Below are 139,212 nucleotides of genomic sequence, written 5' to 3'. Positions count from 1 at the left end.
AGCGTTGGCACGTGTGTGCATGCACATACATGCTTGGAAGGGGAGAGGCAATCCCATAACCTAGCCTAATGTTTTACCAGGACTGGTCTTGAGAGTGACTGGACTTTGGAAGAGGCCATGGTGAGCATGGGCATGAGCCTCTGCATGGGCAGGAGCATCTGGGGTGCATAGGAGGGGTGAGCAGGAGGAGGGAGCTGATGGCAAGTGCTGCCCGTGCTTGCAGCTGGCTGGGGTGAAAGTCTGTGCTCCCACACGGGAGTTGTGCACCAGCAGTAGGATCCATCCCTGAGGACAATCAGGTCAGGGCCACCCACCTAGATTGCCCATAGCTCTCTCCATTTTCAGGAGTGACAGGGGCACCTGGAAAGAGAGCCCTGAGCCCCTCTGACACACCTAGGAGCCTGTGTCCCCCAAGGGATCAATCATGAAGGCACCCTTTTTAGCCCCCGCTTACTCCATCCCCACTGATGCAGATCAGCCCACGGCCCCAGGCTTCCTGTGCTCTGTAAGACCTAGGGAGGAGATCTGCAGAGAGGTACTGCAGCGGTTTTAGAAACACCTTGTGTTTCTGTACATGGGAGGTCAGGACAATCAATGCTGGATGCTCAGATGTCACGTCTGGCTTTCTACAAAGCTGGAGATTGAAGATTTTGAAAACACCACATGCTGAGATTTATTTGCTTCTTTCTGATTTTTCAAGCTACTTGGCATGCCATCGTACCGCTGCAATCAGAAGGCTAGAGCTTTGCTACTTAAAATACAGGAAAGCAAGCTGGGTTTTCACGTAAGCCCGTGGCTCCTGGAGCTGCAGCATGTGAAGCCCACACTGTGAGCTGAGGAGTTCACACAAGTTGGCCAGGTGCTCTGTGTGTTTGCGAATGAATAAATTGGCTGCTGGACTCTGAGCCGGTGAAAAGCTTTGGAATTTTCTTGCTGAAGTGCAAAGTGGCACCGCAGCAAGTGCAGCCTTGGCTGGCCAGGAGGCTCCCGGCCTCGGCCGGGGTGGGGGAGGCTGTGCAGCCCAAGGGGCTCCCGCAGGCCTGAGGGGAATTGCTGTGGGGCAAAATGCCTCCACATCTGCTTCACACCCTCCCAGGTGGGGTGGAGCCTGGCCAGGCTGGGGTGGCCTCCAGGCTCTACAGCTTCAGGGTCATGGGCCCCCGGCAGCAGCAACAGGCCTGGCTTTGCAGACCAGGCTTCGCAAGAAAGATATTTGGTACTGAGTTTTGTTTTTTGGGGTTTTTGTTTTGGTTTTGGTTTTTTTTCTGAAGGAAAGATGAAAGGTGCTTTAGCAACAGCAGTGGAAGGAAGACTTGAGGAGCTGCTTATGAGAGCAGATGTGCAGCAGTGTGAATTGTAGCTGTGAATCCTGGGTCTGCATGCGGTGTTCAGGGGGATTCGAGACACATCTACTATAAATTTAGGAAAAAGGGATTTGATGGTTTATAATCTCCTTCTGCAAGGAATTTGTGTCTCAGGTTTGTCTCAGCAACACTGTATTCTCCCTGCCCTGTTTGCAGGAATCCCGAGACTGTTTCCAATAATCCCTTCTTGTCTTGTTCTCCGAATTTATTTGGGACCAAGCATTTGTCCCTCTGGCTCTCAATATTACATGCTGTAGGGTTTTGAAGCTATTCCATGGTTTGGCTGAAGGCCTCACTTAGTAACTGGCTGATCTCCTGGCTCAGGGAGGTCACTGCCACGTTGCAGGCATGCAGCTCATGCTAGCGCCATGCTCAGGAGGGTCCTGTGTCCGAGCAATGGGATGTCAGAAGTGCTCTGCAGTGAGGTGAAGTCAGAGCCCCCAGACACCAGGAGCAATTTGCATGAGTGGAAGAGATGGCTCTGCAATGAGCTCAAGGCCTCGATGCTCTAGGAGCTGGGAATGGGTGCAGGGTGCTTAAAGCCAGACATGGCAAAGCACTGGGTAGCAGCACTTTTGCCCAGACCCCGAGAGGATGAGCCTGAGCTGCATTCACAAGAATCACTCTGCTGAGACTATGCCTAAGCACCCAAAGAGGGGTCTTCTCATGCCCAAAGAGGGATCATCTCATTGCATTCCTGAGGCAGGCTGGGTACGGAGGGTTCTGCACGTTCCCCGTGATTTACACAGCCACAGTCTCCTTGCTCTGGGCCGCAGTGGGGAGTTGCTCCCAGGGCTGCAGTCATCAGTGCTGCAGGGTTTGGAGAGAGGGACTGACCTGTAAGGAGCGGTGTGCGTGGGACAGCTGCAGCCCCCCTGCACCACACGGCCTGCCCTCTGAGCTTTGGCTCAGTCAGGTCTCCTTCTACAAATGGTGAAGGAAAGTCCCCGTGAACTGCTTTTAGGTTGCTGAGTCCCTGCCACAGCCCTGGGGTCAGCCTGGCCCTGGCTCCCACTGACTGGTCATTCTGGCCGGGCGTTAACCCCTGGGGAGCTGGTTTGGGGAGGTGTGATGTTCATGCAGAGAGGCAGCTGGTGGTAGCTGCACTGGCCCTATTCACAGATGTCTGCAGGGCACACAAGCCCAGCACAGCTGCTCATCTGTCCTGTCCAGTTTTATGTCTCAGAAACAAGGAAATAAATGACCCAGAATGAGATTTTTAAAGCTGAAGGGCGACTGTGTCAGATGTGGTCCTTTTCAAGACATTTGTGACATCTGCTTCCCAGAATGACAGCTTTCCCATGGGAGCTGCTCCAGCTGTACCTGGTGGGTGTCTGTACCCCAGTTTCCAAAGCAGAGCAGCACGCCGGGCTGACTGCCAGCAGGCTGCGACCACCCGGGCATCCCACAGCTGCACACCAGTGCTGGCGACCAGTGCTCATCCCAGGGTGTGGTGTTCCCAAAGCACAACGGGGTCCACGGTCTGCAGAGGTCTGCTGGTATCACCTCTCCAGGTCTCTCACCTATTAGAGAGCAGCGTAGGAGAAAGGGACCTTGGGGTCCTGGGGACAGCAGGGTGACCATGAGCCAGCACTGGGCCCTTGTGGCCAGGAAGCCAATGGTACCTGGGGTGGGTTAGAAGGGGGTGGTCAGTAGGTCAGAGAGGTTCTCCTGCCCCTCTGCTCTGCCCTGGGGAGACCACACCTGGAATATTGTGTCCAGTTGTGGCCCCTCAGTTCCAGCAGGACAGGGAACTGCTGGAGAGAGTCCAGCGCAGCCACCAAGATGCTGCAGGGAGTGGAGCATCTCCCGTGTGAGGAAAGGCTGAGGGAGCTGGGGCTCTGGAGCTGGACAAGAGGAGACTGAGGGGGGACTCATTCCTGGGGATCAAGATGGAAAGGGGGAGTGTCAGGAGGATGGAGCCAGGCTCTTCTGGTGACAACCAGTGACAGGACAAGGGGCAATGGGTGCAAACTGGAACACAGGAGGTTTCACTTGAATATGAGAAGCAACTTCTTCCCGGTGAGGGTGGCAGAGCCTGGCCCAGGCTGCCCAGGGGGGTTGTGGAGTCTCCTTCTGTGCAGACATTCCAACCCGCCTGGACACCTTCCTGTGTAACCTCATCTGGGTGTTCCTGCTCCATGGGGGGATTGCACTGGATGAGCTTTACAGGTCCCTTCAACCCCTGACATTCTGGGATTCTGGGATTCTGTGTAGGTACCACTCAGACCCTTTTCTGTTGCAGAGCCCTGGGCTTTCCTCAGCCTCCCAAATTTGCTGTCATCTCTGCTCCACCATGCAGACATGCACGGCTCTCCAGGGCCTGCTGGGGAGCCAACAAGGAGGCTCATAAACTCAGTGGTGGTGGATCCCACAACTGCATGTTAGGATCAGCATTCTGGTAGACTTGGTTTTTTCTGTTTCTTGCCATATAACAGACAGAAGCAGAGTTTTCCAGCTTCCTGGGGCAACAGTTGAATTACTCAACCAGACAGGGACAGGGAGAGAGCTAGAAAGCTGAACACCTAGTTGCAGCCCTGCAAAACTTGTCTGGGTGTGCTGCTAGGCCTTGGTTTCTGCCTCTGTGAAGAGGACATGGTTGTTCTTGGCTGTTTGCATGAGGCATTGCTGCCAGACGGGCACCCAGAGCAGCGTGCTGAGCTGAGCAGAGTAACCGGGGGACTTCAGCCAACCAAAGTCCTTGCTGGAGAACTTTAGTCAGCTGAAGTCCTCTGAACCACAGGCCACGCTGGGATAGGCTGTCATTCTCCTGTGTCCCCTTCCAGAGGGGACACAGCTGGTGTGAGAGCAGAGGGGAGCCCCAGCACTGCTCCTGCTGCAGAGCCCCCGTCCCAGGGCTGTGCCCTGCACCGGGGGGCGCAGGGAGTTGCAGCAGGCCTGCGGGTCTGGCTGGTGGCTGGGGACCGTGTCTGCAGCACACCCTGCTCACCTGTGAGGTGTGTGTGCTTCATGTTAGAAAACGGCAAGAATGGGGTCAAGCTGCTAAAAAGTGAGCCATGACAAAAAGGAAAGACCACAGCACCCCTGAAAGGGCCTTGGGTGCCTGGAGCCTGTTTGCTTGCAGTTAGTGTTAGATGTCCTTTCTGCTTGGATTTTTCTTAGGAACAGTCAGGATTTCAGGTTTCATCACCATCTGCTTTGATGAGGAACTTCCTGGGCTGCCAGATGATCAGGGCACAGCGTTTACCGCCTGACATCTCGCTGCCTCTGAAAGGGCTGTCCTGCCACCCCTGATCATGGTTTTCCTCCCCTTTCCTCTCTTAGTACCTGCTGGGGCACTCCTGTGCTGCACCAGACCAGAGGGTTAAGATTTAACCCCCTGGGGAAAAGAACAGCACTTTCTGGTAATCTGGATCCATAACCGGCTCCCCTGGGACATCAGGCAGGATCAGGTTTTCTTCTGTCTTCTTGAGCTTCTCCCATTAATTCTGTTGGGGTTTTTCCCAGGGCTGTCCAACAAGGACAAAGCAACAGGACAACCCATCTGCAGGTGAGCAGCAGTGCAACCCAGAAGTTGCAAGGAGTGTGCTTTCCTGGAGAGGGGCTGCATGGCAGCTCTGGCATCGCTGAGTTAAGACAGAGGTTTGGCAGGATGGTGGACATCTACACTTGCAAAACACAGCCTTGCAAGGCCGCCGTGAGAACCTGGTCTGGTTTTAGCAAGAAAGGTGTCATGCTGTTGGTCATAGTGTTTTTCTGACCTCCAGAGGATGATGCTACGGGGGGCGGTGAGCCCTGGGCATGGCGCCTGCCCTGCAGCAGGTCACTTCCATCTCCATCTCCCTCCAGGTGTTGCTGGTGTGTGTTTGCACACTCTGCCCAGGGTGGCACTCCCTGCCACCAGCTCCTGCCAGACCGGCCAGTGCTGCTGCACTCACCAGCTGCAGCGGGGCAGCCCAGGGTGGCTGCCAGCCCAGCCCCCGCTGACACCGGCTGGTGGGGCTGGTCGGGATACCCACCGCGGGGATCCAGCGGATCCAGTGCCTCATCTCCTGGCAACAGTCCTTCCGTAGCAACCGCCGAGCCGCCAAGGGGAGCAGGAGTGGGAGGGCTGCTGCTGAGCAGGAGGAAGAGCGGGAGGCCTTGGCGGATCCCCCAGGTACGTGTGGCTCTGGCTGGGTGGTGTCTGTTACCAGATGCTGGGCAGGTCCTGCCGGCATCCTCTGCCTGGCCCCAGGGTACCGAGGCGGCCTGGGGCTGAGTGCAGCCCCGGGCTGGGTGGCAGCTCGGCCTGTGGGCACGTGGGGTGGCCGGAAGTGGCGAGCAGCACGTGCAGGGGCTGCTGGCTCTCGGCCATCACTAAGGCAGCAGAGTGCAGGTGTTGGGGCCAGCAGGGGCTCGGGCTGGTGTCCCCCAGGCGTGCCCATGGCCTGCCAGCCTGCCCAGCAGAGCAGGCACTGGGCTGGTGCAGCTTCCTCCAAGGACATCCTTCCCTCATCCTTCCCTCAGCTTGGTCAAGGCCCAATTGCCTGCTGTGCTGACTGGTGGCATCAGCACCTGGCCCCACTGGGGTGTTCGCCGGCTGCCCCTCCCCAAGGAAAGCCCGTGCCCACAGACCAGCTCTCCCAGCAGCCAGTCGAGCCCAAGCCCCGGTGCATGGGAGCTCCCTGCCTGGTGCACCAAGGTGTATCCCTTTGGTGCTGGTCCTCCTTGGCCCTTGGCCCGTCTTGGTTTTTCAGTTGCATGTGAGTCACAGAGCGAACATCCCTGTGACTTGCCTCTACCCTTGTTATTCCTATTTTTTACTGCTGGCCTATTTTAAGCTGCTCTGCTTTGCATTCCTGGTCGCCTCCCCTTTGTCTAAGCAGCGCCTGCACCTGTTGAATGCAGACTGGTGCATTCCACTGCTGTAGTTTAAGCTCAGCCTTTTGCTGTTCCCCCCATCTCTCCAAAACCCTCCCCGTGCACATGCCTTCCCCACCATGCCCATGGGTGGGTACATCTCTAGGGCAGGGGGCTGGGCACCGTCCGGCTGAGGTTCAGGGCTGGGTTGTAGCATGGTGCTGGTGGGGACGTGGCCAGGTAAACCATGGGGAATTTTGTGACCCTCCGCAGAGCATAATACTCACACATGGGATGGAGACCCTTGCTGCTGCTTGCACTGAGACATTCACTATTACCCTATAGCATCCCCCCAGAGATTTGCTATAGCAGATGCCTCTTCATTGGGTCTGTGGTTCCCACCGTTCCTGCCACTGCTGCTCTTCTCCATCCCTGACAGCACTGCCATGCCTGCGGGGGGCAGGATGTTCCCCACAGGGCTGCAGGCTCAGGCTACCCCATCTCACCCCCCAGCCGGCTGAGTACGTACGGAGAGCTGGAGAGAGAGCTGCAGCTTGCACCACCACGGGCTGCCAATATGCCTCTGAGGCAGACAGCGCACAGGTCCCTGCAGTAGTCGTCATGGCCAGAAATGCTGCTTTTTTTTCTGTACCAACGAACGGCATTCAGATGACCACAGTGTGCAAATCAGGCACTTGGAGAATGACAGCCAGGGAGTGCAGGTGCCAGAGGACACAGGCAGAAAGCACAGCTGGTGCGATCCACCCGCGGGCCTGGGGGAAGGAGCTGAGATGCAGCCAGATCCCGCAGGCACGAGGCGGCTCTGGGCAGGGATCTGGCGGGAGAGCAGGGCTGAGGCAGCTCACCCCCTTCCTCCCGCCCCTGTGCCTTTACCTCCTTACAAGAAAAATTCCATGGAGCCAAGGTGGACTGATCAAGGGATGAGGGTGTAAGTAGGCGGTAAGCAATGTCTAGCCATCACTCAGTGCTGCTCTGGGGCTGTTGTATATCTAGCCAGCATTTCTACCAGGAGGGCCCCTGTGCTGGCTGTGAATGCTTTCTCCCACACTCCGGAGACAACAGGACTTGCCTTTCCCTGGGCCTTGCACATGCTCGTATGTGGGACATTTGTCAGACACAATAAGCCCCCAGAGACCCTGCAACCTGATCCCAGATACCTTGACCATGGAGACTTTCTTCTCGGGGGTGCTGGTGTCATTCCCAAGTGACATGTTTGGTCTAAGTCTCCAATCTGGAGATTCCCCATCTGGAGATTTCCAACCCCAAACGTGACTTCCAGGACCCCCTCACATTTCTTGAAGCTCCCTGCCCAGCGCAGGTGATCAGACTCCTTGGGACTCACTTGAGTTCTTGAACTTTGGGTCAGATCTGCCTGGAGCAGACAGATCAGTCAGCTCAGCTTGCAGAATGCAGTCTACCTCATAAATTCAGCAGCTTCTCTCCCTTTCTCATCCCCTGGCTCAGAAGAGGCAAAGGCAAGGTGGGACACTGAGGTCCCGTGCCCATGGGTCTCCTCTCCATAGCTGAATGTTTGCACAGTCCCCTGATGCGGCAGAGATCTCCAAGCTGGGAGAGCCGGAGGCAATCAGATCTGGGGCTGTTGTAGGAAAGACAGCAGAAGAAATAGGGAGGTATCTCTGGTGCAGTGGGAGCTGACCTGAAACTTTCAATTAGTGCTTGATTGGTGCTGGGCCTCCTTGGAGGAAGAGGAACTTCTTATACTGGAATCTGTCTCTGTATATAGAGAGACCAGAAGAAACTTGTTCTTCTACCAAGTGCATTTGTGTCTGTATGAGATGGGTCCAGATCTACCCCAAAAGCACAGCCTCCCCTGTGGCAGCTTTTCTCCAGCCTTACTGAATTGAGCCTCCCAGAACTTGATATAGCCATTTCCAGAAAAAGTTCTTGAAGAGACTGTAAGAGTCGACTAGCTTTTTGCAGCCCAGTCAAATCAATTACTACAGCCCACTTCAGAGGTCAGCTCATTGCCCTCACCATGATCCAGGTCTACACTGCAATGCTACACATGGGGGAACTGAGTGATCTGTGACCCGTGTGAATATTGCCTAAACAACCTTATGAACAAAGACATCAGTGTGGCACAAGGCAACACAACACCAGCACTGGAGAGAACAAAATTAACAGGGAGGCACTGGAATGAATAAGCAGAATGGTTCTTCATCTTCTCTAGATCCCACTTGGAATGTGTGCATGTTATAGTCATCAAACACAAATCTTAAATATTATTTTGTCCGCACAAACTAACAATTCAGCACTTCAACTTCATCATGTATTTTATCTGTTTTCTGCCATCCTGTATCCAAACCAGCGTGGTCAGCAGGACAAGGGCAGTGATCCTTCCCCTGTGCTCTGCACTGGGGAGGCCACACCTGGAGTGTTGTGTTCAGTTCTGGGCCCCTCAGCTCAGGAAAGAGATTGAAGTGCTGGAGCGGGTCCAGAGAAGAGCAACAAGACTGGGGAAGGGACTTGAACACAAGCCCTATGGGGAGAGGCTGAGGGAGCTGGGCTTGTTTAGTCTGGAGAAGAGGAGGCTTAGAGGTGAGCTCAGCACTCTCTAGAACTACCTGAAGGGCAGTTCTAGCCAGGTGGGGGTTGGTCTCTTCTCCCAGGCATCAGCAATAGGACAAGGGGGCATGGGCTTCAACTCTGCCAGGGGAAATTTAGGCTGGAGCTTAGAAAGCAATTCTGTGCAGAGAGAGTGGTCAGGATTGGAATGGCTGCCCAGGGAGGTGCTGGACTCACCGGCCCTGGAGGTTTTTAAACTGAGATTGGACATGGCACTTAGTGCCATGATCTAGTCAATGGACTGGAGTTGGACCAAGGGTTGGACTCGATGATCTCTGAGGTCTTTTCCAACCCAGTCGATTCTGTGATTCTGTGATCTTATGCAGATAGACTGTGTATTTCCAGACCTGTGGGCAGACAAGACAGTCTCTGGTTTTGGCCTTCATATGCTGCTATGTTTAAAAATTTAGCAGCTATAATTTCAGGCACAGCAGGCAGGTCTCTCCATGATGCAATTGGACTGGTCCAATTGAACTCAGGGCCTGAGAAAACAGCAGGACCTTGGTTTGACTTTGGAGATCCCAGATCTGGCTCCCCTGAAGCAGTTAGGTTGGAGAAGCCCAGGAGCTGAAACACAGAGAAGAGGGAGCAACACTGTCTGTCAGCAGGTGGTCCGGTCCCGCACCAGCCCCAGTGGCAAACATGGCGCAGTGCCACAGGTGGGTCTGCATTGCTTGGCATGGAGCTTTCATTGCAGCCGATGTCCCTCCTAACAGCCAGCTGCAAGGAGCACTGGATGCAGCGCACGCGGTGCAGGACCAGGGAGCGGCATCCTGGCATGCGGTGACACAGGAGGACTCCAGGAAGCACTGACTTAGCCTCCCGCTGTGCCTGGGAAGATCACGGCACATGGAGGACAGGGAGGTGAGCCGAGACAGCCAGCGCGGCTTCACCAAGGGTAAGTCCTGCCTGACCAACCTACCGGCCGCCTACGATGGAGTAACTATCTCAGCAAGGGCTATGGATGTCACATATCTGGACTTCTGTAAAGCCTTTGACACAGTCTCCCACAACATCCTGCTCTCTAAACTGGGGAGGTGTGGCTTTGATTGGTGGACTGTTCCATGGCTGAGGAACTGGCTGGATGGTCACATCAAGACACTAGTGGTCAACGGCTCGGTGTCCAGTTGGAGCTCAGTGATGAGTGGTGTCCCTCAGGGGTCCCTATTGGGACCAGTACTGTTTAATATCTTCAGCAATGACATTGACAGTGGGATTGAGTGTATCCTCATCAAGTTTGCAGATAAAACCCAGCTGAGTGGTGCAGTTGACACACCCGAGGGCTCGGATGCCATCCAGAGGGACCTGGACAAGCTTGAGAAGTGGGCCCCTGTGAACCTCATGAGGTTCAACGAGGCCAATGCAAGGTCCTGCACCAGGGTTGGGACAACCCCTGGTATAGGTCCAGGCTGGGGATGAAGAGCTGGAGAGCAGCCCTGAGGAGAAGAACTTGGGGGCACTGGTGGACAAAGGATTGGACATGAACTGGCAATGTGCATTTGCAGCCCAGAAGGTCAGTCATATCCTGGGCAGCATCCCCAGCCTTGTGGACAGCAGGTACAGGGGGATCCTGCCCCTCTGCCCCGCTCTGTGAGACCCCCCTGTGGTGCTGGTCCAGCTCTGGGTCCTCAGCACAGGACACACATGGACCTGCCGGAGAGGGGCCAGAGGAGCCACAGGAATGATCCGAGGCTGGAACAGCTCTGCTGGGGACAGGCTGGGAGAGCTGGGCTGTTCAGCTGGAGAAGAGAAGCTCCAGGGGACCTTAGTGCGGCCTTTCAGTGCTTAAAAGGATCCTATAGGAAAGATGGGGACAGACTTTTAAGCAGGGCCTGTTGCAGTAGGACAACGGGTAATGTCTTTAAACTAAAAGAGGGGAGATTCAGGCTAGACACAAGACATTTTTTACACTGAGGGTGATAAAATACTGGCCCAGGTTGGCCAGGGAGATGGTGGCTGAACCATCCCTGGAGACACCCCAGGCCAGGCTGGACGGGGCTCTGAGCACCCTGAGCTGGTGAAGATGTCCCTGCTCATGGCAGGGGGACTGGGGGAGCTGGGAAGGTCCCTTCAACCCAAACTATTCTGTGATTCTGTAATCTCAAAAATGATTTAGGGATGAAGGTAGGGGAACATTAACTGCAAGATTCCAGTGAGGACAATCCTAAGGGAGTAGAGTCAACCTGCAAATACAGAGTATGCAAGGCTTGTCTGGATTGTTGAAAGAAAGGGGGTGCAACAGCTATCTGTTGATGCATTACTGGGTGAACACTAGAGTAGAGAAGAAGGGCAGAGTTCAGCTAAAGAACACAAGAAACGGTGCAATGTTTGGAGATGTTTGAGCTGGAAATTCAGGCAAAAGCACAAATCAGCACTGCGGGAAGGTGCTGCAGGGAGAGCAGAGCTGTTATGCCCAGGGGCTCCTTATGTGTCTCCTGTGCAATGTGCAACAGGAATGGAGAGATGGCTCCCTGCCCATACTAGTCCTCTCATAATCACTGCTAAAGTAGCTGCATTTCTTTCTGGGCTCCGTGTTTCAGAGGGGACACTAAGAAATTGCAGATAAAGTTGCCTTCCAGTGCAAGAATTAAGATACTTGATCTATTTGTCATGTTCCAGGCAGGATTAAGGATGTCATGTCAGAAATTACAAGAACCAGCACACAGACAAGATATTTTGTTCCTATGGCTCAGGAGCATCGCAGAAGACTGCCAGAGGATGGGGGTTAGGAGGTGAGGCTAAACATGGCCACAGCTAGGGGTATGATGACTCCTTCATATAACAACCTGGTGCAACCCAGGCTGTGGGCTAATTGCAGGTGCAGATGGGTGACATATTCCGGCCCAGGTCCCACAGGACCAGGTGTGGGAGCAGAAATGGTCCCTCTGCTCCCTCTAGATCTGCAGACCTTGGACATGGAGGCCATGTTGTGTTATTGCTTCATGAATTCCTAGTCTCTGGATGATCATGCCACAGCAATAAGGAGAGATAAATGCAATTAGAACTACTGTACAATTAGGATGCTTGATACAAACTGGCAGAAGAGGCAATGCTGATGGCATGGGATGGTTCACTCTTGAAGCCACGCATGACAGAAGGGACTAGGTGGAGCAGGAGATTCCCCTCAGCATTCATCAGCCATGGAGAAGGCTTGGACACTTGGCAGGTTCTCCAAGATGTGTGAAACACCAATCTGCCATGGATGTTGGAGAGGTCCGGCCCATGTTTCCCTGCCCTGTCACCCACTGGTGACTGTCTCCTCTCCCAAGCCTTGCTGCTGGCCTCAGGGAGCAAGGCTGCATCTCTTCACCTGAGCCCAAAGACCTAACACCAGCCTGTCACCCACGAGGGCTGCAGAGCAGGTGACCCGAGGTTTGCCAGCCAGCTGTGCCCCGGCAGCGGCACGTGGGAAAGGGCTCCCGGCCCCGCTGGGACACTGCTGGGTGCCAGCCCGGGCAGGGCGCAGGGCCCTCCAGCCCTGTCACCGTCCCTGTCGCCTCATCGGCACCGGCGGCCCCGGGCTGTCCCCTGCCCTGCAGGCACTGCCAGCCCAAGGCTCTCACCGGGGTTGCCGGGGCTCAAGGCAGCCCTTGCTGCCGCTGTTCGGTTCAGGCAGGACTGCAGGCTCCCCCTGTGTTGCACCAGGCAGAAGAGCTGTGACAAGTGGAATTTTTCAGCCAAAATATTTTTTTAAGTTGGAAAAAACCAGCTTTTTGATTTTTTTTAAATCTGGGGAACTCACCTGTCAAACTGTGCAGGGCAAAATCCTTTTTTTTTTTTTTTTTTTAAAGTCAAAATACTTAACCGCAATACTTTCCTCCAGCAGCAGTGTCAGTTTCTTTGCATTTTAGTCTAATTTTATGATACTGATAAAATTTTGCCAAAGCTGGAACTGAAAGATCTTGCCTGGGTCCAAATAAAATAATTTAGACTTTAAATGTTGCTTCAAAAAAGGTTAATTTTAGTATTACTTAGCTCAGAATTTCTTTTTGCCATTTTCTGGCTGTGCACCCGCTCCCTTGACTGTCCCCGTGCAGGAAGATCACTGGGGTGTCAGTGGTTCCTGGGTCCTCCCAGCGAGCAGCCGCAGAGCTCCGGCAAACCACCTCCCGTTGCTTTGGCCGTGTGCCTTTCCAGGGGAGGAGGGAGGTCACTCGAGGGATAACTCTGAAGGTCAGGCAGTACAGACTGAGGAGGGATGGTCTCTTGGCAACAAAGCACCAACCTTGGCTTCCACCTCACTCCTGGCCAGCCCAGCTCTCGGGATGTCCCTCTTATGTGCTCCTGCAGGTCCCTTTCTCGCTGGTCTCTCCCCTTGTGTCCAGGGGAGCTGCTGAGCTCCCCATCCTCCAGCATTTGCCTTTACGACAGTCTGTCTGTTTGTGCAGACAACAGGGCTCATCTTCTTCCTTTCCGCTCTAGTTTTACTCCCTCTCATGTATTTCTGCAACACTCTCTGTTCTGCGCTCCGCTCCAGCTCCTCCAGCCCTGCCCACCCTGCAGCTCCTGGGTGCTCTGGCCGGCTGCCTGGACACATCACTGACTCACGGACCCTCACGTTCAACAGGAAGAACAGAGTAACTGGCAAGACCTGCCCATTTTGCCTGTCTGGTATCTGCTGCCCCATCTATCCTTTGTGTTTGTCAGGCGCCTAAAATAAGACTCATGTTAATATGTCTCTTCCTCCCAGGAGTGTTGGGAGGATTAATTAGTTAATGTTTGTAAAGTGCTTTGAAGATAAGTGCCAAGGGGGATGATGCTAGGAGTAGAAATGGATTCTTTCATTGTGTCTCCTTCCTTTTTCACTTGGGCTAATGCTAACAGCCAATATGCTCTTCCTTTGCTAGATCCCTCATGGGAATAGTGTCACCTCTGGTGGCAAACCAGGGTGAGGAGAGAACATGTGAGCAGAAGTCACCAGTAGGGAGTAAATAAGAGAGCGGAGAGAAGGTGGCCAGCTGAAGGGTCTGCTCTGCTGGGGTCTGGGTGTGCAGCTGTGCGCCATAGCCCAGGAGGGTTGCACCAGCTTGGGCTGACTCAGTGGGTATGAACCGTGCCTGGGATGGCTCTGGCTTGTGTGGGAAGGGGGACTGCAGCTCTGGCACTGGTGTGCAGCCTGAGTGCCAGCAGCCAGCTCAGGGGACACTTCCACCCTTTAGCGACAGGAGAGGCAAGCTCCCCATGGATGGCTCTGCCCAGAAGGGCGTTTGGTATTTCTCAGGCAGGCAAGGGGTTGGTATCTTACTGTTGATAGGCTGGTGCAAGACCTCGCATGGCTCTAGTTTCCACATTCCAGTCTCCCCACTCTACTGGTCATTCTGATCTCCTGACTACTTTCCTTGGCTCTTCAGCTCAAGAGGTTTGGTTTTGCTTTAAGCTGACCTTTCTCATAAAACACATGTAGCAGAGACAAGAACAAGAAGTTGAGTGGGTGACATCACCCCACACTTACTGACTGGCACATCAGGAGATCTGCTCCAAGGTATTTCTGCCAAGTGTGCTCGTTCTCAGAAGCTAGAGATAAAATGCCCAAATGTAGGATAATGGTGTTCTCTGGGCTGGTGCTCCTTAGAGGGTGGTTTGGGTCTGATACAGTGGCAAGGAGGGCTGGAATAAGTGGAGGACACTGCTGGGACAGACATTGCCGGGGCATGGCAGGACAGCTCAGTGCTCATACTCTTCATGGTATGACCTACTCCAGAGACTTCATGGCAGCACCGCAGCTGAGCTCCACTGCACCTGGGTCACTGGGACACGCTCCCACCATCACCCACCTTGGCTGCACCCAGACCCTAAACCACCTGTCCTGAGGACAGGACCCATGCCAGAACAGCACCTGGTTTTCTGCACACGATGTAGATGCAGGTGCTGAGGAGAGGGAGTCTCCGGAGTCTGTGCTCAGAGCAGCCGGGCTGCCCGCGCGGCTGCCCCTGCGAGCCCGGACTGTGCTGGGCTTTGGTGCTGGATGTGGTGGCATTTTCCATGACAGCTCCAGGATGCTTATTGCCATTTTTACCAAACTCTCTTTCTGAAATGGCCAACATTCTTCTCTTATCAAACTCACACTTTCCTACTGAAAACTGAGCATCATTTCCTCATAGAAAGAATGAGATTTTCTTGTGCAGAGTGATAGCACAAGAAAGTGTTCCACTCACAGGGCCCTCTTTTCTTCTTTATTCCAAACTATGCAGAAAAGAAACAAACTCCGGTTGTTTCACCCATTTTCTTTTAGTCATTCATGCCAACTGCCCCCAAGGCAGCCAGCTCTGGGGAAGATCACAGCAGCTATCCCAGACCTGGAGCCATACACGGGAAGCTGAGGCAGCGCTTCCCTGCCTGAGCAGGACAACTCCAGCATGTTGGGCAGCAGGACTGATATTTCAGGCTAGAGAATTACCACCAGCCATGCCCCAGCCCTGGCTCCGTCTCATTGTACATCAATAGTGGATGAGCTCTGGCTTTGTCTGGGCTGGGGAATACATGATGTAGCTAGTTATGTTAATTAAGCGCTAACTAGGCTGATGGAGATTTATTTTCAGACTGCCTGCTAGAAACTGGTTAAACACATCTGGGAAATTGAAAATTGACCTCCTGCTTGTTTCCTGTCTTCTCCAAAGCAGCAGTTAATTATCGTGGTAGCCTGCAGAAGCTATGGGGCAGGCTCCACACAGCACTCTCCCGGGGCTGCCTGGACAGGCCAAGCAGGAAGCTTCTCTTCAGCCTGGCTCCGGAGCCTGGTCCTCATCTCCCTCCCAGATCCTCCTCCAGGCGATCGGCCCTGAAGCTGGCAGGGGTGGGCTGGGGTGGCCTCCCAGTGCCTCTTCCTCGCCTTCCTCCCACTCGCAGCCAGCACAGCCCCAGGGAGAGGGAGGCTGCTCATGGCTATGGAGATCTTTAAGCCTGGAAAAGGAGGAATGTGGTGAGCATGGAGGGCAGATAGAGCAGCTCTGGGCTCAGCTCAGCACTTAGGGCATGTGACGCTTCATCCCTGGGAGCTCTTTCCACAGTGGGGACAACAGGAGGTGGCACTTGGCAGAGTTCAAATGACTGAAGGTCTCTCCCCGTCTCCATGACTGCCCTTCCCTATCCTACGCCTCAGCTTCCCCTGAGTGACAGTGATGGTTTGAGTGAGGGTGATGGCTTTTGCACTTGACAAGGTTCACTGCTTTACTGCAGAAGAGGCCAGCAGTACTCACTCTAGAACCAGTGCGTCCAGCTGGTACAGGATGCTCTGTTTATCCAGACCTGTGCAACACAAACTACTCCTTCACATGTGTTCCTCCATCTGGCTTTGCACACAATCTTAGTCTCCATCAGCGCATTGCTCAGCAGCTGAAACGTGGAGTCACCGGACTCGGGAGATCCGCTGGCCTGCGTGGGGCGAACTGCGCTCTGCTGGGCCACCCTGGGGAGCTCGCGTCTCCGGGGCAGGATGGGTGCTGAGCCCCTGCGGTGGGACCAGCCCTGTGCCCCACACGGCTCCCTGTTTGCAAGAAGACAGATTATGCCAAAGGGATCCAGGCATGGGCAGAAGCAGCAGCTGCCTGGAAAAGCACCAAAGGGCTGTACAGCCCGTCTGGCTCAGTGCTGGGGCACAGACTCCGTCTGCTCCCCAACTCCACCAGCAACCTGGGCCAGCAGAAGAGGGGAGGCCTGGACTGGGAGTGGGGAGAACAATCAGCACTTTGCTTTTAGGTGCTCTTAACCCTTGAGTTTCAGGTCACCTGCAAACAAAACCCACAGCCCCCACACAATCTCCTGGTTAGTGCCAAAAACCAGCACAGCAGTCGCCCATAATGCTTTTATAATCTGCTTTCTTTAAGATGACTGTTCCCACAAGAAAGGGAGGAGGAGGCATGATTAATTTTCATTAGCCTTGTAAATAATAAGCTTGTTTCCGCTAGTCTTGCCCTGTAATTAGGGCTCTGCTTGCAGGGCCCTGCAGAAGGAAGCTGAGATTTGCCGGTGACTCACGGGAAGCGGGGCCAGCCTGGACATCCCACCCTGGGCCAGGAAAAGGGAAGCAGCTGCAGCCCCCTCAGCTTCGCCGCCCGGAGCGGGGTGAGGGACGGCAGCGCTGCCCGGGCAGCGGCAGAGCACCGCAGGACCTGCAGGCTGAGCCTTGCGCATCTTCCCTATTCAAATAACAATGAAAGCAAAACTTCAGGGTCAGAGTTGGCAGTGCCTGCCCCAGTAGGTGGGTGTTGAATATGGATGTAGGATGATCTCAGGAGTTCAGTGACATGGAGATGAGGTGGGGAAGGAGCGCCTGGGTATTTGCATTGAATCTGGGGCTCAGTGACCTAGAATCACCAGCCCCCAAGTGCACAGTCCAAGGCACCGTCGAAATACCTGCTTGTGGGCCGTGGAGGGAGCGAGCCTCTGCAGCTGAGGACACCACTATGTCTGCATGAGAGGGACCATGCAATGGTGATGTGTGATCCTTTGGGTAGATATGGCGTTGGGGTGGGCTCAAAGCCTCACATGAACAAGAAGAAAATTTTTGGAACATCTTGTAGCAAAAGGGGGGTGGTCAGTAGGTCAGAGAGGTTCTCCTGCCCCTCTACTCTGCCCTGGGGAGGCCACACCTGGAATATTGTGTCCAGTTGTGGCCCCTCAGTTCCAGCAGGACAGGGAACTGCTGGAGAGAGTCCAGCGCAGCCACCAAGATGCTGCAGGGAGTGGAGCATCTCCCGTGTGAGGAAAGGCTGAGGGAGCTGGGGCTCTGGAGCTGGACAAGAGGAGACTGAGGGGGGACTCATTCCTGGGGATCAATATGGAAAGGGGGAGTGTCAGGAGGATGGAGCCAGGCTCTTCTGGTGACAACCAGGGGCAGGACAAGGGGCAATGGGTGCAAACTGGAACACAGGAGGTTCCACTTAAATTTGAGAAGAAACTTGTTCCCGGTGAGGGTGGCAGAGCCTGGCCCAGGCTGCCCAGGGGGGTTGTGGAGTCTCCTTCTGTGCAGACATTCCAACCCGCCTGGACACCTTCCTGTGTAACCTCATCTGGGTGTTCCTGCTCCATGGGGGGATTGCACTGGATGAGCTTTCCAGGGCCCTTCAACCCCTGACATTCTGGGATTCTGTGTGATTCTGTGATCTATTTCTATTTTGGTGCCTGCTAAGCAAAAACATCTTGGTTTTCAATCTGGAAGTGCTGATTTGGTATATTTTAAAGAAAGAGCAATATTTTAAAACAAAAAGATTGAATGGTTTAAAGAACCCCAACCAAACTAAAGTATTTTATTATAGACCCCCAAAAATGGTCATTCTTATCCCAAAAGAATTTCTTATACCAATTCCTTGAGAAAACCAAACAAAAATTTAATTGCAGTAAAGCCTGAAAGAAGCAATTCTTTCCCAAGTTTATCCAGAAACTGAAAAATGTCTGTGTATACATCTCCCCACTCTGGTCTTTGGGAGCTGTAGCACCTGCAGTGTCACCTTCCCTTCTCAAAGCTGCTGTGGACAAGGTGGCACTCACCAGGGAAAGGAAGAACCTGTCTCATCTGCTCCTCCAGAGCGGCTCTATGCGAGGTGGAGCTTGAACCCAGCTCAGCTGTGCCCACACTATAAAGAAAAGTGCTGGAGCCTCATCCCAGTCCTGGCACGGGTATGGGGAGGTCATGGCACAGAGGTTTGCGTGGAGAAGAGCCTGGTTGTGCAGGACCACAGCAGAGCTGTGGGGAAACAGCCTCATCCAGAGCAACCTGCTCTTCTTCTGGCTGCTGCCCTGTCCCTAAGCTGCCTGATTGCTGTCCCTGCCCCAGGCACCCGCGGCACAGCAAAGGAGTATGGCCTGGGACACAGTGTCCTTCATCACCTTGTCCCCAGCTCAACACCATCTTTCTGACAGGATGAAACTTGAGCCTACTCTACCACTCACCACAAACTCTTTTGTCCTCCCCGTCATGAAATACATATTTCACTGCCACTCTTATTTTATTTTTCATAGTTCTATCTAGGTTGCATTACACTCTCCCTTCCTGTAGGCTGGATCCTACACTTCTGTGTGCCCCAAAATGTCTACCAGCCAGGATGTGTTTGGACAGAGGGCTTTGGCTTCACCTGAAATGCAGGTGGCAAGTAAATGACTCTCACAGTATTTGGTAGGATTCATTCCCTTCACCCAATGTATTGATATTGCTTGGAACCAGACCTTGTATCTGGGCTTCGTGTTTCCCAGTTCCGCCGCTGCCCCAGAATGTTGCAGGATATTAGGCCAGAGCAGAGGTGACAAAACCACCTTCATAGACATGTCAAAGGAACTGTAGTTGGAGAATTTAGTGACTTCTAGGAGAGCAGCACTGGTTTTATTGCAAGGGGCAACAACATTCAGGGAGCGTGTAGGCGGCAGGTCGGTGCTGGAGGCAGGAACGCCTTCACTCGGTTGTGCCCGTGCTGTGTGATGGGGCTCAGCCCGTCTCACCCACGGCAGCTGCACGGTGGCAGGAGGCTCATGGCTGAGCAGCAGCACTATGTCCTGGCCCAAAAACTTTGCATGGGAAGAAATAAAAAGGGCCTCATGGGGCTGAGATCTGGGAAACAGAGCACACCCCAAAGCAGGCAACTGCTGCTTTGGTTACTCTTCTCCCTAACACAAGGACAAAGCATCACAGGAAGCGATCGAGGTGGAATCCTTTCTCCTCTGGAAAATGCAATGTCCAGGATACCACAAGCATGGGGCATCTCCAGGAATGCCTCCATCCTGGCAGCAAGCACATAATCCTTCCTGGGGCTTATGGGGTTCTCCGTTACCTCTGCATGCTGCTCAGAGCAGTCTGAAAGCTCAGGCAGCCTGGGAGGTGAACTGCAAGGCCAGGCAGGAGCCACCAGTGAGGGCACAGCTGCTTCTCCCGTGCCAATGTGCAAGAAGATGCACAGCTTCAGCAAGGCAACAGCCAGTTGTGGCTAAAGACTTCTAGAGTCAGGAAAACAGTCGCCCTGGGTTGGGGTTACCACCTATTTCACAGCCACCCAGAAGTCTGAGAGCAGCAAGTGGCTTCTCTGTTGGGTGCTCATCCCCAGGGTGGGCCAGGGACGAGCGGGACCTACACCATGCACAGTCCTACAGCCTCCATGGTAGGAACCTCTTGCCAAAGAACTAAGACATGGCCCCTTCTGGGAAGAGTGTTTTCCCAACCTAGCAGATGCAGCAAAAAACATTATTGAAAGAGCTGTTTGCTAAGGAAAAAAGCAATTGGCATACTGATTAAAAGTGACTGACTAAAGGACTGAAAGGGAATTACCTATCTCGTTAAAGGCAGGCACCTGCAGAGCTCCTCTTGCTATCAGAGCAACAGCATCCTCCATACCACAGAGAGGACAGGGCTGCTCAGCAGCGGCCAGCGCGCGGGGCAGCCCCGATCAGCGCAGCACACGCCCTCCCCAGCACCAACCCGCAGACCCAGCCCGGTGCGTCCCGGGGAGCCGCAGCACAGCCGTGCCCGGGGGCAGTGCCAGTCGGGGGCTGTCGGTGGCAGCGGGCAGCGCAGCGCAGCCAGTGCCAACGCAGCACGACCCTGTCCAGCCACGCGGCCCCAGCAGCACCCCGCGCAGAGGGTGTGTGCACGCACACTTGTCCCCCTCTTTCTGGGCTGGCTGTTCTCTTCTAGCACCAGTATAGGCTGCCCTTACTTGTGTTTGCCACAGATGGCTTCTCAATGTACTTCATCTTTTCCATCCCTTGCAAAGATGCGGCTAGTGGCCAAGTTGGAGCGGGGCTCAGGTGAGAAGCACAGAACAGACCTGCCTCGGGAAGGGCCAAGTGTCTCTGCCTCAGTGGCACTCAGTTACCCGGAGCAGATTATCCCAGATGTCGTGGCAGGAGCTCTGCCAGAGTACTCAATGGCACAGTGGGTAGCCAGAGCCAGTGAGAGGACAAGGGTAAGGGCTTCTGACCAGGAGCTACACAAGTGTGGGCCTTTCTGACATGAGTGGTTGTGTGGCAGACCTGGTTTAGGGACTTTTTGCTAAGATTCTGAGTGCCATATCAGGTTGTGTCCAGTCTCAGAGAGAGATGCTGCTCTTTATCTCATTAGCTTGAGCAGACAAGCAGTGTCAGGGCGGGAGAGCAAGGAGCAGTGGCAAGGACCAATTGTTCAGGTCTTGTCTGCCACAGAAGAGTAGATATTCCTCACATGGGGCTTCATGAGTGTGGTCAAGACACGGACACTTTGCAACAGCAAATGCCTTCAAGCCCCATCCAGGAACAGGCTCCTCGGTTCCCTGGGTGAGAAGTGCAGCAAGAACAGACACTGCAGAGCCACAGGCTGGGAACAGGCTGGGCAGCAGAGGAGGTGGCTACAAGCCAGCTCCTCTGTCCTTATCTTTACTGTATAGCCACATTTCAGCTCTGGCTGGCTATCCCACCCGTGTGATCAAACCTGTGTCCTCTGGCTTTGCGTGATCGGCCGAAGCTTAAAATAAGAGCCAGAAGAGACAGTGAGCATGTGCCAAGTCATGGCTGAATGTAATTGCAGCTGTAGGTACAGGGGAATCTGCTCCTCTTTGGCTTTTACCAAAGTACCTCTGTCTTTTTCCACAGTCATGCATAACCTTCTTGGAAAACCCCTTCCAGCTGCACCGCCATCACTGCAGCCTGTGTCCTGCCTGGGCCTGGGCTGCAGCCAGCAAGTCTGCGCTGCCCCACGCCCGCCCTGCAGCCCCCAGCGAGGTTTCACCTCGTCCTCCCTCCCCTGGCTCCAGCCTGGTCCTGCTGCACTGGTAAGCACCTCACGCAGATCCCTTTCTCAGCCTGGTCCATCAGCAAGAGGCTGGAAGCAGCTGCTTGTTTCCCTTGCTGGCAGCGTTCACACCTTTCTCCTGGGTCAGCTGGGGGTAGCTAGGAAGGAATGTAGAGTTTCTTGGAAGAGGTGATGTCTGGGTGCCAGACACCAGCAATGTTCTCCCTTAGGGTCAGACAGTCTCCTGGCATCAGCTCAGGCTATAGGGGAGGAAAAAACTACAGGAAGGGTGGAAACTGTCATGGGAAAGCATTCACCACATGAGAAAGGCAGGGAACCTCCTACCAGCATTGAGGCGCTGCCTGCAGGATGGACAGGCCAGCAACGGTCACCCGGAGCGGTGGCCGGTCTGTGTTCCACGCCGGGTTCCCAGGAGGGAGCCCACAGGCCGGGCAGGCGCGGCTCCCGAGCCGAGCTGACCCGCACCCACGCGGTTCCCAGCCGACACAGGCTTTCTCCCACGCTGCTGTCTGCTGCTCAAAGCAGGGAGCCACCCTAGGACCACCGAGCAGGGGACCGCAGACCTGTCCACAGCACCCCGCTGGAGCCAGGGAGCTTCCCACTGCCTCACCTGGCCCAGCAGAGGGTCTGGCATTTGCCCCCTCCTGTCTGTGGAGCTGAGTGGTACCAGCATGACTTGGCCGTCTGATGCTGTTCTGTGTTGTGGTACTCGCAGTGCTATTTTTAAGAAAAAAAAAATGCAATCAAGCTGGTCTGTCTCCTGGAAGATATAAGCATGAAACCAGAGGCCCTGAACTTGTGTAAGTGACCCATTTATTGCAGTGTCCCAAAACAGGAATACAGTCACTTTTGGAAAGGTAATAGCAACTGAGGAAGAAATCTCTGAATTTGTATATCCTTCAGGTCTCAGAACTGCATTTGAACTAAACATCTTGGGAAAAATGTCTCAGGTGACTTGAACTTTTGTCCATGATGGAGAATGCACTGCTACGCTCAGCAGAGCATGGTCCTTTTAATGGCCAAAAGCTCTTGTTTGTTAAAAATAAAACCTCCCTTTGCTTGTGGTCTATGCTGAACCATCTTCAGCTGCCTGCCTCTGGGTGCACTTGGGGCCTTGGGTGCAGTGCTGAAGAGCCCTCTCGTGTCAGCCTTTTAGGGACTGGTGGTCTGCAGTTAAATTGCTTGTGTTCTTGGTGTTCCCCAGTGAGAGCCGCACCGTGCAGTCCTTGTGGCTCTTCTCTAAACCATCTCCAGTTTAACAACGCCCTCCCAGATATCAAGCTGCCAGAAAAGGGCCCTCTTTTCTAGTAAGATACTGACTGTGCCAAACACAGGCCCTGCTTCTCTTGTAATGTCTTTCACTGATGGTGGCAGAGTCTTATTTTAGCCATCATTTTTTTACAGATGTCCAGCTGTTTAGCCACCATGTCCCTCAAGTCCACCTTGGGGTCATACTAGGATACAGTTCTCAGCACAAGTCTCTCCAGTTAAGTCCCTTGTAACAAGACAAGCTCTTTTCCATGCACATCACAAAGACGTTTGCAGAGCAGGCTGCCGGGCTCACCGGGATGATCTGGTGGGTTGTGGAAGGTCCCATACATTTTCCATCTTCTGCTTCCTCTGCTAGGACACAGATCTGTAAGCTTTACAGTTAGATATGACTCAAAAAGTTGACCTTGCCTGCCATGACATCCAATGTCCCTCTTTGCTCCCTCATTCCTCCCTAAAGGTGTTGATTTTAACATTTGCTGATTTTAACACTCCAATTATGTGATGCTCCTAGCCAGATTTTGGGAGCACAACTAGGTCGAAATTCATGTCCATACGTGAGCAGAGTGTATTATCCAGGCTCCCTACCAATGGTGTGAAGGCAATTAAAGAATTTCTCTTCAAGTCCCTTGCTGTCCAGACCAATTTTATTCTCAACATCATGATGTCACACACTAATGAGAGCTCTTCAGTCCCTCCTACTTGCCCTTCCTCTTCATTGTTTCATATCCTACTGGGTCTGTCCTGCACCCTCCTTGCTCCTCATGCCCTCGGAAGTTGTCCAGCATCCCCTGGACCACTGCACGGCACGGGACCCGGCCAGCTCACACCCCACACTGCCAGCTGGGCGCCGCGCAGGGTTCTTCTCCTCTCAGCGTCCGGCAGGCGCCCCAGCAGAGCCTCCGGCACCCCTGACCCACCACTGCCCTCCCCATGCCCAGGAGCTCTTTGCCGGTGGGGTGCGTCGTTAGCGCAGATTAGTGAATCCCTTCGCAGCAATTATAGACAACCCAGCCTCGTGGACACCCAGCACATCTGGGCCTGGGGGAGGGACAGGTGGATCCCTTAGGAAGAACATCTTCCCTGCTGGGTGTCACTGTGGCCGTGATTATCTCACTGCACAGGCCAGAGAGGCTCAGTTCTGCTCCACCGAGCTCCATCTCCCTTTCATCCACCAGAAACCTGAGAGATGTTTTCTGCTGTTCCCGTGCTAAGAATTGGTAACCTCCACCCACAGGGAATTATGTCCCCTCCTCTCTCTCCGGTGCTGCTGGCCTGCCCAAGCTTCAATCTCAAGATGGGCAGAGTAGATCCTATTTGTCTGTGTCTTTATTTAGTAAATTAAATAAGCAAATATAGGATCTTACAAGAAGTGACGGTGGTATTTCTTTCAAATGAAACAGATTTCAGTGACTCAAACTCATTCCCTCTGAAGAGTTTCTCCTTCATGTACTTGCAAGCTCCAAGGTTTATGTCCAAGAGGTCTTGCCAGGTTCACTTGTTTACAATATTAGAAGAGCACTACTGTCAGGTCCTCACCGTGTCTCTGAGGTTCCTCTTGATTGACAATGATGTGGGTTTTGGTTCAGTCTTTTACACCCTTTAAGAGTCAGTGGTCATGATGGGTGCCTCAGCCTCAACTTCCATAAATCTTAGGCAAGATCAGTGTGCGCTGTCCTTCTGTTCAGGGAGAGCAGGAGAGGAACAGCGTGTGGAATGTGCTGTAACCTTGCTTCCCTCCTCCCATGACTCAAACACAACTCTTCTACTGACAAGTCACCTGTGTGGGGACTTCTGCAGAGCACCAGGTTTCTGGGCTCTGAGAGGAGAACATGTTCCTCGTGGTTCAGCAGGATCTTGCCATTCTTCCCACCTTTGCTCGATTGTTTCCTCTGGTGGTTTCACAGACATATTTTTCCATTCATACCTCCTTCAGAAGAATCTTGATACTGGCTACAAATCTGTTCACTTATGAACAACCTGTGCTCTTCACTTTCTTCAGAGTGTCCTTTTTTTCTTTCTTGAATGTGAGGCAGTGATAACACTTAAATCAGGCCCCAAGCATCCTTCATACAAAATGTAATTCTTTCTGGGAAATCCAAAGGAGCTCAATGTATTTGTTTTATCCAGAGAAATGGTTATGGGATTAGAGGTACATGAACACACATGTATTTATTTTCAATATTGCTGCTGTTGGATTTGCAAAGAATGATGCTACGGCCAATTTCATAAAGAAGAGCAGGCCAGAGGTTTGTAATAACTATGCTGAACTTACTGTCTCTAAGTCTAAGTATTAGAAGGAACTGAAGTTAGGGATGATAGCAAGAGGAGGGGAACGTTGCATTTTCAATAGCCCATCTGCATGCCTGGCTGTGCCCTTCACCCATTTCTTACTGCCCCTGTGCAGGACCTGCTCGTCCCCTCCGTCCCCACGAGTGTCTCTGCTGTGTTCACAGCATCTTCACTTGGCCTCACGTGTCCCGTATCAGATTTTTGGATCCCACATGGGGCCGGCTGCAAAACAGAGAAGCACAGGCAGGTCACTTTGGTGACACAAGGACTCCGTTTCTTCTCAGGTTTAACAAGAAGCACACATGGGCAACTTGCTGAGGCTCTTTCAAGTTTGGAAGAGAACCAAAGTCCCTGCAACAGGAGGTGAGGGACCAGCCAGGGAAGGACCTCTCTTTCTCACACAGACCCAGCCCAAAACGCTGCTTTTTGAGCCTGTGACATTTCATGGTATTTTCTCAAGAATTAAATCCAGTACCATCAGAATGTTCCCAGGAACGCCTACAATGACTGCTCCGCTTGCCTTGCTCTGCTCGGGTTGTGGCCACGCCAGCATGGCCGCAGGAGTCTCTGGCTGGAATGGAAAGACCATCCTGCCCTTCGTGTCGTACTGCCATGCGAGCAGGCTGTGCTTTCAACAGCTCGGTCGTGACTGAAACCCTCATCAGCTCCGTCTGGAGACCCCAGCAGGCAATAGGATCCTTTATTCAGTTGTACCTTTCTGTAACTTCTGTACAGTCATCTCTGAGGTGGCAATGCCAGGGATCATTAATGTTAGATTAGGCTCTTCAAGGTCCTCTTCAGCCACACATCAAGGCCAACAGAACTACATGAGCTACAGAAGGGCAGGTTGTGGCCCTGCTCTGCTAGACCAAGACTCAGGAACAGTAATCCTGAGCTGATTCTCCAGCGAGGTTTGGCTGCAGAGCGTCCGAGGCCCTGGGTAACCCCAAGTGTCTCGAATCATGCAGGGAGGGGGGATCAGCTGATCAGCAGGACAGGCCCGAGCAGACAGCAACACGGGGGCATGCACACTGCCTTGGAAGGACCCTCGGCAGCTTCCTCCAGCATCCTGGGCTTTCACTGCCTGGAAGCTCAGGGACCCCAACTTGCCTCCTGCTCCCCACCATTCCCCTCAGTCTGCAAACCACTTGCCTGAGGCTACAGCACCTCTGGCAGCAGTGTGTGTCCTTCCACACGTCATCTTCAATCCCAGCCCCTCCACGCAGCAGCCATGACGCGAGCGAGCTGCTCCTGAGAATAGGAAAAAGAGGGGGATGATGGATGTGGATTGCTGGTAGTTAACGTAATGTAATTGTGCTGGTGGCGCAATTGTTCATTTGCATTTCCTTGGGGCGTTGCTGCTGATATTAATTAAAGGTAATTATAGCCCTGCTTTCTCAGTGCAACAGCAGCATGCAAAGACAAAAGCAGTATTACAGACAAAAATATTTCATCCTCCAGAGCTTCAATGCCATCTTTTATTTTGAGAACTCTGCTGGGTGAGTGAAGGCCTGGAGCCCAGGCGCTGCTCCTCCCACCCACCAGAGTCACGCTGTGCCCGGGGGGCCAGGGTGGGCACCATTCCGAGGTGTACTCTGGGATTGCATGAGAGTGCTGGTGACAGACACAAGCATCATGGGCGGTGGTAGTACACTTGCAGCACAAGTAGCTGCTGGTGGTGACACAGGACGCTGTGCACTGCGGTGAATACTTGTGCAGCCAGGAGAGGTGCTGAGAGCATTGCTAGCAGATGCTGGTTGCTTCTGTGTTGAACATTAATGAGGTACTGTCACCTTTCATAACAGTACTGGTGACATTAGAGCAGGAGAGCAATAACTTTGCTGGTGGACACAGGGTAGTTGGATACTGTTGCTATGGATGGCTATAGGTAGCACTAGCTGGATATTGGCTGTTGCAGGCTCTACATGTCTGGATTTTTGGCTGAAACCTAATTCAACTCAGTAGTAGCTGGAATTCACTTTTCATGTGGAGGGAGCCATGAAAGGGTTGGATTGTGTCAACACAATTACTGCTGCATGGCCATTTGCAGCACCCAGACTCATCATACGCAGTCTTATCACATTCACGCAGTGCTATGTTTAGTGCTGGGAGCACTGGCCAATCAGTAGCAACATGCAACCTCATTGACATCTCTGAGCTCAGAAATGTCTGAGTTTGGGATGTGGAATTGTCCCTTGTCTTCAAGAGCTGATTCCTCCAAAGCAGAGGCCTCCTTGGTGAGGTAGAAGCATGTTTGCTGTAGCTCCCGGGTGGAGTGTCTGTCTCTGGTTTTCACAGCTGAGTACCCATCAGCAGCAAGAAACTCAAAAAACAAGAGCATTGGTGTAGAGGACAGGTGAGCTCTGGGGACATATGTGACTGCCCTGTCTAAAAACCCGCTGTCTCCTGCTTGGCTTTCCCAGGGCGTGTGCCTTTCCTTCAACCATTTCCTCTACATTATTGAATTTCAAGTGGTACAGAGCTAGTGGGAAAGTGAAGAGAGTTTGTACTGGACTTAGGAGGACTATTTTCTGATATTTCCAGGTGTTCTATTCCTCTGTCTGTTGGGATATCCACCATGAGAGTCTCTGAATGCCTCTTGAACACCAAGTCCTCTTGTTCTCTACGTGCACTGTTTCTGTCCATCTATCTAGTCTTTGCTTCCTTGGGACAGATTATAAGAAGGGCTGTTGAGCATGTTTGTGAGTCTCTGCAGAGGGACGTGAACCGGCTGGATCAATGGGCTGGGGCCGACTGTATGAAGTTCAACAAGGCCAAGTGCCGGGTCCTGCACTTGGGTCACAACAACCCCATGAACGCTGCAGGCTGGGGAGGAGCAGCTGGAAAAGGACCTGGGGGTGTTGGTGACAGCGGCTGAACATGAGCCAGTTTGTGCCCAGGTGGCCAAAAAGGCCACCAGCACCATGTGCATCAAGAACAGTGTGGCCAGCAGGTCCAGGGCAGTGACCGTCCCTGTCCTGGGCACTGGGGAGGCCAAACCTCGAATCCTGGGATCAGTTTTGGGCCCATCACCACAAGAAGGACATTAAGGGACTAGAGAGAGCACAGAGAAGGGAAGGGCGCTGGTGAGGGGCTGGAGCACAAGTGTGATGGAGCGGCTGAGGGACCTGGGGGTTCAGCTGGAGAACAGGAGCTGAGGGGAGACCTTCTGATCTCTGAACTGCCTGAAAGGAGCTTGGAGCCAGGGGGGTCGGGCTCTGCTCCCCAGGAACAAGCGCCAGGAGCAGAGGAAACGGCCTCAAGTTGCGCCAGGGGAGGTTGAGGTTTGATCTGGGAACAATTTCTTCCCCAAAGGGCTGTGGGGCATTGGAACAGGCTGCCCAGGGCAGTGCTGGAGTCACCATCCCTGGAGGGGTTTAAAAGATGCATAGATTAGGTTCTTAGGGACAGGGTTTAGTGGTAGAGTTAGGTTATGGTTGGACTTGATCTTAAGGGTCTCTTACAACCAAAATTATTCTATGATTCTGTGAAACATGGTGCCTCTGGCACAACCCAGGCGTGCATTGCACTGGGCATGTCTGTACGGATCCCCTCCAACAGGAGTTAAATGGGGAGAAACCCCTTCTGCTGGGTGAGAGAGCGGGGTCTCGTGGAACCGCAGGGCCCACCTCTCTGCGGACAGAGTTGCTGTCTGATCGCTGGCACCAGGGCACTGTTTGGTCTTCCTCTGCTTCACAAGAGAGGGGGGGAGTCAAACCCACCACTCAGTCCAGCTTTTCTTGAAAAACTGGCGAGATTTCTATCCTTGTCACAGTCTTCCATACATCCTCCCAGTCAAGAACCCAGGGTTTGTTTATTTTAAAGGCCCCTAGGCAGGCCTTCTCAAGACCCTCATGGCCTCCTTTGTTCAATTAGGAATGAAAAAAATACCATCATAGGAAGGGCAACTCCTCACGTCGAGTTACCATGCCATTACCGTCCCTTGCTTCTGAGCACTGAAAGGCTGAGCTCCCCGGATTGCCCCAGACCGTGCCTGCACCTTCTCAGTGCAGAAGGGAAAGCATGGACACATACACACAGCCTGCCTTGGAAATCGATTGATGTAAACCCCAAATAACACGTAATCTCACTGATTAAATTATTCAGACTGTGTTCTCTGTTGTGATGTGCAGGATTTTGCGGACATTAAGAAACATGAGTTTTTCCCCATATTTATTTATGTTACTTCTCATACAGGGAGCATTTTCTTCAGTTGTTTGCAGTGTAGTTGATGGTGAATGATAATGAAGAAAGAAGCACAACATTTTAGCTGCAATACAGTAGCACCTATTGACCAAATGGAAGAGATTTACACTTTGCTCAAGCAAAAGTTTTATGAGCAGCATAGGTAGGTGACAGACATAGATTCTGGCAGGTGTATAGCTAGGACACACCAAAGGTAATTGGCTGCCATCTGCCACCCTGATCAGGGGTTGTACAGCGTGAATTGTCCTTCCTGCCTTACCAGACTCTGTTCTCCCAGGGCTCAGAGCAAAGTGAACAGAAAATGAGGCACAGAGGGTTACAGAACCATCCTACTCAGGACAATAAGCCCCTGGCATTGCCAAGGGATGAAGACACAACCATGGGCAGCAAGGGGATTCCTTGAGGGATTTTTTCCTGACAAAGAAGCAAGGGAAGGAAAGTCAAGGAGTGCATTCCCACAAAGGGGCTTGCCCAGCCCTGTGCCCCTGAGCAAGGAGCCCAGGCGTTTTGCACGTTCCCTCCCCACCTAGCTGATTTCCATTCCATCCTTTCAGTCCACAGGCAACACAGAGGAACATGGGACCCACTTCCACACCTTTGCCCCCTCCCATGGGTATTGCCTCTGCCTCTTTACATAGGATGCTTTCTCATGTTTGCCTTGTGCCTTTGACAGGACTTAACGAAGACAGCCCTGGTGTCAGAGCTGTTGTGTCTTTACAGCATCAGGGTTATGGGCCGGGACGTTTGGAAGGAAGGCACCACTCTGCTCCTTGTTACCTGAGGACATTTTCCCTTTTCTCTCTGCCTGGCAGGTCTTCATGAGGGACAGCTCTGGAGCCCAGAGGGCCGCGAGGTGCACGGGATGCTGAATCTGGCCTAGTCCCCAAGCCCATCAAGCTGTGAAAGGTACAGTATGGCCCAGGGCTGACTTTGGGGCTGTTCGGAGACAGCCCAAGAGCGGGACGGGAGGGACAGACACTGCTGTGTGCTTGTGGTGCGAGGGCCAGCAGAGAAGGAGGGAGAGGGAGGCTGGGGAAGGGGAGCTGGAGAGGGTGTTTCAATGACAACACTCCCTCCATCTAGTAGTGAATCCTGCAACACGCCCATCACTAAAATAAAGTTATGAAATCTAATACCGATTGCTATAGTAACGTCATGCCTCCGCGCTGACCTAGTTTGAGACAAAGGAAGTGTTCCTGCAGCTTTGAGCACACAGGAGGCTGCAGACGAGTTTCAGGCTGTTCTCTGGAAAAAATGGCAGAGGGAGCTGCTGGTTTTTCCCCACCTGATTCCCCTTGCCCTCAGGCAACATGAGCTGCTTTGTCTCAGGCACTGAACAAATCTACTGCTGGAGAGCATCTCCATCCTGCATCCCAAACGCATGCAGGGCCCCACCTCGCTTCATCTGGACATTTAGGCAACAGAAACTTCAGCCCTGGGGCAAAGCAACGTACTTGCAAAGCTTCAGATACCTGCCGGCACAGCAGCAACAGCCATCACCATTCGGAGCACCCTGTTACTACTGTGCCAGGGCAAGAAGCCTGTCCCCACCCTGCGGCTGTCCTCACCTTCTCCTCATCTCCTTGACCCTCGGTACCCAGCTCTGGGGCTGCTGCTCTCTCTGGCAGCACAGTGAGACAGGAGGGTCTGGCTGGCGGTTTGGGCAGGGTGGTAGCCGGTAAGGCCGAGCAGAGTGGCCTGTCTTCTTCTGAGTCACAAGTTTTCAGTGCAAGTGTGGACAACATCCTTGGGAGTCACGGCGTAAGTGAGGTCAAGAGCAGCTGTGTTAAGTGCTTTTCATCCTCTCCTTGCTCCACAGAGAGCTTTGCAAATACACAACCCTCCAGGCTTCTTGGGCAGCACTGACCAGAACAAATCAGTTTTGGTCCCAAAAGGTCTCATTAGCTGCTCTTTCAGACAAGCTGAAACATGCACCATGTTGTCACCAGCATGTGCCCTGTAGGAGGGTGGAGACTGCAGGTGGGTTTCTAAAGACAGTGACCCTTGCTCACTGCCCTGGCTCTTCCATTCCATCTCATCAGCTCTCCTGTTTTCTTCCTGAAAACTCTCTCTTGCTTGTGTTGCCTTCATTTGTCTCATTTGACCTACTTAATGCTTTGCATTTCCTTCTTCAGAGCAGATTCCATCTTCTGGAGAACTTTGAGAAACTTCTATTTAGGGACAGACAAATAGGTTGCAAAGTTTCTGAGGTTTTGTTCCCTTGACAGTTGATTATATTACCAGTGACATTTGCATGAAAATAAGTTCTCTGTCTCTCAAAGGTTCATCTGCTCCTCCCGCTTAGTCAATGTCTAAAGTAAATCTTTGGTTTTGTTTTGGTAGCAGCACAACCAAATGCTGTGAAAATCAGTGTCTGTGATATGAAAAACAAACAAACAATACCTAGAGTAAGAAAAATCATTCTTGGTCTGTTTTGGGATGGCTCCAGTCAGATCCTGTCCCTCCCCATCACCTCAGCGGGTGTCAGCCGGCAGTCCCAGCAGAGATATCCCTTTGCCTGAAGAACAAGCGGGAGAGCACGGGGTCTTCTGGCTCCAGGGCTGCAGGGAAACATTGAACTCCCATGGGGCCTCAGGAGCTGTGTGCAGATTCCTCATAAAAAAGGCACAAACCACATTCAGATGTGCAATGAGATGTGAGAAGATCGTTCCACCAGAAGCATAGGAGTCAGTAATATTGAGAAATCAGTGCTGCACATTTTCTTGAGCTCATACACCCACGTGGCCTACACTGGGATTTGCTTCATCTAGAGTTAGCTGCATGGAAGCTGGGTTTGTAGGTGGGCTGGGAGAGCCTATGGGGTCACCTTCAGGCAGAGTGGCCCTTGTAAAGCAATTCACCCATCTCCTAAGGACATATCTCACTTGGACGAGACACAAGACTCTCTGGAAGCCCCTGTCTCCCCTCCCTTGCTGGACAGTGAGTGAGAGGCAAAGGGCGGTGTGCCTCGGTTCTCCCGGTGATGCTATCACACTTCTCAGTGATATTAACCCTGGATTAAGCTCCCTCAGCAGCCCCGGATGGGCAGCATTGGCTGCTCAGACCTCAGTACCCACAATGTCCCTGGGATGAAGCTGCCCAGCAGCACTGGGAAACTTCCCAGAGAGAAGCGAGAGGCAGAAGGAGGCTGGAGGAAGGTCTGTTGTATAATGAATTGTTCTAAGTAGAAGCTGGCTATTTTTATCCCCTGTGATTAGATGCTGAACTCTTTGAATCATCATTAATGCAACGCCCTGGAAGCCAGCGGCCCCCCTCGCTGAATGCCACATGAAGTGTTCCTGCTAATTCAGGGAACATTTGAATTCATGCGTGTAGGCAGATCGACGTCACCTACACCACAGTATACAATTTTTTAAGCTTCTTGTGGAAGGGTGAGGGGAGTCATTTTTTCTTCTGCAAGTTGCGAATAATTTCTTCCTTATCTAGCTAGTTATTAGCACGCTGCTAGGTTTCTATATATAAAAGCCACCCATGTGTTTGCAGCCAGCTTGGATGGCTGGGCTGAGCTTTACGTGGGAGATTATGGTACGCGGAGCCCTGGAAGAGCTGATCAGCAGAGGGCAGGACTAGCTGACTCCAAAGGGTGCCTGCAGCCCCACCACAACAGGCATTTTTTTCCTCCTGGGGGATCTGTGTCCTGAGCAGTCCCATTTTACAGGCTGCTTCTCCTGCTGCTTCTCCCTTCTTCTCCTGAGCTGCATCTGAATGACCCTTCACGGCCAGCCCTGCCTCAGTAGTACGTGTCCCTCCCCAACCAGTTCTGTTCAGGTGAACCCTCCTTCGAAGGTTGTGATCTCAAGAGATGCATTCCAACCTAAACAAGTCTGTGATTGTTATACAAATGCCAGCCAAGAAGCCTGGTGAGAAGGTCTCTGGCTTCTTGCTGGCACCACATGGACCGAGGTCTGGCTGTTGGTGCCCGATGTTTTGCACAGGTGCAGTGATTTTGTGGTGCATTATGTGTGTTAGATGGGATGTGACAGAGGTTGAGAGACCCAGGCTCTCCCAGGAGGTGGCAGGTTCTTCCATTTAGCAAGGATGAAGGCCCCCAGGCTGGCATGCAGCATGGGGGCAACAGCTTTGGTGTTTCCACAGGGAACAAACTGAGAAGCTGTTGGAAATCTCTGCTGGTGGGAACAGCAGGAAATCTATGGCTAAGCTGTGAGGGGGAGGCAGAGAGGAGAGGGAAGCAAGGGAAGGGAGGAATGATACTTTTGGCTTTGATTTGGGGAAGAAATAAGAGTTCTTCAAGTGCCCATTTCTGGATGAAGGTGCCACTCAGTCAGGGCAGCCACAGCTGTGTTTGCAGAGGAGGGCAGCCAGGGAGGGGACATGGACTTCTCGCATGGAAGACGTGTGCCAATGGCAAAAAAGAGGGAGGCAGCACAGAGCCCGCACCCATGGCTGGCCGTGGGAGGTGAAAACAGCCCCGGTTTCTCCAGGAGCCCCCGCAGGCAGACTGTGGCCCCTCAGGCCATGAGAGCTGCAGAGGTTGGTCTGACCTTCCTCTTGACCACCTCCAGTGCCTGGCATGGCAGCGTGATCCCCCACACCTGGGTCTCCACCTTGCACACCACTGGTGATAGCACACAAACACACATGCACAACCCACAGGAGAGGTGATAGGAGAAAAGGAGAGACAGACTTGCAAGTTGGAAAAAAAGTTTAAAAAGTTTTACTAATGCTACTAATAAAATAGAGAAAATAACACAAAATATACAAACCCAATCCTGAATTTCCTGGCAGCTGGGTGCCGCTGCTCCAGCAGCTGCAGGGCAGGCACCCGGAAGTCCTGGGCTGGACTCTGCAGTAAACCAGAACTGGATTCAGGGATGCAGGGTCTGTCACTGGCCTCAGCTTGCAGGGACGACTCACACGGTCCTCCCCAGATGCCAGCCATAGTCGAAGAGGAACGAGACCCTCGTGATTGCCCACTTTTATACAAAGTATCATGTGGATGGGATGGAATACTAAGTTGGTCAGCTTTAGTCACCTGTTCAGTTCGCTCCTCCTTGTCCCTCTCACTTGCGGGACGTGCATCCTTATCAGCGACCTTGCATTCCATTGCTGTGTCTACCAAAACATGTATCTAACTTCATAAAAGTGCAGTTACTTAGAAGAACTTAGCTGAAAGAAAAATTCACTAAAAGAGAAACTCGTCTTGTATTTAACAAGACCAGGACAACTGGTCAGGCACGGGAGAGCAAGAACAGCACAGACAGACAGGAAATCATTGCTTTGCTAGCATATACACTGCATTGCAGCTGTCTCCTCCATCCAGTTCCCTTCAGTTATCTCCTGCTCTGCCCAGAGTCCAGGCCAGCCTCATCGCTTTGCTGTTATGAAGAGACAGAAAAGCAAATATTTGCAGTCATTGAAGCATCTCTTATAAAAACCAAGGGTTTTCAGCTCACAATGAAGATGTGATTCAGTTATTGTTAAGTGGAGTGAACCACCTCCCACCAGCTTCATCAGTCCCTGGACCAGCCCCATCTCCCACTCACAGCAAACGAGCACAGCAGCTGTGGGTCCTACAGCAGGGAAATATTGGCAGCGCCCAGCCAGGGAAGGAGAGGACTCCCTGCTGAGCAGGAAACTTCTCCAGGCAAAGCTATCATCTCCTGCATGATTTGAGATTTCATACACTGCTTGGTGTCTGGAGCTGCAGATGTGTTTTGCAGGAGGTGCTGCTGTGCGTGAATTCAGCGCAGCCAGTCTGAGCCTGCGAAGAGGCAGCTCCAGTGCTGCTGTTGCTGACTGTGCCCCAGAGGAAGCTGGCACCCGCTGGGGTTCAGGGTGGTTTGGGACACACAAAACTGCCACAAATCAGGTCAGGTTATCCGCTGCACCTCAGAGACCTCCAAGTGTCAGCAAAGCCACTGGGAAGAGGAAGGGCAATGCTGAAAAAGCACAAGCTGAGGGGAAGGAAGGTGATGGGGCCATGCAACAAAACCAGCCCCTTTCCCTGGACGCATCCTCTCAATGCCCTGGCAGCCCCTGCTGTGACCATCTGCTAACCAGGGTCTTCTCCTGCCAACCACTCTGGGTGCCCTCTCTGTGGTCGGGGACTGTCCCCCTCCTTGCTGTGGTGCTTGACCTGGGGTGGGGGGACACAGCAGAGGCACCAGGCAGCAGTCCTGGGAGACAGCCCTTGTCCAGTTTGAGAGCCGCAGGGTCACAGAGTTGGGAGATTTAATTTCAAGCTTTTTCATCCTTCCAAATTAAAAAGATGGTCGGGAAGAGGCTTGCTTGGCTTTTCCTTTCCTAACCCCACTTCTCAAGGAAGTGCCAAGGATTGCAGAGGGTAATTGAAATGTAATGAAAACAGTTTAATCTGTCTTAAAGAGAAAGCAGCTCACAGAGGGTGCAGCAGACAGAGCAGGGTGGGCACCAGGGGCTGGGGAGTCCTGGCTGTCCCACCAGCCCTGACCAGCCACATGCCCAGCAGCAAGGGTGGTGCCCCACACTGCGGCTGGCCACGAGTGACGTGACACCCGGGACAGACAGGAGGATCGGGACCTGTTGGCAGCCCTGCAACAGCCCACAGGAGGAAAAGGGGAGCAATAGAAGATCTGCCATATAGAAACAAGTGTCCACCCTTGGGAAGAGCACACCAGCCTGGTTGAGAGGGAGCTCCCTGCCTTCCCATCCCTCCTGCTCCCACCTCTCTGCCCCCCCCCAAAAATCTTCACTTTTCCTCCCTTCTCACTCATTCCCACAGCCCCTCAGTCACTCCTGCCTGCCCCTCTGCTTCTTGAGCCATCCTGAGCCAGCCTGGCCCCCGGCCCCACTCCTCCCTTACAAGCCAGGCTTTCATTGCATTTCATTTATTTTCATTCATTCATGTTCATTTCATTTTCCTATTTATTCTGAGTCCTAAGGCAGTTTTACTTTATTCTGGAGCCCAGTGGACACAAAAGCAGTGATGCTGATGTGCTTTATGGCAAAATAGTAATGCGGCTGAAGTCTCTCTCAGGAATGCCTGGAAGATTTCTGCTTCAAATATTGACTGCCCTTTGTAGGAAAAGATGTATTTACTATCAATATCCAGAGACCTCTCGTTACAATCAAATCAGCACTGTGCTGTCTCCATAGGGACTGTCTGACTCCCGTAGCATGGTGTGGTGGGAGAAGCACAGCGTCCATCACAGCTGGGCTGGCCTCGGGCAGCTGAGCCCAGGAGAAGGACCTTGTGGGAGTCCAGAGCTGGGACATGGAAGGAAGGGAGAAAGAGGCCATGGTGGGCTGAGCTGAGCCTGGACAGATCCGGGTCGTATTCAGGGAGGATTTGAGCTCCCTGCTACCTGCAGAACTTTCCCTCCAAGTTGGGCGGGGGTTGAGCTTGCCCATTCATGGCCATCTGGAATTTAAAGGACCAGATGGAAAGCTCAGTCTGGAGCCTGTCCTTCTACACCCTGTCCTTCTCTTCTGTCAAGAGGAGGAAACCCCTTTGAGAAAATTTCCTGGGGCTTTTTGTCACTGCTTTTCTACCACTTCACTGATGGCAGCGTGCACAAAGCGGGAACAGGGCTGCCTGGCCCGTCCGCGGGTCTCTCTTCTGCGGCACTGCTCCAGCCAGCACCCACTGCTGCCCTGCCAGCTCCCTGTCCCACGGGCAAGGGTCTCCGAGAGGCTGATGCACTGAGGTGCTGAAGGGCACAACAGGAAAAGGGTGGCACCCGCAGGGACCGTGAGCAGCTGGGCACCAGTCAAGGCTAATATTGCATTGGGTGTTTTGGCAGGAAGAGTAGGTTTGGTATCAAAGTTCCGTCAGCCCAGCCCGGGATAACAGCCAAGTCCTCATCTCCAAAATGCCTGGGCACTGTCCATGTGGTGAAGAGGTGTGAGGGCCACATTGCCTCTCCCACACCACCAAAGCCCAGGCCACATGGCTGGGTTTGGGCTGTAGGTGAAGGCAGCCGGACCAGCTGCAGGGCCCAGGTCAGCAGCAGCTCGAGAGAACCCACCGCATGGGGTGGCACATCTTCTCCAGGTGGGTTTCAGGAGAAGTGGGATGAGACAGAGCAATCGTTGTGTGGGGCCACAGGATCCCCCGGGGACAAGAGCCACGCAGGCTCACGTGGGCGCTGGGGCAGCCGGCTGCGTCCACACGTGCTCTCGGCTGAGGTCACCGCGGGCTGGCAGGGCCCCGGGAGCAGGATTTGCAGAGGAGCAGGAGCGTCCATGTCGGAGCAGGAAGGGGATCCCAGGCTGTGCTCACCTGCTGCCTGCAAACCACTGATGTAAAAAGACAGGCTTTGCTTTGCCAGCCCGCTGGGAGCAACCGTTAGATGGAGACTTTTTAAAACCCATCAAGCCATGGAATACAGTGCACTTCTTTTTTTGTGCTCCCAGACATCATGAGCTGTTTTTCATGATTAATAACTTCTTCCCTCCGTGGGGATGGAAAATGAGTCTGTGAATCTCTTTTTTCTGCCAGTGATTGCTGACCCTGCTCCCCACACCAGCTCAGTCCCAGCTGCTTTTGCTGGCCAGACTGTTTGTGAGGGGACAGGATCCTCGGGAAGACCAGTTTGTGACTGAACAGGGAGAACCCCGGAGCCCAGACTACCAGCTCTGCTTCTCACAGGGACACACTGTTATCCAACTTGTTCTCTAAGAATAACCAGATGATGGGTTTCTTTCTAACAAACCCACCGGAGGCCCTGAGGGTCCAGGCACTATTTCTCCTGCCAGATCCATGTTGGGCAACGTTGGATTGGCCTAGTGTTGGAAAATGGCTCTTCTGCACAGAGCCCTGTCATCCGAGCTCCAAGATCAGCCCCTTTGTCTCACCAAGGAGCAAACATTCAGCTGTGTGTACGTATTTTGGGGCCCTGGATTTTGCAGAAGTAGCCTGGGATGCCAGTTCTCCAGATTTTTACACCCATAGGAAGCTTTAGTGTTTGTGGCTGCCTTCAAGCTGCACTCAAACTAAAATGAAAATAAAATAGGGCAGTAAACTAAAACGTAAAATGAAATAAGAGTTACTTTATACACTACATGATTTCAAATAGGTCTTAAGCATGGAAAATCAACACATTGATTGATCAACATAAGTAATCTATATGATCATTGAAAATTAAAAAAAGTTAGTCTTTTTTCCCTGTATAACCCGATGCAGATGAGGATCCCTCCAAGCCAAGCAGGATAGGGATGAGTGCACTGGAGAAACCTTTGGTGAGGTGCTCCCCTGCTGGACGGGGACCCCCCGTGTCCGGCTGCCCCCCACCGCCCCGCAGGGAGCCCGTACCCGCGGAGCAGCCGCAGCCCCTCGCTGTGCCACGGGGGACCATAGCGAGGGACACGGCCAGGCTCGGGGTGACACCGCTGCCCCAGAAGCAACGCAGCAAAGCAGGACAGCGCAGCAAACAGCTTCTCAGGTTAGGCTCTGAGAGTTCAGAAACACCTGTGATCTCATCGTAGCTACTGAAACGATTTCCTCTGGGGTAAAACATGCCATAAACCAGGGTGCTTATTGGAGAGGAGACATTTGACATCATATCACATTAGCACAACTGCACACAACACATGGAGCAGGGCTGCCAGCCCCCTTCCAAGATACAGTAACCAGAAACACAAAGCATCATGTAGGAGACGGGACGCTCGGCTCCAGATTTCCCTTGGCTCAGGCAGGGCCTGAGTACAGTGTTTGACAGCAGGTTTTTCTCCAGCCCCCTGAACAAATTGGACAGAAGCAGTGATTTGTTGGAAGCGTCCCTGCTGGCCTTTGTTACACTGTCTGTGGAAGAGACTCTATTAAATAAACATGTGCAGAGACCAGACAAATAGCAGCAGCATTATTTAAGCATCCTGTGGTTGAGCACTGAGACACAGAAGCACTTAAACTGCAGCTAGAAAGAATGAATCCCTTCCCCTCCTGTACCCCCTGGTCTCACGTCCCTGCCTCTCTCCTCCTGCCATGCCATCTCCTTCCCATCCTGCTTCTGTCCTTTGTCCCTTAACCTTGGTGGCATTTGCTCTTAGAGCTGTGACAGTCCTCGCAGGACGCCCCGGTGAGGCGTGGGCTGCCAAGGAGGCTCTCGGCAGGGTCTGAGCATCTCTCCTCTTCCTGCAGGTGCTGGGAAGTCTGCAGGGAAGCAGGGTCGGGGCTTCTGCAAGGGCTCTGCTGCACCATCCCTGAGCAATGCTCTAGGAAACACTGGGACCATGAAGGGCTTAGGAGATAACAGAAGCCGCCACCTCTCCGATAACTTGGACTCCCCCCAAGACTCTCTTTATGCCCCCCAGGACAGGAACCCTTATCTCCTCAGCCCCACCGACTCCTTCACCATGGACCCCCGATTCCCGGCGCAGAATACCCTCCATGGCGACTGCCTCCTTCCACTCAACAACCAGATCTCCAATAGCAGCACGTTCCCCCGCATCCATTACAACTCTCACTTCGAGGTCCCAGATGACAACCCTTTTCCAAGCCATGCCCAAGCCACTAAAATCAACCGCCTGCCTGCAAACCTCCTTGACCAGTTTGAGAAGCAGCTGCCCATCCACAGAGATGGCTTCAGCACCCTTCAGTTTCAGAGGAGCGATGCGAAGCACCGGAGCGAGAGCCCTGGGCGCATCCGGCACCTCGTCCACTCTGTCCAGAAGCTGTTTGCCAAGTCCCAGTCTCTGGAGGGCCCCACCAAAGGCAACGTGAACAGCAAGAAGGGGGCGGATGACCCCAAGCAAAACCGGAGGAGCAAGAGCAAAGACCGAGCAAAGACCTCCGAGCCCAAGCGCAGGACCAGATCCAACATATCAGGCTGGTGGAGCTCAGATGACAACTTAGACAGCGATACCTGCAGCTACCGTAATCCCATGGGCCTCATGACACTGGGCCGGCAGCCGGACCACAGCCAGCCGAAATATTTCATGCATGCTTACAACACCATCAGCGAGCACATGCTGAAATCCTCCAAGAGCAATAATGACCTCAAGGTCACCCCTTGCACCAATATCCCCATCAACAATGACTCCAACTACATTAAAAGGGGCTCCTGGTCAACACTGACACTCAGCCATGCCCGGGAAGTGTGCCAGAAGGCCTCTGCCACGATCGACAAAGCCTTGCTTAAATCCAAGTCCTGCCACCAAGACTTGGCTTACCAGTACCTGCAGGTGGGTGCAGCAGGGGGGGGTTTATTGCTTGCTTCATGCAGGGACAGTGCAGGACAGGTGACACCCTCTCAGTAGGCGCCCTGTTGCCCAGTAGACTTTCTCAAACAGCTCCAGATGGTTCAGCTGCCACCTCAAGTCCCATTTCCAGGAGAGGGCTGGGGGAGTTGAATTCACCAAGGCCCTGGGGACAGACTACCACACCTGTGGGGACACCGATGCTGATGGGGTCCAGCTCCCCAGCTGCAGCGCTGCTCCAGGACCTCCCAGCCTATGTGCTGGACCACAGCAGCGTGGAGAGGAGGTGATATGCCCCCCGCAGTCTCGGCAGCCTCTGCTGGGATCCCCGTTTGCTGCGGGACCCCAGCACAAACCCACTGCCCACCCAGACCCTGCAGATGCTGTGGTGGGTGGGCCCTTGGGCAGCCAGGCACAAAGCTGCCCACATGTAGCTGTTTCCACTGGGTGCCCAAGCAGATGGGTATGCCGAGGGGCCATGGCTCGTATCGCCACTGGCCAAGCACCGCTGCCATCCCACAGGCTGAAGGTCACCAGTAATAACTGATGCTTAACCCCTTATATCCACGCATCACAAGGATGTGCCGGCGTGCCCAGTAAGCCCAGCTCTGCAGAGCTTCCCCGGAGCACTGGTAGGACCCGCAGCCCTGCGGGGCATGGCTGCCTTTGCTGCTCACCTGCCCGTGGGGCAGGGCTGTGGGGCCGGGGGGGCAGCGCCAGCCACCCCACTTGCATGCCAGAAGCCTGCATGGCTAGTGCTGGTTTGAACCCCTCCGTCACTGGTCACTGTGGCGGTTTCGAAAAGTGGTGCTTGAGGAACATAAAACTGGTTGTGCCCTAGAGAGAGGAATGAAGATAAATAAGCCAGGCCTGGATGGGGGGAGAAGGGAACTGGCCTGTGTATGTAAATCTCCAGCATTCTTTTTAATGTAAAGGTGTCATGGGTTCCCCAGGCTGTGGCCAGCAGACTTAGAGGCTTTAAAGAGCAATTAATTATTGAAGCACACTCTGCTTCTAATACCTGGCTGGCCACAGCTGCAAATCAAATTTCAGAGGGACTTATTGCATCAGGAACATCATCAGAAAAAAATGTTCTTGGCCTGGTTTCTTTTTCTTTGCCCCCCTCCTTTTACTGAAGTGTTAGGGCTGCAATACAAATATCCACCCCCGTTCCCGCTCTGGGTGCAGCAGCAGAGCCCAGCAGAGGCAGCCCAGGTGCTGAATGCAGCACCCCAGCCGCTCACCACCCGGGTTTGGCCATGGCCGGGGGTACGAGTCTGCCCGGCTCGCCATTCCCCACCCATGTAATGAGCCTCCGTTTCTCGACAGCCTGACGGAGGGCTGTGGGCACAGCTGGGTGGCGTGAGCCCGGCCAGCAGCTGGGCAGCCCCACCGCTCGGCTGGGAGGACACGGGTGCCGCCCTGCTGCAGCCGAGCGAGCCCCCGCGGCGGCGGGACCAGCCCCTCAGCCCTGTGCCGACCGACGCAGGCAGCGGCCAGGTAGGGATCTTGTTTTGAGGGGAAGCTTTTGCTCAGCTCCTTCCCTGCCCTGACCCTCCTGGGACCACCAGACAGGGTCAGCAGCCAGCGCCTCCAGACCTGGAGCAGGAGCAGCCTGGGTAGGGAGCAGCTGGCAGCCGCTGTCTGCATGGCTGGAGGGGCCCTGGGGACACCAGAGTGTGACAGGCATTCCGAGAGCCAGGGCATCCCCTGCAGCCGGCAGCATCTCACCGGCAAAGCCAAGACCCCAAGCGCCCAGTCCAGAAAACATGATGTTTGGAGTCCTCACAAGATGATGGGCCAGAGATGCTCAGTCTGACCTTGCCCCAGGTGTGAGCCCCAGAGAGCAGGGCACAGGGCTCAGGGCCCTCAGGGTAGGATGGGGCAATTGTATCCAGACACCTCCTTGGCACAGGAAGGGGACTATGCTGGCAATGGAGAAGTTACCTCTGGAGCCCGCTGCATGGAAACCATCCTTCCGCAAGGCCACATGTTCCCTGCCACCCACTCCTCCTGCTTGTGCCATGGTGAGGGACCATGTGCCTCTGCCTGGGGGAGCACATGGGCCCTGCCCCACAGTGGATGGGGCTGCTGCAGGGCAGAAGTGCCCTGTGGGTCCCAGAGGTGGTGAAGTGCCCCCTGACGTGAGGAAAAGTAGGAGTGGGACGGGGACAAACGGGAGCCCCAGCCTTCCAGGATGGAGGAAGCCCCTAAGGCTGCTCAAGTCCCCTAACCCATTTGCAGGCTCTGGGTAGTCCTGAGATTCATTAGGGACTATTGAGGGGCCATATGATAGTTCCAAGCCCACCCACAGACCCAGACATTGGAGCAGAGAGCGGGCAATCACCCAGCTCCAGGTTCAGCCCTGTCCTGTCAGGGTAGAGCGTTTCTCAGGAGCAGTCCCCAAGGCCCTGTCCTTAAGGCCCCGTCCCCAGGGAGGGAGGCTGTGCTCCCTGTCCCCCGTTCTCCCTTCCTCATGGGCCCCATGTATAGCTGCTGGTACAAGGGAAGAGGCTGAGGCGTCAGGACCCCGATGGCCAAGAAGCCCCTTGGAGTGAGAGATGCCCCAGACAGGGGCGGAACAGGAGGCAAAGCTGAGCAGCATTTCTGCCCCAGACACAGACTCAGACCCATGTCCATGGATACCGAGACCACACTGAAAAGATGGGCAGTGTCAGGGCTCTTAGGGGATAGTGTCATATCACAAGCACCATTAGTCTGGTGCGTCATCCAGTTTAGCCTCCCCAACCCCATCACAGTCAGATCACACTGAACTTTCCTTAAGCCCAGTAGCCCCCCAAATAAATTAATAATCCAGAGTGGGTGGCCCATTCAGTGACAACCACTCTGCAGATGCTTGCTGCCCTCACACCAGCCCTACAGAGCTCCCATGGGGCAGGAAACCCAGCCCAGGTCCTTCCCAAAGGGTGCCCTGCCAAAAGGACGGGTAGGGCCCGTAGGCAGCCTGGGCTCCAGCGTTCTTTCTTGAGGACGTGCCTGAGACCACGCACAGCCCTCAGGACACCACGAGGGATGCGGCGCTGGAGGGAGCGGCGGTGAACGCGCATCGGGCTCAGTGTGTGCGTTGGAGCCTGGCTGCATGGCGCGTGCATCCCTGCGCACCGCGGTGCCTTCGTGTGTGTGCATGTCTGCGTGTGCCGGGGCTGGGCTGCATGTCAGAGCTGGCACTGGTGCGAGTGCAAATCCTGTTTGCTCTGCAAGCCTGTCTTCCTCCAGACCTCACCGAAGCAATGGGAGCGGTGCAGTTCTTTCACCCCTGCCCAGCATCCAGGATTGGAGTTTCCTCCTTCCGCCCCCTGTTCCCTCTGTTAATGCTCCAGGTGACTGGGGAATGCCCCAGATAGAATTAAGGTAGGAGGAAACCTCTGTGTGGCCCTTCTTTCCTTTTCCCTCCACGCTCAGCTCATGACACAGAGCAGAAGAGACAGAAGGCACTGCTCCTTTGCAACGTGCAGTATTGTGGCAGGTTGGTGCCAGTGGAGCCCAGCTCCCAGGGACAGGCCTGTGCCTGGATCCCACGTGTCTGCACCACAGAGCACCACACGAACCGAGCCCGGGCAAAGAGGAGGATCCGCATCCTGAAGCCTGGCAGAGCATCTCTGCCATCCACTCCTCCCCTCCTGTGCAGCCACTGGGCAGGGTGGGTCCCCAAGTTCTCTGTGCCAGCAGCCACCCACAAGGGCTCTCAACCTGGGCATCCTCTTGCTCCCACCTCTTTCACACCAATCAAACCACCATGGGCAGAACCAAGCCTATATCTGGGAGAGCAGCACAAAGAGCAGCAAAGCTCACACAGCCTTTGAGGAGCCTCCTGAGCTTCCCTGTGCCAGCCCAGGTGCGACACAAGGCAGCCCTCATTTCCACTTTCTGTAATACAAAGGGTCTCTCAGCTGCCAGGGTCTCAGCTGCCAGGAAAGTTACTGCCATCGAGATGCTGCACTGGCCACTGTTGAGGACTGTCCCCTGATAACAGGAGGTGCTCCGGGCTCTTCAGCCTCATCACAGAGCTTCAGAGACTGTGGGACAGGTTCCTCGCATCCTCAGGTGCCTAAAGGTGCAGAGAAGCATCCTGGAGGATCCTGAACAGTGCCTCAAGTACCTGCATTGCTTTCGAAGACCCCAAGGGCACTGACTTGTCTTTTCAGGTGTGGCACTTTTGACACACTTGTCCTGCCTTCTGTCCCACAGGATCAAGAGCCATGGGAGTCCCTGTGGATTTTGTGTGCAGCCAGAGGCAGGACACGCTTCCGGCTGGGGCACCAGATTTGAAGGGTGTCCTGCTAAGCATCTTCCTTCCCTTGATCCTGCTAAACTGGAATGTGGAGCACCTTGTGAGCACCTTTGTTTCTTGCTGCCTTGCCAAGGCACAAAGTAGAGGAAGGGAAAGGAGAAATAAGGCATCTCAGTTAAGACCAGTGGGCTGCTGCAATGTGACAGAAAACTGGTGGAGGCTGTCCCTAGGAAAGGGACAGGGTCTATACAGGGCAGGCAGTGCTGAGGGATGCTTGGCTCACGCTCCCAAGACAAGCTGCCCCAGCAGAGACATACTGAAAACACTGTATTTGTGATGCTTTGCCTGTAGCTGGGAGTGTCCAAGGCCAGGAGACAGATGCACAAGCCCAAGCAGAGCTAAGCAGCCTGCACCTCTGCCCTCCAGCAGAGCAGAGCAGCCGCAAGAGCCGGGGCTCCGAGTGCTCCCTCTGCCCTTGGGCTTGCTGGGCTGAGCCCAGCACCTCTCACTGCCCCACAAAATGCAGCACTTGCCTCTGCATAGGGGATGTCTGTGCAGTCCCCTGGCCCCTGTGTGGTCTGCCTGGCTGCTGGCAAGCTCTCGCCTCCTTCTCCAAGGGCTGCAGACACCAGCTCTGTCTGCCCCTCGCCCCAGCCCCACGCTGGCACAGGACCCTTTCAGGCAGGCAGCCGTGACGCTTCCTGAGGAGAAGGCAGGCAGCAAAATGCAGTCTCAAGTCAGACCTGATGCCAAGGCAATGGGTATAAAAGTGCTTTTCAGGGCTTATGTCTCCTTTAGGAAAGGTCAGAGGCAGCCACCTCAGTGACCTGTGGGATGACAGGACTCAGCTGGAGCCAGCGAGGTCCCTCCTGGCTGGCCTCAGGGCCACCCAGTGCAGGCAGATGGGCTGGGGCAGAGGGGGCACTCACGTCCTGCAAAGGGCTCTCTGCTCTTCCTTGTGCAGGAACCTGCCAGAAAACAGCCAGTAGCTCCTGAGCCAGGCAGCCTTGCAAGCAGCCAGCCCAAAAGCCATTGCCAAGCACAAAGCTTGCAGGAGGCAGAGTGGAAAGACCTGGGAAAACCTGCAGCAGCAGTGGGGCCAGGGAGGCCTGGCCAGGTTTATGTCTCACGTGTGAGACCCGCTCCACATCACTCACCCACCTGGATCTCACAACAGGCAACACCTGTCTCTGACTTTCTGTTCTGTGACCCCCAGCAATACGGGTCCTGGCTTACAGGCACACGTCATGACAGGAGCCCCATCACCAGAGCGGTCCCACAGGATGTCTGGGTTCTGCTCCACATAGCACTGGGGTCACCCCTTGCCTTCTGAACACACACAGCGAACAGCAGGCTGGCAGGACATGGGCTGCACCCTGGCTCCTGTGGGAGAATAAAGCCCTGGGAGTAAGCTAAGCTGATGCCTGTGGATTGAGTCTGCATCTGGCACAGCCCGGTCCCTCTCAGGAGAACAAGAAGTCACCAGCTGCAGATTTGAAGCTCGTCTGAAGGTGTTGCACCCCAGCAGCAGCAGATACCACCCTCAAGCTGGCTCTGGCTCCCACAGAACACGCCTGCTGTGAACAAGGAGGGGAACCAGAACCATGCAGCACTTAATGGTTCTGGCTCATCGCAGGTAGCTGCAACACAGCTCTGTGTGTCCCCGAAGCACTGGTTAGTCCCACCGTGTCCTGGGCAGCTGGGCAAATCCAACAGCTCCATCCAGAGGAGTCACCATGGATGCTCTTGGCAGCACAAGCTGCACTCAGCACAAGACCCTTTGCTGCTCCCCAGCCAGCCTGATTCCCACAGCAGACTGGGAGCCTCAGGCTGTCCCAGTGCCTACATGGTTTGCACATTGCTGCGTTCCTCACGTCTACCCCTGCTTCTCCTTGACCACTTCTCCTCAGATCAAGGGTGGGTCACAGGCCAGCTGCAAACCAAGCCAGCCACCAAACCAAGGCTTTCCTGGCAACCCATGTTGCCCCACCTTTCACCTGGCCTGTCCCACACCATGTGTGGCTGTTGTCCTGATCAGTCCTGGGCTGATGTCTGGCTCTGCTGCTGGCCGAGCACGTTGGCTCTGCCTCCGATCACCTACACAAACCCTTCACAGGCTGGGCAGGCTGTGGTGTTGGTTACTTCAGTTGCTCAGTGCTTCGGTGGAAACATCAGCTTGTCTATCTCTAATGAGGGAATGAGACACCATGTGTGCTTTAAATTAATCACAGAGTTGTTATCTCAGTGAAGTCAGAAGTGTTTTTCTTGCACAAGATGCTACGCATCTCTGTGCAGAGAGGCCAGCACAAGGTCTGTGTGCCCAAGCTGCTCTAGAGGGACTTGTGAGGGTCTGGCTTGGCTTCAGAAATTAATTTCAGCCACTTAGAGTGACATTTAACTCAGAAACCTTAAAGGGTATTGGACCTAGTGACGGTCTGGGCTCAGATCCATAGGTCTGGTCTACAACAGCTCTTAATTGCCTTGACCTGAAAAGCATATGCACTTTACGTTAAATGAGTGTGGGCTCTGTGTGGAACAAGTGTGTGCCACGCCTGTCCCAACGCCCAGTGCAAATCCGGTGAGACTCTTCCCTCCCCGTTATGTCTGGCATTGTGCAGCTTGTATCGACTGTGTAAGCATGGTCCGGTGTGAAGGTGGTCTGCAGTGGTGCTGGCGCAAATGGCTGCGGGTAGATGTGCTCAAACAGGCAATCACACGCAAGGCTGCCTGGCATGAACTGGTAAGGGAGGGTCAGAAAGGAATTGCATTGCCCATTCCATCCACACTCCAGCTGAGGGTTCAACAGTTGTCCTTGCCACCAGTCCCCCAAGTCCTCATGATCCCTGACATCTGCTCATGCTCCCCTTACTCTTGCAGGTGCCTCAGGGGGAGTGGAACAACACGCTGTCTCGGGACAAAGACAGTGAGATCCCGTGCCGGCGCATGCGGAGCGGGAGTTACATCAAAGCCATGGGGGATGATGATAGCGAAGACTCAGAAACCAGCCCCAAACCATCCCCGAAAACCGCAGCTCGGAGGCAGAGTTACCTCAAGGCCACCCAACAGTCCCTGAGTGAGCAGAGCACCACCCAAAGGTAATGCTGGAGCTCCTCCAGGAGTTCTCCACAGGTTCCCAGGGGCCACCACAGGACAGTCCTTGGGCTCCAGCCAGCAGCACCCACATGAAAACCCCACCTGGGGAACAGAGCCCAGCAGGGTTCTTGCAGACCAGCTCTGCCTGCCCATGGAGCAGGCAGATGAGGAGACAAGCAGGACAGAAGAAGATATGGCAGAGGAATGGAGAGAGCTTTCCATCCTGGAGGCTCCAAATAGCCCTGGTGTTAGTAGGGTGCCCCAGGTCCCTGTCCTCCCAGTGCTGGCGAGGGCACCTCTTTGATGGAGCTGTGTGGATTTCCTCTCTAAGCATCCACTCCTCTGAGGGAGTGCAGAGATCCCAGCCCCATGATGCTCTTTAGATGTGGGAGATGCTCAGCCAGCATGGCTGAGGACACTTGGCATGCAGCCCACAGGCTGCTGGGACTGTGCCATCTGCTTTGTTCACAGGTGTCCCAGGGACTCTGGGACCAGCCAGAAAGTGTTGGCACACTAGGCTGGATGATACCCTGAGGCTAGGAGAGTTAAAAGGTCTGGGATCAGGTATTGAGGGAAGAAGGCCCACCGTAGCTCCAGCCAAATAGATGGCAGAGCAAGGCAAACACAGCAAAAGCTTTCTGGGCAAGAGGCTGGTCCTGGAAGGACAGGGTCTGTGTGGACCACCTTACAGGAGATGACGCTGTGCAGTGTCCTCAGCAGCTGCTCTGCTTTCCGGGACAAGGCACCCAGGGGCTGTAGGCGGCTGTCAGTGTTTTGGACACTGTGGCTCAGGAGCAGCACAAAGGGGCAGGAGGAGGCAGGAGCCACTGCAGATGAACTGCTGATGTTCAGCAGAGCCAGAAGGAAGTGAGGGTGCAGCAGACAGTGTGGAGACCCCTCTTGGTGGCTTCAGACCGAAGACCAGATGCTGCTTTCTACTGAGGGACAGTGACAAAATTAACTGTGGGGAGCCCTGGAAATGCTGGCTCTGAATCCATCCTTCTTCCCTGCCTTCGCATCCACTTCAGGGGGAGTAAAGTTGGGTCCCCGCATCTCTGATGCAAAATACCCAAGTTGAGAGACTGATGTTGGTCTGGTCTTGGGCTCATTGTCCATCCAGGTCACCTCCATCAGGCTATGACCTCACCTGGGCTGCCGGGGTCCGTGGGAGCCCATGGACGGGCAGCTCTGAGGGCGGGAGGGTGTTGGAGCGGGGGGCAGAGCCGGCCGAGCTGCGGGTGCAGGGGGCTCCGGGCAGCGCGGGGCTGGACGCGGCCGTGGCGGCGAGAGCTCGGTCCCCAGCGGGGGTCGCTGGCGGGAAGGGGCTCGCAGCGCCAGCGGGGACGCGGGGCGGCCGCAGCCTGAGCACGGCCGCCACCTGCCGACCGGCCCTGCGCTGCGCCCCCGCACCAGGCAGCTTAGGCTCAGGACTCAGCTTAGGCTCAGCTTAGGCAGCTTAGGCTCAGGGTCTCAGGACACGTTTGGGTGCCGCGGGGCCTCCCTGGGGACAGCAGCGGGGCACCGTGCCCTGGCACAGCCCTGTGCCACCCCTCGCCAAGGTCCTCGGTCTGCTTGGCCGGCCCCGTGGTGTGGGACAGGAGGGACAGGAGGGACTGCGGGGAGAACTGCAGCCTGAGCCAGAAGGAGGCACAGAGGAGTGAGACAGGATCTGTCCCTGTGAAAGGGTCCCTGCCCTTCCAAAGGCTGTTGCCTGCCCTGTGACTCTGTTTCCCCACAGGCAGGTGTGAGGGTAGATCAGGGTGAAGCCCGGTGGGGTGGGCAGGGCCACGGCCTGCCCCAGGACACAACAACTCACACCATGGTGCACGGTGAGCTCACATAGCAAACCCACTCAGGCCGAGGGAGCCAAGGCAATCAACACAGCCCAGGACTTGGGGTGCAACGTTGTACTTGGCTGCTCAGCTGTCCTCATCACATCCTGGGATGGAGACTCAGGAGGTGCCACAATCCTTCCTGGAGGTCAACACTCTGCACAGGGTTCCTGCCCAGCTGGGATGCTCCCTGCCCTCAGCTTCACTGTCCCCTGGGCTGGTGAAGGACAGACCTCTGCACCCGTGGCCCAGCTGGATGCGTGGGAAGCGGCACCTCAAGGGTCCTCTGCAGGGATTGTGTGCGATTCAAGAGGGAGAGTCCCCACAGCTCGCCTGGGCTGATGTGACTAATCATGTCCTCAACCATGCCCCACCTCATCTGTGACAAGGACTCCTTCACACAGGGTCTCATGGTGGAATGGAAGAATGGGGCCACCCCATCTTTCCTACATCCCTCCTCTTCCTCCCACATCCTTCCCATCGTTCCCACATCTTTCCCAGCCCCTGTGCACCTGGGTGTCAGCAGAGACCGTAGCTCTGGTCTTGGCTGGGTCAGGCTCAGTGACAGCCCTGCTCCCCTCCTGCTGCGGAGGCTGCTGCTGCAAATACCAGCCGCCTCCCACTCCTGCAGCACTGTCATTCAGGTTTGGGTCTGCCTTAACTTCTTCCAGATAAACTCTTGGGTTCTTCTACACAAATAATAATAATTAAAAAATCCTGCAGATGTTGCCAGTTGCCAAGTCCACAAAATACCATTTAAAAGTCATTTTTCACCCCACACCTCACCCCTTTCCCACCAGTGAATAGAGTGTTTCCCTGATCCCAGCCCACAGCATCAGCCTGTGCAAGATCTGGTCTGTCACCAAGGCTGTGCCTCTGACAGCTGGCATGGATCCCTTGTCCTCACTGGGGTTCAGCTGGACTAACCTGGAAACTGCACTGTGTTCCTGGGGGCAGCAGGACCCGAGATCTTGTCCCCTCACCTTCCCCTGCACCCCGCAAACCTTCACCCATGTGCCAGACTTGGTAGCCAGACTTGGCCAGGGGCCAGCAAGGTGAGAAAAAGCAGCAACAGGGGCCAAGTGGCGGACTTGGTGCCCAGCACCGTCTCCATGTTGTCACATGTGCCGGTGCCTGGCAGGGGTGCCGCAGGCAGGGGTGGTCTGGCAGGGCAGCAGCTCCAGCACAGCCCCCCGTGCCGTGGGGACACCCCTCACACCCTCTCTCTCTGCTGGCAGGAGCCTGGACCGCCTGGACTCTGTCGAGATCCTCCTACCTCCAAAGTTCCCAACCTGGGAGGAAGAATACAATCAGATCTCCGAGAGCGTCAACGAGTCGAGTTGCATCAACCAGGTGAGCTGGGGGAGTGCTGAGCCCCACAGCACCGGCATGGCCCAGGGAGAAAGGAGGCCTGCTGAGGGGAGGGAGGAACATCTTTTTCCCACTTCAAAATAAGACTCTGACTGTGCTCCAGGAATTGCACATGCTATTCTCTGGCAGCTTTACCAAAGTATCAAGACCAGCTCCTTAATTCTGATTCATGTGAGACCCCCGTTCCTCTGGCTTTGCCTTCTCTCCGCGCTGCTGGTGCGGCTGGAGTCTCTCTGCCAGGGCAGGGGTATGGTGGCCCAGAGCGATGCGTCACAGTGATGGGTGAAACTCAGGGTTGCTCTGAGAACAAGACCCCACTGTGTCACCACCCAGAAGCCACCCGCAAGGCTGCTCGCTCCTGTTGCAAGCTCCTCACACCCACCGGGTGGGTACAGAGCCTGGGCAAACCTCACCTGTGGGGATGGTGGCTTCCAGCCTGGGACCCTGCAGCAGGTCACCCGGGACCCTGCCTAGCTCTGAGGACTTTGTCCCTCATGCAGCAGACTGGACCCAAGAACAAGGTGACTGGAATTCAGGAGACTGTCCTGACATCTAGCTGGGGATGTCTCCCTTGGATCATCCTCATCCCCAAGGGAAGGGCAAAGCCAAGGATGCCAGTGAGGTGCTGATGGTGGGTGCAAACCCCCTACCACAGCGTGGGCTCATGCCCCGACCCAGACCTCTGGGGTGCCGTTAGTGCAAGCTGCGTTTAACACCTTGTCCCACACTCTGGCTCCCCTTGGGATTACTCTGGAGTGGCTCGGGACATGGGTGGCTATAAGCAGCTGCCTCACAGGCCAGCAAATATCCCATGCCAGGATGAGGCCTTTGCAGAGGTCCTGTGTGCTTATCTCACCTCGGGGGGCCTGTCCTTTTGGTACCCAGGTGAAGGTCCCCATCAGCAATGGCTCCACAAGCTTCACCCAGCCTTTTCGCTGTTGCCATGGGCCTCTGTCTTGTCCCCTCTCTGTTCACACGTGTCTGCATGGGAACACATGCACACACGTGCCCCTTCTGAGCTGCTCCGCTCTGACTGTGCGATGACCCAGGGCGGCAGCGCGAGGCAGGGGCAAAAGCAGCAAGATGGGCAACGCAAACCAGAGCATGGAGGAGGGTGAGCGGCATTGCAGCTGTTCCTCTGCAGGTGTGTGGGGCTCTGAGCCCTCCTCTGTCCCAGCCCAGCCTCTCCAGCCCCATCCTGCTGCCACAGAGTGTTGGAGCCCTTGATGGAGAGCTCTGGGGAAGGGCACAGGGCATTGCTCACAGGTGTACATGTTCCTTGTGGTCAGTCTCGTTCCTTGTATATCGGCAGCAATGTGCTGGGTGTCTCATTGCACAGAGAAGGGGTCAGGACCGTCACTGTCCTGTCCTTTGCGTGTAAATCCATGTCTGAAGCCAGGTCTCTGCATGAAGACAATTGGTGGGCTGAGCCTGTGGTCTCTCCTTGTCTAAACTGCCATTTAACGGCTGAGTGCAGCACCTCCATGAAGACATCAGAAGCTGGAGCTGGAGGGTCTGAGCAGCCCACGATGTGCCAGGCAAATACCAAGACTCGGACCAGTAGCACTGTGATGCTGGGGACATGTCAACTGCCACAGCATCCGCTCATGCGTGGGGCTGCCATCATCGTGTGCATTCTACCTGCTTTCCTCCAGACGACAGTTCAGTTGCAGCCGGGTTGGGATTTAGAGGCCTCCCACGAACTGCATATCTGTTGATCCAGGATGGGGCTGGTACAGCCACCAGTGTGTGCTGGTCTGATCCTCTGGCAGGTCTGACCTGGCCTTTCATCCAGTGCCAGAGGCCGTTCCTCCCTGCCCTCACTTTTGTGTGCCCTCCAACACCTTCTTTGTGTGTACAACAAGACCGTAGTGTCCTCCCACACAGAAACACCCCCAGCTCTGAAAGACAAGTCCACTGCACTTAGTTTTGTCCCAGCTGACATCCACCTTGCAAACCTCTGGAAGTTCACCAGGTGTACATGTCAGTGTCCACCTGTCACACCAAGGGGACCAGTGGCCAGAGAGAGCCAGCCGGTGATCCCCACCACCGCTTAGCCACACGGTGAGCTGTGCCCTGTGTAGAAGGCCTGGACCCAGCCCCAGGGCCAAGCCTCTTCCCCCGGGGACATGTTAAACCTGGATTCTTCCTAAGATGTGTCATCTTGGGCAGCTCCACAGGGCAGAGCTCAGCGGGTGGGTGTGCTGTGCAGAGCAGGGATGCAGAGGAGGAGGTGGCGCTCCCCCCACAGGCTGGGCAGTGTCTGTTGGGCCTCTGCCCTATGCTGAGTGTGTGCTGTGCTTTGCTATGGAGAGAAGGCTTCTTCCTGTTGCAGGGACAAAGGATATGACAGTGAGGTGGGCAGCCCAACACCCCAGGGTGAGGGGCAGTTCCCGGGATGTGGAGCATTCAGGCTGCCCGTCCTGCCCGGCTCTGCGGGCTGTGGGCCCGTCGCCGCTCCTGGCCACGCCGCGAGGCGCTGGCCAATGCTGGGGGCTTCGCAGAGCCGCCACCTGGGAGCCACGCCAGCCCTTGTCCAGCAGCCACAGGCAACTCACGTGTGCCGAGGGGTGTCCCAACACTGTGTGTTCCAAGTGTGCCCTGTGTATATATATTGATATATGGTGCATACAACAGGCTGAACGCATCAGCAGCTTCTCTTCGTCTGGGAGGTGTCCCGTGGAGCTTTGCCGTTCTGTGTTTGTGCCGCTGTCTGAGGGCCTGTGCGGCATCTTGCTTGGCATCTTACGACCTCTCAAGTTTGTACTGAAGTGTCAGCAGCGGTGGCCCTGGGGGATGGGCCGTCCCCTCCCCTTGTCCTTGGTCCCTGTGCAATGGCTGTCTGTGTGAGGGGCTCCCCTGTTCTTGGCCTTTAACCTTATCCAACTCTTTCTTCCAGATCTTTGGACCCCCCTCACTTATCCCTCAGATATTTACTCATGGAGAGCAGGTACCGTCCCACTGGCGTTTCCCTCTTCCTCACAGAGCTTTCTCGGGCCAGCCTGGACTCCCATGGCAGGGTGCGAGGCAAGGCCGCGGGTCAGCCCGCGCACCGCGCCGGTGCGGGAGGAGGAGGAGGAGGAGGAGGAGGAGGAGGAGGCAGCACTCCCGACCAGGGCGCTGCACCGCAGCTGGAGAGCTTGGCTCCCCTGGCCCTGGCAGGGCGTTAGGGACCATCAGTTTTAGGCAGAAAATAGAATAACTTTTTGAGCCAAACCTTGTGGATCTCAGATGCCAATTCTGGACAGAAACACTGTCCTTGAGCCCAAAGAAAGGGCCACAAGAGATGGAAGTGGGCAACAGGACTAATCTTGGCATCTCTCATCTGTATTTCAAAATGTTCTGTTTTAGGCTGCCTCTGGTTTAACCTGTATGAGCCTTTCCTGAGCCCAAGTTAGAGCAGCTGCTGCTGCAGGGGTGGGAGGGAGGTGGCGGCAGCAGGAGAAGCGGGAGCGAAGCTCAGCTCACAGCTCACAGCTCACCCCTCACCATGCCTGCTGCCGGGCCCGCTCCTGGCCCCCACCGCGGACGGACTGGCTCCTGAGGGTGCCACCCAGAGCCAGTGCAGGCAGCCTGGCCCCAGCCCAGCGCAGAGGTGTCCCCTCACCCACACTGTCCCGCTTCTCTCTCCACGCTGCACCCACTGTAGGGCCAGGCCATGTCGCCACACTGAGGAGCACACCCGTGCTGGCAGGGTCTCACGGCTGAGGCTGGTGGGCAAGGGGACCTGTCAGAGCCTGGACGGGGATTTTAGCCTCATGCACTCTCGGCCTCTCCATCAGAGACTGGGGCATGTGTCACAGGCACTGTGGTGGTAAGTCTGTCCTGCTCCACAGCAGGGACCCTCTGGCCTCCAAGGAGGGTCCCCACTTCCCTCTCTCTCAGCGCAGACCACTGCACCTCCGGGTCTCGTCTGCCATAAGCAGGACCAGGCTGGAGCGGCAGCAGGGCGGCTGCGGGAAAGGAGCAGGAGGGAAGAGAAGGGGCTGTGGCGGGCAGGGGGTGACTGTTCTGCTCCTTTTCCACACAGGCCCCTGAGCCGGAGCTGGGCGAGCAGTACGAGGCCGTCTGCGACTCTACCTACAGCGAGGCTGAGTCGGCTGCCGCAGAGGTGCTGGACCTGCCTCTGCCCAGCTACTTTCGCTCCCGGAGCCACAGCTACCTCCGAGCCATCCAGGCGGGCTGCTCCCAGGAGGAGGACACGGGCTCCGTCCGCTCCATCTCCCCGCCACCCGCCGGCAGCCTCAGCGGCAGCAGGACCCTGCCCACCAACAGCAGTGAGTGCAGCGGCGCGAGGGGAAGGGGCACGAGGCCCGTGGGGATGGGGGATGCTCCTGCCAACCGCCTGGCAGGTGTCAAGGACGTGAGGCCCTGGGCTTAGATACTTGTACCTCCAGCCACGGTTGTCCAAGACTTTTGTGGGCTCACGGGTGTTTGCTCTATGCTGGAGAGGGAGGCCAGCCGCCGGGTGTGCCGCGAGGGCGGCTGGGGCTGGATCTCCAGATATGGGTGCAGAAATGGCAGACAGGCTCTGGTTGCTGGGGTCTGGCTGGACTGATGCAGCCTGCAAAGGTCCGGGAGAACTCAAGGTCTTTGCTCGGTCAAGCAAACGCAAGCCTGAGCAAGGAGTACCCCGCGGGGCGCCCAGGAGCACTGGCTGCCCTCTCTGCCTGAAGTCCTGCCGGGGCTGTGGGCGCAGCAGGAACCTGCAGCACAGGCAAGCAGCCCTGCTGCCCTACACTATCAACAGCTTCCATCTTCCTCCTCTCCACTATGCATCTCTTCTTACCTCAGTCCAGGCTACCGCTGACAGGTTTGACCTCTCTCAGGAACACATCTGTCAGGGACTCTGCACCAGTTTTTCCAGGGCATATCCTGATCTCTGTAGCCCCTTCAGCCAGAGGCAGAAATAGGGGCTGACAGGAGCGGGGAGGACAAAAGGCATCTGCCTCCATCCCTCTGTGATGGAGATGAGACAAGGCTTTGGAGTTCACCGTGGACTTCTTTGCATGTTTGTGCACAGGGCAGGACTCCTGGAAACAGGTCTGGGAGATCGGATCTGGGAGAAAAGGCGAATGATGTGAATTTGCCCCCTCCAAATCCACAGGGTTTGTGACTTTGCCCAGCAGTCACAGGCAGGTGTGACACTGCCCAGCCAGGGCCCTGAGCAGCAGCCAGCGAGGGCAGGACCTGGCCAGCCTGGAGCTGGGCAGCAGCCCAGGCAGCGCTGAGCCGAACGCGGGGCTCACCAGCAGCTCCTGCGCCATCCAGGCCACAGCCCAGCTCCCCACAGAGGCAGAGCGGTGATAAGTGTTGGGCTCACAGCACTCGCATCCCAGTTCCTTCCCCTGCAGACAGGGCAGAAGAGGTAACAGGCGGACAGCATCACCCCGGTACACCCAGCCCTCGGGCTGCTGCTTACAGACAAATCTTTCAAAACCTTCTGACAGTGAGATGATGGGAGTTCATCCCTTGGCTGGCCTGGCTCCAACTGCTTTCTTCCCAGAGGCAGAATTGCAGCAGCCACATGGGTGTCTAATGCATCAAGTTCTATTTGCCCCCCTCCATCAGATGTACATAGACTAGAGATCCCAGCATCCCTGCTGTGGGGAAAAAACAGGTCTTGCTCCAAGTTTCAAGGCACTAATGGGCCTTCCCAAGCCCCAGAGCCCAGCACCCTGCAGCCTCGAGGCACTGAGTGATCAGCAGCATTATATGCAGCTCCAGATGCCCTGCTGGGTGCTGGATGCAGGCATTACTAATTTCAGGCCTTTCTCTTTTGATTAGTAATTACTGTACTGGACAACAGCCTGGCCTCTCCCTGTGACGTGAGTCAGGACTGGCGCCATTCCCCGCGTAGGGTGGGGCAGCACTGTTCAGCTGGTGTTCCGCACCAGCCAGGCCGTCGCTCCCAGGAGGCAGCTCCCAGCATCGCGGCAGAGCCGGTCTCTTCACCCAACGCCTGGCCGGAGCTGGCTCTCCTGCATGCCGAGCCCTCCCTGCCCCAGCAGCTGGAGCACCCAGCAGCGCTGGGATGGGCCGGGGCTGCATGTGCTGCCCGGCAGGACCACCATGCCCACCTGCAGCGCTGCTGGAGAAAGCTCCACTGAACGCCACATGCATTCAGCACCCGGCTGGGAGGCAAAGAAGGTGATTGCTATGCCCCAGGATGTAATTTTACCAGGATTCTGGGGTCACTGGCTCAAGACAGCAAGGGCTGCCCAGACCTCACAGCGCTGGGAAAGCCCAGGAGGAAAGAGAGCTGGTTTTCTGTCTCATTCAAAAATGAGCCGGTGCTGGCTCCGCGCTGGAGAGAACAGCACCGCCCGGCCTGGGCACAGGTTTGGTACAGCCAGGCTCCACCTGTGGCTGCCTCTACCGAAGCACAATCTGCAGCAGGGGCTCCACTCCCCAGCGATCTGAGCCTGTGCTGGAAAACAGGTGCAAGGGCTGCAGGTGGCAGGGAGGAGCATTGCTCTGGAGGTGCTGCTTCTGCAAACGGCTCCTGAAGGCCTGAGCAGAGCCAGCAGATTCAGCTGTGTGGGGAGCAGCTCTGCTCTCACTGCAGCATTTTGGCTGGTGCGAGGCCCTCCCAGGGTGCTGGGGGGTTGGCAGGCTCTTGCCAGAAGAGAAACCTGTTACCTTTCTATAATGCTCCAAGTCACTTGATCTGCATCAGTTTTGCATCATCTTCTTCAAGGCAGCCTGTGTCCCTCTCAGCTCCGCAACAGCCCTGACGCTCTGGGTGAGGCTCAGCTGTGACACAGGGTGGAAGGGACTGAGGGGTCCCAGCCCGGAATGGTTTTGGGACCTGGTTAGAAAAGGTGATGCCTTGGTGCTCCTGGACATGGCGGTGCCTGGACGTCATGCCAGGCAGACACCAGAGTGGACAGGAGGAGCTGAGGATCTCACCAGCGCTGTACAGTGCTGCCGGCCATGTGGAGGCAGACAGCAAGCCCTGTCACCCACAGGGACACCGCGGTCAGGTCCAGCAGGGCCGGCTGCTCCAGGCATGAGCACAGAACCACAGAGCTCTGGGGGGTTTCAGAGCAGCCTCGGTGTATGTGCCCTGGGAGAAGCTGCGGGGGTGCAGGAATGGGCTGCTGGGGGGAGTCAGGGCAGAGCCCCATCCCAGCAGTGCGCAGAGGGGGATGCGGGAAGGGGAACACCAGCAGCCTTCACAGCCAGCTCCAGGCCTTCCCACCCACGAACATGCCCATGCCCTGTGTCTCCCTGCAGCAGTCTACGCTCCAGGGCCATCACAGTCAGAATTCACAGGACGAGGCAGGGCCTGGAAGAGATTCACTGGGAGGGACAGGCTCCTCGCTGAGCCCCATCCTGCCACCCTCCCTGCTCTGCTTCTGTCCCACACCCTCCCCACCGCAGCTTGCCCCATTCTCCACCTGCCCATCCTGCTCCTTGGTGGCAGTATGGCCGATGCTGAGCTCAGTGCTGCTGCAAATCCAGGCTGACACCAGGAAGCAACAGCAGGCATAGCACAGAAGGGGGTTTCAAAATGACTGGTTGACAGCTCTCTCTGACATGACCCAGCAGAGACCTGCTGATTTCCAGAACATTCTCCAGCCCTTTGCATTGGCTGCTGGGGCTTGGGGAGGGAAACCTTTTTGATGGAGGGGGTGGGGAGCAGAGAGGAGCATCTGTGTTTGTGTGTGTGCACGATGCGGAAGGCAGGAGGCATATCTGGGTGGCAGTCACACCTTTAATCAGCCACCTGAGCTCAGTTCAACCTGCGAATGTGCAGCACTGAGGCTTTAATTGGTTGGTGTTGTATGAGAGGGGCCTACCGAGTAGCAGATTGGTACCTCTCAGCTTCCCGGCATCAGTCTGGACCAAGAGAGAGAAGTGGGTGCACCCTTGTCTGCAGGCTTAATGTTCGCTCATGGCCTCTGCTCCACACAGGGCTCTGGGTGAAATTGAGACCCCTCACCTGCTCCTCTCCCACGAACATGCCCCTGCACCAGCAGGGTTCCATGCACCAGCCCAGAGGAACTGTCCCCATCACATGCTGGGTCCCTCAGACAGGGATTGTGTTTCTTCTCTGTAGGGATACATTCTGAAGAGGCACCAGCAGCAGCAATGCTGTGGCTGACACAGGGTTCCCGTTCTTTGAGAACAGCATGGGAGTTGAAAGCAGAGGGATTCAGCCACCAGCTGACGGCATGAGGAGGTGCAGTGAGCTGGGTTTCACCAGGACCGCCAGGCTCGGGGTCTGTGAGGAGCAGGGCCCGCTGGGAGGGTCTTGGCAGCTGTCACACCTCGGACAAGCCCTGCCACTGGCGCATTACAAGGCAATTAGCTCCCATTTGACAGGCAGCAAAACAGATGATGAGCTGCCCTTGATCAGCCTTAAACAAAGCTTTGTGCCCTGTGAAGCTGGAGACTCAAAAGCCCCAGTGAAACCTATTCATCTAATTGCCAAGCATTTAGCCGACAGCCAGGCCGGCTCCTGAGCATTACAAAGGGCTCCCCAGCCTCAGCTCCTTCTTATTAGAGGCAGCACTGGGAATTGCTTGCTTAACAGGCTGCTTAAAATACAGAGCTGAATATTTGATGTCCAGGGGAAACAGGAAAGCAGAGGTGGGAAAAGCACAGCACAAGGAGGTGAGAATCTCCAGTGCAAAACCCCAGCCCAGCCTCCGCCCAGCAACCAGTGACAGCAGGGAAAGCTCACACCAAGCCAGGTCCTACTCAAGCTCTTCCCAGTCCTCCCTGCACCGTCTGGCAACATCACCCTTGCTCAAGCATCCTGCCCTGGGATCCAGCAGCCTGTTCCCAGAAAAAACAGGTGCCCAGCTCATCCTGTGCTCAAATCTCTTCCAGGGAGGCCAGGGAACCCAGCTTTGCCTCCTCCTCCAGGACTGGGCTGTCTCTGTTGACCTGTCTTACCAGCAGTTAAGATGTCCCTGCGACGGTGAGCTCCGGAGGGCAGTGACGCTCCAGCTCTGTGCCCCTGTGATGGCAGCTCTGGCTGCAGGCCCAGCCCGGCCCAGCATGGGAACCACAGCACCTGAGGCAGAAGGAGCTTGAGCAAGTCCAGCCCTTCAGGCCAGCCCAGCCGTGATCCCAACCAGAGCCAAGCATGAGGCTCATCCTTGAGTGCCACCAGCCCTCCCATAAACAACTGCCAGGGCTGCACATACCTCACGCCCATCCATATACCAGAGGTCTGCCAAGCCCAGGCTGGGCACAAGAGCACTACCTGGGAGAGATACTCCCCGACATCATGACAGTACAGCCACTCTTCTGCCTCTAACCTGCTTTCTGCCTTTGGATTGTCTTTTTTTTTTTTTCTTTTCATCACTAAATTAGAGAGATGGCTCTCAGGCCCATTGCTGTGCTGGGAACCCTGTCCAGCCCCAGCAGAAGGCAGATCCCAGCCCAGTCCCCTGACACTGATGCTTTTGCAGGGGGACCGTAGTTGGGCTCAGCGGAGGAGAGACAAAGTGCCTGCACACCTCCATGCAGTGTCACAGCACAAAGCAGCGGCGTGCTGACCAAATCCCCAAGGGCAGGTTCACGTGGGACAAGTTTTCACAGCTTCTGGAAAAGTCACGTAGTTCTGGCTTGTGAGGGATGAGTCCAGACACCCTTCCTCCTCCTCCTCCTCCTTCTCTGCACAGTGACTACCTAGTCTCTGGGTAGGAAGCCAAATTCTGCTCTTTTCCTCCCTCAGCTGTCATGGCCTTCTCTTCTTTGTGGGGAAAACATAGTGGTGTGAAGGGAAAGGAAAATCCCAACCAGGCCAGGACATATTGTTCAGCCTGTGCATGAGTGGCCACAGCTGAGGAGTAAAGCACCACTGCGGCCCCTTTGCTAATCGTATCAGCCAGAGCTGACCCCACGCAGCCTTTGAGGAGAGAGACTGTTATCATTCCCTTCAGATTTTCTCTTTCTTTTGACCTAGATTTCATGTTCCAGAAATAGCTTTCTCTGACATACCAGCAGGAAAGGGATTAGAGAGAGAGAGTGTGTGTGCGCGCCAGGGAAAGATTTCTGTTGCATGCTCCATCAGTGTTTGTAAGGGAAAAAAAGGTAGATATAGATGTTCCATGATCTATTCATATGACCGTAGGACAGAAAGAAATTTATGACAACTGTTGCTTTCCACATTCACCTGTTCGTTTTCCACCTCTAATCTTTTCCTTGTTATTATGGAAACTCCACTACCAAGCCCTGTGCCCGGACAGTACTGCCTTTTCCCCAGGAAGCCAGTGCTGGGGGTACAGTGCCGCTCTCCAGCTCCACTGCCAAACCCAAAACCTCTCTGTCCTTCTGCCTCAGCAAAGCTGCACTTGATGCTCTTTGCTGCCAGGTTTCAGGTCTACTACAGGCAGCATCCAGCACAGCAAACTCTCTTTCTGCTGTCTGCTGTGTGCATGTGTTCGTCTGGCACCCAGGAACAGCTGCAATGGGTTTGAGTCGCGTGGAGATATCCTTGCGCAGACCCCAGGAAGGGGGGAGCTGCAGCCCACGTGTGATGCTGTGCTGACACAAGCAGGGGAGGTGAAAGCGGCTGCTCATAGACCTAATACTAGGAAGCGAGCATGGCTCCGAGGTCCTGGCCGAGCCTGCCTTCTCCCAAGAAAGGGCAGCTGCCAGCATTTTCCTTTGGTAATATGGTCAGAAAGCAAACTCCTTCTTCCTTGCTTTCATCAGATTTGATGGCAGGAAAGGGAGTCAGCAGAGCTGTCTTAATGGCAGAGAAGGAGACGGAAGCACCGAGGGTGTCTTAGCTTGCTCAGAGCCTGTGTGAGGGCAGCAGCAGGGAGCCCATGCACAGTGGAGTGCTCTGACCATGAGGCCGCATTCGTTGGAGGGCAATGTGCCAGGTACACCAGACACCTCGGATCTCCTCTTAGGCTGAGGGGGCTGGTAGCATCCCAGCACGCTGGCCCTGCTGCCATCCATGTGAACTGGGTGGGCGCAGAGCTGCCCTGGTGCCAGGCAATCACAGCTCCTGCTGTTGTCCCTGCTGCTGGCGATGCTCAGCACCTCTCTGCATCTCCCTCTGTGGCCACGGGGCTTGTGCTGTCACTGGAGCAGCCCAGCAGTGACCAACAACAGTCTTAGCTAAGACACACACGTGTCCCAGGACAGCGGGACCAGGTGAGGTTTAGAAAGCCCATGCAGTCAGGCCTGGGCATTCGCAGGTTTTCAGACAGCACAGGGAAATGAGGATTTCTTTGTGCGTGTTTCTCTTGTTCTGGGGTTGCTTTTCTTCTCCTTCCTGTTTTTTCCATTAGTTTTTCCTTCTGTGGAGCCATGACGTGGGTATTTCTGAGGATTCGGGAAGAGATCGGCTCAGAGCTTTGCAGAGCCACTCACAGCCCATGCGGATGAGGGTCTCGGGGTCTGAAGCTGTGCATCACTCCCAAGCCTGGAAGCAGTTAAACTGAAAACCATTTTCTTGTTTTCCTTGGTAGGCAGCAGAGGGCAGGGGCCCTGAGCTGCAGGTCCCAAGCCTCAGGGCTGACTCTGTTGAGATCCTCCTTCAGCCCCACTTTCCTGCTCTGTTTCCAAGAGCAGAAGCCGTAAATCCACAGCGATTCCATCGCTGAACACCGAGGGTGATGGTGTCTCAGCCCTGCCTGCCGGAACCAGCAGTGTGTGAGCTCAGTGCAGTGATTCCCCAAGGCGCTTTGATCTCCCCTTGCTGGAGACCAGCCCTTCTCCTGGATGCCATGAACCCAGCGAGTCAACAATAAATAAGAGCATCCAAGGCATGATGGTAACAACAAGTGGTTGGGGTGGCACACGCGTTCCTGGCAGGAGCCACGCGGCAACACCACTACCTTCAAAGTCACAAGCCCTGCCCCAGGCCAAGCACTCTGCCGGCAGCACCAGCAGCAGTGCCAGCACCACACTGGGTCTGCGGGCACCCACTGCTCGTCTCACATCAGAACACAGCACAGCGCGGCCCTGGCCTCACAGAGTCTGGGTGATCCTCACGTTCAGCTCCGGGTGTCTCGGGGAGGCTCAGAGGGATGGAGCCAGACGCTGCTCCAGCCCGTCTGTGCCCGGGCTGCCAGACCTGGCACGGCTCTGCCCAGGCAGGCCCTCCCTGCAGCCCGCAGGCTGTACCAGCCTTGCTCCCCTCCCCACATCCATCCTGCTCAGGCAGCTTAACAGGGAGGCAGAAGACACTGGCACCAAGCACTGCAACAGCACCCGCTGAAGTGAGGCTTAGCTCCATCTCCCTGTGCCCATCAGGATGGAGCTCAGCTGGCAAACCTGTGACAAGCAGGAAACTCCCACCCGGGGAAACATCCACTTCCCCTCTTTTCCATCTCCCCCGCTAGCACCGTGCTCCGGCCGCAGTGACCCGGCAGCGCTCCCCGGCAGCGCTCGCTCCCACCGCCCGGCCTGGGGTCCCACCGGCGCGCGGTGCCGGGGCAGGAGCGGCGGCGGGGGCGGGAATTCTTTCAACCAACCCCACTTGGTGCGTGGGCGCCAGGCGGGGCCGTGCTGGAGAAAGTGTCACTGTGGCTCCCGCGGCCATGACAAGGAGACAAAGCTCCCGCCGGGGGCTGGGAGAGGCGCCCGCTTTGTTCAGCAGTGTGCGGCTCCCCCGCTGCCGCCGCGCACGGGGCTGCCCCCGCAGCAGTTCCGGTGCGGGAACAGCTGCGGCCGTCCCCGTCCCCGTGCCCGCTTCACGTCCGCGGCGGGCGGGACGCGGGGTCACGGCTAACGCTCGGGACGCTGCCGGCCGCCTTGTTCCCGGCACCCGACCGGGGCTGCGGGCGGGGCGCGCGGGGCCGCGCCTGCGCGGGGCGGGGCGGTGACGCGCGGGGCGGGCGCGGGTTTAAGGCGCGGCCCCGCCCGCAGCGCGCAGCCGGAGCGGCGGGCGGGCGCGGTGAGTGCGGTGGCGGCCTCTGCGCGTCTCCTCCCTCCTCGCGGCCGCAGGAGCAGCCGGCGCGGCCCCAGCCCGCGGCCCGTCCTCCTCCTTCTCCCGCCGGGCACGGCCCGTCCTCCCCTCCGCGGGGCCCAGGCCGAGCGCCCCCGCCCCGCGCCCCCCCGTCTCTCCGGTCCCCTCCGCCCCTCCTTTGTGTCTCCCATGGCTTTGTGTCTGGAGCTCCTCAAGCAATGTGAGTGACTGCCCGGGGCGCGGCGGGCGGGCGGGGGGCCGGGCCGGGCCCTGCATGGCTCCGTGGCGGGGGTGCCGCGCCCTGCCTGCTGCCGCCGCCGCTTGCCGGGCCCGCCGCCCCGCCGGGATCGCAGGTGGCGCTTCCGCTTCCCACGCGCGGCTGACCCTCCGTGGGGGAGCTGCGTGGGGCGGCCTCCTGCTGCCTCCGCGCTCGTCCCGGGCTGGGGGCTGCCCCATCGCGCCACGCATGCCGCCTTCGCTGCGTGGGGCTCCGCGGCCGCTGCGCTGGGGCGGGCGGAGGGAGCTGTGCCGGAGCCGCGGGTCCCGCTGCCGGCCCGGGGGCTGCCCGCGGCGGGGGGGCCCCGTCCCTCCGCAGTGAAGCGGGGTCGTGGCGGGTCAGGCTGGGTGCCCAGGCCGCTGCTTAAGGCCTTTAATGAGTCCCTGTGTGCTGGAGCAAATGAGATGGTGCCGCACTAGATGTGTTCTCCCCCAGGAAACACTGACTCTTCTTTGAAGGTGGTGTTTGGATTCTTCTTCCCTTGGAGGAGAAAAGGGTATTGTCTGGGTGAGGCACAAAGCTCCAGCACCCGTCGCTGCTGAGGGCTGACATTTAGCAGCGCAGCAAGCTGGCACCTCCTGGCCAGCACAGGCTTTGAAAAGCCTCTTTTTGTTAGCCTGGGAGAACAGGTCCTGGCCGAAGCTGCCTGGTGTTGCAGCCCAGCACTGAGCCGCCCTGCCCTGTCTCAGGGCCCAGACTGAATGCGTTTGACTGCAGGTGTAGCTCAGGTGTCCGTGTGCTGGAGAGCGGGGGTGTTACAGTTGGTTTTGAGCAGTAAGTAAATGTAGTTCTCAATTTCCACCCCAGTCTTTAAGGGGCTCGAAAAAGAGGCTTATTTTTAGGATGCTGTTGACAGGACTAATATTACTTATTCTGCAAAAGTACAGACCTTGACCCCAGGTTGTGCAGGAAATGTGTGTTTGAGACGGGAATGGAATTACGATCTCTGAATCGTGGGCTGTGACTTGTTACTGGGGGGTGGGCAAGAAAGAAGAAAAAAAATCCCACAGCATGTGGCATTGGATCCTAAAATAAATCCCAATCATGTGGGATGATAACAAGCCAGATTGCCAACTCATGTAAGTTGGCAGACTTCGCTCCAGAGGGTCCAAATCACTTAGCTGGTAACTACTTTTCCAACAGGAGTTTACACATCCTTGAATGAGTGGAGAAAAGTAAACCGAACTAGTGATCGAACCTGGCCTGCTTGTCTCTAAGATAACGTAGTGTGTGTGCTCTGCAGTGTTATACACAGATATTCAGAGGAAGGTTATCGCAGAATGTTGCAGTAATGGAAAACCTAAAAGCTCATGTTTGGTTTTGTGTCTATATCTTGCTATTTCTATTCCTCTTCTGCAGTGGCAGTGTAAGAGTTTTGGGTGTAGCTGAGGGCCCCGGGATCTGTAACTTGGCTCTTGGGTGTAACTATTATGCAGTGTGCCAGTTTTGAAAGGACAAGAAGACCCTGCGCAGCCCCTGCCTGATCCTTGTCAGCAAAGGTGATAATGGAAGAACTTGATTTCCGTTATATGTGGATTGACTCTTTGGAGAATACTGAGGATCTGGTGGGATTTGGTAAACCAGGGAGCACTGCGAGGCCAACAGGTACCTTTATGGAACTTGATCGGGTGTAGCTGGTGTCCCAGTAGCTGACAGGGCGAATATTGTCAGCTGTGGGGAGAGCTTATGTTTTGCTTTGCAGCTGTGTCTGAGTCAGTTGGATACTGGGTTGCTTAATCTGTGCATGCAGTTTAGATTTGTAGACACTACTGACTACTTAGCTCAAGGTTATTCAGCTGCTGCTCCAGCCTAATGTGTAATGCATGGGAGACCTGCTGTTCCGTGAGCTCATTCTTAGCTGTGCATGCTGCCAGAGCAATATAATTTTAAGAGCTTTTAATGGATAACTAATAACTGCCAGGCGCTTACAAATAACTGTATGACAGTTCTTGTCACCTGTATTGATTTTCCTGTTGTTTGAGTCCAGACTCAAGTAGTTTGGAGTGAACTATTTGCTAGACCCTGTAAAAGGCACTCTGTGACACTTAATTTTCCTAATAATACACTACGTGCCTGCCTGCAGAAGTAAAGCTGCAAAGCCATGCTGCAGCAGGGCTTGTTTTTGTCTCCTCAGCTGATACTTTTGCTCTGTGCAACCTGCGCAACAGCCTCAAATATTTTTTTAATGGATTGAAGATGCATAATTGGATTCAGTGCAGTGCAAGTTACAGTAACATATGTGAGCTGGAAGGATTAAGGCTGTACAGGCGGGTGGCTTTGTTCAAGAAAAATCCACTTTAATTTCTGCAGTGAAAAGTAGTCAGTGTGTTTCCTATCAGAGCGGACTGAAAGGGAGGGGAGCAATACTAAGTATGATTGCCGTTCGCTTTGAAAGGCGATTAGGATTCACGCTGTTGGCTAAAGTCCTGTGAAGGATGTAGTCAGGCCTGGGGATGAGAGCAGTGAAGGCGCGTCCCTCCGGAACAGCTCACAAAAGAATAAGTTTATCCTTCCCTTCTCTCCCGGTCTCTAAGCCAGCCTGTCACCTGGAGAGAGGGAGGAGTGGGGGACAGGATGACACCAGGGTGTTTGACATAAGCTACCTTTAAACAAGGGGAAGTTAAACTATTTGCAGATGGGCTAGTTAATGATGAGTGGAAATTCTGTCCGCTTCAATTTGTCTTGCAAAATTAATGAATTGCTGGCGTTGTGGTGCAGATGGGTACACTAAGCCTTCTGTCCCCTGGAGAAGCGGTGGGCAAGAGGAACAACAGCCTCTCAGCTTGGTCTCGCACTGTGAGATTGCGGTAGAGGCACGGAGAGGCGCACACACGTACTGGGGTGCGAGAAACTTGTACTCATGGATCAGAGTACTCAGATAAGTTTCTGACAGCACACGCAGGAGTGTGGTTATTTATCCTCGCTGCTGTACAGGGTCTCTGGGGGTTGTTTGTCAGCTCCTCTGGCAACACCAAGAAAATGAAAACAGTTTCTTAAAAAGGGACCCGCCTGAGACAGGCTGTGGCTTGCTGCGTCAGCCAGCAGCGCTCGGAAGTGGGACGGTGTAAGGATGCATAAATTTTAAACATTAGCGCTAGTACTTACATCAAGGACATGTTGACTGTCAGTTTTGTGTATCTTATTTGGGACTCTGCATTAAGACATCCAGGTTTCACTGTAACGCTCTTTTCTTCTGAACCCAGTTCTAAGAGATCAAAGCTGAAACAACTGTGTTGTCTCTCCAGTTTGAAGCTGGCAAAGAAACTTGAGTGGTGAACATTTCAAAGGTAAATTCTTACTTGTGGTGCAGGTCTGTCAGAGCTGGAATTAAAGTAAAGATTAGGAGTTTCGTATGCCTTTCTACTGATGCGCTGTCATAGTGCATGGTGATACTTGATGAAAGCTGAAAAGTTACTTAAGAGTTGATAAAAAGGAATTTTTATTGCAAGTTGTTGTCATAAAAGCATTCAAGCTTCTAAAAATTGTCTCGTTTCTATTCTGGGGGTGGTTGAGGATCTAACAGACCAGAGTGCCAGCAGGGCATTCGCTGTATTCAAGAGGGATCTCCAAGCCCAGAACTTCCTACCCAGGGTGGGTGTATCTACAGCTGCATTAAATTGAAAGTTAAAATTGGAAAGTTAAAACATGGATGTTACACCCCTCATAGGCCGTAGGTATAAGACACCTGTGTTTGAAGCTGAAGAAGGTGTCCCAAAGGCTGCGGTAGGCTTGTCCCCAAGGGCTTCCCAGCCCCTCTTCCGAAGGCCCTTGTTGGGAGCCCTTGTTGCCAGCGCCCACGCGGCTGCCAGCGCGGTCAGCGCTGCTCTGGTGGAGAGCAGCGTGTTGAGGCAGTTCATGAGCCAGCAGGCTATTGCAGAGCTGCTCTCCCTTGTCTCTTGTAAGCCCACTTGAGTAACTGTTTTGTTGGGAAGTCTTCTTTTCCTTGTTTGAGTCCTGAGGCTTTTCTCAGTCCCTCAGCTTGGCCCAAACATGGGGTCCTGAGTCATGACATTTCTGTCCAGGAACTCTTCCAGGTTTTGGTGCGCTCTATTGAACAGCTACCAGGGCTTTCTTGTCTGACCTGCCACTCCGGCAGCAGTCCTGGGCTGGGAATTTTGGCTGCTTAGTGCTGCTACTGAGAGCAAAGCAAGATACTTGGCACTGTGGAGCTAGTGTAATGCTCAGCCTTGTATAGCATGGACTGGGATTTTCCAGGAGGGAAGGTGGATTTGGGGTGATAGGTGCTAGTAGAACAGAGCTGGATAACTTTCTCAGTGCTCAAACAGATGCTTATTCTCTTCCCTTGGAAATAAAAGGGTGTTGGACAGTGCTTGCACCTCCTGAGCTCTGGTCTTGGACAAAATAGCTGCTTTGATTTGAAAGGGTTGAGTTTCAGCGACCCTCAGGTTTGCAGTCTGCCACAAGCAGTGCCTTGAGCAGGGAGATCCTGGGTGCTGGGAGCAGAGATCTGCTCACCAGCAGCACGTTGCCTGGGCCGTGGCACCGCTGCCGTTGGCCTTTGCTCTTCACACCACACTCGCATGTCTGCATCTCACTGTCACCCTGCAATCTTCTAGGGCATTCTGGAGGCTGCCGCTGCTAATAGCGGTATTATGCTGCACATTAGCTTTTATCGCTGCTCTGTTAACGTGCTTATGGGAGATGAGTGCTGCAAAATGCTCTGGGTTGCTAAGCAGAGGCTGCCAAAGCCGGCTCGTACAGCCCTGCTCTCCCAGGAGCCGTTCTTGCTCGAACCAAATACTGACTCAGGCTGATGGGTGGAAGCGGGTCTCTGGGGAAAAGGGAACAAGAAGCTCGTATGGGTGTCTGTCTTCAGTTGTCTTGCTCGTTGACCGCTGACACCAAGGCTGTTCTCTGTCAGCGTGCGAGCTGTGCGCACGGCTGTGCTTGTGATGTGTGTGTGTGCCGTGACCCCGGTCGCTGCGTGCCCGTGGGCTGGGAGGCATCCCGGATTTCTGGCTGTCCAGCGGTGTGATGCTTCAGGGACAATGTGGATGTGGCACCGGGACTGAGGCAATCTGCAGGCTGGGAGCGGGGAGGGAGGCGGCGCCGCTCGAGTGCGATGGCCGGGCCGCGAACAGCAGCCGCCCATGGCCCGGGGATGCCCGGAGCCTGCGAAGCGCCTCGCAGGGGGTTTCTCCCGGCTGCGTCAATCAGAGGCGGCCGGTGCCGCGCCTGCGGGAGCCCTTGGGGTGACTCGGTGCTGCGGCTCCGGCACCGCTGGCTCTGCCCTGGCCCGGGCAGCGCGGGGCGGTGGGGTCCCGGCTCGGCCGGGGGCCGCCCCCGGAGCGCCGGAGCGGGGCGGATGGAGGCCCCGGCCCGCGCCGCCCGCGCTTTGCGGCCGCCGCTCTTCGCAGCAGCCGCAGGGCGGGCGAGCGGCCGGGCCGGGCCGTGCGGGGCCGCCTGCCCGGGAGCGCTGAGCCGCGGGCAGCCCGGCCTCCGCCGTTTCTTCCGTTAGCGAGACGAGCTCTGAGCGCTTGCGCCGGCCCCGCAGCGCCTCCGGGCCGGTGTGAGCGGGGCCGCGGCAGCGCCCGGAGCCCCCGCCGCGCCCGCAGCCCTGCCGGTGCTCCCGTGAGTTCCCCCGCGCCCGCGCTGGTGGGAGGTGCCCGAGCCGCGGGGCGCTGGGGAAGCTCCTCCTAACCTGTCATCTGGGGTGTTGAACAATGACAGGGTTTAAAAGCACGGCTGGAAGTGCCCGTGTGTCTGTTCTCTTTAAAGCGCTGTGCCTGCCCTGCCCGAGCAGCCCGGCCCTGCCCGCGCTCGTGGGGCGCCGCTCCGAGCCCGCTGTGCTGGAGCAGAGCAAAGACTAATGAGGCCGCTTCAAATCGAAGGACAGAACTGGGCCAGCCGTTCAGGCTGCTGGTGCTGTGACAGCACTGGGCTTTGAAGCACTGACTGCTTTCTTCTGGCACTGCTACTTGTGTCTGTACCTTTGATTATTTTCTTTCAAGGGCTCTGAATATGTCGGGTGCTGGCGAAAATAGCTCTAAAAATAACTTTAGAGGCTGGTTATTTCCAAAGTCATAATTTCTGCATCTCTCAGGTTTCTTTCCCTTCTGTAGCTAGTGTGTTTTTCCAGTGCAGCAAGGCCTGGTTTGTACTTTATCGCACTTTGTGCTCCCTCCTGGCTCTCGCGCTGTTAGCCAGCGTGCTTTGGCTGCGGTGATGGTGTGTGTTCAGACAGCAGGTGGATGGGATTGCAGTTCTAGGTGAACAAGTTCACATACCAGGAATGCTGAGGCCGGAATGAACTAAAGAAGAATGAACTAGAGCCTTTTTGAAGGGCTTGTGAGAACTGGAGCTGATCCAGTGCTCTCCTGTGTGCATCTGCTGTGTAAATCAACTGTCTTCATGGGTGACAACGGCTCAAGAAGTCCCGTTGTCCCATTTCTCTGAAGTGTGCCACAGGATGCCTTGTTTTTAATGGATGAGTCAATCCTAGCAGGAACTCTGGTCACTGTTAAGGCATTAACTCAAGTCCTGTGAAATAACTCTACCAGAATGAGGTAGGAGCTGGTAAAAGTGTTGTGCACAAAGCCTCTCACTTGGCTGGATTATGACTGAGAACTGTGTTGCAGTTGTTGAGGGTACCTGTTAAATATATTTTATGCTCATTCTTATGGTGTGATACTTTTCAGCATCAGTTTTAAGCTGGCTCACTTAGAGTTTTAGTCACAAAACAGCAGATAACCTGATTACTGCCCAGCCTCCACAAGGCGGTACTAGGGACCCGTGTGCTCCGCTTCCCCTGCCGAGAGCGCTGTGCCTCCCGTTGCATTGCCGGCGGGTGCAGAACAGGTCCGCTCGCTGCAGCTCTGGCCGGCAGCCGTGGGCACGTTCATAACTGCGCTCGAGCTGCTATGCTGGGTGCAGCTCTCCACGCGCCAGCTAGCCGCAGTTTCTGCTGTGCTGTATGTCCACCTCCAAGCTTGCTTTCTTGAAAAGCGTACCCTAAGCTTATGCGTGGACTGCTGCAGCAGTTAGGCTTGCTTGAGAAAAATGCTGTAAATGTACTCCTGAACGTAGCTAGTATTTAATGAGCTGGATCTATAGACAAAGTGGAGGTGCCTAAGGCTTAAAGCCTGATTGTGGTACAGTCTGAACAGCTGCTCCTCCTGGGGGCTTCCTGCGGGCTTTGTGTTGCTCCTGGCCCCATGAGCAGTTGCCTCGTCTGTGGGACTGCAGCAAGTGCTTCCTGGTGAACATGCACTGTAGGGTGGGGATCAGTCAGAGTCAGATTTAGCTTGACATGCCACCAACAGCACTGGAACAATTTAACTTAGGCTAGCGGAGTGTGCTCCTTCGTGTCTCATTGGTTTGGAGGTTGAAAACAACACGATGTCGATACTGAGAGGCTCCAGGTCTTGTTCACATCTCTTTCAAATCCTGAGTGTGCTTCATCCTTGAAGGCGGAATCTTGGCTGGCATGAGTCACTATGGATGGGAGGCCTCGGGTTGGTTTCTTTGTGTGTTCCCCCCACACGCGTGTGCATGCGAATTGTGGCAAGTTGAAAGGCGCTTGGGAGGGTTTGCTTGAGCGTGACGGGCTGAGGAGCCTTCTGAGCATGTGGGCAGGGAGGGAAGGGAGAACTTGACATGAGGGGAGAGGAAAAACGTGCTCTCTGATGCAAGCTGTGCTCCGTGTTCTTCAGAGCTGGGGGGGAAGCTAATGATATCACGGGTTTTCCAGTCTGGAAGGGCTTTTTTATACTTAGCTGTGATTTGGGGGTTTTATGTTCACCTGGCAAACTAAAAGCAAGGTTTTTAGTGTTGGAATGATGTACTTTCTACAACAACTTCTTTTCTTTCTGTCCATTACTATGGTTCCAACCACAAAAGAGCTTTCTTGTTCTAATTGGCCTCCTCCTGTTCGGATTCAGTTGTGTTGCTGTGTCACCATGGAGACAATCATGATGTTGCAAGCTATGGCATCACTGAAAGTGGCTGGGAGGCAGTCGGTAATATTCCCCCTCATCCCTTCCACCCCAGTAATCAACAGCTGGGAGGAGAAAACAGAACAGCCCAGTAGGTTTCAGGTAAGATTCAGAGCTTCCACATGAGCCTGAATTACAGCTGCGATTTTAAGGCTGTTGCTTCAGTAGTGATGGCAAGAGGTGTAATATAACCACTTTCTTGAAACTGCCTTTATTGCCATGTCTGTTGTTGAGCTCACTTACTTAAAATAAATGGATGGCAGGATGCCCAAAGTCTCCCAGTATTGCTGCGCTGCTTCACTTGAGCCATGTTAACAAACATTTCTGATACTAAAAACTCAAGTACCCACTAGGCTGCATTCCAGTCCCAGCGTGCTGGGCTTGGCGTTGCTTGTGGCTGGGCGGCAGCTATGCTGAGCTTGTCTCGCCAGCCCTGACATCAGTCAAAAAAGCTGTTGTACCACTAGGGAGGCAGTTTGAGGAACTTTTTGGGGTCTCTTGCCTTTCTGAGATGCCCGTTTGCACTGTGGGAATACTTAGGCACATAATGGGGTAGCTGTGGCTGCTGAGAGTGTGTGATGAGATCATGGAAGCCAACAGGATTTGACTTGTATGCCCTCATGTGTGAGCTCAGTGGAGATGGTAATGTAGCAGAGAACGGGGCTTCCTTCATGGCTTAATTTTGCTCTTTGCCAAAATGCTGGGAACTTTCTTCTTATTTCCTGAATTGCTGTGATTTGTCGCTGCAGAGACTGTTGTGTGAGTGTGTTCTGCTCTCTGTGATCTTTTCCGTGCATTCTCAGCTTTATGCCTTTTCTGGTAAGGGGTCTGGCTGAGAGTGTGGCACGGTGTACTTGGTACTGTGTCTTGAGCTGTGACAGCCTACTCAATTATTAACTAATCTCCCCTTGATTAACGGCAGGCAGGATGGTCTTCACTGCCTGACCTGGCAAACAGGTACCTAACGCTTCCCAGTCATTTGTCCTTTTTGCTAAGGGGGCTTTGTCATAGCTATCACAAGTGTGTTATCTGTAACTGTCTGTTTGCGTTACTCTGGTGTCAGGGAGGGGACGTGCCGGTTTTCCCTGTGTGTGGTGTGTCCAGAGCCCTGGGCTGAGACCGGGGGGCTCTCCTGCCACACCTGCTCAGTTTGGCTTGGGCTGCTCTGGGCTGTCATCTGTCAGGGCTTGGCAAGCACAATAGTACATCTTCTCCCTTGTGCTTTGCTTCTTTTAAGCAGCCTTGTATTCAGACAAAAGGGATAAAATTTCATGTAATGTGAAAGCTGAAACAAGTTGGCTTTTTCAGCGTGAGAGAAATTTCTGGCCGTTTTCCTGAAAGGATTAAAACTTTAGCAGTTCTGCTGACAGACTCCTCTTCTTTCTCTAATTTATTTTCTGAATTGCTGGGTGTTTGAGAGGAAAGGCTGGAGCAGCTCGTAACGTGAAGATTGCTTTTCACCTTGTCTGTTCCCTTGGAACCCTCGGTAAGTGTCCTGTTTAGGAGCAAAATGTGGCTGGAAGGCCAGTTGCATTTGAATCAAGCTAATTTGCAGTGCTGTTGATCTTCAGGTAACTAGCTGTCTGGCCAAAGATGCCTAAACCTGCGTTTTAACCAACATCGGTTAAAAGCCGTAGAGGGTAGGAAATGCTTTGGTTCTCTTCTGCTGTTGGTCACATCTGTCCTGGTTGCTACAAGGGCTGTGGAGCAACCCACACCAAGGCTACTTGACTCTGACTTCTAGCACTCTAGTTACTAGAGAGGAGAAAATGGATGCATAAAGGTTTAAGATTGAAAATGTTCAGTACTACAGTTTGCAGACATATGTCATTCTGTTAAAAAAGTTAAAAGCTCATCTACAAATTATGTGTGGCTTTTAAGTTTAGCTGTATTTTTAGCATGCTTTTAATTTTCAGTGTGTAGAAAACTACCTCATCTATGGGAAGGGTAAGATGAAGTTTCCCTTAAGACAGCAAAACAGCTAATTCCAAAGTATTTGGAGATTTCCATTAAAGGCCATGAGTGGATTGCTTCCTAGAAGGAAACTGGTCCTGTCCTTACTCATGGGCTTGTCTAAACACAGTTAACCCCAAAAAGTTGCTGTGAAATGGCTTATTCTTTCAGAGTAAGACTCTGCATGGGGTTCCCTGTCCCCCAGACTTGTTTGTGCCCCAGGGTGTTAACAGGGGATAGTTCTGTGGATGAGTCCATGATCTGCTATTCTCGGTTGCTCTGTTCTTATGCCAGTGGTGGCTGTGGGAGCCTGGGTGCTCCTCTCCTTGCCTTGTTCTTCTAGCAGGTAACTCTTGCTGGTGAGGAACGGGGTCACCCAGCTCTGACCAGCAGCAGCTGTCGTGAGTGACACGTCTCTGTGCATCTCCTGCTTTCTGCTCTGTTCTCCCGTGGCCGCTGTTGGAAAGCGGCAGGACAGGCGGCTCCGCGCTGTGCTGCTCTGGGAGCAGAGACCCCTCCTGCCGCAGCCCTGCGGGTGCCCGAGCGCCAGCCTGCCCTGCCGCTCTGCGCCGCTTCGCCTGCACGGCCGCACCTTGGGCTCCAGCGCGGGTGCTTCAGCCTTGTGGTTGCATTGGATGGCGTCCCCTGCCCCCGCCAAACCCCTTCTGCAGTACTTGCAGGTCTCCTGAACTCAGGTTGCCGCGGTGGCATCTATAACTGATGCACTTGCGGAAGGAAAAGCTGAGGTGCTAGCCCAAGGTAGGCTGAGTACCTGAGGGTGGGAACAGAACCATAAAACCTAATTTCCTGCAGATTAATGAGGTATTGTACTGAGTGCTCTGAAATTCTGGCATAAGGGCGCATACCTGTCATTCAAACAAGTTTTAAAAGATGTCTGTGTGGAACACTGTCACTGACAGGATTGTAAGCAGTGTCCAAACTTAAAAGGCAAGAGTGAGCGGGAACTCAAAAAATTTGCCGAATAACTCTGTGAAACTTCTCTGAGATGTTAAGGGAAGTGACATTCCTGCCTGGACGGTAAGGTGGTGAGAACTGGTGCAGGTTTGTCAGGGCATCTCTCCAGCGCTGAAGTTTCAGGCATTCTTTCAGCAGCAGTTTAAGGGTTGTGACATCAAGTGCTTGTTCAGATTGTAAGTCAACAGATTGCATGCGGCAAGCCAGGACCTGGAGATGAAAATCGAGTTGTCTTGTGTGATCTCTGATAAGGACTTTGAAACTAGAGCCGCCTGATCCTGTAGCAACAATGGCCGTGTATCCTTGTTCAGAGGTAAACAGAGCTCCTGCACACATCACCCAGCAATGGAGGTCAGTAAAATACGGATTTGTGCTCAAAGCAAGCTGTTCTAGCCAAAAGCAGGTAACGCAGAGCTGGCAGGTGACACAACTAAAAGTGAAGTTACTTAATGTCTGGAAGCCTCATGTTCAGCATGATAGAGTGGGACTTTTTTATTGGTGTCTCTTTACATCTTAGTGACTGCTGGTCAGTGAGTGGTGAAAGATAAGGCTTTCCCTTTGCTTTAAAGAAAAATGTATTTGCTTTTTAAGTCTTGTGTATTCTTTTCTAAGCCCTCAGCAGAGGAAAAGTACCTCAGTGACGGTAATTGCGTGGGCTCCCTCCGCTCGGGCTGAGCACTGCGGGCAAGCACAACACTGGACAAGGGTGGCCCTTGGCTGCTTCGAGGATTAAAGGTCTCCTTGTCTAGCCAGTAGTGACACATTTCAAGGATGTGAATCACTTCTGTGTCAGGGATATTTGCATATTTTGGGCAGACTTGCTGCACTGTGGTTTGTGCAACACTGAGCAACTTGAAAGATAGAAGGGAATAATAGTGTCAGATGCATTTCTTGATCTGAACTCCTGGTGCTGAAAGTCGAACTGTCAGTTTAATGTGAAAGGTGTTAACTGGCTGGTGCTTTATCCTGTTTGCAGGATTGCAAGAAGTTTGCAAATGGCTTGTGAAAAACCTGCATAGCTGGCCGCAGCGGGAGCGTAACCTCCTGCAGTAAGTGTCCCCAGAAGCCACAACCTGTGCTTAAGCCCTTGCCCAGGTTTTCCAAGTCCTTTGAGGTTTTAAGGGAGGGTGAATGGCTGCAGGAGGAAGCTGGTCTGCGCCGGTGTAGGAAATGCCTGTGCGCGCTGTGCTGTGACATGGGCAGACCCGTGGTCGTATGTTCTGTCTGCTCCATCCACGCTCTTGGCTTCAAGTTACTAACAACCGTTCTTATTTGAAGGGGCAGTGGATGCTGTTCACCTGGCCTCTTGTGCCGAGGTTCCCCGAGCCTGTTCAGCCCAGTTCAGCCCTGCTCTGGAATGAGTGCAGCTGCCCATGGCTGCACTGGCTGGGAGTTCGTCTGGTGTGGCGCCTCAGGGCCCAGTGAGCAGGGCGGCTGGGCTGTCCGTGGAGTCTCTTGCTGGGAAGCACCGCCTGCTGTTCTCAGCTCTGTGGAGTGGTCCTTTGGTTGCTGTTTTCCTGCATCTCTAAGTGTTGAAGGTCAGAGGTAGGGTTTTCACATAGCTACCGTCACAAATGTAGGAAGGAAATAGTCCAGCAGCATCTGCTGAAGGGGGATCTTGCATGTTCTGCAGTGGAACTTGTGCATATGGGAACTCTGGTCTCTCTGCACAGTTTCTGCATGTGCAAATGTCTAAAAAATAGTTCCTTTTTCCTCTTATGGGTAAGATTTATGGATAACTTTCTTAGTTGACTTTATGGTGAAGTCTTACTGAGAAAACACGCAAGTTGGGTTTCCTTAGTAAGGAGTCTCTGAATAGGAGGTCTAATTTTTGAAGTAATGGTAAATACATCTAGGAAACAGGATGCTTAATAACCCATCTGAATTGGTACTTGGTAGCCTGACAGGTACCAAGGCATGAAAAGCTGGGCCACTGTTCTCAAAGGTGCTGGACATGACCGAGTGCAAGTGCTGTGGTTGCAGCTCTGCGTGTGCTCCTTGGAGCGCAGTTGCTGAACGGTTTGTGGGTTGTGGTTGTATTTCTTGCCTTGGGAGGCAGCAAGTGCCTGTTGCTCACCTCATCAGGCTGCTCCATGTCTGCAGCATTCGGAGCGGTGCGTGCACGGGGATGGCAAGGAGGGCAGCTGGCTCATCTTCATGTAGCGGAACTTATGCTTAGTTGTGGTTTTGGATTTTTTTGGAAGCATCTTCTCCCTCCAGAGTTTGGGTTTTGCCTGTTTTGCTCTTGGATTCAGTTTTTGTTCGCTGGAGCCGACAGGTCAACGTGGCTCTGTCAAGGGGCTGAACGCTCAGAAGGACAGCGGCACGTGCAGGTGGAGTCTGGCTCACCGCGCTCCGCAGCCGCGCTGGCAGCTTCAGAACTTCAGAAGCAATACTTAACACCATTGCTGTTCGCAGTGCATTGCTCTCGCACGTGCATACCCGACAGAAACTAATACGTACAATGTATGTGTGAAACCTAAAGGAAGTGTCAACTTTGGTGTTTTGAAGCACCAAAGCCTAAGGTAAATGCATTTGCTCTGGCAGGGGACACTGAATAAGGCAGTGCTCTTGTTAGTCAGATTCCCGAGAGCGTTCTCTGGTAACCGCAGGGTGGTTTGCTCACTGGAACCCGTCTATAGCTTCAAATGCTGTTGTGCTCTCCTCTGTGTGCAGCGCTGTGTGTGGTGGGGAGCAGGGCTGCTCCAGAGCTCTGCCGGCCAGCACAGGCCAGAACATCCTGCAATGCAACTCTCTGATGAAAACAGTAGCAATCTGGCACCGCCAGGCTTCCAGTGATTGTGTGAATCCTGCTGTGTTAAAATTTCCCTGCTTGTACGTCCAAATCACTGCAGAGGAAAGCAAGGAGAAAGATCAGGCTGGAGTCCTTAAGACAATAAACTGGAGGGTTGTTTTAGATCTGATGGTGGTACTCAACTCCCCAACGCGTTCTTGCCTGTTTGCTGAAATTGCGTGTGCACCGGAGTGTCTGCAGAGCTTGGGTGTAGTGGTGCTGTTGTGCAAAGCGTACCAGCTCATTCAAAACACCTGCAAGGGCTGGATCCAGGCATTTCCTTCTGTCTTGCCATAGCATTTGAACCATCTGCCTTAATTTTGAACAGGGAGCACTTCTAGAGCTGTCACTCAAGACTGTGCCGTTGAGACCTGTCCTGTGGGACAGGGGCTTTGGAGTGTGTGCTGTGTTTTAGTGAGATGTGATCCTGGCTCTTGGGAAAGGTGGTGCTTAGTTTAACAGAGTACTAATATTTGTACTGCAAATTGCCACATGCTGGGTTTCCAGACTTAGAGAAACCACAAACTATGCGGGTCTCCCGTCCTCCGCTCGGTTAGGTGGGTGTTAATGAACCCCCGATCCTGTGCCGCTGTGAGCACCCGAGCGCAGCAGCCGGCGCGGGGGGAGCCGTGAAGCCCTGCAGGTGAGGGGGGAGAAGGGCTCTGTGTCCGGCTCCTTCCGTCCCCGGCTCTGAGCTCCCCAGCCGTCCCTCGGCTCTGGTGCTGTGGCACTCGTGTCACAGTGGGGAGCGGTGAGCACAGTTTGACTGAGTTAATATTCTCTCTGCTGCCCATCTCGTACTGTGCTTCTATGTCCAGTGTTTCCTTTGATCTCAGGTGTTGATCATGGTCTTCTGTTCGTGGATCTCGTACACATGAATGCTTATGTTAATTTGTGCAGAAGACCCCACCGTTAATGTTGCTCAAAGTGCTTGTTTTCATGTCTTGCTTCTTGGTTCTGGAGAGAGCTGTATGCAGCTTTTTAAAGCACTCAAAGCGCAGACTCCCCGGTGTGAGGCCTGCCAGGGCAGACAGACCATACCGACATCAGGAGGCTGGCCCGGTGTGATTGTGTCAGCGGTGCCTGCTGTGTGAGGTGACTCACTGCTCTTGTCACACCCTTTCCCCAGGGACAAGACATCCCTGGTATGGGGAGTAGGAGGCCCAGCTTGCACCAGCAGTTGAGTCAGATCTCTTGACAATTAATGTAATTAACAGTTAGCTGTAGAATACCTCCGCTAACTGTCCTCTGGTTGTGTCTATGTTAGCGTCTAGAGTAGGAGGGGATAGTCCCATGGTACCTAAGGGAGGTGGCGCTTCACGAATTATTCCAGCATAAGCTGCTGATGTTGTAGAGTCACGGAAGTTTCCTGATGGAGATGGTGGGAGCTGCTCAGCGCCTGCAGCTGGAGAACCCGTGAGCGCCTGCTCATAGCAATGTTCCTGCACTTAGATAACTGCCTGTGCATTTGTTTGCAAAACAGTATCCAAAATAACTTGTTACTGTTTTGTTTCCTCAGCTGTACTGTGCATCTTGGTTACAGTTAGAAAAATAGAAGAACTGAATCTGTTGCTGAAAGGGAGTTGGACTATTTCCCTATCACTGTTTTAATGCGAAGTTGTTTTCATCACCTCAGGACTGTGGCTTGTCGGTGAGAAGCTTGTCCGCTGTCATCTCATAGGCATCCTGTGTCTTCTGGATGTCTGGGGCAGTAATAGAAACAGAGCAGCTTTACATCTCTGTCTGAAGACAGGATCCGTTCTTGGTCTGGATGGTTCTTGCATGAAGGGCTGTCCCGGCCGCTCCCGGGGCGGCGGGTGCTCGCAGGAGCCGGCAGAGCGCGGGCAGCAGCCCTGGGGCCCCGCTCGTTTCTGGGAACCCGCCAGCCCCCTCTGACCAGGGGCTGATGTGCGGTAGGAGCTGGAGCAAGCAGGAGCTTCCAGCTCTTTGCTAGGGCTGTGTGACGGGAACACAACAGAAACCAAATGCTTGAAAATTAAAGGCACTTACTTGGTGTTGTCCAACCTCTTCATTTGCCACAGGGCTATTCAAAAGCACTTCTGTTTGGTGTTGGCCTTTAAAAGGTTAAGGGATAAAGGAGATTTTCCCCTCGCCTGTTGTGTAGTGACAGAGCTGAGAACATAGCTGCTTCTGTAGGTATACTGAGGAGGAAGATGAATTTCTGCAGCATGTACCCCAGGTCTCCATTCACCTGTGCTATAATGGGAGCAGCTTCAGCTCTCCTTTCTTTCAGCTCCTTGACAGCCCTTCTCTGTGCTGTGTCCTTCCCTTGCTGACAGCAGGTTCAGTGTTTCTCCTGCCCGGCTGCCAGAAGCTGTGCAGAGGAGACCCCTGGAAGGATCATCCAGCCCGCTGACCTTCATCTAAACTCCGGCTGAGACTGCAGAGCAGCTTTGTTCTCCTGAGGGATGGACCTCTGTGGTGTTCACTTGCTTGCTGTGATTATGAAGTATCTTCAGCCAGTCTTAACCCTTCTGGCATAGCCTAGATCCAAGAAACTTGACTGGGCATCTCTTTGTCTGAAAGTGTGGCTCTGGTACATGAGCAACCTGAATGTTTCCTCAAAAGTGCTTTCTAGGAAGACATGGAAAGGATTAGATTTCCCAGCCTGGTGTCAGAGACGTCAGGAGTGACCCCAAGCCCCCCCAGTGCGCTGTCCCCTTCCGGGCGACGCTGGGACCAGCGCAGCGTGTTTGGCTGTGGTTTGGACTGCAGCGCTGGGGGCAGAGCAGCTCCCCTCCCAGCCCTGTCCCTCTTGGAGACGCTGTTTCCTGGTGTATCCTGCCATACTCCTCCTCTCACTGGTGGAGGGTCCTTCTGGCATATGAGCCACTGGAGCAGATAGCTGGAGACCTGCTGCTGCATAAGATCTCCTTGATTACAACTGTACTGCACCCCACAAGTTAAATGCTGCTCTAGGTTTGCGTCTCCGTGATCACAGTTTGGTTATTTTTGTCTGGTGGTTCTTGTTTTGCAAGGCTGTTTAAGGTGAAGGTACTTGCTGGACTAACCCCTGAGCAGCTGACACGGTGCCAGTCTGTGCTCTGTGCCCAGCAATTCCTTGAGCTAAACACAGCAAAGGTGGGGTTGGTGACTGCCCTGGAAAGCACTGCATGGAGAGATTGGCGTTTCATCGAAGGGTGAGCTGCGGGTACTGTGCATTTCATCCTACAGCTGGTCTGGGTGTTGGACAACTGGCATGGCAAGGAGTGGCTGCCTGAATGCAGTAAGTCATTCCAAGCCCGGAATTGTTCCCTGGCCAAGTGTGGGGAGATGGCCAAGTGGAGAAGTAACTCCAGCCTTGGGCAATCTTCAAAGTGTCTGTCTTGGCTGGAATTTTCAGAGTAGTATAGGGGTGGGATTTTTCACTAGGAGCTGGTGAAATCACACTCACCTTGGTGAACGCGTGGGAGCGAGGTCAGGCCACCTCCAAACACCGCTGCGAGGTCGGCTCCTTACTCCCAGGAGCCATTTGGAAAGACCACGCTGGTTCTCTCCAAAACCAGGTTGTCCTTGGTTGTGTGAGGAAGCACCTGCAAGGAGCAGCTTGGGCTTGTTCACTTTATCCTGCCCTTGCAGGAAGAGCTTATGGGCCTGGATGATTTGGAGCTGTCTGCACCTCTGTGCTGTAACGGCTGCCTGAATGCTCGGGCTCTGGGTGGGGGTGATGGGAAAAGGTGGTCAGGGACAGGGTTAGTGACGGTCCTGACACCACCTGGGTGACACCTCTGATCATGTTTTCCAAAGGCAGGACTGCGACTCTGAAGACCTCTAGCAAAAAGCCTCGTAATTTCCTTTACAGGACTTTAGGCTTGGCAAGCTCCTGATAGGAGAAGCAAGGCCTTCCCACTGTAGCTGTTACATGAGCTTTGGTACTTCACTGATGTTTTATGTCAAACTAAGTGTCCAGTAGACCTTGCATGTTTTCCATGGCACTGCTTTAGTTACTGTTGAGGTTACTCTATAATTGACTAAAGTCTACTGTGCTTTTTTGGAGCGGGGGCTTTGCAGTCTAATCTTTGTGCTGCTGCTCCGAGCGCAGGTGCCCGGGGCAGCCCCTGTTGTACACAGGAGGGAAGCTGGACAGGAGGAGGCAGCGTTGCCGAGCGGCTTCTGCAAGGCCGTTCTCTGCTGCTAAACAAGCTGCTGTGGAAAGTCTGCTCAGGACCAAAGATCAGCTGGGGCGGGGTGTCTTTCAGCGGTGTCTCCTGGGGGCTCATCCGGCTCTGGGAGATCCAGTGGGCGCTGTTTTCAGGAAGGTCGGGTAGCTGGGCTTCAGCAAGGAGCAGCTTCCTCCAAAACCAGCTCCACTGAACTGTCTCTTGCTGGAGTGACTTCAAAACAGTCTGACTTGATCATTCTCATCACCTTCCTCAAGCCACTCTAAATCAGTGGTTGTTACCTCCTTCCAACAGTTTCTGCTTAGTGTTGTGCAGTGGATCAGGAAAAGCAGAAGTGCCGGTACCGAAAGTTCTGCTTCACTTGCTTGCTGGTATTTAGTGTTTACAGGTGAAGTCTTGGGAGGGCGTTTTTTGGAATATCATGCAGAACAACTGCAGGATTCCTGAGTTTGATTTGGATGGTGTTTATTCTGTAGCTGGAGCTATGCAATTGTTAAGTTGGAAGGCGCAGAGGGAGAGAAGGTCACTCATTTGGAAACAGGAATAAATATAAGCAAGATGGAAAATGGAGCCAAGAGGCTTTCTGGCACGTAGCTTTCAAGGCAGGAAAATAAAGTAGTGAGTTCTGCAGTTGAGCAGGTTCCTGAGCGCAGCAGGGGATGCTCCGGTGACATTCAGTACTTTTGCCGGAGACTGGATTTACTGCTGACCCTTCTTGGCAGGCCAGGGAGTCACAGCGTCAAATACAGAACTCAAGGCAGCAGGACAGGCAGGAGCAGGTCCCGAGCGCCATGGCAGACAAACGGGCATAAGCAGTGTAACAAAGACTGCCTTTAGTTCTGTGTCCTAGAAGCTGAATCTGTAAATGGATGTGGCAGGGCTCTTCACTCGCCTCTCCCTTGTGTCCCTTTTCTGGTTATTAGTCTTTAAATCTTCAAAGTGCCTTTCTAGCAGGTTCTGCAGGCTGGAGGGCCAGATGAATGTGGATGTGGGCGAACAGGTACCGCACACATGGATCCAGACCTTCTGCTACCCATGTTTATGGCTGGAAGTGGTGGTCTGGGCTCTTAACTTGAAAGATTACAGGGATTCTTTAAGCCTGTGAACCAGGAACTTGGTGTGTTGGAGCCTCCAGTGAAAGCAAACTGAGCTGTAAAGACGAAGACTTGTTAGCGACTTCAAGCTGTTCTGGTCACAGGTAGCGGAGCCTCAGGTGTGCTTGGAGAAGACACTCAGTTCACACGTGGGTTTTGCTCTGCCCGTTCATTTCGGAGCTGGCGCCTGCACGGCGGCTCCGTTGTCGAACGGCCTGCCTGATTCCCAAAGTGAAGCGTTCCAGAGAGCGCCGGCTTTGCTCCGGGTGCCCTTTCCCTTGGGAGGGTGGGAGAAGGGACCATTGTTCTGAAAGTGCTTGTGATATTTGAAATTCTTAAGAAATCAAAGCTGAGGACTCTTGGCCTGTGGGAGAACAATGTGAGCAGCGTCACTGGGACATACGTGACTGTTTCTCTACGGTACCTCTCTGTGCTTAGGAAGAAGAGTCAGCTCAGCTTTGCAGTACACATAGGTTAGTTCATACAGGAGCACTGGGAAATCCAAGCAAGATAACAACTATACTTTCAAGCACTTTCTAGTACCCTACCCAAAAGGATTAGAGGGTTGGAATGCTTTCTGAATTGCCTGCTCTGGCTCTAAGGGCTTCCCTTGCCTCTCCAGCTCAGACCAGGGCTTGGCGGCGCTGCCTGTTGTGGTTGGTGCCACAGTTAACCCCTGGCAAACTTGGCTAACAAAGAGGGGGAGCAGCCTGCCACAGCCTTTCCTGGCTTTGTTCATGTGGGTTATTTTTTTAATCTTTATAACTAATGCCATGTTAAATTGTGAATTAGAATATGGAATAGCTCTCTAACATGCAAAGCTTGTCCTGTGCCTCAGCAGACAGAAGTTTCCCAGCGATTTTGACTTTGATTCTTCACTGTTAGCATAATGTTGCCACATCTTGGTTTGTACATACTTAAGAGAGGAAATAGCTTCAATTGAATCTAACTATTCAAACGTCTTGATGATTGTAGCTTTGAAGATGTAAATCTTGGGTGCTGGCTGCCCGGCAGCAAATGTCGAAGCAGACAGACAGTCCTGGCCAAGGGCTGGGTGCTTTCCATGGGCTGGGCGAGCGTGGGGCGCTGTGTTCAGCCTGATGCCGTCTCCCTGCGCTGAGCCCGCCTTGCGTTGTTGTCTCTGCTGCTGACACATGTGCTTTCCCTGGCCCTGTGGTGCAGGGTGGGGTTTGTTTTTAGCTTACAAAGAATTTCTAGTCATCTGGGGCTGGGGGGATTTCATAATGTTCTGGCAAAACCATCTCTCCTCCTGGTGGCATTGCTGACTGCTTGCCCTTGCCTAAACCAGCTGCAATCTCATCCTGTGAGCAAGTAAGAATAGCAGATGCCAGCAATTCCTTCCCTTAATCAGGTAAAATTTGGGATAGAGTAACCAAAAACTGTGATTAAAATCTTAACGCTGAATAAAGTGATGGAGAAATTAATTCTTCTCTGGCCTTGAGGTTTTTCAGCAGTGGTGGTGGCAATTTCTAGATCTTCTGGGTAGGCTGGGGAATCTCTGGCTGCTCCTGTTCTCGGGGATGCAGCAGTGCCCAAGGAGCCCTGTTTATACTGGGGAGCTCGGCTGTTGCTGCCTCCGGCGCAGCCTGTTGTGTTATCGGGCTGCGTTGACAGCCTGCTGGCTGCCACCAGCATTTTCAGCACCCTCTTGGCCGGCTCTTATGTGAACAGTGTTTAAATGGGACACTTAAAATAATGGTAACCATCCACGCTGCTTCCACGGCTGCCTGTTGGTGGGAATGTGCCGGTACTGTCTCAGCAACTGTGCAGCTTTTACAGAACCCTCCCGCTGTTCCCGAGCACCGCGGATCAAACTAGCGCAGTGGGTGCTTTAGGTGTGATTCTGTGATCCTGGAGCTCTTTGTGGGTCCTGCAACTGCAAAAAGGTCCTGGACAAAAAGTGGGGTGGGTTACCGGTGGTCTTAGAGGATGGTCACTGAGCTGAAAGGAGCTATGTGGGGAGTTCCTGCAGAGAAACGGCTGTTTGTACTCTGCTAGATGGACAAATTCCCCGTTCTGAGGCAGTGAGCAAGTTGGGTGCTTGTACTTTTTTTGTTCAAGATGCAGCTTGCTGCCTGTACATTGAAAGCTTGCAATTTATCTCCTTTGACATATAGCAAATGTTTGGGAATGACTTGATTTTTGTGCTCTAGTGGTCAGCATATCCTAAAATAGTAAGTTTGAGGTGTTGAGCTTTGACATAGACAAGAGCAGATGTGGCTTACCGAGGGCGCTGTGTGCTTTCTAGCCGTATGGCTTTTGGCTGGGTGTGACTTTGAGGAGGTGTGTGAAGATTCCCTGGACTTCTGCAGTGACAGAGAAGCGAATTAAAAGCATCTGCATGTGCCATCTGCTGAGTGATGTGCCGTTGCATAAAGTGGTGGCAAATGGAAAGGATGTTTTATGCAGTGCATAATTAGCTGGTGGAACTTACTTCTGCAGGATATTCTAGAAACTGCTAGCTTGGAGAAAAGCTAATAAAACCTGCCTAATTAAGCTAACATTCCTAAATACTTTGAAGATTAATGCTAATACCCTCAGTGCACTTAGAAGTGGATATAGTAGTGCCTAAATGGAGGATTCTCAGTCATTCCTTACATTAGTGTCTCCTCTGAGCCCTGGTCTGTGCAGCTGCCGCTGTGCAGAGCAGCAGCAGGTTCGCGTCCCCGGTGGGAAGGGATGGGGCAGCCTGCAACCCAGCAACACTGGCTGCTTCAAGTTTGGTTCACGTTTATGCCCTAAATTCATGTGTGTGCTGCCATAGTCCTAAGCTAAACTTGCAGAAAGAGTGGCATTAAACAGGGAGAGGAGGACAGAGACTCGTCTCTGTTGTGTGACAGTAATACTGTGGCAGCCAGTTCAGAGCAGTGCTCCCCTCGGTGCCTCTCTGCAAGTTGTCCATGGTCTTGGATGTCCTGTGCATTTCTTGCTCTTCACAAGGCCTTTCCAATACAGACCCTCGGGACTGCAGAGCCAGAGCTGGCCTGGACTAAGAGCTTCGGTGTGTGCTCAGCAGTGGCAGGCTCCCCAGCTCCTTAGTGAAGAAATCATTTCTTGAGACTGACACAGTATCTGTTTAAAAGCAAGGAGGAATGGGGCCTGCAAGAAGTGATATTTGGGAAAAATACTATCTAGAGATTTGCATTCCAGAGATATTCAGTTGCTTTTTCTCTCTGCCGTCCTACTGGCAGATCAGTGTTGTCTCTCTCGTCTCCTGGCTGGTGGTGTTGGAGCCACCCCGAGCGCTGCGTTTGTGCTGCTGCACCGACAATCCCTGTGCTGGGGCTGCTGCTGCCAGCTGGGCTTTATTTGCCACATCTGGAGAGGCTGCTGCAGGCACAGCTCCGGGGGGCAGGGCTGTAAGTGCATGATGATTTAGTGCATTAGCAAAAAGGGTTGTTGCTCTCCTGTTGTGGCAGCACCTTTCAGTGCAGCTTATCTCCCTGTCTGAGGAGCTTTTGGCTGATGCGTGGTCCGTACACTGCAGTGGTCCGGGTGTCTCGCGGAGCCCCGCGAGCAGCGCCTGCTGAGCTGCGGACCCGCTCTGCTGCCCCGGCTGGGCTCGGTGAGGTGGCGTGTGCTCCAGTCTGTTAAGTTGCACTTTCTCTTATCAGATGCGAGGTCTGGCACTGCTTGCAGGGAGGTCTGTGTGGCCTGTGTCGGTGGCAGGGTCTGATGGAAATGTCTGTCTAGAAATCCTCTGCCTCTGTGGCACAGATGGCTCTGAGCTCAGCTGCCTCCTGATGACCCTCTGAAGAGAAGCTGCCGCGTGGCCTGGGTGCGTAGGCATGGTGTCGGCAGCGCTTCCCTGCCTTCCCATGGTTGGGAAAAGCAGCAGCGTAGCTTCCCTGTGAGTGTTGCTGCGTGCACAGAAAGGCCTCGGGCTCCTCCCGGCCAGCCCTGCCCCAGGGACCCTCGCTGGGCCAGCGCAGCCAGGAGCTCCAGCTTCCTGCCCCAGCGGGGTCAGAGCCAGCGTGGAGCGGTGAGTGAACGGAACCTGAGGCAAGGAGGGGGCTCAGGGGAGCTGACTGTGCGTCCGTGAGGCGAACACGCTGCTGGGTGTGCAACGAGTCCTGCCAGGTCTGCTGCCAGCCTGCTACAGGGGCTCCTGGGCTCCATCCGTACCCCCAGCTCACCTGCTATTTCTGCATCCCCTGGACAAAGGCAAACAGGAAGAAATGGTGTATCTGAGAGTGGCTTTAAAGCCAAGCTGAACTCCTGTCACTGGGAGCTTTCCACACTTGTAAGAACTTGCCACGGGGATGGGATTATGCTGGCACTTCTGATAGCCTGTGATAGCCTCTGCTTGCTGTCTGTGCCGCAGGGCTGCTGTGTGGCCGGGCGTTTGGCTGGGGAATGGTTACGTGTGGTCACGGGGAGGAGGCAGCTCTGTCTTCAGCCCTGCCCGTGTGGGCTCATGGAAGTGGGCTGGGCTGGCTCGGTGCTCCGCAGCCCTGGCTGTGCTGGTGCAGCTGTGTCAGCGGGGCAGTGGCAGGAACGGGCTGGTGTCTCTGCCTCCCAGGCTGCTGAGGCCGCTGGCAGGGCCGGTGTGCGCAGAGCCTGCCCCTGGGGGCACTGCAGGAGCACAGCCTGGGGCTCTGTGGTTGGGTTCACTTCAGCTGTGCCGCTTCTCATGTCTTGGTGTATTAAGTGTTAGCCCTCATTAGTGAGGCTGCTGAGGGGATAAGCACAACCTGACTCCCAGTACAGCACAAAGGCGTGCTGAACTGAGGGACCATTCCCTTCACTTCATCCTCTTTGTGGAAAAATGTGTGTGCCACGACTACATGGGTAGCGAGGGGCCCGGTCCCTGGGGGTCGGGCACCCCCACCCCGTCAGCGCTGCAGTTCTGCTTCTCCTGCAACTCTTCCTAGTAACTTCCTGAGACAGGACGGCTGGTTTTGGAGATCTCTGTTCTTGTCAATGGATTAAATGATGGGCAGGGAGAGGAAAGGAATGTTCCCTTAAGCTACTGCCCTGTGCTAGCTGGGCTGGAGACGTGCCCGAGTCCCGCAGGACAGACGGACATCTTGCTGGCTGTGCATCTGCGGAGCAGGATGGAGTTGCCTATCACTGTTCCAACTTGCTTCAAAACCTGTGCTGAAAGTCACTATGGGGAGAAATTACATCTCCTCTAATACAGATAGAAGCCTCAGTAATAGCTGCTGCAGATGGGTTTGGGAGTGTCTGTGGCCGCGTTCTCTGTAGCATCTGTTGTGTTCTCACTGTAACTAACCCTGCTGGAGCAGTCCGTGCTAAAGGGGGAGGTGACCAAATGGGTGAGATACTGTATTTTTAAACCACAGCATTCCTGGGTGGTGTCATCTGATGCTTTGTGCCTCCTTTAAATTTGTGACCTTCTACAAGTCGCTTTTTTAAAAAAAAAAGGCAAGCTACCCTGCCACCCCAGTGTAATAGTTTTCAGTGTGTAAGTGCTTTATTATTTCTCTGCTCAAACATGGCTGTGAATTCTAAATCAGAACATCTCCAGGAAACTCAAATCCAAAGTCCCTCATGTTAAGAGATCACAGCCCTCTTAGCCTTTCCTTCGCTTGTTAAATGTTTCTGCTCCCCACGAAGTACAGGGACTGGTTCTCCAGCCAGAAGCGGCTGTTAATCTGGTGTGATCCCGAGTGTCTGTGCTGCCCCCCTGCCTGCCCCGTGCAGTCCCTGGGCACCCAGCACGGCGATCCGTGCTGTAACTGCCCCCTGCCTGCCCCGTGCAGTCCCTGGGCACCCAGCACGGCGATCCGTGCTGTAACTGCCCCCTGCCTGCCCCGTGCAGTCCCTGGGCACCCAGCACGGCGATCCGTGCTGTAACTGCCCCCTGCCTGCCCCGTGCAGTCCCTGGGCACCCAGCACGGCGATCCGTGCTGTAACTAACGCCGCAGTTCACCCCGAAGGCATCTCAGTCATGGGTGGCCAGAGAGCACAAATGGTTGTACAGAGTGCCTTGTGGTGTATTTCTGGATGAAAGCTGTACTGTTAGTCTAAAAACACACAGTTGATATTCAGGGAGATCCCTTTGCTTCTGTGTTTGCATTGGGGCTGCTCTTCGACTGTAACGTTTGAGACTTGAGCTTGGGGTCCTTTTCCCGCAGATATGCCCAGTTCATTTGTTTTCATAATATGCAGGAACTTAACTGTACTTGGCAGTGGCTGAGCAAGTGCAGGGCAGTCCCTTATTTCTTAATAGGTGATGAATAGTGTCCTGCCAGCATAGCTGTAGAGATCTGCAAGAGTGCTGGGACCAAGCTGGGTACTGAACCTGAATGGGAGCAACAGGTGACAAATCTTTAACAGCTCTGTGCTTGCTTGACCAGCACTTGCAAGTGGTTTCCCAGCTGGGAGGCAAATTTGCACAGGGCTTTGTTTAATACTGTAGTTGTTGCAAACATGGAAGCACTTGCTGCTTGGTGGTGAGGAGGAGGCAGCTGTGTCAGCTCCTGTGGCTGGATTGTAGTGGGGCTTTAGGGAAGCGGGTGTTTCTCTGGAAGCCAAGAAGTGATTTTTGTTCTTTCTGCAAGGAAATGCCAGGTACCTGAAGTGTAGTCTATAGACCTGGTACAGGCTGTACCAACAGGGATCTGGAGCGTGGGTCAAGCAGGGGCTGGATGGTGGGTTGCCCCAGGAGAAGCCAGTGTGCCTGTGTGGGAAGAATGGTACTCATCAGTAAGGGCATCTGTGTGCGTATCTCACAGGTGAGTCGATGCTGTTCACTTCAAGTGGAAATAGCCGCTTCCCACAGCTGTGTGGCTCAGGAAAAGTGACCTGGTTACAACTCCCAGTGAGGTCAGGTTGCCTTCCATAGCTGCAACTTGGTGGGGTCTCAGGCTATGACCCCAAGCTGCTTCAGTGGGAGAGCTGAACCTGCTGGCCCTCACCTCTCCCTGGTCTGTGCTGCAGACCCCCTGCCCTCAGCACGGCCGCTCTGCGCTCCCTCGTGTTGCTGCGATGTTCTTGCTTCTGGCTGGAATCTGGCAGGCTGGTGTGAAGGGGTGCCCCATTGCCTCTGGAGAGGGATGGTGGCAGAGAGCCCAAGGCCTTGTTCTCTGCCCTGGAAACAAGTGTTTGTCTTCAGCCGGTTGTGTGTGGAAGCAGCAGCAGCCCGTGGGCAGTGGTGTGGCAGTGGCCCCTTGTCCCAGCTGTCAGTCCAGCTGTGCCTGAGCAGGCTGCGGGGCTTGCTGCTCTACCTGCTGAGCTGTGTTGGGGCGCAAAGCTGAGGATGAGTAGGGCAATAACAAGGGATATGTAAGGTCGAATTTCTCCACTGACCTCCTACAGAAGTACTGCAGGTGATGTGGATGTCTGGAGCAGGAGCTGGGCTGTTGTGTGGCTGGGTTTGAGCACGGCTGCAATGTCGAGGTCATGGTGCTTTTCCCCCGGCGCTGGTGCCTGGGAGGAGCACCAAGAGCGTGTTCTGTCTGACTTACCGGCACAACCTGGCTTGTGCATTGGCTCCGTGGTTACAAGGAGACAGCAGGTACAGTGATTATAAGCAAGCATCAGGGATCATAAACAAAGCCAAGGGCTGTGGGGAGCTAGTGAAGTGTTAAACCGTCATCACAGAATGACAGAGCGTTAGGAGTTGGAAGGGACCTTGAAAAATCCAGTCCAATCCTCCTGCTGGAGGAGCACGCAGATGAGGTGACACAGGAAGGTGTCCAGGCGGGTTGCAATGTCTGCAGAGAAGGAGACTCCACAACCCCCCTGGGCAGCCTGGGCCAGGCTCTGCCACCCTCACCAGGAACAAGTTTCTTCTCATATTTAAGTGGAACCTCCTGTGTTCCAGTTTGAACCCATTGCCCCTTGTCCTGTCACTGGTTGTCACCAGAAGAGCCTGGCTCCATCCTCCTGACACTCCCCCTTTCCATCTTGATCCCCAGGAATGAGTCCCCCCTCAGTGTCCTCTTGTCCAGCTCCAGAGCCCCAGCTCCCTCAGCCTTTCCTCACACGGGAGATGCTCCACTCCCTTCAGCATCTTGGTGGCTGCGCTGGACTCTCTCCAGCAGTTCCCTGTCCTGCTGGAACTGAGGGGCCACAACTGGACACAATATTCCAGGTGTGGTCTCCCCAGGGCAGAGCAGAGGGGCAGGAGAACCTCTCTGACCTACTGACCACCCCCTTCTAACCCACCCCAGGTCCCATTGGCTTCCTGGCCACAAGGGCCCAGTGCTGGCTCATGGTCACCCTGCTGTCCCCAGGACCCCCAGGTCCCTTTCCCCTACGCTGCTCTCCAACAGGTCATTCTCCAACTCATACTGGAACCTGGGGTTGTTCCTGCCCAGATTCAAAACTCTACACTTGCCCTTGTTCTATTTCATTCAATTTTTCCCCACCCAGCTCTCCAGCCTGTCCAGGTCTCTGATGGCAGCACAGCTTCCAGTGTCACCACTCCTCCCAGCTTGGTGTCATCAGCAAACTTGCTGACAGTCACTCTATTCCCTCATCCAAATAATTGATGAATCTATTGAATAAGACTGGCCCCAGCACTGCCCCCTGAGGCACTGCACTAGATCCAGGCCTCAACTGGACTCTGCCCCACTGACCACGACTCTCTGGCTTCTTCCCTTCAGCCAGTTCACAGTCACCTCACTACCTGATCATCCAGCCGCACTCCCTCAGTTCAGCTGTGAGGATGCTGTGGGAGACTGTGTCAAATGCTTTACTGAAGTCAAGGTAGACCACATCCACCGCTCTGCCGTCATCCATCCATCTTATGTCTTCATAAAAGTCAATGAGGTTGGTCAAGCACGACTTCCCCTTGGTGAAGCCATGTTGACTGCCCCTAATAAGCCTCTTATCCCTGATATGCCTTGAGGTGGCACCAAGGATAAGACGTTCCATTACTTTCCCAGGGATGGAGGTGAGGCTGACCGGTCTATAATTACCCGAGTCCTCCTTCTTGCCCTTTTTGAAGACTGGAGTGATATTTGCTTTCCTCCAGTCCCCAGACACCTCTCCCAAGACTTGGCAAAGATGATGGAGAACGGTCCATCAATGACCTCAGCCAGCTCCCTCAGCACCCGCGGGTGCATCCCATCCAGACCCATGGATTTATGGATGTCCGTATTGCCTAACTGCTCCCTAACCCAGTCCTCATCAGCCGAGGTAAACTCCTCCATTGTCCTGCCTTCCTCTGGGGCCTCAGCAGTACGGGATCCTCAGGACAGCCCCCGGCAGAGCAGACAGAGACAAAGAACCATTCAGTAACTCTGCCTTCTCTGTATCTTCTGTCACCAGGGCAGCCACCTCGTTCATCAGTGGGCCTACATTGCCTCTGGTGTTAGTTTCATCTGCCATGTATTTGAAGAAGCTCTTCTGTTGTCCTTGACCCCTCTCTCCAGGTTTCATTCTAAGGAGGCCTTAGCTTTCCTAGTTGCCTCCCTACGTCCCCTGACAACAGCCTGATATTCTCCCCAAGGGGCCAGCCCCTCCTTCCATGGTCTGTAAACTCTCCTCTTCCACCTGAGCTTACCCAGCAGTTCCTGTTTAACCACGCAGGTCTCCTGGCTCCCTTCCTTGACTTCCCACGTGTGGGGATGCTCTGATCTCGTGCCCCATAGAAACAGCCCCTGAACACCAACCAACTATCCTGGGCCCCTTTACCTTCAAGCAGCCTTGCCCATGGGATTTCCCCCAGCAATTGCCTGAAAAGGCCAAAGTTGGCCCAGGGTTGCAATTCTGCTTGCTGTTCTGTTCCTGCCGCACAAGATCCTGAACTCCACCATCTCGTGGTCACTGCAGCCAAGGCAGCCCTCAACCTTTACCGCTTCGACCAGACCCTCCTTGTTAGCGAGGATGAGCTCCAGCAGCTCCTCTCCTAGTCGGCTCCTCCACCATCTGCATGAGGAAGTTCTCATCAAGGCACTGGAGGAACCTCCTGGGCTGTGCCTGCTGGCTGAATGGTCCTTCCAGCAAACACCAGGGAGGTTAAAATCCCCACCACAACCAGGGCCTGTGACTGTGAGGCTGCTCTCAGCTGCCTGTAGAGGCCTCATCAGCTTCCTGACCTTGATCTGGTGGCCTGTAACAGACACCCACAACAGTGTCTCCCCTGCCAGCCTGCCCCTTAACTTTCACCCCCAGACTCTCAGCTCGCTCCTCATCCGTGCCTGGACAATACTCAATACATTGTAGTTGCTCTCTCACATAAAGAGCAACTCCACCACCATGCCTGGCTGGCCTGTCTTTCCTGAGGAGGACACAGCCATCCATGAGCACATTCCAGTCATGTGTGCTGTCCCACCGTGTCTCTGTAATTGCCACCAGGTCATAATCTCCTGTCCTAACACAGGTTTCTGACTCCTCCTGTGTATTCCCCATGCTGTGTGCATTGGTGTGCAGGCATTTCAGGGAGTAGGTATTCATAGCATTTCCACAGTCCCTTTAAACGAATGCAGTCAAATTTGAGGAGTGTGTTTTTGTTTAGCCAGTGTTCAACTTTTAAAACTGCTCTAGCACTCTAAAGACAGTCATTCTTTAAAGATGGTGTCTTCACGTGGATTCCCTGTTTTGTCTAGATGAAAGTATTTTCCTGTTGACTAATAAAGTTTGGGTAGGTTTCTCATCTGTGCCTGTAACTGATAGTAGTATCTTGACCTTGAATCTGCAGAATACCCAAACAGCTTCTGTACAAGGCAAATACAGGTTTGAGGAGGCCTGTGTGCTGTGGCCATGGCTGTAAAGGCTAGAAACATCTTGTTTTAGCAGAAAAATAAGGTCTGAAGTGATTGCTGTGAACTGTGAAGTCAATAAAGATGTGTATTGTCTTCAGTAGCACTTGTAACTGGGGACCATTTTTACTTGGACTCTCTACAAATAAAACATCCTGCAGCTCATTATGGTTTCAACCCTGAAGTGTTCTTTGAGCTGATGAAAATCAGAGGTCAGGCTGCTTGGAATGCAGCGGTTCCAGTTCCCTTTGCTGTAGAAAACTGCCTCTAAATGCAGCTCCTTCCATATGCGAGACCCTGTGGCAAACACAGCCCAAAGGCATGTGACTGAAATCTCTGAGGGGATAATGCACGGTTGGTGGTTCTCATTTGCTGCAAGATTATTGGGTTGTTTCATTTAAAAGACAAATGAGCTTGTCTAGGAGTGGGAGAGATTATTTCAGAGCATGTTGCTTTATGCATGAGGAAATGAGGTCATTTCTTCAGGTCTTCCCATGGAGAAAGGGGGGTGTGCGGAGCAGAAAGCGATAGCAGTCGGAGCTCTGCTAATACGTGTGAGGGCGGTGGAACTTGTCTCCACAACTGACTGTGCCGTGGAGTCTCTGAGATCATTTAACAACAGTGAGGGTGGCTTGAGTAGGTCCTTGGAGTCACTGGAATGATTAGAACTATCACCAGGCTGCACTGAATCAGCAATAGCAAGAAAATAACTGGGCACTTCATTCTAGATGCACACTTGAGGGCAATTATGATATTTAAATTTAAAACCAAATACCTTTCTGTGATCTTTGCTGGGTGCTGGGCAGGTAAGTGTAGCCTGATGGCATTTGAACAGGAGCCTCTTAAGGCAGTGCTGGATTTAACATCCTTTTCTGGCTCCTACATGTAGTCTCTCCAGAAGCAACCCCCTGTTCTCTGGCAGGAGAGGCGCAGGATCACAGGATCACGGTGCCCGGCTGCCTGGGGTCAGAACACAGCGCCTGTGCCCGGGGCTGCGAGCGGGCATTGCACAAGCTCCCGAGAGCAGCAGGTACTGTCATGTGGAAGGTACTAACTTGGAGACATGCTGCTTTCTAAAAATAATTAGGCAAGGGAGGCTATAAACAGACATCTCCCCCCCAGAAAAAATCAATCATCCACAGTGCAGTTGTGAATTCTAGCAGCTTGCTTAAATAAGCCTTAGAAGATCCCACGAGCAGGAAGAGTTAGAGCTGCAAAGCTGGAAGCTTAAGCAAAACTTCCACATTTTCTTGTTCTTCTACACCTTTTTGGAGCGTGGCTGATGTTCACAAGCAAACTTAGCGGAATAAATAATATGTGTACCTGCTCCAGTGCCCACGTGGGTTGTAATCCGATATGATAGCACAAGTTGATTTTCGAAATACAAAAGGTTATGACCTGCAGCAGCTCAAGAGCAGGTTCGTACCTTGTTGAGCTGTAGCCTTTTGTTAGAGGGTAACTCGGCAACTGGAACGTTCCGAGCTGGTGGGACTGACCTCAGAGCCACGAGGACGTGCTGCCGGCTTGGTTGGTCCAGTGGCACATCTTCCCTACAGAAATACTGAGATGCTCTTGGCTTCCTCAATATCTTGTCTCTTCCCACAGGTGCAAAAACCTCACTGAAGCTTAGTCCAGAGTTGTGTTGAGGGAGAAGGCCAGACTGTTTAGATGGGCTTACTCTGACTTTTGCTTTTGAAACCCATTGTAGGTAAGGTGTGATTGGTTTCTGGGTTTGCCACACTCATAAATCCCTGGTTTATGGTTGCAGAAGGTGTCAGTGGGGTTTCTTTGCAGTTGAACTAATCAAAGCATCCTCAGTTCTTCAAGGCTCTAGTCTTTGTTTCTTTCATTTGCAGTGTTTCTTAAAGCCATAAACTTGTTTTTATAGCTCACATAGTCAACTCTTTGACCACATGTATATCAACAGGGGCATTTTTTGTTGGTACTGTGTGGTTCCTTAGAGCAAAATCTGTGATGCTTTTCAGTTGAGCCAGATAGCATGAAGGGATCCCCAGAAACAAGACAAGGGGACGCTGCAGTTTCCCCATTTGTAAAGCAGCACAAACAGTATTCATAGTGTCTGTTGGTAGGAGGAAGGATTAATTTGGATCTAGCTTATTGACACCACTGATTTCCCCAGGAAACTCTGCTGCCTTCCTGTGCTGATGTGCTGCCCTCCCTTTGTTTTGCCTGGTTGCAATGTTCAATGTCAGATCGCAATTGATTTACTTTCCCCAATTACATTCCAGCCCTGTGGGTGTAAACAGCAGCTGGGAAACCTGAGCTGTGTTTGTGGTAAACACGCCGGTAGAACCACCGCAGCTCCAGCGGGACGAGGTCACAGAGGCTCGGTGCTGGTGACGGGGACCCGGGCAGGGCCCGTTCTGGGCCCCTTCCCTGGGGAAGGACAGAGCCCGCTTGCAGGAGGAGAGACGGTATTTACCTGGGGAGGCATACGGAGAGGTTTTCTCCACTGCCAGTTTGGGTGGCTCTTGCTTGTCCCAGGTTAACAGCTGCTGTCCCCCCGGTACGGTAATGGGAGGCGGTGTGGGTGCCCTGTGTTTTGGTGGTGTAGCTACAGCTGATCAGGGGTATTTCTGTGGTTGGGATGGGCCTTACAGGACTGGGCATAAGACTTGGCCTAGAAATTGCTGCAGCTGTTTGAGGTGTTGGTGCCTGGTCAGACAGCCCTGGCAGAGCGGCTGTGGACACCCCTCATCCGTGGGGTGCAGGTGGTTCCCCCAGTGCCTGTGCGGCTTCGCTGGGGCAGCGATGGGGCCTGGGCTGCCCCGCGCTCCCTGGTGCGCGGCTGGGGCTGAAGGTTTCCTCGTCCCGAGCCGGTGTTGGTGGCAGACGTGCTGTTTCAGGCCGCTCAGCTGCACAGCCGGTGAGCTGTGTGCCGGGGCAGAGCGCTCGTGGCTGTGCTGCTGTGAGGAACGCTCTACCTGTGTAGCACACCGTGCTCTGTGCTGGGTGCGTGTCGTCAAGCTTTCTGCTGTAAGGGCAGAGCAGGCAAACATCTGTAACAAGGCAAGTTTTAAGGAGGGTTTTTGCGATGTCCAGCAGAGTACATGGGGAAGGAGAGGGAGTGATTGCGCCGGGACTGTTCTGTTAGCACCTCCGTGCCTCCGGCTGTGCCGGCAGTTTGTACATCTGCACCGTGAACCAGGTCCTGTGAAGCAGTGCCCATGGGCAATGGTCAAGCTCTGTGATGCTGTTCAACCTGCGCTTGCGGGAGCGGCGCCATCTAATCTGGTACCTCTGAAATGGGCATCCCAGTGGTGAGCTTGACTTGCTTGGAGATGCTAACTGCTTCTGGGCTGATGCTGTTTGAGCATCTGTAGCAGGTCCTGCTGCTGCCCTGGGTGTAGGGGCTTCCACTCTGCGTGGGAAGGGTGGGACCGTGGGGTGGGGAGTGACACCAGTGCCCTTCTAGTCATCCCTCGGCGAGGAGCTTGCGGTGCAGTTGCACGCTGTTTACATGACTGAATAAGTATTGGCTAAAGCATGTGTGTAGCTGTTTTGGTGTGTAAAAACTTGACAAGGTGAAGCACTTGCATCTGGCCTTTTAGGAAATGATTGTAGGTGTTTTTTAAAGTGCACAGTAAGTTCCCCTCCTGGCTGAAGACACGGCAGCGGTGGGCTCAGAGTGCGCTGAGTGGTTTACAGGATGTGTAAATTTTATGGGGAGCGACCAAAGGTGGGACAAGAAAGGGGTTTTGGTGACTTGGGGAGGAATAAGAGTGGGGAAACAGAGGGGTAAGGCCATAAAAGGGGTGAGTCGCGTGTAGGTAGCTGGCCGGTCAGTGTGTCGTCTGGCCGTGCCCTGCCCAGCACCGTCTGTCCTGTCTCGGCAGCAGCTGCAGTGGGACCTCGGCCTGGGTTTGTGTGTCCGGGGCCAGGAGCTGGGCAGGCTGAGCGCCCCAGGACGGCGGCTGCAGGCTGCGCCTTCTGCCTGTATTCCATCCTATCAAGCCAGAGGCAGGAGCAGGGTGAGGCCGTTGCTGCTGTGTGGGTGCTCTTCTGTGATCTGTGTTGCCAGCGACATGCAGATCCATACCTGCAGTGGGTACGTGTGCTCTGTGTGCCTGCTGCAAACATCTCCAGCCTCGCTGCTGGTCCATTTGGGGACGTGGAGCAGCAGTGGCGGTCTCGCCACCCTTGGGCTGTTGCATCCAGATAATGTATTTTCCTCTAATGCGTAGCAGCTAGGTTTTTAAAGGAACTTCACAAACGTTCATCCCTACCATCTGCATCTAACAAACTTTATGGCTTCTTTCCATTTTTATAGGAAAAAACACCACTCTGGTCCAGACACTGAAACTTGTCAACTGACGGGACAAAGAGCTGAGACACTTGGCTGTACTAGGACAATAAAACATAGGGTTTAGCCAAAGAAAATTTCCCCAACGTAGAAGCCTACACCTGCAAAACCCTGTAGTGTTCTTGGGAGGCTTTTCTGTACCTCTGCTCCATTTCCAGCCTTTCACATACCATGGTATTCCTTTTGACTTCTTTTGCAAGCTAGCTCTGGCTCTGCCTTCCGCTTCCCCGTGTGCTTTGGTTTGGGTTACCAGTGTGAGCTGCTGGCTGTGGGCTGTTCCTGCTCTTCTGCCTCCAGCTTCTGCTTGGAGGCTTCTCTTGGATGTTGTGACTGACCTGCTTTTTCTTTCTCTTTTACTGTATCTCTCTCTCCCCAATCTGTCTTCTGCATTCTCCATTCTTCACACCTCCATTACTGCAGGTTCATCATGCCTAGTGGCATATAAAAAGACTCCACCTCCTGTCCCACCTCGGACCACATCAAAGCCGTTCATCTCTGTCACTGTGCAGAGCAGCACTGAATCCGCGCAGGACACCTACCTGGACAGCCAGGACCACAAGAGCGAGGTGACCAGCCAGTCGGGCCTCAGCAATTCCTCAGACAGCTTGGACAGCACCAGGACACCCAGCGTGACGAGGGGAAGTGTCGTGACTGCAGCAGGAGAGACCCCAGAGCTACCCCAGAAAAATGCAACTTTGAAAAGTGACAAAGGGACTCTGACTAGTGAAGAGCCCAAAGTGGAGAACATCCCCAAAAGAAAGCTGTCGTCTATAGGAATACAAGTATGGAATACTTTGTTCTCCTTTGTTGTAAGGAATGCCCTTAACCCATATATTTAGCACGTGCATTTTGTGTGACTGGGTGTGCATCCAAACTCACTTAGAATAGCAAGAGAAGCTCCCTGCCTTGTCAAACTAACCTCCTGTGTTCCCAGGGTTGAATACAGTAGGAGCTTTCCATAACAGACCAGAAAGGACTAAGTTTTTAATACAAAATTAAAATGTTTCATAAAGCAGAGGGACCGTGTTAACTGGGCGAGTCCATCTAAAGAGGCCTCTCTACCGTGTGGTACTTCCACGCGTTCCCTGCCCACCGCTGTTCTGGGGACAGCTCTTTCTGGGTGCCCGTGCAGCCGGTGCCGCTGCGGCGCGCCGTCCCAGGGCTGCCGGCAGCAGGGAGCGGTTCCTTGCTGTCGCTCTTACCTGCGGGCTGCCGCTTCCCCTGCTGGAAGTGTTGAGCTGTGGAAATTGATGGAAATGAGCTGTTGATTATATAGTCAAATGAGAACCAATTGGTAGTGTAAATCCATGCTTTATTCAGCGAAATTTAAGTCATCTGCAATTGTACACTCTGCTTGTAGACACGTTTCCCAGATACAGATGGCTGAGTGCTGGGCTAGAGGGGCAAAATGCATGACAAAAGGGCAGCAAGGCAAGAGAACCTGCCTTTTCTGTGCTGGTTCCCAAGCCACCTGCCCAGCACCTGGATTTCATTCCTAAAACCTTCTAACCCTCTTATCCAGAGCTATGGGGGGTGTCAGTCCCTGGGCGAGAGGCAGCCGGGCTTCGCTGTCGGTTTCAATCAGGTCGCTGCCCTCTCTCGGATCTCTTGGCCTGTGCCCGTGTCCGGTGCCACCCGTGGAGCTGCTCCCTCGGGGTCCCGCAGCCCTGCCCGTTGTCACCGCAGCGGTGGGTGGCAGAGCAGATCCCTGCGGGACGTGGTCCTGGGACCCGCTGCTGTTGGCGTGTGGTGTCAGCGTGCTGCGTGCGCGCAGCGCTCCTGGTCTGACATGAATTCAAGCAGCAAGTTCTTGTGTCTGTTTTTGTCTGTATTTTTTGTTTGATAAGGTTGACTGCCTCCAGCCAGTGGCAAAAGAGGAGCCTCCTCCACCAGCCACCAAATTCCAGTCCATCGGGGTGCAGGTAGAGGACGAGTGGCGGTAAGTGAAAGACACAAGCTTTTGCGGTTTCCTTTCCTTTAAATTGCACTTCCCCCACTTTTCCTTAGACCTTCTCCCCTTCTTTGTTCCAATACGCGTGGTGTTGAATGGGGGCCCATGGAGAGTTCTTTCTCCACAGCACACACCTGCTGCAAAGAGCACTTGTTCTGTAAACAGCCAAATCAATGGGAGTGTGAAATTTAAAGGAAAAAAAGTACAAGATGTAATTGTAGATGCGCGTCAGTCCTCTCTGTTGAATGGCGTATCGCAGTACGCAGGCAACCTTATAATTTTGCGTGTCTGAGTGTGCGGTGAGTGTTTGTGTGAGGACGGGCAGGGCAGGCGGGGAGGCTCAGCGCAGCCTAACGAACAAATGCATTTCACCGGCAGCGCGCGAGGCCGGCCAGGTTGAGTTCTGCTATTGAATGCTTGCTTTTGATCTCTCTAGAAACAGCCACTCTCGCAGCATGTCCTCCAAACAGGACACAGACTCTGACACACAGGAACATAATAACTCTAGCTGTAAATCATCTGAGAGAAGCCTTGCTGAGTGCCCCCAACACAACAACTCCGTTGGTGTTGATGCCACTACCAGGCAACCAGCCAAGCCCTCACAGATTAAGAGAAACCTCTCCTATGGAGAAAACAATGACCCAGCCCTGGAGCCTTCCTCTCTCCCTCCTCCTGACCCCTGGCTTGAGACGTCCTCCACCTCGCCATCAGAACCCGCGCAGCCAGGAGCCTGCCGGCGGGACGGGTACTGGTTCCTGAAGCTGCTGCAGGCGGAGACGGAGCGGTTAGAAGGCTGGTGCCGTCAGATGGACCAGGAGACCAAAGAGAACAATCTCTCTGAAGAAGGTAGATGTTGTCAGCCCCTGGGTGCGAGCATGGAGCGGCCTAACAGCTCCTCCCTTCAGAAAGAGTTGTAACTGAGTGCTGGATCAGCTCTGTGCGGTGAAATCACTGACAGCCCGCAGAGAAAGGGTGGAATGGAGATGAGTATGGGACAAGGAGCATTCTTTTGTTTTCTTTGGGAAGGATAAGGTAACTTCCTCTAGCATGTGGGGTAAGAAACAACGCTGTGATGCAGCACAGAAGACTTTCAGGGGATGGTGCAGCTTCTGACCATTCAAAACCGCTAAAAGATTGAAAGACTTGCTTTCAGGGAGGCTGTGGGATATTTCTCCCTGCCTCATCCACTGTACTCAGGCAGGCAGGGGAACATTTGATTGGCAGTGGGGCTGAATGAACATGACTTCTGAGCTTGTTCGATCTGTTGAATTGATGGACTTGTTTTCACAGCAAAGAGAAGGTTTCTTCATATAGGAAAGCTTCACTGAATTTGTGCTAAATACACCAAAAGCACAGGGAACACAAGGCCACTTGATTTTATTGGGTTTATTCCCAGTTGGGCTTGTTTCATTATTTTCAAATGAGCTGGCAAAACCTGTGCTTGTTGCAGTGAAAATGATGCCCGCGGCGCATACATAGTGACAGAAGTGGGTGGCTGGGCTGCAGAGGGCAGGATCTTTGAGTCTGGTTCATTTCTATTGTTTTGATACCTGAGGAAGGTGGAATAACGGGGAGGTTCAGTTACAGCTCATTGTCAGTGCTGGGGGGGGGGGAGGGGCGCTAATCTCCAGTCCTGTTGCACTAAGTTGCTGTGCTGGCTGCCGAGCGGGACGGGCAGCTCTCCCTGCCCCGGATGAACTCGTTTTGCCCATGGCAAGAGTGCTCTGGCAAGGAAAGACACCAAGACCGGTGTAGTGTTATATCGGTGACCTCTCACAGCAATCTCCTGGTAGATTCTGTAACAGGGAACCTGGTGGGTATGGAGACAGCCCAGCTTACGCTTGCCCACCAAGATCTAGAACCATTCAGAACCGATTCACTGGGAGCAGCCGCACGCCAGGGAGGAGAAGGAGAATCCGTTCATCCCTGCTCTTGGTGCGGTTGCGCTGTGGGTCTCAACCCTGCCTTTGGAAAAGCCCATACAGTAGTTTTCCACTAATGAGCAGAGCAACGTTGCCATACTCAGAGACCTCTTGGAAAGCCCCCCAAGAGCAGCACCAAGTCCTGGGTACTAAAAGCTGTAGCCTGCTGGTGTTTGGATCCCTTGTGGTAAGTGGAGGTTGGAGACTGTTCCTCAGCCCCTTGTCACCTTCACCTCATGCATGAGTGGAGGGGCAGGTTGTGATCTGCTCACTGAGGTGGTGCTGGTGGCTTGTCTGATGGGCCGAAGGCACTTTCTGCAGACTCTGGTGTGATGTTCTCAGTCTGGCCTGCTTTTGACCTGCTCTAGAGGCAGCAAAAATAGATGGCAAAGACATTATAGTTTCAATACATCTTTCCCTGAGAGCAGTTACTTCCTTGAGGATCTCTGAAACTCATAATGCATCGAGAGTGGTTTTTTGCTCCAGAAACACTGAAGTTCATTGCTGCATTTAATTGTCTGTCCAACTGAGGTCTGTCTTTTTTTCTCCCCTGTAGTCTTAGGAAAAGTCCTGAGCGCAGTGGGCAGTGCACAGTTACTAATGTCACAAAAGTTCCAGCAATTCCACGGCCTCTGTGAACAAAATTTGGTGAGTCTGGGTCTATTTCTCCTGGTTTTTGGAAGGTGGATGTATGTGTTTCAACAGAACATGATGGGGTATTCATGGGCTACCGTCACTGTGAAAGCAAAGCCAGCGCGGTGTAGGCTCCAGGCTGAGCACCAGCTGTGGCGGATGGAGGCTGATTGAAAACTGCAGCTCTCACCTCAACCTCCCTTCTGAACAGGCAGATCTGGGGCTGTGCTCTGCTCAAGGATGAATGTTTGCAATTCCTTTTGCTGCTCACATGAGCACAGGGGAATTTCCTTGACCTGCTGGTCAGGGCATGCTGAATATGCTGGAGTGTCTTTCTGGGTCTGAATTGTCCACCGGCCATACTGTGTGTCACAGAATGGACTGGGTTGGAAAAGACCTCAGAGATCATCCAGTCCAACCCTTGGTCCAACTCTAGTCCATTTATTAGATCATGGCACTAAGCGCCATGTCCAATCTCAGTTTAAAAACCTCCAGGGCCGGTGAGTCCAGCACCTCCCTGGGCAGCCATTCCAATCCTGACCACTCTCTCTGCACAGAATTGCTTTCTCATCTCCAGCCTCAATTTCCCCTGGCAGAGTTGAAGCCCATGCCCCCTTGTCCTATTGCTGATGCCTGGGAGAAGAGCCCAACCCCCACCTGGCTAGAACTGCCCTTCAGGTAGTTCTAGAGAGTGCTGAGCTCAGCTCTAAGCCTCCTCTTCTCCAGACTAAACAAGCCCAGCTCCCTCAGCCTCTCCCCATAGGGCTTGTGCTCAAGTCCCTTCCCCAGTCTTGTTGCTCTTCTCTGGACTCGCTCCAGCACTTCAATGTCTTTCCTGAACTGAGGGGCCCAGAACTGAACACAATACTCCAGGTGTGGCCTCCCCAATGCAGAGCACAGGGGAAGGGTCACTGCCCTTGTCCTGCTGACCACGCTGGTTTGGATCCAGGACAGGACACCACTGGCCTTCTTGGCCACCTGGGCACACTGATGGCTCATGTTGAGCTTCCTGTCCATTAGTCCCCCAGGTCCCTTTCTGTCTGACTGCTCTCCAGCCACTCTGCGCCAGCCTGGAGCGCTGCAGGGGGTTGTTGTGGCCAAAGTGCAGCACCCAGCACTTGGCCTTGTTGAACTTCATCCCATTGGAATCAGCCCATTTTCCAGTCTGTCCAGATCCCTCTGCAGAGCCCTCCTGCCTTCCAGCAGGTCCACACTCCCTCCCAACTTGGTGTCATCAGCAAATTTGCTGATGATGGTCTCAATCCCCTCATCTAAATCATCAATAAAGATGTTAAACAGGACTGGACCCAACACTGACCCCTGGGGACACCACTAGTGACCGGCCGCCAGCTGGATGCAGCCCCATTCACCAGCACTCTCTGGGCCCGGCCCTCCAGCCAGTTCTTAGCCCAGCAGAGAGTGCACTTGTCCAAGCCATGGGCTGCCAGCTTTTGTCCTGGAAACTACCTCTTTCCTGTTGCTTCTAAATGGCTTTTAAGGTGAACCACCAAGGCTTTGTCAAATTGGGGGAAATGTTTGAAAAGTCTGTTGTTCTTCTCCAAACACACTTGCTTTGCATGTAGATTATGTGGATGGTAAAAGTGTCGTGACAGGGTTGTATCTCGTTGGCCGCAAAGCCCTGAGTCTGGTCTCTGCAGAGGCAGTGCGAGGGCCGCCCTTGCTGAGAGCTGAGCGGGGCCGGCATGGGCAGGGGTGGGAGGCTGTGTTCTGGTTTTCGCTCAGGCTTTCCCATGGTGTGGGTTTTGCAGACTTCCTCAGAGGTGGAGTCCCCTTTACTTGAGGGGAAAAAAAAGCTTGGAGAAACTCGAGGGCGGAGGAGGAGGAGGAGGGGGTGTGCATGTACAGCGCAGCGCTGAGCGCGGCCGGGGCGTCAGCCCCCCCGAGCGCTGGGCTCTGCGCTCTGTGCCGAGGGGCTCGGACCTGATCCCAGGCTTTCCCGAGACAATCCAGACCTATGATGGCAGTTCAGATGCCTCAGAGCTGGGAAGATTCTGTTCTGTGGAGAAACTTAATCTATGTGAAATTTTTCAAGCTAGCCTGGGAAATACTGATACTTTCAGATGGTTTGGGGAGGATGTCGCAAAGTAGTTTTGCTTGTGAAAGCTGTATCAGCTTCTTTGGCTTGCTGCACACAGGCGTGCCAGGTATCACTGTGGCGCTTTGCATCATGTTGTGTCCATTTCCATTATTACCCACCCTGAAATCAGGATCTCTGTGCCAGAAACCAGTATTCCAGCTCTGAATCACGTGCTGGGACCTTCGGTGGAAGGTGCTGCTGTGGGACGGGGGTTCGCTGGGGGAGCTTTGGGGAGAAAGGGAGCTATTGCTTCTGCTACAGTGTCTGTTACAGGATTCTTCTTCAGGCTGTTACAGGAGAAATGGAGTCAGGATCTCTGCTTCACGATCTTTGCAGAAATGGTTTTGACTATAAGTGATGGCATTTTGTCTGCATTAGGGCTGGTGGCTTCTGTGGGTTCTTGATGTTCCAGTTGTTGGGCGGGTAGACTGAGAAGGGCGAACATGTAAGCTGTGCGGACTGCTCTGCCTGTCAGGAGGAGATATTCTGTTCATTCTGAAAGGTTTTCTTTATGCTTTCCATTCTAGAACCCTAATGCCAACCCCAGACCCACAGCCCAGGACCTCGCTGGGTTTTGGGATCTCCTGCAGTTATCCATTGAAGACATCAGCATGAAGTTTGATGAGCTGTACCACCTGAAAGCCAATAGCTGGCAGTTGGCAGAGACACCGGAGAGAAAGGTGAGCGTGGGGCAGTGGAGAGTGGCCAGAGCCCCTCACAGACATTTTGGGTAGCTGAGGTCTATTTCTGTCTGCAAACAAAGATCTTTAGGGATTTTGCCGTCTCGCACTTGTGCAGTGTAATCTCACCACCTTTCAATGCACCGAGACCATTCCTCATGAGTGATAGTGGGAACGATTTTGTACAAGGGGAAAGAGTGTTACGATGGAGAGAGACCACAGTGAAGAGCGGTGGGTGCTTGAGGCAGTGATAGAGACGCCTCTAGTGTTACAAGCACTGTAGGCTTTAACTATTCCTGGTGTCTGAGTAGTATAAAAAATACCTACTGGAATATCTTGCAAATACAGGCCGGGCTGTGTCGCTGGGCCTGGCTGGACCTGAGGGCAGGAAGAAGAGGACTATGGCTGAGTGTCATTTTAAAATGGTGCAGTTCCAGATCAAGTTCGGTCTTGGTGCTGTGCTGTGCTCTGACCTATGGCTGGGCCAGGCGTGGTCTGCAGACTCCGGGCCACTTCACAGGAAACCTCTGCACCGTGATGTGCAAAATGGCACGTTTCTAGAAATCGGGAAAGCTGGTTTTAATGAGCATCTTGCTCAAGCACTGCTCCCGCTTCTTTCACCTGACACTTGATCTCGTTGCCTAGCCCCTCACGCCATGAGTCCCCACCATATGAGGGAGATCGCTTCTGTATGTGCATTTTTATTTTATGTTTGGGTTTTTCCTTACTGTCTCCCTAAAGGAAGAGAAGAAACCACCCCCTCCAGTGCCAAAGAAGCCAGCCAAGTCCAAATCCCAACTGAACCGGGACAAAGCCTCTGATTCAGACAAGCAGCGCCAGGAAGCTCGCAAGCGCCTGATGGCCGCCAAGCGCGCCGCCTCCGTGCGGCAGAACTCGGCCACGGAGAGCGCGGACAGCATCGAGATCTACGTGCCCGAGGCACAGACCCGCCTTTGAGCCGAGGGGCAGGCGAAGGAACCGCGTGCTTTTTATAAGTCATTAAAAAGGAAAAAAAAAAGGTTCTCTTAAACTAGTGTGATTTATTAAGTCTAGAGACAATGAGCCATCCTTGAAAAGGGCTCCCGAGTTGGCTTTTTTTCTCTCAGCTTTAAGTAATGAAGATTTTAAAAAAAAAAGCAAACAAAAAAAAAAAGAAAAAAATAGCCCTCGTTTTCTCCCTGGCTGTGGTGTCGCTGATGGACTGAACAGACTCTCCTGGAACCTCCAGCCCCTCGACTTGGAACTTCAGTCTTTTTACTTGTTCTATCTAACGAGAATTATTAGCTTGTTTACAAGAAGAGGACAAGAAAACATGAAGCCTCGAGCACTCGCCATGCTGTGTTCTTCCTCTTCCTCACTTCTGTTCTTCCTTCTCATCCTTTATTTTTTTCTCCCTTCTGCTCCCTTTATACCCCACCTTCTGCATGGCTTTATTTACTGTGTTAGAAATAACCTCTCCTCCACGGAGCTCCTGAAGAGAACACCCACTCAGTGTGTCCTACTGTTGCACTCTGCTAGCAAGCAGCCTTTCTGGGGTTTTTATTTGTTTTCCTTTGGATGGGGACGTTGGGGCGGGGGGAGCCGGGTGGGCAGGGACGGGGCGCCGCGGGTTTGTATTCCTCTGTTCTACTGAAGCGAGAGGGTGACGGGGTCTGTGGAATGTGACGCGGAGTTGTTGAAACGCAGCCCAGAAGCAAACGTGCAATAATCTGGCAAAGGGGGAAGGGCCGGGCCGGGCCGGCGGCTCCCGCGGGCGCCCTCCCCGGGCCACACGGCGACCGTGGGCACCATCCGCGCGTTCTTCACTTTGGTTCTTCTCCTCTTCCCTGTACCAAATTAACTTCCTTGAATCGCTTGTTGAGAAAAGCTGCTGCACTGAGGGACCTGTTTCAGAGTGGGCTGGGGAGAGTGTGGTGGTGTCGTGGGGTGGGAGGACTGGGGTTTGTACAAAGGAAGGCACGGGTAGCTGGTGGTAGGCTGCCTGCCTTGTATGTATGTGTACATATGCACATATACACTTAGTAGTACCTGTACATTTAATTCATACACACGTATACATGCCCATACACACAGTGCAGACGGTGTACTAAAAGCACCTTGGTGAGAATGGGCATATGTATAGCATATATTTTTACATGTACTATATCTAGATGTGTGTAAAAGTGTGTGTAAAAATATATACCCTGTGTGTAATCAGATGACTATTTTTTTCCTTATCTCCCTGCTCTCTGGGTAGAGGAAGGATTGCTAACTATTTTTTAGCCCATTTTTCCCTTTGTAGGTCTCCTTTTCAGTCTGGCTTCTTGCAGCCAGAGCTGCCACCACTCAGTTCTTTGCCACCCCCTTCAAATAAGCGTTTGGCCCCAGTGCTGGGCAGTTTCTTTTCGTCACGCGATGGAACGAGGTGGGAGGCTGTGCGCTGCTTTCGTGGGTTGGGGGTAGAAGCCCAAAGGAGTTTCAGCGAGGGTGTTGGTGATAGAAGGCAAAAAATCAATAAAAGTGCAACCCTGAATGGTGTCTGTTGAGCGTTCTCTGCTGTCCCGTGCCGCCTGAGGTCGCCGCCCCCCTCCCCTAAACTGTCAGCCTTGGAATCAGGTTTCTAGCAAACCTCAAATTCAGCATTGGCCTTGAAGCCCCGCCCCCTCCTACAGCACGTGCTCAGGGAGCCACACCCTCTTCTGGTCACATGGTCTGTGGTGATTGGCTGGCAGGACTGTTCCCTCCCAGCCAGCCCCGCCCCCGCTGTGTCTATTTTATACCATGGGCTGCATATAGTTAATCTCTACAGCTTTATGAATGTACATATATATTTTAAAAGAAACACAGAAGTATACAAATACAGAATAATGCATGTGGAAAATATGTATTTACACATACTTATACACACCTTTGTATAGATAATTCTATATATGCATACATTGTATATAAACGTATGTATTTTTATATCTGGGCATTACTGGGGCCAAAGGAAGCAGGCAGCCAATCACAGAGTTGCCTGAGAGCACATGACTATGATGGTGCCAAGCAAGTGCTGTCAGCCAATCACAGAGCTGTGTGACGTTTAACAAAATGGCTGCTCCCCGCCATAAAATGGTGGCTGAAACAAAATGGCTGCCCCCAGGGTACAATGCGGGGGGTGGCCTGCTGTGTCCAGTGTACTTCCGGGTAAACCAGGAGGTGGGATGGCTGGTCCTGCCAGCCAATTACAACAGACCATGTGACTTCTGGGGCAAATAGCTGCTGAGGCTGCTGGGAGGGGGCGGGGCTGAAGGGAGCCCCGCCCCCGCAGCCCCCAGGGGTGTGAGGGCGTGGCCGGAGGGACCCGCCCGTGCCCGGGCGCCAGCCGTGGGGGGACGGGGCTGCCCGTGCCCGGCGCCTCTGGGCCCTGGGTGTGCTGAGCCGTGCCCAGGCCGGCCGGCAGAGCCCCGGGAGCGCGTGGGGCTGTGGCCGTGCCCGTGCCCGAGGCCGAGCCGTGTGCCCTGGGCTGCGCTGCAGCGCTGCGGGTCCCGGCTGGATGAGCCCCTGACGATTTTCTCGTGAATGCCAGGAGTGCCGGCTCCGTGTCCCCGCGCTCCCGCACAGCGCTCAGCGCCCTTTGCCCAGCGCAGCAGCCCGGGCGGCTGAGCCTGGTGTGTGCCCGGGGAGCAGCCCCGCGCGCCTGATCCGCGGAGCACAGCGGGAACCGGGGGGACGTGGTTTGCGCTGCCCCTGACCAACATGTCCCTGGGGCTCAAAGGCCCTTGTGACACATCACTTTGCCTCCCAGTGGCGCTGGTGCCTTCCAGCTGTGCTGGTTTTGGGGCTGGGCTGGCGCCCCGTGCTGCCTCCTTGCCTCAGTGACTAGGGGTGCAGCTGCTCTACCCTCGTGGGGATTTTCAGGGCAGTGCTGGTTGTAGCACAGGCATGAAAGTGTCATGTTAACATGGCTTCTCTGTGCTCAGCGCGATGTCTGCGTGTGGCCGGGGGAGGGCTCGGGGCTGGGGGACGGCTGCAGGGATGGGAACGGAGGGTGAGGGTGCTCCCCAGCTGGGGCTGCCCCGTGCGTGTGGGACGTGTCCGTGGCCCCGTGGGGGTTGTACTGGAGGCCCCTTCCCCATGGGGGTGAGTCAGGTCCCTGAGGCTCTGCCTGGGGTTCCCCAGGGCCTGGCCAGGGCAAAGGCACCTCTGCAGCTCAGGAGCCCCGAGGTGCTACTTGAGGCTCCAGCAGGGGCAGCGTTGGGGGCAGCGGCTGTTTCACCCACCTGGGCTGGCAGCCCCAGCCGCACCTCGTGCTCCAGCTGCCCCGTGTGCCCCAGCCCGCATTCATACAATCATTTTGGTTGGCGAGGCCCCTCAAGATCATCAGTCCAACCATTACCCCACCCCTGGCACTGCCCCCTGTCCTGAGAACCTCATGTCCGTCTGTCCAACCCTCCAGGGATGGTGACTCCAGCACTGCCCTGGGCAGCCTGTTCCAATGCCCCACAGCCCTTTGGGGAAGAAATTGTTCCCCACATCCAACCTCAACCTCCCCTGGCGCAACTTGAGGCCGTTTCCTCTGCTCCTGGCCCTTGTTCCTGGGGAGCAGAGCTCCAAGCTCCTTTCAGGCAGTTCAGAGATCAGAAGGTCTCCCCTCAGCTCCTGTTCTCCAGCTGAACCCCCAGGTCCCTCAGCCGCTCCATCACACTTGTGCTCCAGCCCCTCACCAGCTCCGTTCCCTTCTCTCCACTCGCTCCAGCACCTCAAGGCCTTTCTTGTGGTGAGGGGCCCAAAACTGCCCCCAGGATTCAAGGTTTGGCCTCCCCAGTGCCCAGCACTGTCCCAGGCCTGCTTGGCCACAGAATTCCTCACCATGAGCAGAAAGCACCAGCAGCCTGACAAGGGTGGAGGACGCCCTGTTGCCGTTCCTGTCACCAGAGCTGCCCAGGGGCTTTCCCAGAGCTGCAGGAGCGAGGCCTGGCTGGAGGGCAGGGGTCTCCATCCTTCCACAGCCCCCGGGCTGGGGGTGCAGGGCCCCTGCAGTCACCCTGCACCACAGGAACCGGGGCTGAAAGGGCTGCAAAGGGCTTGAACTGGCGCCATCCTCCCTCCGGCAGAGAGCGTGGGTCCCTCTCAAGGGAGGCACAGGCACTGCAGCCCTGAAGCGACAGCCATGGAAGACGCCAGCAGATGAAGCACCCGCAAGCTCACTCGCGTGCGCCAGAGCCAGCGCAGGAGCCGCACGGCCCTGTCCCGCGGCACAGCCAGGCTGGCGGGGGCGGCTGCTCCAGGCAGCTCTGTCAGCCCCTCACGGGGTTCGGGCAGGGGAGCCCCCACATCGCTGCTCTTCTCTGCCAAGGGGCAGCAGTGCTGCTCACCCCCCAGCGCTGGTCAGGAGGAGGAAGGCACAAATGCCTCAGCCCTCCCCTGCTGCCAAACGCTTTCTGGTTCCCCAGCTCGGGGGTGAAACGCTGTGGGAAGCAAGCACGGAACAGACCGACGGACGGCGGGGACGTGCCGGCCTGTGCCAGGTACTGCCCCGCTTTTCCCACACCCCGCAATGCTCCCTAGAGCTCTTAAGCTGCTTTGGCTGAGTGTCAGGAGCGGGGCTGGAGGTGAGGGAGGAGCAACCATCCACCCCCAAATGACACAGGATAAAAAAACACTACACACCACACAAAACTAAAAAAACTTTTATTTGACAACAGAACAAATAAAAAGGTATTTACAGTAGTTTCTTGCTCCATAAATTTCAATCCAATTATCCCTGCCCTCCCCACTCCTGGTCCATCCCCAGGGCGACCCCGCTGTCCCCGGCACAGGCACAGCCGCGCTCGGCCCCGGCCCATCGCTTTGGCTTGACTGGGGCAAAATAAGGGAAGGAGGCTAAACAGCCTCTCCCTGCCCTGGGGGAGGAAACAGAGCTGCGGGGGGGCAGCAGGGGGAAGGGCTACCTAGAAATAAGGGAAGGAATCCTACAATTAATGGTTTTCCCCAGAAACGAGGCAGGGGGCAAAGGCTGGACATGAAACAGAGCTGGGGGAGATGAGGAAGGGGATATTCCCAGCCCCATCCAACGTGGTGCCCCCTGCCCAGCCGGGCAGCGCCGGAGCTGGAGCCATCACCGCACAGGGACACCCGGCCAAACACACACCACTGGCAAACCGCCCCGCAGCCCCGCTGGCACCGGGAACTCCGCTCCCCTTCTCTCGCGAGAAGAAAAGGGCTGGGGAGAAACACTAGTCCCCAGAAATCAGTGTCTTCCCTTCCCAGGCTCCATCATTCCGCAGCACTGCTCCCCCAGCACCGCTGGTTCCAACCGCTGCACAGCACCAGATCCTGTGGCCATTATTATCTCTAGTCATGCAACTTAATAATCAGGCTAATTACCTAGGATTAGTGTTTCTCAGGATAGATAACATAGGTGCGTACGTATCGCTATTTAACTTATATTTTACAGTGGAACAGCAACATCTCAGTCCCAGGACCAGCACAGTGCCCAGGCTCCCGGTGACAGCCCAAAAACCACCCCAGGACGGGCTGGGGGGGACCGGCCACCTCCCAGCAGACACCAGCTTGTCACTAGAGGTCCCCAGCACCACACAAGCAGACACGGCCCCGCCAGCCCTGGAGCAAGAGCTGCAGGGAGGGGACGGGGAGCAACAGGACTCCCTCGGTTCCCGCTTGGCTGAGGAGACAACTCTGCTTTCCAGGAAGGGCCATCCGCGGGCTGCCAGAAGAACACGCACGCCCGTGCCTACAGCACACCTCTTCCCAAGCTTTTTTTCTCTTTTTTTTTTAAAGATTAAAAAAAAAAAAAAACAAAGAAACTGGATAAAAAATTTCACAGTCTGAGGCTTCGCACCCGCCCCGCAGCCGCCTGCGTCAGCGGCTCACGGCGCGCCCGCTGCTCCCGACACAACGCGCACGCGTTCCAGGGAACCCGAGAGGAACACGGGGAAGTTGTGGAAATGCTTATCAAAGGAAATAAAAAATCATATAATAAATCACAAGTAAAGGGAAAATGGTTCAACAAAAAATTGCTAAACAGCACCATAGAGATTGCTACTGGCAGCATGTGTAACACCCTAAGGCGGGAGAGGAGGGTCCCGTGTTTTCCGTGCGAACAAATGCCACAGAATTCAGGTTTCCAGTTCATCTGTCCTTCACCCTCCCGTGGGCAAGGCAGGGCTCCCCTGGGCCAGGCAGGGCTCCTTGGGCCAGGCAGGGCTCCTTGGGCCAGGCAGGGCTCCTTGGGCCAGGCAGGGCTCCTGGCCAGCGTAAGGTACAAGAGAGGGTCTCCACAAATAACGGAGAAAAAGAAAACGCCGGGGGGAGAGATCAGATGTTTGGGAGAAAAAGCTTTTCATCCATAGTCCTTAAAACAGACACCAACTAAAAAAAAATTTAAAAAAAAAAAAATCTCTCTTTCTCTCCCTGAAGTGTTGGCCGAACCCTTGTTTACAGGAGAGAGAAAAAGAAATCAGCAGGTTTTCCAAGGGTTGTTCCACAGGGACCGTCAGGAGCAGGGAGAGGCCAGTGAAGCTGCAAAGGTCTCTTCCCCGCGCTGCGCTCCCCCCAGGGCCGTCCTGGCAGCCGGGGCAGCAGGGGCCCCTCCCCGCGGGGACAGCAGGAGGGGACAGTCCTTCCTCTCCCTGTGGGGACAGAGCCCGGAGCTCCCCGGGAGCCGGTCGGGGGGTGCAGGCAGATGGGGGCACAAGGGCGGAGGGCCAGGACCCCTGGAGGACGCACCCTGGGGGTTATTTGGAGAGGGAGGCCCCGGGGCGCTCAGTCTGGGGCGAGCGGGGCAGCTGCCCGCCCTGCCGCTGCGACTCCAGCTCGGCCGCCTTCTGCAGGGCCACCTCCACCAGCAGCTGGAAGCTGCTGAAGTCGTCACCAAAGAGCTCGGGGGGCGTGGGGGGCGGCGTGTTGAAGAGTCCACTGGTGGGGCTGGCCGCCTCGGCCCGGGCCAGCAAGGTGACGGTGCTGCCGGCGGCACCCGGTGGCACTTTGGGGACAGGGTCCAGCTCCGCCGGCTGCAAGCTGGGGGGCTTCTCCCGCTCAGGGCTGCGGGCGCTCAGCACCGTCAGGTTGCTGCCCAGCGCCTGCGCGGGGTGGCACAGTACCTGTGGGCACACAGACATTGACAGTACCTTGGAGGCCCCCGCGGCCGTCACAGGAGGTACCACCAGCACCCCGGAGCCGGCAGCAGCCCCCCGCGGCAGGGCCACCTCGCCAGCTTTGCCCCCTCGGCGGGAGATGGTGAACTGGTTGGGGTCCTTCCCATCCTTGCGCAGCATGTCGGGGAGCAGCCGCCGCCTGGCGTTGATGAACCAGTTGCAGATCTGGGAGGAGAGAGGGGTGAGAACTGTCAGCCCGGGGTGCCCCACAGGCACAGCACCAGCCAGGGGCAGCAGCCAAGCCAGCAGAAGCCCCATCGGACCCAACGAGCAGCCACCACACATCCCAGCCACCACGCGGCTCCCCTCAGCCCCGCGCCCCTTCCCGTGGGGCTCCGGAGAGGCAGAGCCGCTCCTGGCAGGGGCTGCCTGGCCCCCACGGAAACCCCAGCGCCGGCTGCTTCCTGCCCAGCACCGCCCGCCCGGGCAGCCCCTTCCTCCTGCACCCATCCTGGCCGCCCACAGTGCAACGCTCCCACCAGCCCTCCAGCCCACCCTGCCTGGGACCGTGTGCGGGCGTCAGCCCCCGTGGCACTGCCCTGCGCCCCACGCCACCGCGCGGGACAAACAGCCCGGGCAGCTCTGGCGCCCCACGACCCAGAGCAAGGCTGCACAGAGCCGGGTTCTGCACTCCCCCCCAGCACAGGCCCATAGTCCCAGCAACTGCCTGTGCCCAGCCACACGCAGGTAACACGGCGTGCAGCTCCAGCACCCTCCCGGCGCTCCTGCCATCCCCCAGACAGGCCGGGCATCGCACACAACCAGCCTGGAGCCCCACGGCCTCAGGCGGGTCCCTGGTCTAGGGGGCAGTTTTCCTTTCTCCAGGCAGCCGACCCCAGAGGTCGGCGTGCCCAGCCGTGCCCACACGCTGACCCAGTGCCAGCCCGGACGGCCGCGCTGAGGCTGCCCGGAGCAGACAGACGGCAGGACAGCAGTGTGGACGGGAAACCCCAGAAACCACCAGCTCACAGAGCTGCAGCCCCCCCCGTGCCGGCACGGCCAGGACGGCGGCAGCACCGACACCTTCCCGGGCCACAGCCGGCGTAACGGCTCTGCCAACGGCTGCACGCCAAGAGGCAGAGCTCCGGCCTTCACAAACACAGCGGCCATGTAGTCAGTCTCAGCCTTGTATTGTTTCTTCATCTTTATATAAAAATGCTACATTAAAATAACCGCCTTCTTCCTAGAAAACAATTAGAAGATAATAAAGCAGAGGAAAAAAATAACTGATCTTTCCCAAATCAACAGCTACATAAAATATTTCCCTTGGGAAGAGAGAACTTACTACAACTTCGATCATGGCAAGATCTCAGTTGTCCTGTTTTTGTCTTTAAGACAATATTTGGCATTTAACACCCTCAAATTCACCAGTCTCACCCCCTTTTCCCTTCCAAACACTCTCCTCCCTTGCAAGCCTTAGCCAGGTCCCCCCGACATGATCTTACGATTCCACGGCCTTTCACTGCTGAAAACCCCCAACGACAGGGCTGGACTCCCAACAAAAAGCCCAACCAACCCTGCAGCACTGAGAAGCCCCCCAAAAATCCTACCACACTCCTTCCAGCATCCAGCTCCCTCTGGAGAACACGGCAGGAAGATGGGCACACACACTGCTGCTGCACAGCGCTGCCTGGGGCTGGATACACCTCAGCTTTGCAGCAAGCAGCTTATTTTTTTTAAATACAGCCGTTTCTTGGCCGCACCACCAGTGCACACTGGGCCGTCACTCTGGGCTGCGTCTGTCCCCTCCCCACCATGGGCACCCATCCCTCTGCGGGAGGAAAAGCCCATCCCCGGGGGCACGGGCCTGCAGACCTGCTGTTATCGGGAGCCTCGCCAGCTTTCTGACCTCCCGCTTTCCGCAAGGGACACACGTGGCTGCCCCGGAGACCCAGAGCTGCGCTCCAGCTCCCTGGACACCGGACTGGGCAGGGGGACGCACAAATAAACACCCAGGGGTGTTCATGCTGTGAAGAAGCAACTGGAGGGGTCAGATCAGCACTGAGCCACTCCAGCCTTCCCATGGGGGCTTGTTCCACACCTCCAACCCAACATGTTTCTCCTCGTCAGATGGAGCAGCCCCCATGACATCCTGTCACGTCACCTCAGACTGACAGAAATCCCAGTGACAGCTTTCAGCTGGCCCTGAAAAGTGCCAGCGGGCTGGGAGCCCCTGCTGGGGGCTACAGGGCAGCGCCCGCCCCAGGCACACGCGGGCTGCAGGGGTCCCACGGGACAGACAATGGCAGCGTGTGGCACGGCCACACCTCGACACGAGCCCGTGTGCCTGGAGCACCCTCCTCGGTCCCACAGGGCTCAGGGCACAGAGCGCCGGGCACCCGCTGGTCCCACTGCTGCGAGCCCCCACACCAGGCACCGCCGTGCCAACCTCGGTCGAGGACAAGACCAGATTCCCACAGCCCCAAACCCATCGCTGAGCCCCCAGCACTCTGACTCGAGCCCCCCCAGGACCACCAGCCTCCCTGCAGAGCAGCCGTCCAGATACACATCTTTTGCACAGCCAGTATTTAAAGAAATACATGAAGATTAAAGTTTGCCTTGCTGGTCAGGAAAAGGGAAGGCAGGCAGGCACTGCCCACACAGCGGTGTCTGGGCTGCCACTGGCACAGCTGGCCAGAACTGCGCTGAGCCCCAGGGAAAGGAGCCAGGGGTGCAGAGGAAGCCCCAGGGAGAGGAGCTCGGCTGCAAACCCACCAGCCCTTGCCGGCTCCCCTGCACACAGAGCTGCGTTCCACCACGTGGTGCCACCAGAACAAGAGAACAGCGAAACCACCATTCAACTCCCTGCCTGCCAGGCTGGGAAAGGAGGGACAGGGCTCTGGGCACACAGGGATCCCCTGTGGGAGGCTGCTGGCGTCACCTGGATCAAAGGGACAGGCAGCTGCAGGCACGGTGAAAGCCAAAGCTGCAAGGAAGAACGCTGCCCACCCCCCCGGCGAGCCAGGGCTGCGAACCTGGCACAGCACCTGGAGAACATCCGCTCACAACCAGAGCCACCCCAGCCCAGGAGCCTTCAGCTGGGTGCCCCTTAATGCAACTGGTGTAACTGGGGCCAGCTGGGCCAGCCAGTACTTAGTGCTGCTAATGGGCCACCCAGGGCCAAAGCCCAGCCCAAGTGGCTTTTTCTGTCACGGGACAGTTGCCCCTGCCCAGCTCTGTGTGCAGAGGGGTGGTCCTGGCCCCTTTCCTGGGGGGTGTCTAGGGCAATAGGACCCTGAATCCCTCCCACCTGTGGCAGCTTTTCCTAATGATAAGGTGGTGTTTAATTTGTCCCCATGCAAGTTGCTCCATTTTCTGGACAACCAAAAAGCTCTGCTCCAGCACTGCCAAAAGATGGGCCCCCAGGGCACAGATTTCTGCCAAAAAGGGGCTGCCCACATGCAGGTGCCTTTGCTTCCCTGCATCCCCTCCCTGCCTCCTTGCTGCCTTTCAGAGGCAAGTGGTATCAGTGTGCCAGGTCCTCTGGGATCTTCGGTGGGCTTCTCCTGGTCTGGCCCATGCAAAACACCATGGCAGAGGACTCAGCAGTGTCCCCAGCATGCGGGGATCCGGCTCCTACCTGCAGCACAGAGAGGCTGGTCTGCCCCGACAGGCTGAGCTTCTCCTGCTCCGAGGGGTAGGCATTGAAGCGGTGCTCGTACAGCCAGTCCCGCAGGATCTTCACGGACTCCTTGGGCAGATTGCCCCTTCTCTTCCTCTTGTTGGACTGTGAGGGGTCTGGGGATGTGGCGCTGTCGTCCTCCCCGAGGTCGCTATCCGACATGGTGGAGCTGCCTGCAGATCTCTCCTGGTTAAAGCCTGGCAAGGTGGAACCAAAGAGCAGGCATCAGGCAGAGTCCCGGCCGGGGGAGCACGGGGGGGATGCAGCCACAGACCCCTGATGCCTCCAAGGTGGAGGGCGGCTCACCCCCTCCTCATCCGGCTGGGGGGGAATCCAGGGGCAGAGGCCCCCCCTGGGAAGGAGAAGTTACAGACACCACCGAGACAACAGCCCACCCCAGCTCGCCGGTGCTCTGCGGGGACAGCACGGGCAGGAGCCCCGCACACGGCAGCGGGGTGCTGGGGGGGCACACGGCAGCGGGGTGCTGGGGGGACACTCGCAGCGGGCAAGAAAAGAGCAAGCATTTTGGGCGAAAAAAAAAAAAAAAAAAAAGACCAAAAACCCACAAATCTCAGCGGGAGAAAAGGCCGGGGCTGGCTAGTCGGAGTTGCTTCGGGCACAAGGAACCACGCGGGGTCATTGTGCGGCGGGGATGGAGGCGGGGGGCGACTTCCCCGCGCCGCTGTCACGGGCCGGGGGCTCGGCGGTGCGGACCGGGCCGGACCCGCCGCCCCCTCCCGCAACAGGTAGCGCGGCGCCGGGGCCGCTCCCGCCGCGGACACAAAGCCGGGGAAGCGGCGAGCCCGAGCCCCAGCCCCCCCCGCCGCCCGGGGACGAGAAGGAGAAAGAAAGAGAAGTTGGAAGCTCGCCCACGGCCCCAAACCCCGCACCCCCGCAAACGGCAGAAACCGGCCCCAAAATAGCCCCGACCAAACAAACAACAACGGCCAAGTTAGAAACGACGCGGAAAAGGAACAAAACCCACCCGAGCGCGCCCACCCGCGACTCCCACAAACTTTTGGCGGCGGGGGCGGCTCCCGGCCCGGCAGCACAAAGGCGGCGGGGCCGCTCTGGGCTCCGCGCCGCCCCGCGCTCCCGGCCCGGCCGGGACTCCATGTTTGCCGCCCGCCCCGGCTGCGCTCTTACCCCCGGGCCGCCGCCGCCGCCGCCTCGGCCCTTGCATGGGCCGCGCCGGGGTCGCGCCGCCACCGCTGGTGCCGGGGGTGCGGCGGGACCCTCCCGCGGCGGCGGGGCGGGCGGCCGAGGCGCAGCGAAAAGTTTTGGGTGGGCGGCGGTGACAGATGCCGAGACAGAGTTCCCTTTGTTCCCGAGGAGGCAGGAACTCGGCCGGGCCCCCCGCCCCCGGCCCCGGCCCGCCCGCCCCCGGCTGTCACCGCCGCGGCACCGGGCAGGGGAGCCCCCGCCCCGCCGAGCCCCGGGCCGCTACCTGGCGGCACCGGCACCCCCGCTCGGACACGGCGCCCGTCGGGAGGGAGCCCCGGGCTGCGGGGGCTGCAGAGGCTGCAGAAGTGTCGCGGTAACTCCCGCCGAGCGGAGCTGCATCCCGCACCCCAACAGGGGCGCCCGCAAAGGGACGCTCATGCTCACCCACGCACGGCCACCCGCCCAGCGACACCCACTCAGGGACAGCCGCACAGGAGGACCCACCCAGGGGCACCCACCAAAGGATTCCCACCCAGGGACAGCCGCACAGGGACACCCACTCAGGCGGACCCACCCAGGGACCCCCACTCAGGGACACCTGCACAGGGACACCCACCCAGTGACATCCACCCAGGGACACCCATCTGTGAGCACCCACCCCGGGACACTGCACAAGCTCCTTGCCCCAGGCCATGTTAAGGCTGAACCCTGTGTCTGAGCACCAAGGGGTCACTGGTGGCTGTGGGCAGTGAACAGGCAGGCACTGGTTGCAGGGTCAGGAGCTGCTGGGGTGAGTGTGGGGGACAGCCCCAGGGACCTCAGACCACCACGGCTCCCATGGCAGCGGAAGGTGTTTCAAAGCAACCGTGGTGACCCAGGAGGCACCTGGTGGTACCTTTGCTGTGTCCACTGACAACAGGCCATGCTCTTTGGAGACCTTCCTGGCCTGCCACCGCTCACCATCTGCCTCTCCACTGCAATAGCAGAGCCTAAGGTGACCTTCTGACTTTTGGAGACCAAATCACTCCGTTTAAATGCAGGCATGCTGCTGGTCCAGGATGTGGGTCCTGCAGGATTTCCCCACTGTGTGCTCCGTGCCTTTCTGCAATGTGGGGCTGGGTCACACCTTCACCCTCTGCCAGGCACTCGGGACAAGCAGGTGAGCAATGCCAAGCCCAGAAGGGAACACATCCATCGTGTCCACCCTGGCATGATGCCCTTCATCGGTGGGACCCGCAGAGACGAGCTGCTCTGAGCAGTGGTGCCACAGCCCATGGGTTAGGCACCCTCTGGGCTGTGTGGGCGACGCAGTGAGAAACACAGGCTGATCCCTTCCAGCTCCTGCCATGGAGAAGAAGGTGCTGCCGTGGGAAGTCAGGATGACCCCATGCAGCAGCCAGCCCAGAGGGGTGCCAGCAGAGAGATGCTTCTCTTGTGGATGTCCTCGTTGGCATGTCCATCCACCCTCTTGGAGACGCCTGTGCTCATCCTTGCCAAGCCGAGCACAGCGTGCGGGACCTATGTGCTCGTGGGGCACAGCAGCCCCAAGGGTCACTGGGTCCTGCTCCATCTTTCTCTACGCAGAGCTTATGTGCCGTTTGCGTCTGATGGCACCTGGCACAGAAGCGGCCTCGGGGCCGCTCTGCCCTCCCAGCTTCCATCACATTTGCAAGCTGTGCTGCAGCTCCCCTTCTTCCCCTCTTTTCTGCTTGCAGGGAGAAAGATGGGAATCCATTTGGGTATTGAGAAAGGCTGCAAAAAAAACTTCTATGGTAGGTTTTTGGTCTGTGAAAAGCAGACTGTGTGGTGCAATAAATAATTAAATGAAACCAACAGGAGAATTCCTTAAAGTATTTGTTTAGTTGCTGCTAAACCTTCAACGTCCTAAGTGAAACTGTACCCACAAATTGCTATTGCTGCATTAATGCAAATGCAGTGTGGGCTGGTGAACCACAAATGAGGTGTGGAGTCAGCCCTGGGTGCAAACCCTGTCTGCTGCAGGTTTGTCCCAGTGCAGGGTGCAGCCCCGGCCCAGGCAGCCCCCTCACCCCAGGGCGCTCCTGCCTGCTCTGCTCCCTGCCCGGGCGCCCAGCCTGTTCCTGAGGGTGACGCCAGAGTCCCCGCGGTCTGTGCCAGCCACCGTGCCCAGGCAGAACTGTCCATCTGAACAGTATGGTTTTGCTCCCACCCTTTGACAAAGGCTGTATTAGTCTTCTGCCTAATTGACACATCTGGGAAATGGTGCCTGGGCTCAAATACCTGCCCAGGGTTAGGCCATGAGCCCTCCTGCGCTCCCTGGGCTGCAGATACAGGCCATGTAGAAGCAGCATCGGAAAAATCCAACTGGATGCCGGAGCACAGCATCTTGGGGATCCAAAATCCCTGGACAAATGCAGCCTGGAACAGGAGCCAGGGAGCTGCAGCTGATGGGGAATTGGGAGCTTTGTGGGGCCAGGGGCCATGGCAGGGGCTCTGCCTCTTGCTAAGGGCTTGTCCAGGCTGAGTCCCCCCAGCCCGCCCTGCAAAGTCTGGCCAGGCCCATTGACATGACAATACTATTAAACTTCAGCAATTTGAAAAACAATCAGCCAGCAAGAGCCTGAAGGGGGATGCTGGAAAACCCAGGCAGCCTCCCAGAGGTTTCCCAGGTACAGCTCCTTCCACCCTTTGCCCTCCCTCTGATATTGAATCTGGACTTTTGGCAAGGAAAATGGGATTTGTCATCAGCTGTGCCAGCTGTTGCTGCAGCCCTGGCCCGGGGGCCTGGCTCTGGCTCTCCAGCCGCCAAGGTCCTGCTGCCTGCTCAGGGCCGCTGGGCTCCCGCAGACTGGGATTCCCCCAGCAGCGCTGGTGCTGGGAGTGCTGTTAACAGGGCTTTTCTGCTGGTGGACAGCCTGCCTGTGCTCCGCAAAAGCCAAGGCACGGTGGCTGGAGTCATGGCAGCGTTAGGAGGGAAGCGATAACTGGGTTTGTCTGTCCCCTGTGCAGGGGTGGAGTGGGAGCCTCGGGCTGGTGAGCTTCCCCCATCTCCTGCAGAGATTTAAATGCAGATTTAAAGGTTTAAAAGCAATTGCCGCCTCCTTGCTGAAGAGACCAATGGTTGCACTATGGTGCCGTCGGTAAGGGCTGGTGTGTGCCAGCTGGGGAACTAGCAGCACCGCAAGAACACCCAGTGCCCAGCTGTTGGTGCCACGGCCCCGCGGTGCCAGGCTCAGCTGCAGCACCAGCTGCTCCACCACCTCCAGCACCGCGTGATTCTGCCCGGCTCCAGCACCGGAGCCCCACACTTGGGCACCACAGCCCCTCCCTCTCCTCCTGCCCCTTCCCATGGGGCAGCCATGCCCTTCCAGAGACCATAGGGTAGGAGCAGACCCTCTTTCAGCAGGTACTGCCATATCTTTTGCCTCTCTGATATTCCCATAACCTGTGTAATTTGACATGAAAAAGCGATGCTCTGGGGGCATCAGGGTGGAGCTCACAGCTCTGGAGAATGGCACTCTTGGGTCAGGGTTTGGAGGAAGCCTCTCTGGGCTGCACAGACAGTTCTTGTTCAGGTTAAGGGAGGGGAATAATTCCATGCGGAGAGCTGACCCAACAGGAGCTGCCACTCGGAGCAGCCAGGGCAGCTCCTGGGCCCCTGGCCAGGCTGCGTGTAGGATCAGGAGCAAGAGCTGAAGAAATAGGCCAGCAGGAACCTCCTGAAGTTCAGCAAGGAGAAATGCAAAGTCCTGCTCACAGGGAGGGTCCGTCCCAGGCACCAGGATGTGTCAGGGGCTGCCCAGCTGGGAGGCAGCTTGGTAGGAAAGGTCCTGGGGGCCTGGAGGACACAAGTTGACCATGAGCCCACAAGGTGCCCTTGTAGCCAAGTATGGCAATGACATCCTGGGCTGCATCAGTCCCAGCAGGGCCAGGGAGCGGATCCTTCTCCTCTGCTCAGCTCTGGTGAGGCAGCCCTGGGGTGCTGGGCTCCCCAGTACACGAGAGACAGGACATACTGGAGAGAGTCCCGGGAAGGGCCATGGAGATGATGCAGGGACTGGAGCGTCTCTGCTGTTAGAGGCTGAGAGAGCCGGGACTGTTCACTGGAGCAGAGCAGGCTCAGGGAGATCCCGTCGGTGTGGAGATACTGGAGGGAGGGTGCAGACAGGACAGAGCCAGGCCCGGCCAGTGGTGCCCAGCGACAGGACCAGAGGCCACGGGCACAAACTGGAACACAGCAAGGTCCCCCTGAACATCAGGAAACACTTTTTCACTGGGAACAGCTCTTTTAGATTGAAGTAAAAGGACAGTTATTTTCTTAATTTGGTGCTCTCTCGCACCCCCTCCCGCTGCCCCACCCCACGCACACACTTCTGAAATTAAACATCTAGTTTTATTTTTATGCTAACACCTTAGAAATCACCGAGTCAAGACAGGTCAGCCTGCTGGCTGCGGTTCTTCTGATGCAGCGCAGGACACACTTGGCTTTCCAGGCTGCAAGCGCACATTGCCAGCTCTCTTGTCCTTCTCCGCAGGGCTGCTCTCAACCCATCCATCCCCCAGCCTGAGCTGGTACTGGGAATGCAGGACCTTGCAGCTGGCCTGGTTGAACTTCATGAGGTTCATATCGGTGCAAATAGTTGGGGGGTTGCTGATGTTTCTTTCTCCCTCCTTGGATTAAGGGGTTGACCAAAATGGATGAAGTCTTTATGGGGAATGAGTGTTTGATAGCACAGGAGAACTGCCCCACCTGCTTGTGTTGGTAGCACCAGGGGCTTTCCAAGAGCACCAGCTGATGGATGATGGGAGCCGATGTGACTGGAAAGGTTGCTCTCCAGCCTCTGCACTGCTGGGAAAGCCGGGAAACCGACAGCTGAGCCAAAACAGGGGACTGGGCTCAGTTAGTACCAGAACTGAGAAGAAATAATGAAGCGTAGAAAGGGCTCTGACCATTGCTGGACTAACTGGTATGTCTTCTGGGGTCCCATCTCCCACCATGGCTAGAAGCAGGTGCCAAAAGAGGACAAGAACAGAGCCCGAGGGTGTGATGCTCCTGGCCCCAGGCGCCCCGAGCCAGACGTGGTTCCTGCGTGTCTGGTAACACCCGTGGGCAGCCCGAGGAGGGGCGGGAAGCAGCACTGTCCCCACGCTGCCACCCTGCTCCCCTCACCAGGCCAGAGGGTTCACCCTGCCCGCGGTGTCCTCGGGGGGACACTGGTCCATGCTGCCAAACCTCCCAGTTGCTCTTCTCAGGATGCTTCCACTTTGGCTCTTTTTTATATTCAAGGCATGGGCCGTAAAGGGACCTAAAGGGACCTAGGCAATGGCTGAACAGTGGTCTCCCTTTTAATCTCCTTTCTTTTCCTAGTAATTCCTAGCATGTGATTTTCTTTCTCCCTTTTTTTTTTCTTGATTTTCGTAGCCACTGAGCTCTGACCTTTCTTTGGGGTGTTTTGGAGCACTTGGAGCCTGTGGTCTCACCTGTGAAGTCGGTGATCATCTTCCCCATGTGCTTCACTTTCCATCGACCCACCTACTACTGCGCCTGCATTTTGATGGGTTTCACTCAGCCTCTGAAGTTCTGCAAGACAGCCCCATCTCTGCTGCCCAAACAACTACGTGTAAAGAGCTCCAGGAGGTGGGGGAGGCAGGACTCCCCTTTGCAAGGGCCACATTTACTCTTCTCCTATGTACCTCAGTGTACCTAGCAAAGTTCCTCTACTTTGTCGGCATCAGGGTTGCGGGACGCCCCCTCCTGCGAGCCCGGTGGTGTAACCCCAGCCATGCCGGTGCAGGAGCAGCTCAGACACAGCAGCTTTAGCAGCTGCTTGAGACAGTGTTTCTGAGAGCCCCATGCTGGAGCCTCTGGCGGCTCTTTGCTCAGAGCCAGCAGTGTCCGCAGCCACCGAGTCCATCCCCCTCCCGACGCTGGGAGAACCTGGGCTGGTCACACAAGCTGATCTTTGGGGCCAGGGGGGCTGAATTTCGCTCCTGGATGCAGCCGCCTCCAGAAGACGGTTTGCCCGCAGCGTGGCTGAGGCCTTGCTGAAGCTGGAGGTCCTTTCCCACACCACTGGGTGTATCTCCAGCATCAGCCCCTCTGCCCCAAAGTGATGTCTGTGAGACAGTCACTTTTATGTGAGTCCCAGTGAAAGGGACTTTTCAAAAAGCATCCTGCCCTCCAGCAGCCTTCAGGCCTTGGGCTTTGCTCTGGAAGTGAGAGACCTGTAGGTTTCTCCCTGGTAGGGCATGGAATTAGGGAAGGAACACGGCATCTGCGAGCCTGGAGGTGGGCTGGTTTGGGGCTGTTGCTGCAGGGCATGAGCCATGACCCTGGGAGCTCACTGGAAAGTACGTGTTCAGCCTTTCATGTCTCTGTATCCCTGATAATTCAGTTAATCTTTCCTTGTGTTGGTAGCACTTGCAAATAGAAGCACTGAGAACCAAGGAGCAGCTTTTCAACCGTGGGTCACCTCCCTGTGAGAACACCTCCTGCGGCCTGGCAGGTCCCTGCGCGGGACGGGCTGGTGGCCCCGCTGATCCCCGCAGCACGCACCATGGAGCCCCGCAGCCTCGTCCGAGCTTCTCCAGCGCACTGGGAGCATCTCTGGCATGCACTGTGCCCTCACCAGCTTCTGTGGGTTTGCATCACATTTTCTGCCATTTTAAATAAAGAAATGCAGGAAAGTCATCCTTCCAGGGCAGAGAGACGAGATGACTTCAGGCAGCACTTAAGATAGCAGCTTTGCAAGGTGGGAGCCCCCCTGCACCCCCACACCCTTATTCAGGTGGTGATAAATAGCCAAACCAAGGGGACAACCCCCCCTCTCCATTTCTCACCCTCCCTGTCTCATACCTGCACCCCTGCCCCCTCAGGGTGACGCAAAAGGGTGGTGGAGCCTCCGAGCCCCCGAACCAGCTGATGGGGGAAGTGTGGCCAGCACTTGCCAAGTGTGTCTCAGTCTGCCCACCCTGACGCAGGGGCCAAGCAGAACCCTCATCCCGTCACCATGGGATCAGAAAACGATGCTCAACCTGATTTTCTGCAGGTTTGGAGCGATTTTCAAAAGAAGGCTCCTCAGCTGGAATGAGCCCTGGCTGGCAACGGCAGCGAGGAGGGAGACATGGTGCCTAAACCCACCCCTCAGACCCACCAGGTGCCCAATCCCACCCCCAGACCCGCCAGGCAGTCAGACCGCAGGCCGCGGCACGGCACGGCGTGGTACGGCACGGCACGGCGCGGTATGGCACGGCACGGGTCCGCGAGGGAGTCGCACACAGCACACCTCTGTATCACACCCGTCAGGTTTTATGCACCGCTTCGGCTTCCCAGATCCCTCAGATCACAGGCTCTAAAGCCATAAAACAGCCAGGGAGGAGGAAACAAAGTGGGTTTTCTTTCATAAACAAGGGGAGTGTGGGAGGAGGGGGAGAGGCGCTTTCTCTCTGTGCTGTGGCCCTGAGACAGGGATCGTTTGGGCCCGAGCCAGCCAAAACCCCACGGGGCAGCGCTCACCTGGATGCTCGCCCTGGCCCCAGGGACTGGTGGCATGGTGGCTTTGAGGGGGTCAGCTGCTGCTGGGGGGTCACAGCCAGGCTGGGGGTCCCACTGGGGCGAGCCTGTGGGTGGGAGAGGCAATGGGAGGGGAGGTCTGGGACTGGTGGATGGGCACACAGTGGTGAAGCGATGGCAGCACTTCCCCTCCAAGCGTGACCCGATGTGGGGTGACGGTCCTGGGAGGTGTTTCCCATGGGGGAGCTGCTGTGGGGCAGCAAGGGGGGCCGAGGGGCAGGGCTGCGCGCGGGGAGAGGCAGAGGGGATGGGCAGCCCCGGGCTCTAATCGTCCTTGTCCTTGGCCCCGTGCTTCAGGATGCGGGTGAACTCCACATAGTTGAAGTTGCCCTTCTTGTCGATGGGTGCCTCCCGGTACATCTCATCCACCTCCTCGTCAGTGAATCTGTCTCCCATGGTGGTCAGCAGCTCACGCAGATGGTCCTCATGAATGAAGCCTGTGGGGACAGGGTGGGGTGGCGTTAGCAGGAGACAGCACAGGAGGGCTGAGTGGCAGGACCTTCCCTGTCTCTCCCAAAGGTACCCCTGGCCAGCTGTCCTGCTCTGGAGCTGCCTGGGGACTGTCCCCAAGGATCTGGCCCAGCCCTCGTCCTGGCTGCCCGAAAGGCAGAGCAGGCAGCACCTGACCTGACGCCTCCTCGTCGAAGCAGGCGAAGGCATTGCGGATGACGTCCTCCGGGTCGGTGCCGTTCAGCTTCTCCCCGAACATGGTGAGGAACATGGTGAAGTTGATGGGCCCTGGTGCTTCACTCATCATGCCCTCCAGATACTCGTCCGTGGGGTTCTTCCCTGCCAGACACAGGCGGAGGTGTGTGTTCATGCCCTGTCCCCCCACAGGACCCATCCCCAAAGCCAGCCCACGTATTCAGCTGGCTGAGTTTTTTTAATTGCAAATGAATTTGCTGGCACGTGTTCACCCACCCCACAAACAAGGGAAGGGGGTTTCCACAGTGCCTGGCGCTGCCCCCTCAGCAGCTCTCCCTGTGCTTTAATCCACGCCCCAGGCCACTTGGAAGCAAGCTCTGCCAGGCTCAACCTTGAGGGAGATGCAGGAATTCGTCTGGGGGTCACCAGGAACTAACCCCCCGGCTTTTCCCCATTCCTGTGGCAGCTGAGACCCTGCCCCCCGCCAAGGAGAGGGGCAGCAACGTCCCCGTGTGAGCCCCGTTCTGCTGATGTCTGCAGCACTGCTCCTGCCATGGGTGCACCAGCAACGGTTTAAGCTCCGCTACTGAGGTGCCCCAGCACGCAGCCCCTCTCTGCTCCCAGAGCTGCTTCTCTCAGGGAGGGGGGAGGTCCCTCCCAGGGCCAGGCAGGACCTCCAGAACAGGTTTGGCTGCCAGGTCAATCATTGACAGACCTCCGAAAGCGCCATGGAGGCACCACGGGGAGCGGGAGGTGGAAGCCATGGCCTGCAGTGAAGGAGAAGGGGCTTAGGGTGCGGGTTACAGCCAGAGCTGCAAGTCTCAACTGGTCAAGGTATCGTGCCAGCACAGGGACCTGCCTCTTCTGTCACCCTGGCTGAGAGCAACAGGAGCTTTGTCCCACAGGGTACAACCCCAGGTGATATTCTGGGGTGAGACCACTCAGATACTCAATGGCTGCAGCTGGTGGTTGCTCCTAGAGCAAAGCTTCTCCGGCCCCAAGGGTCTCTTCCCTTCTAGTGAGCACGGCTGTAAAAGCAGCGCATCAGGCTGCTGCCCTTGGGTACCTCCACAAACACACCTTGTGCGGTCAGCTGGTGCCAGCAGAGAAATCTGCCCCAGGTTTCACAGCCAGCATCAGGCTGGCCCAAAGCAGGAGGGCTGTGCCCCAACAGCACCCCACCAAAGCTGGTCTCCACCGCTGGGTGTGAGGCACGAGGTGACCCAGCAGCTCTCCCCACTTGCCACGGAGATGTTGAGGGCAGAGGGGCTGAAGGACACGTGGAGGCACGAGGGGAGGGTCTGCTCACCGAGAGAAGCCAGCATGTCATGCAGATCCTCCTTGTCAATGAAGCCATCACGGTTCTGGTCGATCATGTTGAAGGCTTCCTTGAACTCCTGGATCTGCGACTGGTCGAACATGGCAAAGACATTGGAGGTGGCGCGCTGGGGACGCTTCTTGGTGGTCTTGGCTTTGGCCCGTTTGCTGGACATCCTGGCGGCTGGGGTGGTACCTGGGGGCAGGGCAGCGGGCAGGGCTGTCAGGGGGCTGGCGACAGGCAGAGCCGGGGAGGCTGGAGCAGAGGCCGGGACACACAACTCCTGGCACATCCTCCCATGCCTCGGTTTCCCTGCCACTCACACAGTTTGGCAACAATGAGATAAGGTGGCCACAGAGTTGTACATGGGGACAGGTGACATTCAGGCTCTAACGAGTCCCTTTGGAAGTCACAAGCACTCCCTGGCACCCTTTGCCCAGGGCTGTCCCTACCGGCTGCAGACAGGGCTCCCCAAACTCGCTTGCCGCCCGTCCCGTTTGCACCCCAGGCACAGGGAGAGGTGCCCAGCCCAGCACCCAGCGCTCCCCCACTCCGCCAGTCCCGGGGGCCCATGGGGACAGGTGCCTCGGCATTTTGGGCAGAGCTCAGCCATGGCCCCTGCCCCCCGGCAGGGCTCCCCCAGCAATGGGTGTCCCTGCACACCCTCCATTCCGCCGCCCAAGGCAGCCGCAGCCCGTCCCCGGGCCATGGGCAGCACCCAGCGGGAAGGGGTTATCTGCCCCGGGCACATTCCTCACATACCACCGCCTCCCTTCCCCCTCCGTCCCGCTCCCTCCATCCCACCTCCCGCCCCCGCCGGGCCAAAGGCCGCGTCCCTCCCCGCTCTGCCCGGGGAGCCCACGGGAAGGGCCCCGAAGCGGTGGGGAAAGGGGGTCAGGGACCTCTCGGGGGCTGCAGAGCCCTGCGGGGCGGGGGCACGGCAGCTGAGTAACGCCGGGAGCAGGGGCGCCCAGGACTGGCGCTGTTGTTACAGGTGATGGATGCCAGGAGACGGCGGCAGCCCGGAGGAGCAAAGAGGGGGGGCAGCTGTGGATGGGCACACCTTTGGGGACATGGCTGGGGCAATGTATGTCCCATAGTGAATGGCAAAGGGAGAACATGGACCCCAGATACCACCAAGGCAAGACCGCAGCAGGAAAACCTGATCTCTCAAAGGGGTGTTCCTGCCCCCAGCCCGTGCTGGCGAGCACCCAGCAGGGCCAGGCTGGAGCAGGGAGCCCATGCCCAGCAGCGAGATGGTACCTGAGCCCCTCCACAGCCTCCAAGCAGTGGTTTGGTGTCATCCCCGCATGCTGCCAGGCTGAGGGGTGCAGTTGGAATTTAAGGCATCCTGCACCATGAGTGCTGGGCACCCAAACAGGATCTCTATGGGGTGCTCAGCACCCCCCTGTGACCACCAACGTTACCTGAGAGGAGGATGCTCAGACCTCTCCCAGTGGAATCCGAGCCAGCGTTACTCAGCAGGACTCCAGCAAAGATGCCTGGCAGAGCGAGGGTGGCGGCTGCCAGCCCAGCACGGCCCATGGGGCGGTCTGGGGGGGGATCAGCCCCAGGGAGAGATGCTGCTCAGAGCCTTCATGTGTCTACTGCGGCCATTTCTCCCTCATGTGCAGCCCCAAGCCTCAGTTTCCCTATCTGGGTCAGCACCTGGCATGGGGAACAGCTGGGGGGGCAAGGTTACATTAATTTGGCCTTGACGATCCTTGTGGGTCCCTTCCAACTCAGGACACCCTATGATTCTGCGATAATGGATTATGAATTAATTGTTTGGGGGAAGAAGAGAGTATTACCACTCTGTTCCGCCGTGTCCCCTGCCGTGGCAGGCAGCAGGGCCGCCTGCGTTCCTGCCTTTGCCGGACACGCAGCAGTTAAGAAGCCGCATCATGCTGCGTGAAGCAGCACAAAGCAACAACAGCAGCGAGCTGTGTGCCAGCAGCTGCGCCCGCTGGCCCGGCCACCCTGGGCATGCCGCTCGGGGACCCGCTCCCCGGCTGGGCAACGACAGCAGCGAGCTGTGTGCCAGCAGCTGCGCCCGCTGGCCCGGCCGCCCTGGGCATGCTGCTCGGGGACCCGCTCCCTGGCTGGGCCCTTAATGCTGACCCCCAGGGCAGCGCAGGGCAGCACCCCTCCTCGCGGGGCCCCAGCGCTGGCTTGTCCGAGGCCTGAGCAAAAAGCCTCCACACCTGCATGGCGCCCGCCAGCCCTCCCTGCACCGGACCTGCTTGCCAGCTCTTTCCCTCCCCTTTTCCAAGGGGCTGCAGAGGGGGCAGCTGGAGTGGCCACCAGCCTGGTCCCCAGGCTCATCTGGGCTGCACTAGAAGGACATTCTAGGGGCTGTGGTGAGTGCCACATCCCAGCTATGGTGACAGTGCCTGCAGGGCTGGCTGGCACCACGGTGCCCAGTCAAGCTCAGAGGGGGCTGGGGACTCTTCCCCCACCCCTACACCCGCTCCCATCCCACTGCAGCAGCATTGCACCACAGCAGAGAGCCTGGCAGCACCCTCTGAGCCCCAGCCAGGGCCTTCGTCTGCAGGGGAGGTGCTTCATGTCCCCCACCCGGTCCCCTCCTCATTCCACATGAGCCCCAGTGGCTGCAGGGCTGGATGGACACAGCGCTGCCCACATCCCCTCCCTTGTGTGGCCCCAGTGCCTACCAACATTCACCAAATCACCCCGGCACCCCCCAGATGTGCTGTTCTTCCCCAGTGTCCCCCAGGACAGAGGCGTGTGTCACAGCAGCAGGATGGCTGGGTGGGCAGGACATCTCAGCCCCCCCTGCTTCCTCCAGCATGGCCGCACCATGAAGCTCTTTGCGACGGATCAGCCTCTTTCTGCAGGCCCTGCCGGCCCCCGCGTGCGCTGCCGGCCCCGAGCCGCAGCCAGGCCTGGGGAGGCTCGGCCTGGGGAGGCTCGGCCTGGGGAGGCTCGGCCTGGGGAGGCTCGGCCTGGGGAGGCTCAGCCGAGCACCACAGCTGCGCTGTGCCAGGCCAGAGCCAGCAACAAAAGCTGTGCCGCTGCCCCACGGCACTGGGCTGAGTTTTCAAAACATGCTGAGTTATTAGCAGAATTATTACCAGAAGACTAGAGAAACAAGCAGGAGTTTTGCTCTCACCACATGAATTAATATTATCCAAATATTTACCCTGCCCCAGCTGTGACCAGCAGCAGAAAGCGCAGCTTGGCACCCTCTCCAGAGAGATGGTTCTTGTTATGGGGATTAAGTGTGATTTTGACAGCATATGGTTTTGCTGTTTGATCCAAAATATGCCCCAGAAAGTTGCTTGGTCCCAAGGTCCAGTTCAGCCTGGTCATCTCCTAATCATTCTGTTTCTGCTGTTAGCAGATCCTCTTGGGCTGGCTGGGACTTGGGAAGAGAATTTTTGGGATCGGTGCAGGGAAAGGTGCCCCTGCATGAGACAGAAGGGATCTGAGTCCTGGTTCGACTGGGGCAATCTGTGCTCAGCACGAGGGCTCGACGGCTGCTCTGCCCTGGTCTTCCAGCCTGTGCTTTCTGGGATTCCCAAAAACCTGGTGCTCAGCCCATTTGAGGAAATGCCCAGCCATGATGCCCCGCATGCTGGAGTGGACTCTGCTGAGCCGCTTGGTGCAGCCACCAAACCAGCGGCTTCCTCCTTGGCAAGAAGGAAACCCACAGAGACCTGTCCTGCTCCCGCCGCCCCCGCTGAAAGCCCTGACCTCAGGCAGCAGGGCCAGGGAGGTCAGCGCTGGGGTGAGACCCCAGCCAGCCCGGCACGGGAGCCGTGTGCCAATCCCATCACCACACTTGCCCCGTCATCGGCTCCCCTATTCCCTCATCCTTCTGCCACCACTCCTGCCAAGATGGTCTCCCTGCCTCCTGCACCACGAGGCTTGTGCCTTCCTCACCTGGGAGTCAGACCCCAGGGACCACGGGGACGGCTTCAAAGGTTCATTAGTTAGTAAAAGAAATTGTTTCAAAGAGAAAGAGCAAAGGCCCACAGTTATCAGAAAAATAAACTGCCATGTGCTTCCTCCTTGATAACACACGGGATATGCTGCTAAGGGTTTCCCAAAGGCGGCTCCTTGGAAGCTGGTGATGCAGCCACAGGAGCCACCTCTGAAAGTGCTGCCGAGGCTCCGGCACCGCGCGGGGCTGCCCTGCAGTGCCAGCACAGCCAGACATCACCTCCTGCTCACAGCCAGCCCCTCCCTGCCATGCGATCCCAGCAGCAAGACACATGATGTGCATCTGCTGGATGCTTTTGGTGAGGGTAGGGAAAGAGCGATCCAAACAGCCCGGGCTGTCCCAGAGGACACCCCCGCAGGGTGAACGACAGCCCCTTGGAGGGACTGTGGTTAAATCTCTGCCCAATGGCTCTTCCCAAAATGAGTTGCTATTACCAGCAAGCCACAACACAGCCGTGTTTAGTAACAGGCAAGCACTGTCCCACCACAACACCCGGCCAGCCACACCTCAACGTTACGGCAGTGCAGGGGGTGTTTGTCCAGCACAGGCAGCAGTTCCCATCCCCTCTCCCAGGGTGGCACAGGGGCCAGCATGGGCGATGCCCTGCAGCATCCCACACCCGCACAGGGGCTGCGGGCCAGCATCCTTCCACCCGCAACACTTGATCTGTCTGCTGGGCACCTCTCCCAGCACCAGGACTGCCCAGGAGCAGACATCCCACCTCTGGAGCCAGCAGGACAGACAAACCAGGTTGTTGTATGCTAGAGGAGTGGGCGGCTGATCTTCCCTGCCTAATCTATTGTTAAACGTTCCCTTTCCACCAGCACAGCCTTGCTCAGGGTGCCCGTGGGATGTGGCGTTGCTGGACTCTGTCCCCGCTGCTGAGGTGTCCGGGGCAGCCACACTGCCGGCCACGGGCACCGGGAGCCGCGGGAACGGCCCCTGTCCGGCTCGGCACTGCAGGAGGGGAGGCAGGCTGATGTTCTGCTCCTTTTTTGGCTTTATTAGAGATGGATGTGGGAAAGGAAATTTGGAGGCAAGAGGAAAGCAGAATGTGAGGCCTGGGCTGTGACCCCAGACCAGCCGCAGCCACCGGCACTGAAGACAGCGAGCGGGTTTCATGTGTAGACAGGAGGGAGCAGAGCAGCATCAGGGAGCCAGAGCCACACGCGCAGAGCGTTCATCCCAGCCTGCCCTCCGCTCGCGGCAAGGCCCGGGTGCAGCTGTGGGGCTCAACTGCAATTTTCGGCAGGCAGTTTCTGGGCTAGCTCCTTCCCACTGAGTTTAGGGGACAAGGACCTCACCATACCCATATGGCACATGCAAACCTTTCCAAAGCTCAGTTTCCGAGGCCACCATGAGAAGACCCTGCACAGACACCATCACCACACAAAAGATCCAGCACCCTTCTGGTGCCCAGGGAGGGTGGGAAACAAGACCATGGGCAGAAGGTCTTTGTGGCCCCAGACCACTAGAATAACATGCCCTGGACTGGGTTTGATATATCCCAGGAGAATCAAGGGTCTCACCTCGGTGGGGGAATCTGGCCGCAGCGCCTCAGAGGGGGAGGTGACCGCAAACTCCTCCTACAGCCGCACGGAGCCTGTCAGCGATGAGAGGAAAAACATTCAAGTGACTGAAGAAACCCAACCATCTTTGGTCAGCAGTGGTGGCTGTTGACACTTGGGGATGTTCCACTCCAAAGAATGCTGCTCCCGCTGCCGTCTTCTGCTACACATCCATGTTTTAGAGCCTCCCTGGCTTTTATCACAATCATAACATTTTGTACCAAAAGAGCATGCAGGGAAAGAAGCCAAGAGGACCTCAAGTTTTCATGGGCATAGCTAAACAAAACACAAAGTTCCTCTGTGTTCAAGACTGAGGGAAATGAGCTAAATAAAGCTTTTCTGCCTTACAGCAGTTCATTGACTGAAGTTGCTCACAGGTCACTGGGAAGATCACTGGAGCATCACACAAGCATCTGCACCTTGGCTCTGGCCACCAGCAAAAAGATTTTGGGGAAAAAGCAGATGTTCCAGATAGGAACAGCTCTCACAAACCAGGAGGCAGGTGAAGCCGCGAGCAGCAGGATCTGCTCTTGCAGCACTGCCATCTGGGGAGAAACCGGGATGTGTCAGCTCCAGGTGTTGCAAAGAGCTATTAAGAGCTTTGCTCAAGACCGATCCTCGCCTCCCCTAGCTGGGACATCCCTGCCGGGCCCCGCAGAGCGGCTCCTGCGCGGCTGGAGGGGACCAGAGGGGCTTCTCCTGCCGCTGCATCGTCCCCTCCCTGGGCTTGAGCCAGTGCGGGGAGGCGGCCGGGAGCTGCTCCTTCCCGCTCTCCCTTCCCGTCCTGCCGCCTCCCCTCCGAGCTGCCGCGGCTCCATCCCGCCCGCTCCACCGGGGCTGCCCCGGCTCCATCCCGCCCGGTCCACCGGAGTTACCCCGGCTCCATCCCGCCCGCTCCACCGGAGTTACCCCGGATCCATCCCGCCCACTCCACCGGCGCTGCCCCGGCTCCATCCCGCCCGGTCCACCGGCGCTGCCCCGGCTCCATCCCGCCCGCTCCACCGGCGCTGCCCCGGCTCCATCCCGCCCGCTCCACCGGCGCTGCCCCGGCTCCATCCCGCCCGCTCCACCGGCGCTGCCCCGGCTCCATCCCGCCCGGTCCGCCGGGGCTGCCCCGGCTCCATCCCGCCCGGCCCCTCCCGGCCCGCCGTGGCTGTCCCGCTCCCTCCCGTGCCGGGCGCTCCCCGTGGCCGGTCGGTTCCCGGCCCGTCCGGCGGGGCGGGGAGCGGCGGGGCCGGGTCCCCGGCGAAGCCGCCTCACCTGGAGCGGAGCGGGCAGCTGCGGGGCGGCGGGCGCTGCTCTGCCGGGGCCCGGCCCGCGGCGCGGCCCTAGCGGGGCGGGCGGGCAGCGGGGCCCGGGGCGGGGTGGCCGGGGCGGTGCCGCCCGGCCCGGCGCGGCCCATACAAGGCAGAAGAATGCGGCGGGGCCGGGGCCGTGGGGCCGCGGGACGGTGATCCCGGCCTTATATAGACGAAAGGGCGGCGGGGGCGGCCCACGCGTGCCCGCCTTCCTGCGGGGAGATGCGCAGCTCGGGGTGGCACCCGCGGGGTTGGGAACCCGCGTGTCCCGGCGTCTCCGTGGACGTCCCTGCACCCCCAGGCCGATGACACAGGGGCCCGCCGCGCTCTGCGGGGCTGCGGGCACCCACGGATGACAGCAGCCAGGGGCCCGCGGGTGACATGGACCTGGGTGCACCCTGGATGCGCACCCTGGGCGTGCTGGAGCAGCTCTGGCATGGAGCTGCCTGTGGACCAGCAGCCCGTTCGGGTGACACGGAGAAGCTTTGCAGGCACCTCGAAGGCTGCACCACAGCTGACTGAAAGCTTCTGTCCATCGTCCAGCAGGACCACGCTAGCAAGGGAATGGTGGCCAGAAAGACCAGCCGGTTGTTCTGAGCCCTGCCTCTGCTGGGCTGTGAGGACATGGTTGAACAGCCCCTCGAAGTGGAGTGGAGAACAGCCAGGGACTCGGCCCATTCCCGAGCTGGGGTCTGGAGCCCCGAGGTGCAGGGATGGGAGCTCCTGCCCCTCGCCAGCCCTGGGGTCGCCTCTCCAGGGCAGCGCGTCTTGCTCGTGTTTCCTTTCCAGCACCAACCCTGCACCGCACCCCAGCCCCGCGGTCACCCAAAGGAGCTCCCTGTGGGAGCCCTCCCCAGACATCGTACCAGGGCGAATTTGTCTTTGGTTTGGAGGACCCCACGACACTGGAGGCAGAATTCAGCCTGCAGAGGAGCAGGCAAGTGGGAGACGGAGACACCAGGAGCGTTTCTGAGAGGGATTTGGCCAACCTAGAGCAAGGAGCTGGGGCAGGACTGCTCTGCCAGTGGCTCTGTCGCTGCCCAGAGAGACATGGGAGCTCAAGGACAAGGACCATACTCTGCTGTCCCCCTTGGCCACTTCCCAGCATGGCAGAAGGGTGCCGAGGGGACAGCATGGACCGTGCGGGCTGCACTCGCAGCAACACAAGTGAAGAGCGGAAATGAGCATGACATAAATTAATCTTCAGCTGCTGGTGTCCTGTGGGGCATCACTACAAACAACTGTTAATGAAAAAATAAAACAGTTTCAGCACTGGTGCAAAAGCATTGGCCATGGCCTCCAGCAGCCCGGCCGGACCTGCCCCAGGCGCAGATTTTGTTCCCACTGGCTCAGAAGACCAGTGACCTGCTCTGCCAGCAGCCCGCCAGGCTTGGCGACATCCTAATCCTGCTCCTGTGCTGCGTGAAGAAACCTGCCGGGCATTTCCTCCTCCAGGGAAAGGGGAAGGCACAGGGCTCATTCGGCCTTGGCTGGGGCAGGTGTCCTGCCCACACCCCCCAAAGCACAGGCTGTGCTGGGGGGAGTCAGGAGCAGCCAAGTGTGGAGATGGGGTTAGAGCCACCGCTGAGCGCCGTGCGGGGCAGAGGAGAGGCAGGGAGAGCGCAGAGCATTCACCGTGCCCCTGGTCTGCCGGGGGTCCCAAGGTTTGCCTTTTTACAAAAAAATGTAAGGAAAGAGGAAAAAGAAAGAACCAAAAGAACAAGTCACACGAGTCAGCCTGAGCTGCCACCCCGTGGCTGGTCCCAGCGTTTCCTGTGCTGGAGGAAACCCCGGACTCAACCGTGTCCCCAGCCTGGCAGGAGGCAGGACCCCCGCCAGCCCCTCCGGGGTGGCCGCTGCCCCTCCCCGAGCCCAGGCCCTGGAACCGGGGAAGGGGGCAGGACGGACATGGCAGCTCCTCACACTCTTTGCAGCCCCTGACGCTGCGCACACAAAGGGGCTGCTGCTGGGCTGCCCTGCGCAGCCCCTCGGGCTCACCCTTGAGCCCAGCCCAGCCCTTCCCACCACCCCCGGCCTGTGCCCAGGCTCCCCGGGTAATCCTCTCCCCTGCTTCCACAAGCCCATCAACACACATGCGTTACTGGGGACCTGTCTGTACCCCCATGGCATCCTCTGGCATCTCTCCTGTCTCCTCCTTGTTCTTTCAAACCCCAATTTAATTTGCTTTTCTCTCTGGGCAGTGGATCAGGCAATGGAGATGGAGTAAAACAGGCCAGAGTTTTTTTAGCATGTGAATTTTAGATCATTTTGCTGATCCAGAGGTCGTGTCACTGTGCAAGTGCTTCCACCCCTGCAAAGGGGCCTGGAGCAGGATCTGGGGACGCAGCCTGGAGTTCTGGAAGAGGTCAGGCACGGGGTCCCTCCGCTGGCGCTTCCCCCGTGCTCAGCAGCCGTGTCATCGCATCACAGAGGGCGCGGAGCAGGGACGGGGCTGCCGTGCCCAAGCGCCTGAAGAGCACCCTGGGAGCCAGGCTGGAACCGGGGCACGAGACCTGGACCCTCTGCAAAGGGCCCTGCGATGGTGGGCGTGTCGGAGGCAAAGTCCCGCCAGAGATACAGCGATGACCCCCTGCTGCATGTCCCCTTCAGTGCAACACGGCTCCATTGGCTTGGACCAGCCTAGTGGCTGGGCATGTGCTCAGGGGCCTTTTGAAGTCCAAAAGTATCTTGCATAATCTGTATTTAAATTACATGGCCTCAGCTGGACATGACCAGAGGTCTGGGACAAGGACTCTGCTGCCTGCTCCCCTCAGTGACAGCCACACAGTGCACACAGGCCCATCTGCCCTGCAGCTGCCCAGCTCCTGCTGCGATCACAAGCGAGGTGTATGGATATTTACGGCTGCAGAGAGCAGGCACACTCCCGAGATGCTCAGCACATCGTGCATTTGCTGGTTTGTGCAACAGAAAGCAAAGCAGGACCCTGGGCCCGGGGTTTGCTGACCGGGAAATGAACCAGTGAACGTCATCAAGCGCCAGCGCTGGGGCCACGTGCACAGGTGGGGACGGAAGGGCTCCCCACGAGGTGTCTGCACAGGGCTCGGCACCACCACCAGAAGGGAGACCTAGACCCATAGGAATATGTGGGGAATTCAATCATTATTGTCACAGACCCAGGCCCTCCCCTGCCCCCTGCCCACACAAGCTCACCCTGGATAAGACAACAGTGAACTGATCCCAACCAAACACCCTGCACACCCCAGGCTGGAGAAGCAATTCCCAGTATGTTCTTTACATGAGGAAAAAAATGTTTTAAGTTGAATACCATCGCTCTTTTAAGGCAAGAATATTAAAAAAAGGTCAAATCTTTAGGACTCCATACGTATTCCAGTGATTATTCTATTTGCATACACTTCCGAGAGCGTAGTTTCTGGAGACGGTGTATGACTGCCTGCTGTAAAGTCTGCTTGAATAAACAGAGATAACAAGCTGTAGTGCCCTGCACAACTGCCCCGCTCCGAACACCCCGTCCTGCAGTCCGTCTGCAGGAAGGACGGACAGAGCGTCTCCAACACGCGGTGCAGCGCGACAGAGCCGAGCGGCCTCGGCACAGCACAGGGGGACCTGGCCCGGGAGCCCTGCTCTCCGTGCGGCCGTTCTGGTTGCGTGGCTCAGCACGACGCTGCGGCGCCTGTGGGGCAAAGGGCTGTCCCCTGTCCCTGTCCCCAGTCCCTGTCCCGGTCCCTGTCCCCATCCCCTGTCCCTGTCCCCAGTCCTTGTCCCGGTCCCCGTCCCCATCCTCTGTCCCTGTCCCCAGTCCCCGTCCCAGTCACTGTCCCCATCCTCTGTCCCAGTCCCCGTCCCCATCCCCTGTCCCTGTCCCCATCCTCTGTCCCTGTCCCTGTCCCCATCCTCTGTCCCTGTCCCCATCCCCTGTCCCAGTCCCTGTCCCCATCCTCTGTCCCTGTCCCCATCCCCTGTCCCAGTCCCTGTCCCCATCCCCTGTCCCTGTCCCCATCCTCTGTCCCTGTCCCCATCCCCTGTCCCAGTCCCCGTCCCCATCCCCTGTCCCGCCAACGCGCCAGGACAAGACGGGAGCTGCTGTCCCTCGGGCGCGCCGTTCCCCGGGTGTCCCTTCATGCAGCGGTGCCGGGATCGGCCTCTCTCGCCCCGCGGCCGCTGCCAGCCCGGGCACCGCCCGCCCCGGGGGCCCGGCCGAGACCCGCCCGGGCACCGCCCGCCCCGGGGTCCCTCCCCGGCCTCCCCTCCGGCGAGAACAGCGGCGGCAGCGCCGGGCCCCGCAGGGCTGCGGAGGCGCCAGGAGGCGGCGGGCGGCGACGGTGGTGCCGGTGATGCCGGTGATACCGGGGATGCCGGTGGTGCCGGTGATGCCGGTGGTGCCGGTGATGCCGGTGGTGCCGGTGATAGCGGTGGTGCTCGTGGTGCCGGTGTTACCGGTGATGACGGTGATGCCGGTGGTGCCGGTGATTCCGGTGGTGCTCGTGGTGCCGCTGGTGCCGGTGGTGCTGGTGTTACCGGTGATACCGGTGGTGCTGGTGATGCCGCTGGTGCCGGTGATAGCGGTGGTGCTGGTGATGCCGGTGGTGCCGGTGATTCCGGTGGTGCTGGTGGTGCCGCTGGTG

At 55.7% G+C, this 139,212-nt stretch overlaps 3 protein-coding genes across 8 annotated transcripts; 1 reads left to right on the top strand and 2 right to left on the bottom strand.

The window, feature by feature from the left end:
• Positions 1–39,441: 39,441 nt before the first annotated feature.
• On the top strand, positions 39,442–107,842 carry DLGAP4 (DLG associated protein 4; the record flags this gene model as incomplete). Of its 5 annotated transcripts, none has more annotated exons than XM_082065610.1 (12): positions 39,442–40,392; positions 41,737–41,907; positions 47,537–47,754; positions 50,823–50,937; positions 53,855–53,905; positions 54,986–55,232; positions 98,473–98,834; positions 99,900–99,991; positions 100,440–100,849; positions 102,482–102,573; positions 105,184–105,336; positions 106,078–107,842. In XM_082065610.1, 12 exons carry the CDS (start codon positions 39,442–39,444, stop codon positions 106,291–106,293), a joined length of 3,078 nt encoding a protein of 1,025 aa, XP_081921736.1. In that variant the 3' UTR covers positions 106,294–107,842. The 5 variants fall into 5 exon arrangements, with proteins under 5 accessions (XP_081921736.1, XP_081921737.1, XP_081921739.1 ...); XM_082065611.1 differs by lacking the exon at positions 41,737–41,907 and adding an exon at positions 40,986–41,039; XM_082065613.1 differs by lacking the exon at positions 41,737–41,907.
• A 3,129-nt stretch (positions 107,843–110,971) lies between these two features.
• TGIF2 (TGFB induced factor homeobox 2) lies at positions 110,972–118,420 on the bottom strand. Of its 2 annotated transcripts, none has more exons than XM_082065299.1 (3): positions 118,243–118,420; positions 117,055–117,293; positions 110,972–113,639 (listed from the first exon to the last, which is right to left on the bottom strand). In XM_082065299.1, exons 1-3 carry the CDS (start codon positions 118,277–118,279, stop codon positions 113,055–113,057), a joined length of 861 nt encoding a protein of 286 aa, XP_081921425.1. In that variant the 5' UTR covers positions 118,280–118,420; the 3' UTR covers positions 110,972–113,054. The 2 variants fall into 2 exon arrangements, with proteins under 2 accessions (XP_081921425.1, XP_081921426.1); XM_082065300.1 differs by having other exon boundaries at positions 118,082–118,381.
• Positions 118,421–125,535: 7,115 nt separating this feature from the next.
• On the bottom strand, positions 125,536–134,638 carry MYL9 (myosin light chain 9). Its single transcript, XM_082065504.1, has 5 exons — positions 134,571–134,638; positions 133,272–133,345; positions 127,767–127,970; positions 126,440–126,601; positions 125,536–126,249 (listed from the first exon to the last, which is right to left on the bottom strand). The coding sequence occupies exons 3-5, from the start codon at positions 127,948–127,950 to the stop codon at positions 126,077–126,079; spliced, it is 519 nt and encodes a 172-aa protein (XP_081921630.1). The 5' UTR covers positions 127,951–127,970; positions 133,272–133,345; positions 134,571–134,638; the 3' UTR covers positions 125,536–126,076.
• Between the last annotated feature and the right edge of the window lie 4,574 nt (positions 134,639–139,212).

This window comes from Streptopelia decaocto (genome assembly GCF_964273445.1).
Source record: "Streptopelia decaocto genome assembly, chromosome: 14".
In the NCBI taxonomy this organism is placed as follows: domain Eukaryota; kingdom Metazoa; phylum Chordata; class Aves; order Columbiformes; family Columbidae; genus Streptopelia; species Streptopelia decaocto.
This window is presented reverse-complemented; position numbering and strand designations above follow the sequence as displayed.

Excerpts from the sequence above, each read along its gene's own strand:
- TGIF2 (XM_082065299.1), bottom strand. The coding sequence starts at position 118,279 with ATGCAAGGGCCGAGGCGGCGGCGGCGGCGGCCCGGGG. Across the intron at positions 117,294-118,242 it reads GCGGCGGCGGCGGCCCGGGG|GCTTTAACCAGGAGAGATCT; the intron begins GTAAGAGCGCAG and ends CCACCTTGCCAG. Across the intron at positions 113,640-117,054 it reads CCAGCCTCTCTGTGCTGCAG|ATCTGCAACTGGTTCATCAA; the intron begins GTAGGAGCCGGA and ends CTCTCCTCCCAG.
- MYL9 (XM_082065504.1), bottom strand. The coding sequence starts at position 127,950 with ATGTCCAGCAAACGGGCCAAAGCCAAGACCACCAAGAAGCGTCCCCAG. Across the intron at positions 126,602-127,766 it reads TGACATGCTGGCTTCTCTCG|GGAAGAACCCCACGGACGAG; the intron begins GTGAGCAGACCC and ends TGTGTCTGGCAG. Across the intron at positions 126,250-126,439 it reads CTTCGACGAGGAGGCGTCAG|GCTTCATTCATGAGGACCAT; the intron begins GTCAGGTGCTGC and ends CTGTCCCCACAG.